At 40.2% G+C, this 106,233-nt stretch overlaps 1 protein-coding gene across 1 annotated transcript; it reads right to left on the bottom strand.

The window, feature by feature from the left end:
- Positions 1 to 21,886: 21,886 nt before the first annotated feature.
- Positions 21,887 to 88,520, bottom strand: LOC142371771 (xylosyltransferase 1-like). Its single transcript, XM_075454507.1, has 11 exons — positions 88,086 to 88,520; positions 69,599 to 70,136; positions 63,543 to 63,712; positions 61,078 to 61,280; positions 55,351 to 55,431; positions 53,448 to 53,664; positions 49,731 to 49,907; positions 37,134 to 37,402; positions 30,610 to 30,805; positions 28,989 to 29,325; positions 21,887 to 22,620 (listed from the first exon to the last, which is right to left on the bottom strand). Exons 1-11 carry the CDS (start codon positions 88,365 to 88,367, stop codon positions 22,298 to 22,300), a joined length of 2,793 nt encoding a protein of 930 aa, XP_075310622.1. The 5' UTR covers positions 88,368 to 88,520; the 3' UTR covers positions 21,887 to 22,297.
- Positions 88,521 to 106,233: the final 17,713 nt, after the last annotated feature.

Genomic DNA, 106,233 nt, shown 5'->3' with positions numbered 1-106,233 from the left:
ACCATCTTCTAGTAATAGCCTTTTTACTTGCAACTAAAAGCATCAGCAGTAGTCTTTTATCATTGTGGTCCCAGTCGTCAAATTCAGTGTTTCCTAGAAACATTGTGTCAAACCTGAATGGGATATTGAACTGAAAAACAGCTTCCAGGTGTGTGTGTATGTCTTGCCAATATGCTGCTAGGGCAGGGCATTCCCAGAAAATATGAAAATGGTTGAACTCAATGAGTCCACAAGCTCTCCAGCATCTTACATTGGGTATTTGGTCACGCTGTTGTAAGCGGGTGAGAAAGAATCTGGACAGATTTTTCCAACTAAATTCTCGCCAAGAATTAAAACATGTGGTCTCCCACTGCAGAATACAAAGAGTTTCCCAATTCTCAGCTGAGAGCTTATCCCACTTTCCTTTTCCCATTTTTCTTTAATATAAAATGTATCGTGGGAGTTAGCTCTACGGAGGCCGCTATACACTCTAGAAATGACTTTGAAACACATTTGTGAGCTAATTGCTTTCTCAAACACTTCTAATGCCCCCTTTTCCCCGGACTCTAGAGTCCCAGCTAGATTTTGGAGCTTTAAAAGGGGACTTCCAGCACAATATTCAGTTACACCATTAAACATCAGGCAGAAAATTAGTTAATGAGTTTATTTCCGAATAAAACCGAGTCAAAGTATAAATGTGAACAATATCAAGTAGAAACTAACCAGGCGGACTGATGAAGCGTGAACATGTGAAGCCAGTTCAGTTTTTAAAAGTGGTCAGAAATATCAAGGGTCTAAATAATTAAGTCATGACTGCAATTTGAATAAAAATTACAGCTAAAAGTACAGAATTGAGTTAACTTTCACCGCAGGAAGCAAACTAAAGTTAAACCCAAAAACAGCCAAAGCAATGAAATACCTCCCAGGATCCCAAAATCCATAAACATCATCTAAACAGCACTGCGACTCGTTCCAGTTCATTGTTCACAGCGACTTATCTGCAGATAGAGTGAATTTATCATTAAACATTTCACATAACTATTATTCTCAGAATTATCACTGAACCGTTAAGTTTTAGTGGATTTTAAACTACATTTGAGCGCCATTATAAGTGCACTTTTTACACATTAATGTGATACTGTCTCTGTATTAGTGGCACTTTTACATGAAACTAAGTAAGTAAACTTTATTTTACCAATAAAACATGTAAATTAGTTCCTCTTTCGCACACAAAAGGACAATAAAATGTGACGGCCGGTGGAGATCAGAGGACAGAGGTTGTAGGAGAAAACCGGAACACTTTAAAGCAGAAACTGATAATTAGCAGTGGAGCTAATGACCAGAACAGGAGGGAACTGAGGCAAGACGAGACTAATGTGACGCAGTCTGAAAGCAACAGACAACACACGAGAGCAACTATAAACAGCTAAAGACGAGACCGACACAAACCGAAGAAACCCAAACAATGCCAACCGAGAACAAGAGGAGAGAAACCAGGGAGGAAGAGCATCAAAACCAAACTGGTACAGACAGAATGAATCCACATAACCAGAAAACAACACCGAAAAACAAAAGCAACGTGCACAAATTGCGACATAAATACACTTTAAATTCTGCAAGTTAATCACAACCAGTAACAGTTCAGGTTAACCGATCATAACTTCAGGTTTACTGAGGATCAGTGGGACTAAAAACTACCGCTGCGCTTCTTTAAGTCTGCTTTTAATGTCTTAAAGCATCGCCGAGTCTGTGAATAAACATAAAACTTCCTTTCATTGCAGATTACAGATTTGAAGTTGTTTAGACGTCCAGATGTTTGGATGCAGTCGTGATTATTTCTGAGGCTTTTATAAGAGATTTCTATGGTATGAAAGTGTTGCTCAGAAGGGGAAAATCCCAGCTGAGAGGCTTCATTTGATGCTTTTTCAGCCTGTTTTTCTGTCTGTTCGTGACTGTTTTGTTGCTTTTCTTTATAGTCGTCTCTGTCTGGGAGTTGTGCTGTGCCTTAGTTGTTGCTCCTGTTCTAGGAAACCCTCTGAAATGCCCAAAAATGTAAAAAAAGAAATAATTGTTGTCCGATGCCTCTGAAAATAAAACAGATCTCCCTTTATTTTGTGTCTGTGCATTTATGAGACGTTTACCTATGAAAATAAGTTTTTGTTTTCATTTTAAGCCTTTTTATTCAGTCAGGAGCAGTGGCTCTACTCTGTTGACCCGTGATGTTTGGACTTAATCGAATGGTGGCAGCCTGAGATTGTCTCTGTAATAGAGCCACTACATCACAACATTTACATTTATCTGAGACTCAAACGTTTAGTGAATGTTTGGTCAATTTATCACGTTTTCACCTGAAAAGATTCATTCAAATGTATCGACATCGAAGGGAAATGGAAATAAATTCATAAGCTACTCAATGAAATTTGAAGTGGTTAATATTACATTTACCCACAGAAACATTAAAGTGAACGCATTAATCTGCCTCTAATGTATGATATCCAGAGACCACTACTCTTACTTTGATTACACTTGACTTTGATCATACTTTCTTGTTCAGTTTAATTACAGACTGCATTATCCAAACAAAACATCCCAAAGCAAAACGCAGATTAGCTGCACAGAAACAACTCGACCTCAACTTAAAACCAGCGTAGTAATAATGTTAACCACAAGGGGGCAGCAGTGCTTTGATAGCGGCTCAGATAACTGCAAAAAAAAAGCTCAAACTTTTCTTCATGAAATTGTAAAATAACTTTATTTTGATAAGGAGTTGCTCTTTCATTGGAATCCTAATACATGTAGTTTAGTTCCCAGTTCTAGTTGCCTTAATCACAACCAGTAACAGTTCAGGTTAACCGATCATAACTTCAGGTTTACTGAGGACTAAAAACTACCACTGCGCTTCATTAAGTCTGCTTTTAATGTCTTAAAGCATCACCGAGTCTGTGAATAAACATAAAACTTCCTTTCATGTCCCAACAACAGATTTCACATCATTTCAGCAGAAGCAGCTCATAATAGGTGCTTATTAGTTAATTGGCCTAATGAAGAAGTGTACCATCAACGCTGATTAAAGTATAAAGATCAGGTTTTGGCAGCCACATGAATGGAAACAATTATTAATCCCTTTGGTGAGATATAGTTTGTGTACTTCCAACTGTAACATTATAATAATAATTATTATTAATGAGAAAGTCTGAGTCCAAACTGCAGGTCAGAACATACACACACTGATCGTCCTTTGGACAATCCCTATTCATGTGCAATATTAAAAAAAATATGGCCAAACACTGCTGTGTGCAATATATCCACTACTAACACCTTATTTTATTTTATTTTATTTTATTTATTTTATTACTGTAAAAAACTGTGCATCTTACACCCTTCCCTTTTTTACATTACTTATATATACTTTTTAAAATATTTTTTTATATTCGCACTCTTTGCACTGTTTTTGGTGGCTTTAAATTTCGTTGTACCATGTATAATGACAATAAAGGCATTCTGCATTCTGCAAAAATACAATAATATGAATTATAACAGGGATTTGAGGGGATTCAACCCTCTGTAATTATCCACAGTTCAGCCTGTAATGTTCTCTGATTCCTGTTGGAAGAGCAGTCGCATCCATGTTATCCAAAGATTTAAGATAATCAGGAGGAATCATTTTTGGTCACAGCACAAAAAGGCTACACATGTCGTTTTCTCGCAAATTAAGAAAGAAATAACCGTGAGAGAATATCGCCCAGCTAGTTTTGTGACATTTAGAAACTCCATGGGAAGGATGAGAAGTTTACACTCGTTTAAAGACGTTCTCTCCTGTTTTAAAGAGGCAGATCAGAAGCTTGGCAGCTCCGTTCTCGGCTTCCTAAAGTGTCCTTTGGCCAGATTCAGGTCACAAAAAATAAGAGAAAAAGCGGCCGATGTCCAAAGAAAGAACAGCTGATGTTTAACGGTAAACCAAACTGTAAAGACAGGAACGACACCAAAGAGAAAAAGGAAAAGGTTTCATTTGGATTCGACGGTGCCTAGCAACGGTTGCTGCGCTACGCTCGCATTCTGTGGGCGGAGCTCAAGAACCTTCAGAGATTGAGATCAGAGCCTCAGATCTCAATCACGTGACTTCTCTGATCTCAATCACATGACGTCAGTGGGTTACACAGCGCGTGACACACCCGTTGGCTCTCATTCTCACGAGGAATACTCGAAGATTAGTTTGCATTTACTGTCATTATACATGGTACAACGAAATTTAGCCACCACAAACAGTGCAAAGAGTGCGAATATAAAAAAAATATATATATATATAAGTAATGTAAAAAACGGAAGGGTGTAAGATGCACAGTTTTTTACAGTAATAAAATAAATAAAATAAAATATTGTGTTAGTGGTAATAGAGGAATATTCACACGAGGAATACTCAAACATTAGTTTTCATTTAAACACAACACCCACAACTTTCGCCATGGCCGGAACAAACTGTTTCCAAGAAGAAGAAGAAATCCCTGTTATTAGCGTGGACACTATTGAAGCCATACTTGAAAGCTTTTTCAGTGACATTACATCAGAGCAGATGGCTGGTTTGGTGTCAGGTTCTCCAGATGATTACACCAAATGTATGATGGCAGAGGTTCAGTGTGATCTGAGAGAGCTCATTGAAAGATCAGTTCTGACCAACGATCTCAATGAAAATCTCTCATCTCAGGTGAAAGCCACTGTGGACGACATGGTGCGAAAAGCCTTTTCTAGAGTCCTGGCTATTACAAAGCAGGTCCAGTCTCAAAGCTCAAGGTCTTTTGCAAATTTGGTTGTTAAAAATGATGACGAGAGAGTCAGGTCTTCCTCTGACGGTGAAGAGGACCCTACAGCGTTTCCAGAACAGCAAAGGATGGACAAATGCAACGCTGTCACCATGGTGCACAGAGCCACCGACATTATAAAAGAAAACTACATAAGGCAGATGTGCCAAACCCACCCGGAGTGCCACGAGGACGTGGTCGCCTCCTCATTGGTGAGCACGGATAGAGGACATCCAGAGTCCACCAAAGCTGAAAGCCACCTTCAGTTTGTGGACACCCAGACCGCCGATGTTGGGGGGGTCAAGAATCCAGTAGAGGAGGTTGCTCCGGTTACAAAACCAAAGAGCAAAGGATCGGTGAGAAGGATCAAGACCTTCTTCGTCAAACACTTTGGGAAACGGAAGAATAAGGTGGCACCGATGCAGTCACCCGTCTCAACGGTCTCTATGCCTGAGGGGCAGGAACCAAACCTGACCATGGAGAAGGTATCGGAGGCTGAGGAGGACGTGTCGCTGGGCGAGCAATCTGAGCTGCTATTGGAGAAGAACCAGATGACTGCTTACTTGGACAACCTTAAACAGGATGCAGGGTCCTTTATGGGTGTAAGCTTACTTGTTAGAGCTGTAATTATGCGGGCTAATAAAGAATCAGTGACAAGCTGCCCTCCAAAGACATGTTACACCATCTATAAATGTCTCTTTGAGAAAATCTGGGCTGAAGTTAAAGGAAAACACTTTGAAATCACTCCAAAAAACATCAAGAAACTTGAAAAGACTATTTTCAATAGCCTTTGTGAAAACCTGTGTGCCCCAAAGACATCTTTGTGTGTAATTCTTAAAAGTCTCATGGAAACCGAAGCCACAAACCCACACATTGTTTCCTCTTTTACAAAACACATACTGAAAACCTCCCAACCCGGTGTCATCAAAAGGTTGCTCTTCAAACCAAGTAAGGAACCAAGTAAGGAACCAAGTAAGGAACCAAGGAAGGAACCAAGTAAGGAACCAAGGAAGGAACCAAGGAAGGAACCAAGGAAGGAACCAAGGAAGGAAGTTGAACCACGCCCAGACCTAAAGAAGCAACCCGTCTCCTGGTCAGCGTCTGACGACACTACACAGGGAACAACCTCAGACTCTACAACACAGGAGGAACTATACACAGGTGATGAGGAACCCTACTTGTCAGTGTTAGATCATGAAATCTGTGTGAAGATGCTTATCCGGAAGCTGATCAGGCGGCTCATTGAAGAGTCACAGATCAGCTGCCCTCAAGAGGACTTTAACGATGTCAAGAGTCGCCTCTTCGAGAAAGTCTGGTTTGAATTTGACGAGGATGAAGTGATGGATATCAACCTGCTGAAGATTCAAAACCTTGACGAGATCATTCTCAAGGACCTTTCTAAAAACTGGCGCTACCGGGAGAATGTGTTGGTTTACATTGATTTAGAGCAACCACTAGCTGACCACGCAGCCGTGTCCTGCATCAAAAAACACCTGCTGAATCCACCAGAGAAACCCAGTGCCATCAAAAATTTCTTCTCATCTGTTGCCAAAGCCAGTTACAACCTGTTCAGGAACAATCAGGATGAACCATCTCAATACTCTGAGCAGGAATCCTTTTACAGCTCAGGAAGTGCATCTCAGGACGAGTCGTTTCCAGATGGACAGGAACATGTATCCTGGTTACAAGTAGAAATAAAAATGGCTCTGAAGTTGTTTGTCATTAAACTGCTTACGCAGATCACTAGCAAAGCAGAGCTTTTATACCCTATGGACCACTTTGAAATCCTCTGTAAGCGCCTGTTTGTGCTAATCTGGCCTGAAGTTCAAGGAGAATATTCTAATATCGACCCAAAGAAGATTGAAAACTTAGACGTGCCCGTTTTCAAGGAGCTTTGTAAAAAGTGGGACCATCCAGCGAATGTGCTGTATCGCATCGACTCACAGCAACCACTCACCGACCGCATTGTTGTGGCCTGTTTCAAAAAACACCTGTTCAGTCCACAAGAGAAGCCCAGTGCCATCAAAAAGTTCCTCTCCTCTATTGGCAAAGCCGTTTGCAACCGCTGCAGGAGGAACCAGGATCATCAGCCCTCAGACTCCAAGCAGGAACCCTGGTGGAGGCCAGAAACCAAATGCGCCCTGATGACGCTCGTCAGGAAACTCATTTGGCGGCTCATTAAAGAATCAAAGATGAGCTACACTCAAAGGGATTTTGAAGACACAAGTGCGTGGCTGTTCCAGAAAATCTGGGACGCAGTTGAGGCTGAAGATTTTAACATTGCCCCAGAGAGGATTGAAAACATAGACGAGGCCATTTTCAGAGACCTCTGTAAGAAGTGGCGCGGCCCAGAGAACGTACTGATTTTCGTTAATTTACAGCGACCGCTGATTGACAACACAATCGTGTCCTGTGTCAGAAAGCACCTGAGGAGGTGAAGAAATCCAGGGCCAGCAGAACCCTCCAGAAGACCTTCACATATTCAGCCCTCATCCCAAGAGAATCAGTCATTAAAATCAGTGAATTTTGAGTTGCAAACACTGGAACGGCAAGTAATGAAAGATAGAATTATTCATCCAAGCAGTGTTGCAGCGTGCCAAACTCTTCTTCGAATGAATCGTAAAACAAAACCGGCAACAGTCGTTCGCTTTGTGAACCGAAAGCATAAAATTGACTTACTGAGACAGACCTGAAAGGAACCGGTGTGCACATAAATGAACATCTAACAAAAAAGAATGCTGAAATGGCCAGACAGATGGAGTACATGTTAATGAAGTCAATGCAGCGTATGATTCATTTATGAGGACATTCTCTGTGCTGTATTGAAAAAACTAATGACTTCTACCAAGAGGGATGAACCATGGATGACTAAAGGGTTAAGAAATGCCTGCAAAAAGAAAAACTACTTATAAAAATGTTACTTAAACCTAAAGGACAGGGGAGCTGAAGATAGGTATAAGAAAAATATAAATAAATTAGTAGACAGAATAAAAAAGCATAAAAAGGAATAGAGCAACATGGAGAGTAATTAATAGTGTAATAACTAAACATAAAGAGAAACCAATTATTCCAAATTATTTAGAGAAGAACGATGTAAGTGTTCATGATAATACTAAAATAGTGAACAGCTTTAATGACTTCTTTGTAAATGTGGGCCCTAGTTTAGCCGCTAACGTTCCAACGACAAAGGGTGACGATGCAGATAGAGGTTTAATTATGGACAATGGGAATACTGAATATTGTGAAAGGTTGTGCAAGCAACGGATCAACTGACTGTGATGATTTAGACATGATTCTAGTAAAGTACATAATTAAATCTATAGATATTCAATTTTATATATGTAATCTGTACTTTTCTACAGGAACTTTCCCTACTAATAAGAAAACAGCCAAAGTAATTCCTCTTTATAAAAATGAGAATAAACATGTATTTACCAATTACAGACCAGTTTCCTTGCTTCCTCAATCAATCATAGAACTAACAAAAGAAATATCAGCTGCAATAGACAAGACGGATTATTTTGTGAGCATTTTTGTGGATTTTAATAAAGCCTTTGACGCTATACTTCTTCTTCAAAAAAAAGAAAATACGGAATTAGAGGGGTTGCACACAAATGGGTCTCAAGCCATCTAGATAACAGAAAACAGTTTGTACAGATAAATGATGTCAAATCTGGATTATTAAATATAAGCTGTGGTGTGCCCCAGGGGTCGGTCCTCAGGCCACAACCGTTTATACTGTAGATTAATTATATTGTTAATGTACTATTTTCTACTTTGGCAAAAATATAGAACAGGTTTGAGTGTAGTTAAACAAGTTTTGGCTTGATAGAAATAAATTATCACTAAACTTTGATAAAACACACTTTATGATATTTAGTAATAAAGAAAAATGTATGAATGCCCCAGTTATTGTAGATGATGTAGAAATTAATAGAGTTAGGGAAACAAAATTTTTGGGTGTCACGATTGATGAGAACTTGAGTTGGAAAACACATTAACTATACAAAGAAGAAATTATCAAAAATGATTGCTCTACTACATTAAACAAAAGAGTTGATAGATGATAAAGGATTGTTCATTCTATATTGTTCTATGATTGTTCCACATCTGGCCTGCATGCAAATAATTTTCTCATTCAGCTATTATTTTACAAAAAAGAGCCATAATTGGTAGAAAGAATTATAGAGAGCATACAAATCCATTATTCCGTCAGTTAAAGTTGATGAAATTTCAGAAATTAGTTGACTACAGTATTCTCCAAATAATGTTTAAAGCTCATAAAAATGTATTGCCAATTAACATCCAGAAAAATTAATTATAACTTAAAAAGAACAGATAATATTTAATAAACCGAGATTCAGGACTGAACTGAAGGAACATTGCATCTCTGTGAGAGGAGTCAGTTTATTGAACAGTCTGAACAAGGAAGCCAAAGAAGCAAGCTCAAACATTATATTTAAAAAAAAAACTGTCAAAACTATTATGATACAGAAATATGAGCAGGTTAAACAAATGGGGCACTGAATGTATAGGTGTACGTATTCACATGCATGTGCACATCTGACTGTGTGTGTACATGTATGTGTAAAAGTGTATTTGTTTGTACGGGTTCCTATGTGTGTACAGATATGTGTGTGTATTTCTTTTATGTTTAGTAGATGGATGGTCAGCAGCCATCACTGAAACTTATTTTATGCTTTTTTTATGGTCGTTGTTGTCGTTCTTTTTTGCTTGGACACTTATTATGGGTGCCAATGTCAAAGGGATTAGACACACACATTACTCTTGTATCAGACTCTTATTGTGAGAATGCTGTTACTATTGTTTTCCTGTTTTTCTTTGTTGTGAGAATGCTGTTAAGCACTATTGTTGAACTATCACAGTTTAAAAACTTAGTAAAATCCTTGATGATTTCTGAGTTTACAACGCAGTCCAATGACACGGAATGTTCGTGTGCACAGAGGAGGCTCCAACTGACAGTGGAAGAATACAGAAAGATTCTTCAGAAAAAAAGTTTTTAACCTGTTAGTTTCCAAAATATTTAAGCCACAGAAATAATTTTAGCATTAAAACATAGGAAAATGTATCCTATTTCAGCCAATGTGACTTTCATAGCCTTCAGATCTTTACTTTTTGAATTAGAAGCCTCTGAATCATGGCAGTACCTTCCAACTGCCAATGCTTTTTTAATTTTTCTTCTCTTTTCTGTAGTTTTGTGCCTTCATTCAGCTCCAACTTCCAAAAATACATTTTAGGTATTTTGAAGCTTCAGCAAATGAGTTTCTACTAATTTTTCAAATTGTTCTACATTGTTTCTCTTTTTACTGAATTTTTTCACTTTTTGTTTTACATTTTTCTTCTCTTTTCTGTAGTTTTGTGCCTTCATTCAGATCCAGCTCCTTTAAAAAAAAATACCGTTCAGGCCTTTTGAAGCTTCAGCAAATGAGTTAGTGTAGTTTTCTGTCTCATCGAACCCTAGGGTTGCCAATCGTCCCTTGAAAAACGGAATCCTCCCGTATTTAGAAACAAAAGCACCTGTCCCGTATTGAGCTCAAAAGGGACGCACTTTGTCCCATATTACTGTGAGAATCTAAAAACAGGCAGTATCATGCCAATGGAAATTAATAACAGGGGGCTTTATATGAAAATGTACGGTAAACTTTTTCCCAGGCCCTGTCCTGCTCGGTGACTGACCGATGCCCTGACAGCATATTCACACATGAGAATATGCTCATCCCATTGGTCGAGGAGTTACTGAGAAGATAGCGGAAGACAACAAAGCAGCATACATGGCAGTTACGCCGACGCCGACGCCGACACTACTTTAAGCAGTGGGAGACAAAGTACTCAACTCCAATACTTGAGTCAAAGTATTGATACTCATGGTCAAATCTTATAGCCTAGAAATCTAGACGCCCCTAGCGACCGCAAATTGAATTTGCTCCCGGGCGCAGTCTAGTCAGTTGTGGTCGTTTTGCGAGGCTGAAAATCGAAACTTAATTGGGCCAATCAAATCGTGAGGAGCGGGGTCGGAGGCCGGGCTACCTAATGACGACAGAGGTGCAACGTTTCAGTGTGTAGTTCCAGAGAGAGGTAAACAGTGGCTGCGCCCAGCGAACAGTCTTTCGATTTGGCTTTGGCAGCGACTCTAGAAGATTTAAATATACATTTTTCTTTGCGAGACGAACAGATAACTGCAAGTTTTTCTTGAAAAAAAGGATGTTTTCGGAGTTTTGCCCACCGGGTACGGGCACTCCACCATGTACTTTCCGTCGCACTTACTACGTAATCCTTCTTCATCGCTCTGATTGGTTGTTGCGCCATCCTATTGCGTGGCGTTGAGTGCAGAGGCAACTTAACAGACAAACAGACTATCCAGCTTCACTAGACCCCTGTACAGCTTTTTGCTGTAGGGGTCTGGCTTGCTAGGCTACAAATCTTACTCAACTACAAGTAAAAGTCGCTCAAAATTTTACTCAAGTTAAAGTACTGAAGAACTTTTTTTTAAAAGTACAAACTACATTTTCTAATATCAGTACATTGCTGTATTATTTTCTGAATGCTTTTACAGAACCATTTAACTCTGAAAACACTTAATGATGAACAGAAATGTAGACTTTTTGTACTACTCTGCTACAAAATAACAACAACACGGCAACTATGAGCTAAGAGTGCAATAGTACTTTTACTCAAACAGGGGGAAAAACATTTTTACATTCATTCGTCTTAAAGTATTGGTGAAATAAAGACACAGGTCCAGGTTAAAAAGAAAAAACGAACTTCTCCTTTAAGAAAGATACTTATTTTATTCAGTTAATTTTGTTATTTTATATTAAAGTGAATTGCTGGATAATAATTAGTTTTCCAGGTGTTCATGTCACTCAAAAATATGCATCTAATTCAATTCAGGTTCGAGTCAAATAGTTAAAAAATTGTTTCACTCACAAAAAAGGGGCTAAAAAATTCACCAGAGTATGAAGGGTGAAGGCAATCGGTTTCGGCCGGCCCTTCTAATGACGTGTCCCTTATTTATTTTTCAGGGAGTTGGCAACCCTAAGTTGGAGCCTCCACTCTACACACGAACATTCCGTGTCATTGGAATGTATCGTAAACTCGGAAATCATCAAGGGTTTTACTAAATTTTTAAATTGTGATAGTTCAAAATTGGCTGAATATTTTTTTAAAAAGCTGCTTCATTCTAGCCTGGCTGACGCGTCCACATCTGGATGAGATGGTGGTCTGGGAACTAGGTGTGCATTTTCTCGTATTTGAGGCGTGGTTTACGAATGCCTAGAGCCGTTTATTGGGCGCTACGAATGTCTATCAAACACTCTACAAGCTTCGGTGTCGCGCATAGATGTCGTCATCGTCTTGCTTCCCCCCCCCCCCCCCCGTTCTGTGATTGGTTCCCTAACTCAGGCAAAAATAAGGGCGGTGGTTTCAAGGCTGCCTTTGCAGTGTGAATGAAATTGCGCACAAAGCAGCATGGGAATTCCCAGGCTAGCTTAATTCTGTAATAGCTGAATGTCTCGTGAACATTTTAAAGTTTGAGTGGTGTTTGTAGCTGAAAGTATGCTAAAGTAGTTAAATTTTAAAGAGGAGGAAGCTTTTTTAATGATTTGATAGGATTTACCATTACTTTTAAAGGGAGGAAAGTTGCACAAAAACCTTAATATTTTAAAAACTGTAAAAGTTAGAAACACCAAAAGTGATAGCCCCCATCTTAAGAAAGAGCTGAACGTTTTCTGGTCCTGCCTCGCCACCCAAGGACCCAGCAAAGGATTCAGCCACAGCAGCCACAGCAGCACCGCCAGCATCCCGAACACAGGATTCAGCAGCTCCCCACAGGCCTGGGACCCACCTGCTGCATCTACACCCTCCAGAGATGTTTCACCATCGTTCTCTTCTCCACTGTCACCCAGGAGATTTCCTGATCACCTTGAAAGCTTGGTGAAATCGGGGATTAAAATGGTTCCTCTCACGCCAAACATGGCAAGATCAAGAATTCTATCCTCAAAGAAGCATCGAGCCCCTCTCCCTCCCCAGCCTACTCCATCGATCAAAGCCCCCCCAGCTTGGTCCCCACCACCGGTGCCCACAGCTGTCATTTCCGACCGATGGTTGACCGAATCAACGTCGTCCGGTTAGAATTTTTCTGCCGTCGGTTTAAAAAATAAAAATAAAAAAAACCTCACTATATCTTTAGAAATGTTATGTGAGCATGAGCAGTCCCACGATGGAAGAACAACCGCAGCAGAGTTCACGTAGCGCCCTCCTCAGAGGTCCTCTCTTACAACTTGTACGCCGTATATGACGGGTCCTGTCTGCGCAGAAAAAAAAAAATCGCCACTATTAAAGCTGCCGTCGGCAGGTTTTCAAAATTGCGAGTCTAAAGTCGAAAAAATTCGAACTGATTCAACTTTCAGGTCCCTCCCCCAACCTCTAACAAGCTCCGAATCGCCCCCCAAACCCCTCCCCCTCTGTGGACGAGGTTGTGCACGTGAGTTCACACCAGTGTGAGCGCACACAAGCTGGGGCAGACTCACGCTCAGCAGCGTGTGCACAAGCTGTGATTGACAGGTAGGATTCCTCCACCCTAACTTGATTGGTTAAAAACAGCCGGGAGCGCTCGGTTTTTGCAAGCATGATTACAGGCTTCAGAGGGAGCTACAGATTTCGTTATTTTTCCTAAACAGCCTATTTAATATTCTACTTCCAGAATCCCATGACAGTTCAAGCTAATATGACTAAAAAAAAAGTTGCCGACCGCAGCTTTAACCTAAATAAAGCCAATGTGAAGCACGTTACCCATTATTTTTCCTAAACAGCATATTTAATATTCTACTTCCAGAATCCCATGGCAGTTCAAGCTAATATGACTAAAAAAAAGTTGCCGACCGCAGCTTTAACCTAAATAAAGCCAATGTGAAGCACGTTACCCATTATGTGGAAACAGTTAAAACATATAGGCCTAACAAACTTTCATTGTTATTAAAAATTAAACTAGACAAATGTTGCAAATATATAACAGACAAATTGATAAAAATGAATCTATGTGATAGGCTAGGGCCTATTTGGCGCGAGCTTAGAATGCTCAGAACAAAAAGTACAAAGCTGACGTATTAGCAGAGCAAGAGACAACCATGAAAACAATGAAAGGGAAAAGCGCAGTGTGGGAACACTTCACTAAAATCAACGAAAGCGATGTCAAATATTCGCTATGTGACACCACGTTGAAGTACAGCAGCAGCACATCAACGATGTTATACCATCTAAAAATGTGCCATCCTCAAGCCTCAACCAGCGGTGAGCAGAGAACGAGCCAACCAACGGTGTTAGCTATGCTAGGAGGTAGCTCTAGGAAGTGTGACCAGCAGCAGTCACAAATGATTACATCTAAAATCTGTCAGATGGTGGAAAAGGATTTGCTTCCTGTGGGCGTGGTGAGCGGAGAGGGCTTTTTAGAGCTCTTGAAATACCTGGAGCCAAACTATTCTGTCCCATCACGTCAGACGATCACATCCAGGATCGAGCATCGTTTTGCCAGCAAGAAGGGTGAGCTCCTCGCTGAGCTCTCTGCCGTCAACTACGTGGCCATCACCACAGACTCATGGACTGCGCTCACCACCGAGTCTTACGTGACGGTGACATGCCACTGGATTGGCAAGGAGTGGGAGTGGGAGGAGCCTAACCATTCTAAAATGGGGGCATAACTTGTTCCACGAGGCAGAGAAAGACGCGCGACAGGACATAGATATCATAAATGGCACTTATAGAATTTTCGGTGACCGACTTTAATCGACTAATGAGGCTCAGTGGTCGGTCAAGACTTTTTTAAAATTTCGACATCCCTAGTCATCATTTATTTGTTGCTGTGGAATAGTCTCTTTTATACTGTATATGAATATTTTGTCCAGGCAGAGCAGGAGTGGGAGCGAGTGTGTGTGTGTGTGTGTGTGTGTCAGGGATGGAAGTTAGCAGTTAGCAGCAGATTGGGTTCAGTTATTCCAGTCAGATGTGAACCAATTAATATTGGCTATATAACCGTGCACTTTCTACAAATCTATTTAGATCCAGTCAAAGTATTTTTCTGGTGCAAGAAGAAAGGTAGGCAGGAGCTAGTTTTGTGTTTACATGAACTAAAGTCAAGGCAAGATTAAGATCCCCCTAGCCTTATTGGTATGGCATAATAATGAACTTACGTTATGCACACATCAATGCTTGAGTATAAAAGTAGCTGGTAGTGGAAGGTAGTTTTTTAAATTTACAAAAAAGTTCATTTCCATCTCTGGTGTGTGTGTGTGTGTGTGTGTGACAAATATTTCATTGTATTTTATCCAGAAAATGCATAGTAGTAATTATTGCATTTGCCTTCAAAGATGTCAGGGAAGAGGCAAAAAAGCATCCTTTAATGCTTCTCCCAGCTCCCTAAAAAGGTGGCCAGATTAGGCCAAGAAAAGGAGACTGTGGAGAGGGCAGTAGTGGAGGACACAGTAGAAGAGGCTGTAGAGGAGGCAGTGAAGAAGACAGCTATGGTGTCAGTCACCCGCGGCTATTCAGAGACAACACGGGAAGCCGGGCAGCCTCTCCCATTCTCTGGCGAAATTGCTACATCTTCAATGTTAAATTGACGATAAATTCACAAAACACAAGATATGCCCAATACTGCATTTACTTTCATAACTACAACATGTTGTCCTGTAGCTTAATGAAGTGATTTGTTCTGAAATCGCCGCCGTTCACTGAGGAAATCACGTAATGAAGCCGCCGCTAACAGCCGGGCTTCCGAGCCGAGGGCTGCCCGGCTTCAGGAGGGGGCGGGAGAGTCAAGTTTTTTTCTACAAATCTAGGTCATCATTGGCTAAATCGACAAAAACTCATCACTTCCGAGGCTGTTCGGCGTCTCTGGGGGTAGATTAGACGTGGGCGTGTCAATATGAGGGGCTGTGTCGTGATGATTGGAGTCAGTGTTTGTCCATCATGAGAGATTCTGTGGCAGCCGAATTTTTAAGCAGGGAGAAGCACGCTGGAACTTCAGTCCCAAAGCGGATACGAAAGAGACTGGTTGTCTGTGAAAGTGCTGTCGGAGTTTCACTCATTTCCCATCGTTTCCATTTCCATCCTCACACACATTAACTTTTGTAAATATTACACTGCAAATAAGAAACACATCCTTGTTGTTTAGAAGTTTTGTCAATCATATTCCTGTTGTGCATTTGTTTGTCGTGTTAGCTAGTAGTTTTGTCACAATGGCGGCTATGCTCGCAGCTAAGCAGTTAGCAACACCAAATGTAGTTGACATGCTTTTAGCCAAGCGTTTTGATAGTCTGTCATACGCGTAATATGGGCTTCCCCTGTTTTAAAAGTCAGCAGCCGCCACTGGATTGCACATATTTAATACTTTAAGTATTAAGTTCAGTTTTGATCATGGTCACAAAACAAATCCTTAATTAGTTCTTCACACATTTCACACATGTTGGGTTTTTTTTTTGGTTTTTTTTTAGATAAACTGAGTGAGGAGTTCCTGGACTACCAACTCATGGACATCCCCATGCCCCAAGATCCCGCCACCTTCAATGTTGAGGAGTTTTGGGGGAGTATGTCCTCAACAAAGAGCAAGGTAAGAAATAGTTTGCACCACATGACATATATAATTAATATGAAATAATAAAAGCTAAGCATTAGAGTAATAGACACTCTCGGTTTCTTTTTTCAAAGATGACCGGTTTGAAGCAGTTTGGGAGGCTGTCAAAGATAGCTGCATTAGCGCTTGTGCTCCCACATTCAAACGCTGACGCTGAGAGGGTGTTCTCCATGGTTGGACTAAACAAGACCAAAACAAGGAACAGTTTGGCACTTGATGGCACTCTGTCATCAATCATGGCAGTAAAAATGGCTGGTTTGGAACCACAATGTTTCAAGGTGTCATTTGTCAGACATCCATCCCCACCTCAACCGAATCCCCGCTGCCGCTGGTAAAATCTCACTCTGAACTCACTTCAAAACTTGAGAGCCCTGAAAAAGCATAAAAAAAGTTTCAGTGATGGCTGCTGACCATCCATCTACTCAACATCAAAGAAATACACACACATATCTGTACACACATATGAACCCATACGAGCATATATATATATAAGTATATATGCTATATATATATACTAGCTGAATTAAGACACAAAACTACAGAAATGAGAAGAAAAATGTAAAACAAAAAGTGAAAAAATTCAGAAAGAAGAGAAACAATGTAGAACAATTTGAAAAATTAGTAGAAAGTCATTTGCTGAAGTTCCAAAATACCTAAAATGTATTTTTGGAAGAGCTGAATTAAGGCACAAAACTACAGAAATGAGAAGAAAAATGCAAAAAGCATTGGCAGTTGGAAGGTACTGCCATGATTCAGAGGCTTCTAATTCAAAAAGTAAAGATCTGAAGGCTATGAAAGTCACATTGGCTGAAATAGGATAAATTTTCCTACGTTTTAATGCTAAAATTATTTCTGTGGCTTAAATATTTTGGAAACAGTGACAGGTTAAAAACTTTCTTTCTGAAGAATCTTTCTGTATTCTTCCACTGTCAGTTGGAGCCTCCTCTGTGCACACGAACATTCCGTGTCATTGGAGTCTCAGATAAATGTAAATGTTGTGATGTAGTGGCTCTATTACAGAGACAATCTCAGGCTGCCACCATTAGATTCAATTAGATTAAGTCCAAACATCACGGGTCAACAGAGTAGAGCCACTGCTCCTGACTGAATAAAAAGGCTTAAAATGAAAACAAAAACTTATTTTCATTGGTAAACGTCTCATAAATGCACAAATAAGCAGCACAGACACAAAATAAAGGGAGATCTGTTTTATTTTCAGAGGCATCGGACAACAATTATTTCTTTTTTTACATTTTTGGGCATTTCAGAGGGTTTCCTAGAACAGGAGCAACAACTAAGGCACAGCACAACTCCCAGAGAGAGACGACTATAAAGAAAAGCAACAAAACAGTCACGAACAGACAGAAAAACAGGCTGAAAAAGCATCAAATGAAGCCTCTCAGCTGGGATTTTCCCCTTCTGAGCAACACTTTCATACCATAGAAATGTCTTATAAAAGCCTCAGAAATAATCACGGCTGCATCCAAACATCTGGACGTCTAATATTTATCTTTATTTTCTACTTTTTTTATTAACAAAACTTTGACAATTTCACTATTTGTATGAAAAATACACAAAATATGTAAAATGGCTTTGAATTATTAATATTTCACTAGAAATTTGACCATTTTCTCCAGGATTAAAAACAATAAAATATTTTCGTACCTCTTGCCGTTTGGGTTCACTGCGTCTAACATTTTAAAGGATATATCCAATTCTTTCAAACCTGTCCTGCATGAATTATTCTTACTTGAAGCGCTGACCGTCCCAGTTCACTCAGATTTACCCTGAAAGCCTCCAGTCGGGTTAATTCAATCAGTTCAGCTGAATGTCAGTAAGTATAATTTGTTTTATTTGTTCATTTTCTGAGTGATGGGGAATATAACTGAGTGTGGAGTTTATGGAAGACAGAAAAATTCAAACAAATACATGAAAAAAAGGATCTAATTTATTCAGTGTCTTGAATTAATGTCCATTGAGTCACTTTTATTTAGGCTAAATGTACATTAAATGCATTTATGTTGATATATTTCTCTATTTTAGCACCTGTTACAACACAAGGAGCTTCAGACCTTTAGATTTCTCTCTGGTTCACACAGCCGAGACGAGTAGAAATATGAGTTTATGCAGAAATAAATGCAAGACATCAATTCAGCGTTCTATTTTGGGATTTTTCATTTAATTTCTGCATTCACGCGTCATCTTTTTGTCCTGCAGAGGATCACACCACCAAGGATTAAGATTAATCATTTCGATTTCATTCAAATCATGGATCCATCAAGCCCGTGGCGTCTGTAAGATCTGGTTAAGTATCCTAAGCACACAGAAAATGTACTGGACTTTATTTATTTTCACGGTTTGGTTGGGAGAGGGTTCAGTTCACACGGCAACTTAGGTACGAGTTGATCTTAAATGTTGGCACGTTGCACATGTGGAATTTAGAAAGGAAAAAGAAAAAGTCATGTGTTTTGCAGAACTACCCTGAATGATCCTAAAAACCTCTCCACTGTCTCTGTGAGACATCCAGGGGCCTCAGGGCAGATTTTGGGGGCAGGCAGTGATACTTTACCTTTTTTTACCTTTTTAACAACTCAACATTTCTACATGCGACGGCTACAATTTAAAGATTCTATAGTTCTCCAGCTTTCTGAAGGTTTTTCAGAGTTTTTCTTTGGACATTTTCTGCTTTTTCACTCGTTTTCAGCTCCTAACTCAAGGGATGAACCAGTGTTGTGTCCACACAGAGCAGACAACTTAGCAAAGAAGCAGTTTTAAATTGGATCTTTAGGCGCTTTGTTGGCCCAAGCCTCATCAGAAATGGGCTCCATGGAAGGGTGGCTGTCAAGAAGCCGTTCTTAAGGAAGGGAAACAGGGAGGAAAGGCTGAGCTGTGCCAAAGAACCAACCCAGCGTCACAGAAAAACCTGTGATAGCTACGTTGGTCCACAAGGGAAAATGTGGTATTGTCACAATTTGGCCCCTAAAATTGTGACAATACCACGTTTTATTTGGCCTATTCATTTACATTGCAACCAGGTCACGTGACTATCAATTTTCCCTCAGCTAAAAAAAGGAAATGGCCGACTGTCGACCTTTTTTTTCTGTGAAAAACATAACATTTTAAGAAAGCATCAGCATTTGTGTGCATTTTGATGGCATTTCTAGCGAGAACTATGCATAATATTTTCAGAATATTCGTTCAGAGAATGTAGACCATCTTTCGTTTATTAGTTTCGCTGAAGATTTTAGTATCTCCTTGAAAAAAATGTGACAATAAAACGTTTTGTACCGTTGTTAAGGTGGTTGCTATGGAGCAGTGTTAATGAACAGGCCAAATAAAACGTGGTGTTGTCATAATTTTTGGGGGCCAAATTGTGGCCACATGCAAAGAAGAGCTTTGGGACGTCCTTCAAGAAGCCTGGAGAACTATTCCTGAAGAAAAAAGGGTTTTTCTTTGTGAAGCTTTGAGGAGAGAGCGCAAACGGATATTAAATTCTGCTATATTTAAGTATATTTAATCTCCAAACTCAGTTATTTATATCATTCCAACAGTCTCGTCTTTAAGTCTTCAGGTTTCGTTTCTGAAAAAAAGCACAAAAGCAATTCAAGGCAACAGAGAAGCAATTTAAATAAATGAATAAATATGGTTTGTGCATAAGTTCTGACTTTAAAGTTGATGCTAAAAGAGAATTTGGGAATGACTGCATGAGAACATGTGTGGTTGCTACTAACTTTAAGGATCATCATCTCCAACAACCAAACCAGGAATAATGAGACGATGCTGGAATGTCAGCACATTTTTAAATCTCTGGGAGCAAACCTGTCACACCACATTCAATTAGAAGTAAATCAAAGCAAATGGAATGACTTTCAGGGGTGATGCTGCCCCCTGCTGGAGGAAAACGGACCTGTTTTCTCTGCTTCTGCTTCTTTAATTTGCATTTCGTGACGTCATGGACGTTTTGTTCGTGTTTTTTGCAGCTTTGCTCACCAAACTTGTCCGATCTGAAGGACTTTAAATTGTCTTTTTCTCAAACTAAAGGAAGAATTTACTCCTAATTTGATCTTTCAGTAATTAATCTTCTGCTTTAAACGGGCAGAATTCAGATGGAATCACCAACAGAAGATGTCAGAAGACTTACTTTGATGAATCAGAGTCTGACGCAGAGCTTTTGTTCACAGCATGTCGTATAAGGCTTTGTTTTCAGTTTGAAATGACATCCTAACGATCAGCTGTATCAATACTCCTGTAACTATCAGTAAAATGACGTTACTGAGGACCACCGAATCCTCTCACAGACGGAAACGACTGCTCATCTGCAGAATAATCTGAATTTATTTGAATTTAGGACACCTGAATATGTATAATCTGGATGTGTAAGCCTCCAACGACTGAATTAAAACACCTTGAAAGGCTGAATTTAGACGGTAAGAAATGTGGAAACTCTTTGAGTGACGGCGTAGGTTCCAGATCGGCTCGGGGTCCGTCGTCTGTTGAACACGTCACATAATATGGCTGAACGCTGGAATGGGAGTACTTTGTGATTGGCTCGTTTTTTCTTTCATCTTATAACCTTATGTGTGCCTTGAACATGTACAACCCGATTTATCTTTGTGTATACATGCCACATGTTTCTGTACATTTAGTTAAAAATCTTTAATAAAGAAAAAGTTGAGATTGGCTCAGACAAACTTCGTTGCGTTCGACTTTCACGACAGATAGATAGATAGATAGATGACATTTCTTTAAGCTACTTTTTCAGTGTGTGTTTTTGTCTTATTTTCCTAGACTGCATATATATATATATATATATATATATATGTAGTGTATGTAGATACACACATATCCAACAGAACAACTTTTACAAGTTTATGTACATTTATGTGCAGGAGTCCACACGCATATAGTCAGAGGTTATTGCTGCTCAGCACACAAAACCTTAAATGAAGCTTCTCTTCAGACTGAACCAAAGTGGCCAAAATGATTAAACAAAACAAACTAGATCTTAAAGCTTTGGGGCTAGTGGTGGTCAAGGTGTGGTACACACTATTCTGTAGGAAATATTTAATTTCTTCGTAAAAGCTGCTGCCGATCACCGAAAGACCGCAAAAAAAAACTCTCCGACGCACAGCGCCTAGTTACGGTTACTATGGCTACTACAGCCAATCACAATGTACTCCCATTCAAGCGGACAGCCATATTGTGTGACGTAATCAGCACACGACGGACCCCCGAGCCGATCTGGTGCCTACACCGGGCCGAGAGAAGGAGCAGCCACAGCTGCCGTCTGTCAATGTGAGGCGCCCCTGAACCAGGGAGACTTCTCTCCCTTAAGGACGCTCCGGTGTTTCCTAAAGGAGATCGTTAAGGAAGCATGGAGCTCCTTTCTCTCTGTAAGGAAGCATGGCGCTCCTTTCTCTCTGTAAGGAAGCATGGAGCTCCTTTCTCTCTGTAAGAACCACCGAATCCTCTCACAGACGGAAACGACTGCTCATCTGCAGAATAATCTGAATTTATTTGAATTTAGGACACCTGAATATGTATAATCTGGATGTGTAAGCCTCCAACGACTGAATTAAAACACCTTGAAAGGCTGAATTTAGACGGTTTAAAAGGTAAGAAATGTGGAAACTCTTTGAGTGACCGGCCTAGAGAAGGAGTAAATGTCTGTAAATGTGAGGCGCCCCTGACCCAGGGAGACGCCCGGCTGGAGGTAAAGAGTTCTTCCTCTCACATTCATCGGTTCGCTCGGCGCCTGCAGCGTCCCACAGAAAGACCGAGCGAGGGTTTCCTCCAGAGTCTTCCGCTCCCGTAAACTTTAAATAAATAAATATCAGACAGTCTTCCTTCATTTGTCCCCGCGTCCGTCCGGCCGCTACCTGATGCGCCCGTGCTGCCCCGGCCGGGTCAGTTCAGATTTGGGGTCGGGGCTGGCGGAGCTCCAGGCCGTGAGGTGGCAGCGCTGCATGACGGGACAGGCGCTGGGGCCCAGCGAGCAGACGTCCGAGGCCGACCAGTGGCCCTCCAGGAGTCCGTCCAGCCAGCGGCGCAGCGGCGCCCCCGTCAGCCCGGCGTTGGCCTCGGCCTCCTCCACGGCGCCCAGGCTCACCGGCAGCCGCAGCACCGGGTTCAGGCCGTGAAAGCTCTGCTCCATGTAGGAGTTCCTGGGCGGGCCGCCGTGCAGCCGCAGCGCCTCATCTGTTCAACACCATGGGAGGAAGAGGCGGTTAGAGAGGACGAGGGCGGACATTTTATCCTGTTTACCTCCTGTTGACTGAGAAGGAAACAACTTAAAGGGACAGTTCGCCTCTTTTGACATGAAGCTGTGTGACATCCCATATCAGCAACATCATTTATGAACATCTTCTTACCCCCTGCTGCGTCCTGTGAGCAGAGTTCCAGCCTCGTTTTGGTGTTGATGAAGGTAGTCCGGCTAGTTGGCTGGTGTTTAAAAAATAAAGAGTTTTGCTTCTCAGAACAATATGCGTTCAAAAGAGTAATACATTTGCATCACGAAATCGTTCTCCAGGAAAAAGTCAGACCTCACAATCGCTTGGCCCTATTTTCTCTCCCTTTGTATCACTGCCTGCTGTGCAGACCGAAGCGCAGACCGAGCAGCAAACACCGTAACAGGCGCGGCTGTCGGCTGTCGGCAGCAGGCAGTGATACGAAGGGAGAGAAAATAGGGCCAAGCGATTGTGAGGTCTGACTTTTTCCTGGAGAACCATTTTGTGATGCAAATGTATTACTCTTTTGAACGCATATTGTTTTGAGAAGCAAAACGCTTTATTTTTTAAACCCCAGCCAACTAGCCGGACTACCTTCATCAACACCAAAACGAGGCTGGAACTCTGCTCACAGGACGCAGCAGGGGGTAAGAAGATGTTCATAAATGATGTTGCTGATATGGGATGTCATACAGCTTCATGTCAAAAGAGGCGAACTGTCCCTTTAAACATCACGAGCTGTTAGACGACATGTTGGACTGTAACAGATATCACAATTAACAAATGTACAAATAAAAATATTAGAAATCTTTTGGTAAATGTAACAATTCCTTGTGCTAATTTTCTTTGGAAATCTCTTTATAGAGATGTGGAATGGAAAAAAAAGTGGTTGATCAGGAATAAATTCTGTCTAAACAATAAGATCAAGGAAGTGTCTTTCAAAATTATACACAAAATATATCCAGCAAAAAAAACCTTTGAAAGATTTAAACTTGATATTGAGTACTCTTGTGATTTCTGTGGCTTGTATGATGAATCTATTGAACATTTATTTTATTTTATTTTTTATTTTATTTTAATTTAATTTTTTATTTTATTTTAATTTTTAAAATTTGTATTATTTATTTATTTTTTGTTTTTATTTGTTTATTTATTCATTATTATTATTATTAGATAGTAGTAGTATGTTTACTAGAATTGGTATTATTATTGTTGTTGTTAATATACAATCATTGTAAATATTCATAATTTTTTTGAGCTACTTGACTAATTTGAATTTGCCCCATTGGGGGATGACTAAAGTATTTTTCTATTCTATTTCTATTCTATTTATTTTTTCACTGTTTATATTGTCAAATGTTTTGGTTGAATGTACAAAATTTTATTGAAAAGAAAACTGGACATTCGGTACGGAAAAGGATTTAATTTTTTTTTTTTTGCACAACTTGTTTTATTTTCAGGTGAATTTTATATCCACAAAAGGAAATGGACTGACAGCAAACCAAATTTTACGCTTTTTTTAAAAGAACTATATCAATACAGTACCGACATCAATGGTCTAGAAATGCCCAAGGCTTTAAAAACAAACTTTATATTTGGAAAAAGTTTTATTTAAATAATGTTTTTCTCTACAGTGATGCAATTTATATGCATGATGTTTCTATACGTTTCTTTGTACATTTATACTTTTATATTTTTTTTCTTCCCCTGGCTAAACAGTTTTGTTATGTATATTATTGTTAATAAAGTTTAAAAATAAATAAATAAATGTTGGGCTGTAACAGGGATCAGCTCCAGATGTAAAACCAGATCACGGCTTCTCTATCAGAGTCCTGCACCGACCCCTGTGCACCCACACAGCTCCAACAATTCAAACAGTGGGGAGGTGGGGGGGGGCTAATTCAGACAGAGGTGACCCTGTGTGAGCGTGACAGAGCGGCGGGATACTGACACTATAAATATACGTCTGCGTGGCGTTGACAGCTGGGACAGGAGGCCCTGTGTAACCCAATATTTAGCGGTTTTAGGCTGCTGCAGTGGGAACTGCACTGCAGGGGGCGCCAAAGCGACGAGGGAAATAATCTAGAGTAGGCATCGTCTTTATTTAAAGTGATAGTTCGGAGTAGATTCACCCTGGGGTCATTTGAACCGTGATATCCAGCCAAGTAGCCCACCCGAAGTTTTTCCGATATTGGCTGAACATCAGCTGAGTTACTGAGTTATCCCGGATAGCTTCGTACAAGCGCTAATGGACCCTGGCAGTATCTCCAAAATTACCACACTAAAATCACATGCCATGACACTAAACTTCTACAGTAGTACAAATATGGTCTGTACTCACAAAACGATGCATTTGGAAGTTTGTACATAGTCCAGGAGTTTATTATCATCAACACAAGCCTGATAGCTTCTCTGCTGCTAAAGCTGCGTCGACGTCACTTCCTTGATCTGGGAGCTTCAATGTAAGATGAAGGCTGATCTACTACTGTAGACAACAAAGTATATGCTATATTCTACATGAATTTTTATGTTGTAGAGTTGTGAATTTATTTTATCAATGGAGAAATTGAGCAGCCTTGCTTTGTTGTCTATTGTTTTGAGAAGCAAAACGCTTTATTTTTTAAACCCCAGCCAACTAGCCGGACTACCTTCATCAACACCAAAACGAGGCTGGAACTCTGCTCACAGGACACAGCAGGTGGTAAGAAGATGTTCATAAATGATGTTGCTGATATGGGATGTCATACAGCTTCATGTCAGAAGAGGCGAACTGTCCCTTTAAGCTCCAAAAAGATGAGACTTTGAGTTCCGACACGTCAAAATGACGTTTGAGGCATGACGCTTGCCTTGAAAAGACGGCGCAGCGCGTTGTCGTGCACCAGTCGATTTTTGTAACTTGGCGGCGCCACCAACGAAAAACCGGATGGACCCATGTGAGGCCAGGCTCAGTCAGGAGGTGCGTTTGTACAGGCAGCTGTACGACACTGCAGTGAAACAGCACAGGGAGCACGTAAACTCCCAAAACTCGTTGGCAGAGATGGGCAGAACTTTGGGGAAAGAGGGAGAGTTCTGTAAGAATGTGTGGAAGAAGCTACGGGACAGATACCTGAAGGCAAAGAAGAGGGCAGAGACTCTGTTGATGCCGGGGGCTTCAGACCTTCACCTCTTTTAACTGAATTAAAAAATTAAAATGATCCGAATACTGCAGCAGCATCATTGATGACAGTGTTCGTGCTCTTCATTGTTTTCTTCTCCACTTTCTTCGTTGTAGAGTAGAGGTAACCGTCACGTAGCAGCGCCACCTCTGTGACGGAGAAAATTGCAACTACTGGCGCAACGACTTGCGCCAATATATATTGCGGGCACGAAATCATGACGTCATCAACACCGCTCGCGCTTACAGACGCGGCAACCATGCTAGAGGCTTTAAACTATGCACCTCTGACTCATTTTGAAGCTTTGTTATGCATGTTCCGGGGCCTGAACCTGCCCTGTGCTGTGTATACATGAAATATCTGAAATGTGTCTCCTTTAATGACGGCTTTAAACGGCCTTTAACCCATTTAGACCGGGAAAGCATTGCCGCATTTCTACCTTTAAAGCCGGGGGCGCTGTTGCGTTATTCTACCTTTAAGGCCGGGAAAGCGTACACGTCTTTTTCAGACGGTAGCGATTGTGAGGAGTTTCTCTGCTTTGATGATGCTGAAGAACGTGCTGACCCAACTGATGCAGATTTATGGCGAGCACATATGTTTGAAGATGATTTTGAAGGGTTTGAATGTGAGTGGAAGACTGACAATTACCACCGTAATCGACGGAGAGATTTCAACCGCACACCAGGGGGTGAAAGTCGATTTACCTGCAGATGCCACACCGTTGCAGGCATTTAATCATATTTTTACTGAGGAGCTTTGGGCGCATCTCGTTTCCGAGACGAATAGATACAGTGAGCAGGTACTTCAGACTCCAGCTCGAGCAAAGATGGCGAGGTGGTCACACGTAACTGTGCCGGGGATGAAAACGTTTATTGGAATGTGTATGGGCTCCTTGTGCTGCCAGTACGAAGAGATTACTGGTGATACAATAAATATATAAATAAATAATTTAAATATAAAATTAAATTTTATTTTATTACTGTTTTTTTATTGAAAATAGCGCTGTTCCTGCACTTTACTTTTTATTTTATTACTGTTTTTTTATTGAAAATAGTGCTGTTCCTCCACTTTACTTTTTATTTTATTACTGTTTTTTTTATTGAAAATAGCACTGTTCCTGCACTTTACTTTTTATTTTATTACTGTTTTTTTATTGAAAATAGCGCTGTTCCTGCACTTTACTTTTTATTTTATTACTGTTTTTTTATTGAAAATAGAGCTGTTCCTGCACTTTACTTTTTATTTTATTACTGTTTTTTTATTGAAAATAGTGCTGTTCCTCCACTTTACTTTTTATTTTATTACTGTTTTTTTTATTGAAAATAGCACTGTTCCTGCACTTTACTTTTTATTTTATTACTGTTTTTTTATTGAAAATAGCGCTGTTCCTGCACTTTACTTTTTATTTTATTACTGTTTTTTTTTTTATTGAAAATAGCGCTGTTCCTCCACTTTACTTTTTATTTTATTACTGTTTTTTTATTGAAAATAGTGCTGTTCCTCCACTTTACTTTTTATTTTATTTTATTACTGTTTTTTTTTTATTGAAAATAGCGCTGTTCCTCCACTTTACTTTTTATTTTATTAATGTTTTTTTATTGAAAATAGCGCTGTTCCTGCACTTTACTTTTTATTTTATTACTGTTTTTTTATTGAAAATAGCGCTGTTCCTGCACTTTACTTTTTATTTTATTACTGTTTTTTTTTTTATTGAAAATAGTGCTGTTCCTGCACTTTACTTTTTATTTTATTACTGTTTTTTTTTTTATTGAAAATAGCGCTGTTCCTCCACTTTACTTTTTATTTTATTACTGTTTTTTTATTGAAAATAGTGCTGTTCCTCCACTTTACTTTTTATTTTATTTTATTACTGTTTTTTTATTGAAAATAGCGCTGTTCCTGCACTTTACTTTTTATTTTATTACTGTTTTTTTATTGAAAATAGTGCTGTTCCTGCACTTTACTTTTTATTTTATTACTGTTTTTTTTTTATTGAAAATAGTGCTGTTCCTGCACTTTACTTTTTATTTTATTAATGTTTTTTTATTGAAAATAGCGCTGTTCCTGCACTTTACTTTTTATTTTATTAATGTTTTTTTATTGAAAATAGCGCTGTTCCTGCACTTTACTTTTTATTTTATTACTGTTTTTTTTTTTATTGAAAATAGTGCTGTTCCTGCACTTTACTTTTTATTTTATTACTGTTTTTTTTTTTATTGAAAATAGCGCTGTTCCTCCACTTTACTTTTTATTTTATTACTGTTTTTTTATTGAAAATAGTGCTGTTCCTGCACTTTACTTTTTATTTTATTTTATTACTGTTTTTTTATTGAAAATAATGCTGTTCCTGCACTTTACTTTTTATTTTATTACTGTTTTTTTATTGAAAATAGCGCTGTTCCTGCACTTTACTTTTTATTTTATTACTGTTTTTTTATTGAAAATAGCGCTGTTCCTGCACTTTACTTTTTATTTTATTACTGTTTTTTTTATTGAAAATAGTGCTGTTCCTGCACTTTACTTTTTATTTTATTTTATTAATGTTTTTTTATTGAAAATAATGCTGTTCCTGCACTTTACTTTTTATTTTATTACTGTTTTTTTATTGAAAATAGCGCTGTTCCTGCACTTTACTTTTTATTTTATTACTGTTTTTTTTATTGAAAATAGCGCTGTTCCTGCACTTTACTTTTTATTTTATTACTGTTTTTTTTATTGAAAATAGTGCTGTTCCTGCACTTTACTTTTTATTTTATTTTATTAATGTTTTTTTATTGAAAATAATGCTGTTCCTGCACTTTACTTTTTATTTTATTACTGTTTTTTTATTGAAAATAGCGCTGTTCCTGCACTTTACTTTTTATTTTATTACTGTTTTTTTTATTGAAAATAGTGCTGTTCCTGCACTTTACTTTTCACATTTTCTATTTTCGTGAAGGTGTATGTAAATAAATTCAATTTCCAAAGAAAGCCACAGGTGTAAGCTCTCAAATACTTTTTGAATTTTGTTTCTATCTGCTACAGAGGCTGAGAAATAAATCATTTAGTAGGCGTTGACACAATTGCTGAATTTCCAGAAAAACTTCAGGTTTTAGGGGGTCTTTCTGAAATCGCCCATAGGTTTTACAGGCATTCTTTTCCAGGCGTTTTAGGCCTAAATGGTTTAACAATCGGACCGACCCACCTTTCTGAAGGGGCTGCTGGTGATGGAACTCCAGAGGGGCTATGATGAAGCTGGTCTGGCCCAGCAGGTTCCAGTGGTGCAGGACCCTCAGCGTCCAGACGCCCGGCCTCAGCGGCGCCGTGAGCGGCGGCCGGTAGTGGGTGACCTCGGCGGAGGCGTCCACCAGGATGTCGTAGGTGGCGGCGATGACGTTGGTGGGGTCGATCCACACCACGGTGGCCGTCAGGTTGCTCTGGCTGCGGCTCCAGCGCTGCGCGGCGGCCGGCTCGTCCTCGGGCCCCAGGAGGCCCCCCCAGTTCCTGAAGAGACGCTCCTTCGGGTCCCAGTCGGATCCAACCTGAAACCATGTTGTTTTTTTACATTTCGAGCTCATTTCAGAGGTGAGCCGCACAGCAGCGTCCGATTCTGTCGCTCATCTTTCTCAGGACCTCCGACCCCGACGGGAACAGTTCTTAAAGGGACAGTTCGCCTCTTTTGACATGAAGCTGTATGACATCCCATATCAGCAACATCATTTATGAACATCTTCTTACCCCCTGCTGCGTCCTGTGAGCAGAGTTCCAGCCTCGTTTTGGTGTTGATGAAGGTAGTCCGGCTAGTTGGCTGGGGTTTAAAAAATAAAGCGTTTTGCTTCTCAGAACAATGTGCGTTCAACAGAGTAATACATTTGCATCACAAAATCGTTCTCCAGGAAAAAGTCAGACCTCACAATCTCTTGGCCCTATTTTCTCTCCCTTCGTATCACTGCCTGCTGCCGCCTGCCGCGCCTGTTACGGTGTTTGAACACATCACAGCAGCTTTAAAATCTTTACTCTGGCTTCCAGTCAGTCACAGAATAGATTTTAAAACCCTGCTGATGGTTTACAATCTGTGATCTGTTCAGAGAATATAAAGCCAGCAGAGCTCTTAGATCCAAGGACTCAGGTCAGCTGGTCCAGTCCAGAGTCCAGACTAAACATGGAGAAGCAGCATTTAGCTGTTATGCTGCAAACAAGTGGAACAAACTGCCAGTGGAGATTAAACTTTCACCAAATGGAGACATTTTTAAATCCAGGTTAAAAACATTTCTGTTCTCATGTGTCTATGCATGAAATCTGCACGATATCTTTGAACTTATCTGCTTGTTTTTAATCATTTAAATGATTTTATTTGTTTCTCTTTATATTCTTTTATGTATTTTTAATGCTTCTTCCACTCCCTGCTGCAATGCTTTTAGTTTATGTAAAGCACTTTGAACTGTTTTGTACATGTAATGTGCGATATAAATAAATTTGATTTGATTTGATGACAGCAGGCAGGGATACGAAGGGAGAGAAAATAGCGCCAAGCGATTGTGAGGTCTGACTTTTTCCTGGAGAATGATTTTGTGATGCAAATGTATTACTCTGTTGAACGCATATTGTTTTGAGAAGCAAAACGCTTTATTTTTTAAACCCCAGCCAACTAGCCGGACTACCTTCATCAACACCAAAACGAGGCTGGAACTCTGCTCACAGGACGCAGCAGGGGGTAAGAAGATGTTCAGAAATGATGTTGCTGATATGGGATGTCATACGGCTTCATGTCAAAAGAGGCGAACTATCCCTTTAACCACTGAAGTATGATCCCGCTCCAGCTGTACCTGTATGTGCAGCAGCCGGTTGGTGGCCGGGGGCGGGCTGGCCAGGGTGAAGTGGTCTTTGGGGGTCACCCAGGTCTCCAGGTTCTCCAGCTGGGCGGAGGCTCGGTTGGTGGTCACGTGACGCACCAGGTAGCCCTGGAACTGGTCGGACAGGAAGTAGAGGTGCACGGACACCGGGTGGCTGATGGCCGAGTACCTGAGAAACACACAGTGATGACATCATTGCCCCGAAAGAAGCTTTGTGTCAAAGAAAGGTGACGGGGTCCGAGGTTGGTGATAAAGGCCGGTTTATCTGTGCAGAACAATCCAACAACGAGGCGATTCAAAGTGCTTTAGAGACATTTAAACAGTAGAAATAAAAAGAATGATTTAACTTTTAAACAAAAAAGAAAGAAATAAGAACAATAGATAGAATCAGGAGTTAAAATGTGATTTAAAGTTTTGAAACTCAAGCTTCAGATTTGGAGCTCACTCGAAAAAATGCCCCTCTAAAAATAAGTAAAAAACAACAAATTAAAGATGTTTTTGCTTGAAATAAGCAAAAAAAATCTGCCAATGGAACTAGTGAAAATCGGCTTGTCAAGATTTCTTGAAATAAAATGTGATATTTGGGACTTTTGAGATAAAAGTGATCTTGAAATTAGCTTAAAAACCTCTTCAAATGAAAAAAAAAAAAGCTAGTTTCATATGATATGTGACTCAAAGAAATTTGTTTTCAAGACTTTCATTTAACAAGATATTCCAGATGTATTGTCTTCCAACAAGTCCCTATATCTGGCTGAAATGGTGCTTGTTAGGCAGTTGTGTCTTATATTAAGTGTAATGAGATATTTTGACGAGAAATGAGACAAATATACTTGGTAAGACTGATTTTTTCCAGTGCTTTATTCAAACGCAGCTGAAAATAGGTGTGTCTTAAACACACTGAGTGTTTCAGCTGATCTGAGGCTTTCTGGGAGTTTGTTCCAGACATGTGGAGCATAGAAGCTGAATGCAGCTCCTCCATGTCTGGTTCTGACTCTGGGAACTGATGGAAGACCGGATCCAGATGAGCTGAGGGGTCTGGAAGGTTCATACTGGGTCAGGAGGTCGCTGATGTGTTATGAAGGTAAAAACGTTGGGTCCAAACTGAGCTTTTACAGTAAAACGCCTCCTCTGGTGAGCTGATCCACATGATGCTCAAAGATCAACTAACTAAGCACCACCACAGGGGAGAAAATCCTCCTAAAGATCACTGATCATCTCCTCTGTTTTTATCACAAGTAGTAACAAGTTACATTTACTCGAGTAAGTTTTTGAAAACATTATACTTCTAGGAGTAGTTTTAAATCTCTATACTTTTTCCTTTTCCTTGAGTAGATGTGTGCAGCAGAAACTGTCCTCTTACTCCGCTACATTAGGCTACAATGAGCTGGTTACTTTTCTTCTTACCTCTTTGGTATTCTACGCCTCATTATTTTTATCCCCCCGCGTACGCCTCATTTTAATGTTTTATTCTGACAGAGAGAGAGACTTCCGCCAAAGGCTCTACCACCTGACTGTGTTCCACCAATCAGACGCAGCCGTGCAGTCTGGTCAACGTGACCGTACTCAATCTCAGCGGCGGGACGGGTTAGCTTTAGCATTAGCAGTCGTAGCAAACAAACAAAGAAACAGATGAAAAATGTCAGAACCAATGGTGGGAAATGAAGACGCAGACGAGGCCTCATACTGAAAGCATGTTTACCTTACAAAGAGTGAGAAACAGCAGCTACATTATGTGTCTTCTGTGTCAACCAAAACAAACGCACATTTCAGCAGAAACTCAACATCTAACCTGAGGAAACATGTAGCGCTAAGTTTCCTAAACTCGTTTTTCCCCCATGGATAGGTGAATGTTTGTTTTTTAGGTTACATATGGGTTACATATGTTTTAAACATTTCCTAAGTCTCTTATTTTTTTATTGAAGTACTTGAATTTACCTGGATTATTTTAATTTAAGCTATTTTGTAATTAATTTAAATTTATTTAAATTTATTTTATCAATTGGATGAACTCTAATTTGCCTAAAGATGATTATTTAGTATTTTTGTCTGTCTGATTGAATGCTTGTGTTAACAAATAAATCAGACGTTACTCAACAGTTACTCAGTACTTGAGTAGTTTTTTCACCTCTTACTCAAGTAATTATTTGGATGACTACTTTTTACTTTTACTTGAGTACAGTTTTTGGCTACTTTACCCAGCAGTTAAAAACAGAAGACAGGAGGCCGATGCAGCTAAGAGCAGAGGACGAAAAGCGATGAAAACAAGCCACACAAATGCCTTAAAGAGGAATAAAACCAAGTCTGAAAGAGAGTTTGAGTACAGGACATCCTGCAGAGAAGTTTGCATGAGTTTAATGTTCTCATTCATAATCATTTAAACATCATGCTGGAAACCGTCAGACCTTAAAGGCCATAAAAACTGTTAAATGAGAACAGAAGCAGAGATATTTTCCTGCTAATTCTTCCTCTTTTAAGTACAGTTTTGTGCTCCGATGCAGACGAGGTTAAAGGAGATCTCATTTTCTCCCATGACCCAGCTGTCAAAACATCCATCCACGGCAGCTAATTTCTGTTTTCTTTCCCCGTGACGCAGAGCAACAGCTCAGCTTCCCCGAGCCTCCACACCAGCAGGGAAAAGTTATCATTTACCGGCAAAGAAAGGAGGAAATAAAGCAGAATTTTCCTTAAAACGTGGATGAAAAAGCCCCGATGTGAGCGGAGCCATGTGTGACATCAGCTGCGTTTCCAGCTCAGACGTTGGGCAGGTTGAGAGGGAACAGACGGGCATTTTCTGAACGCTGCCTCCGCCCAGGGTGACCACCAATCCCCACCCGACTGCAGCAACAAGCACCTCCTTGTACCTTCTGGAAAAATCCAGCCTGAGCCCAAACTGAAGCCTGATTGTACCTCAGGACAAGCGGGCCTTATCTCCGTATTTAATTTGGACCAGCGGAGGTGAGTCTGCTGGAAAGACACATTTCATCTGAGCGTCCTGAGTCTGCACTCCACCAGCAAAGACTTTATCATTTTATTTTTCATGGAGAACGTGACCCACTTCTGCTTTAGTTCCGGCTCAGTGCAGGATAAGCAACAACAGCCTGGCTCCTTCCATCCAGTCTCTCTCAATGTAGATGTATATATTACTGCACTTTAATCCGTATATTTATTTGCATCTGTAATTACTCTTCTGTAAAAATGCACTATATTATTGCTTTCACTTGCACATTACTTAACTTATTTATTGCTGCTATTTGCACTTCTGGTGAATGTAAATGTATTTTATTTATACAGCCCTTTACAAACAATCGTTACGGTGTACCAAAGTGCTTTACAGCAGGTCATAAATAAAGAGAAAAATAAGTAAAAACAAATAAAAACAATAAAAGAACAGTGAAAGCAATAAAATACAACAAAATCGAATAAGATAAAAGTGTCATGATACTACTGGGTATTAAAGCCCAACAACTCAACTCAACTGAACTAAAGTAAACTAAACTAAACTAAACTGAACTGAACTAAACTAAACTAAACTAAACTAAACTAAACTAAACTAAACTAAACTAAACTGAACTGAACTGAACTGAACTAAACTAAACTAAACTAAACTAAACTAAACTGAACTAAACTAAACTCAACTCAACTCAACTCAACTAAACTAAACTAAACTAAACTAAACTACACTAAACTGAACTGAACAAAACTAAACTCAACTCAACTCAACTCAACTCAACTAAACTAAACTACACTAAACTGAACTGAACAAAACTAAACTCAACTCAACTCAACTCAACTAAACTGAACTACACTAAACTGAACTGAACTAAACTCAACTGAACTGAACTAAACTGAACTACACTAAACTAAACTAAACTAAACTAAACTGAACTAAACTAAACTAAACTCAACTCAACTCATCTGAACTAAAGTAAACTAAACTAAACTAAACTCAACTCAACTCAACTAAACTAAACTACACTAAACTGAACTGAACTAAACTGAACTGAACTGAACTGAACTAAACTGAACTAAACTAAACTAAACTCAACTCAACTAAACTAAACTGAACTACACTAAACTAAACTGAACTAAACTAAACTAAACTAAACTGACCTAAACTAAACTGAGCTGAACTGAACTCAAACTGAACTGAACTGAACTGAACTCAGCTGAACTAAACTAAACTAAACTAAACCTAAACTGAACTAAACTAAACTAAACTAAACCTAAACTGAACTAAACTAAACTAAACTCAAACTGAACTGAACTAAACTAAACTGAACTCAAACTGAACTGAACTGAACTCAGCTGAACTAAACTGAACTGAACTAAACTAAACTAAACTGAACTCAAACTGAACTGAACTCAGCTGAACTGAACTAAACTAAACTGAACTAAACTAAACTAAACTGAACTCAAACTGAACTCAGCTGAACTAAACTAAACTAAACTAAACTGAACTCAAACTGAACTCAGCTGAACTAAACTAAACTGAACTGAACTAAAACTGAACTAAACTAAACTAAACTAAACTGAACTCAAACTGAACTCAGCTGAACTAAACTAAACTGAACTGAACTGAACTCAGCTGAACTAAACTAAACTAAACTAAACTAAACTGAACTAAACTGAACTAAACTAAACTAAACTAAACTAAACTGAACTCAAACTGAACTCAGCTGAACTAAACTAAACTGAACTGAACTGAACTCAGCTGAACTAAACTAAACTAAACTGAACTCAAACTGAACTCAGCTGAACTAAACTAAACTAAACTAAACTGAACTCAAACTGAACTCAGCTGAACTAAACTAAACTGAACTGAACTAAAACTGAACTAAACTAAACTAAACTAAACTGAACTCAAACTGAACTCAGCTGAACTAAACTAAACTGAACTGAACTGAACTCAGCTGAACTAAACTAAACTAAACTGAACTCAAACTGAACTCAGCTGAACTAAACTAAACTAAACTAAACTGAACTCAAACTGAACTCAGCTGAACTAAACTAAACTGAACTGAACTAAAACTGAACTAAACTAAACTAAACTAAACTGAACTCAAACTGAACTCAGCTGAACTAAACTAAACTGAACTGAACTGAACTCAGCTGAACTAAACTAAACTAAACTAAACTAAACTGAACTAAACTGAACTAAACTAAACTAAACTAAACTAAACTAAACTGAACTCAAACTGAACTCAGCTGAACTAAACTAAACTGAACTGAACTGAACTCAGCTGAACTAAACTAAACTAAACTGAACTAAACTAAACTAAACTGAACTCAAACTGAACTGAACTCAGCTGAACTAAACTAAACTGAACTGAACTAAACTGAACTGAACTAAACTAAACTAAAATGAACTCAAACTGAACTAAACTGAACTAAACTAAACTGAACTCAAACTGATCTCAGCTGAACTAAACTAAACTAAACTAAACTAAACTAAACTGAACTAAACTGAACTGAACTGAACTGAACTCAAACTGATCTCAGCTGAACTAAACTAAACTGAACTCAAACTGAACTAAACTAAACTGAACTCAAACTGATCTCAGCTGAACTAAACTAAACTAAACTAAACTAAACTGAACTAAACTGAACTGAACTGAACTGAACTGAACTGAACTGAACTGAACTCAAACTGATCTCAGCTGAACTAAACTAAACTGAACTCAAACTGAACTAAACTAAACTGAACTCAAACTGATCTCAGCTGAACTAAACTAAACTAAACTGAACTCAAACTGAACTCAGCTGAACTAAACTAAACTGAACTAAACTAAACTAAACTAAACTAAACTGAACTCAAACTGAACTCAGCTGAACTAAACTAAACTGAACTGAACTGAACTCAGTTGAACTAAACTGAACTAAACTAAACTGAACTGAACTGAACTAAACTGAACTCAAACTGAACTCAGCTGAACTAAACTGAACTAAACTAAACTAAACTAAACTGAACAGAACTCAAACTGAACTGAACTGAACTAAACTAAACTAAACTGAACTCAAACTGAACTCAGCTGAACTAAACTGAACTAAACTAAACTGAACTAAACTAAACTGAACAGAACTCAAACTGAACTCAAACTGAACTAAACTAAACTGAACTCAAACTGAACTCAGCTGAACTGAACTAAACTAAACTAAACTAAACTAAACTAAACTAAACTAAACTAAACTGAACTGAACTCAAACTGAACTCAGCTGAGCTGAACTAAACTAAACTAAACTAAACTGAACTGAACTGAACTCAAACTGAACTGAACTGAACTGAACTGACTCGTCCATCTCAGGCTGCCAGGAAGCTTTTTCACTCCCTCAGCCACCGTTGTGACTTTAAAGTTAAAACGATTAAAGTAAATTCACTACTTTATAAAGCACATTGAGTTGCCTGTGGTATGAAATGCGCTATATAAATAAAGATTGATTGATTGATTGACTTTTAGGGTTGAAATTCCTCTGAGATGTCTGTTTTTGGCGCTCCGTACCTGCAGCTGTTGTCGTCGGGACGCCCCTGCAGCGAGCCGGCGGCGCGGCTCTGTCCCATACGGGCGAAGGCGTGGCAGTGGCTGAGCGTGGCGTCCGACAGGCTGGCGAGGCCGTCCGTCTCCTGCTCGAAGATGTTCTCCCAGTAGGCCTGCAGGCCCGGGGTGCCGGGGGGGTGCGCCCCGAACAGGTAGGCGTCCAGCTGGCTGATGATCTCCTGGCTGACGCTGGCCTCGAACTTCCGGGCAAAGAAGGTGGGTCTGGAGGCTTGCTGTCGGTCAGAGAAGACGGAAAACATCAGTTTAAATAAAGCGTCCTGAGCTCCCAAAGCATCAAAAAGCGTCCTTAAAGAAGGCTGACGATGAGTGTTGATCAGGGTGCATACAGGTATAAACAAGTTAAATTTAAGACTTTTTAAGACCTTTTAATACCACTTCTAAATGAAATTTAAGACCAAACGTACGATGGAAATACCAAGTAAACACACTGACAGTAAAACGGTAAAATGACAAATGACGGTTGAGTTTAAGAACATCGACTAAATGTGTGTCGTGCGAAAAGATCACAAAAATGTCATCACTGTCCTAAATTAAATTTATTACAATATTTTCAGAACATTTAAGTCCCATGAACAAATGTTTATAAAATCAAGTAAATATATTAAAAAAAAAAAATACTGTTCCTTTAGAGCAAAAAGAAAAATACACAAATATTTAAGACCCATGCAATCTGAATTTAAGACAATTTAATACTTTTTAAGGTCTTATTTTCAGGAAAATTTATTTACGACTTTTTAAGACTTTTTAAGGACCCGCGGCCACCCTGCTTGATGCTTCTGATTCCTGTTTTACATTTAATTTTAATCAGAGGAGACACTAAAAATAACTCATTTGGACTTTTATCTGTTAAATAAAGGTTCAAACCAATAAACAAATGAATTCAACTCCGACTTGTGAACACTCGGGTGAAAGATCCATGTGGGAAAAACACTGATTTGGTTCAACTCGATGGTTGAAAATGCCGACATTTGATTTGTTCCAGCTGAAAAAAAATCAGATGTTAATCCAACATAAAGCAGAATAAGCTTCTGATTTAATACTTCTGGCTCATGACACTAATGTCTCAGATGTCTCAGATGTTATCAGAGGCAGAATAGAGCTTTTTACCAGAGATGGGACCAAGTCACACATGTGCAAGTCTCAAGTAATTTTTTCTTGGGCAAGTCAAGTCACCTGATTATTTCAATTTTACCTGCAGAATCTGATCTTAATAAAGTGAAAACACAAAGATATAAGTAACTGTCAGTAAACATCATTGGCCAATGTGTCCAACCTGTCCACCCCGTATCATATCAAGCTAACGTTAGCTAACTACCGACTAGGCTAACAGGTTAATATTAGCTAATTTGACGAGCACTTACTGGTCAGAATGGATCTCTAAATGACGAACAAAGTTCGGAGTTATGCTAGATGCTTAACACTCAAGTCAAGTGCCGAGTCTTTAACTTCCAAGTCCGAGTCGAGTCTCAAGTCTTTTATTTTTTGTGAAGTCACAAGTCATCAAAACAGCGACTCGAGTCGACTTCAGTCCAAGTCACAGTGACTCGAGTCCCCATCTCTGCTTTTTACACCTTCAGACCTCAGCAGGTTAAAGGTTTAAACACACTTTAACCTCTTCGCATGTTGCTAGCCTTTTGTTGAAGGTGTCGAGCTGCCGCTTTGAGGATTATTTATTTCAAAATCAGAGCCCCGTGCCTCCTGGCAGCAGCGATGCTCTGAGCTGTTTCTGTCTGCACCGACGGTTAACTAAAAACAGTCTCAGCTGTAACAGACGTCTCAAATGTTCATTATGTCAGAAGAGAAATGATCCCTGGTCACATTTAGACCCCTGTTGGCATCGAGCCTTATCGACCCGAACCCGAGTCCGGAAACAAAAAGCAGCTCGTTGAAGGTCTTCCTTCTCCTAACTTTCAAATACTGTCCTCACTTCCAGGCTCTGAAACCTAAACTAACTCTCTCAGATACAGACATACAAACACACAGAATGTGTTCGAAACCGCATACTTCTCCTACTACTCCTACTAACTTTCTGAGTTAGTATGCGAGTTTGAGTAAGCGAGAAGTTCCCGGATTCTCTGAAATGTTGGGTATGCATCATGAGGTTACTACTACATTTCCTGTCAAAACGGCAGTTTCAATCTAGCTACAACGAGGGTAGGTTCACTTCCTGTTTTCAAAACAAAAGCACCAATTGTATGGTAATGGCTTTCCCTATGATAAAAGGAAACGGGTATTTTATTTTGTGAAAATAACCGGAAGTGCGTTGCTCACTGCGGCTAGCTTTAGTAGCGCCGAATTCTTGGGAACAAAATTGTAAACAGCCGGTATTTTGTCAGGTTTTCAACACGTTGGGGATCTAAACGACTACTTTCTCACCTGAAAATGTTTCAAATGTTGCTAAAGTTTACAGAGTTTAGAGCTTAAGAGAAATCAGCTTCAGGCCGGCTGATTTCGGCTCGGGCAGGAGCGAAATGCATTGTGGGTAAACGCTCTGCATACTGTCTGATCGATCAGTATACTGTATGTAGTATGTAGTATGCAGTATGTAGTATGCAGTATGTAATATGTAGTATGCAGTATGTAGTATGTAGTATGCAGTATGTAGTATGTAGTATGCAGTATGCAGTATGTAGTATGCAGTATGGAAGTATGCAGTATGTAATATGTAGTATGCAGTATGTAGTATGCAGTATGCAGTATGTAGTATGCAGTATGTAGTATGCAGTATGGAAGTATGCAGTATGGAAGTATGCAGTATGTAATATGTAGTATGTAGTATGTAGTATGCAGTATGCAGTATGCAGTATGTAGTATGCAGTATGTAGTATGCAGTATGGAATATGTAGTATGTAGTATGTGGTATGTGGTATGTAGTATGTAATATGTAATATGTAGTATGTGGTATGTAGTATGTAGTATGTAGTATGTAATATGTAGTATGTAGTATGTAGTATGGAAGTATGCAGTATGTAGTATGCAGTATGTAATATGTAGTATGTAGTATGTAGTATGCAGTATGTAATATGTAATATGTAGTATGTAATATGTAGTATGTGGTATGTAGTATGTAGTATGCAGTATGGAAGTATGCAGTATGTAATATGTAGTATGTGGTATGTAGTATGTAGTATGTAGTATGTAATATGTAGTATGTAGTATGTAGTATGGAAGTATGCAGTATGTAGTATGCAGTATGTAATATGTAGTATGTAGTATGTAGTATGCAGTATGTAATATGTAATATGTAGTATGTAATATGTAGTATGTGGTATGTAGTATTTAGTATGCAGTATGTAGTATGCAGTATGGAAGTATGCAGTATGTAATATGTAGTATGTAGTATGCAGTATGTAGTATGTAGTATGTAGTATGCAGTATGTAATATGTAATATGTAGTATGTAATATGTAGTATGTGGTATGTAGTATGTAGTATGCAGTATGGAAGTATGCAGTATGTAATATGTAGTATGCAGTATGTAGTATGTAGTATGCAGTATGCAGTATGCAGTATGGAAGTATGCAGTATGTAATATGTAGTATGTAGTATGTAGTATGCAGTATGTAATATGTAGTATGTAGTATGTAGTATGCAGTATGTAATATGTAATATGTAGTATGTAATATGTAGTATGTGGTATGTAGTATGTGGTATGTAGTATGTAGTATGTAGTATGCAGTATGGAAGTATGCAGTATGTAATATGTAGTATGCAGTATGTAGTATGCAGTATGGAATATGTAGTATGTGGTATGTAGTATGTGGTATGTAGTATGTAGTATGTAGTATGCAGTATGGAAGTATGCAGTATGTAATATGTAGTATGCAGTATGTAGTATGCAGTATGGAATATGTAGTATGTAGTATGTGGTATGTAGTATGTAGTATGTAGTATGTAATATGTAATATGTAGTATGTAGTATGTAGTATGGAAGTATGCAGTATGTAATATGTAGTATGCAGTATGTAGTATGCAGTATGGAAGTATGCAGTATGTAATATGTAGTATGCAGTATGTAGTATGCAGTATGGAAGTATGCAGTATGTAATATGTAGTATGTAGTATGCAGTATGGAAGTATGCAGTATGTAATATGTAGTATGCAGTATGTAGTATGCAGTATGGAAGTATGCAGTATGTAATATGTAGTATGCAGTATGCAGTATGTAGTATGCAGTATGGAAGTATGCAGTATGTAATATGTAGTATGTAATATGTAGTATGTAGTATGTAGTATGTAATATGTAATATGTAGTATGTGGTATGTGGTATGTAGTATGTAGTATGTAATATGTAATATGTAATATGTAGTATGTGGTATGTAGTATGTAGTATGTAGTATGCAGTATGGAAGTATGCAGTATGTAATATGTAATATGTAATATGTAATATGTAGTATGTGGTATGTAGTATGTAGTATGTAATATGTAATATGTAGTATGTGGTATGTGGTATGTAGTATGTAGTATGTAGTATGCAGTATGTAATATGTAATATGTAATACGTAATATGTGGTATGTAGTATGCAGTATGTAGTATGTAGTATGTAATATGTAATATGTAGTATGTGGTATGTGGTATGTACTATGTAGTATGTAATATGTAATATGTAATATGTAGTATGTGGTATGTAGTATGTAGTATGTAGTATGCAGTATGGAAGTATGCAGTATGTAATATGTAATATGTAATATGTAATATGTAGTATGTGGTATGTGGTATGTAGTATGTAGTATGCAGTATGGAAGTATGCAGTATGTAATATGTAGTATGCAGTATGTAGTATGCAGTATGGAATATGTAGTATGTAGTATGTGGTATGTAGTATGTAGTATGTAGTATGTAATATGTAATATGTAGTATGTAGTATGTAGTATGGAAGTATGCAGTATGTAATATGTAGTATGCAGTATGTAGTATGTAGTATGTAGTATGCAGTATGGAAGTATGCAGTATGTAATATGTAGTATGCAGTATGTAGTATGCAGTATGGAAGTATGCAGTATGTAATATGTAGTATGCAGTATGCAGTATGTAGTATGCAGTATGGAAGTATGCAGTATGTAATATGTAGTATGTAGTATGCAGTATGGAAGTATGCAGTATGTAATATGTAGTATGTAGTATGCAGTATGGAAGTATGCAGTATGTAATATGTAGTATGCAGTATGTAGTATGCAGTATGGAAGTATGCAGTATGTAATATGTAGTATGCAGTATGCAGTATGTAGTATGCAGTATGGAAGTATGCAGTATGTAATATGTAGTATGTAATATGTAGTATGTAGTATGTAGTATGTAGTATGTAATATGTAATATGTAGTATGTGGTATGTAGTATGTAGTATGTAGTATGCAGTATGGAAGTATGCAGTATGTAATATGTAGTATGCAGTATGTAGTATGCAGTATGGAATATGTAGTATGTAGTATGTGGTATGTAGTATGTAGTATGTAGTATGTAATATGTAGTATGTAGTATGTAGTATGGAAGTATGCAGTATGTAATATGTAGTATGCAGTATGTAGTATGCAGTATGGAAGTATGCAGTATGTAATATGTAGTATGCAGTATGTAGTATGCAGTATGGAAGTATGCAGTATGTAATATGTAGTATGTAGTATGCAGTATGGAAGTATGCAGTATGTAATATGTAGTATGCAGTATGTAGTATGCAGTATGGAAGTATGCAGTATGTAATATGTAGTATGCAGTATGCAGTATGTAGTATGCAGTATGGAAGTATGCAGTATGTAATATGTAGTATGTAATATGTAGTATGTAGTATGTAGTATGTAATATGTAATATGTAGTATGTGGTATGTGGTATGTAGTATGTAGTATGTAATATGTAATATGTAATATGTAGTATGTGGTATGTAGTATGTAGTATGTAGTATGCAGTATGGAAGTATGCAGTATGTAATATGTAATATGTAATATGTAATATGTAGTATGTGGTATGTGGTATGTAGTATGTAGTATGTAGTATGTAGTATGTAATATGTAATATGTAGTATGTGGTATGTGGTATGTAGTATGTAGTATGTAGTATGCAGTATGTAATATGTAATATGTAATACGTAATATGTGGTATGTAGTATGCAGTATGTAGTATGTAGTATGCAGTATGTAGTATGCAGTATGGAAGTATATAGTATGTAGTTTGTGGTTTCGAACACAGCCAGAGTGAACAGAGCTCAACAACACAAGAAGAAGAAGAAGAAGAAGAAGTGAAGGAGGACCAAACAAGAACTAACTCAACAGTCAAAAAACCGAAACGCTGACTGATTCAGCAGTTTTCTTCGCCTGGTTTCCAGCTAACAGATGAACCTTCTGTCAGATATTCCTCCTGTTTGCTCCTCTTTGGTCTTTGAGCTTGTTTAAAAAGCTAAATTTAGCCTCTTTGCAGTTATTTTTCAGCTCATTTCAGTCCCTTCAGGTACATTTTTGGTCACTTTCTGTCCCTGAGATCGAGATGTGCAGATAAGTGATGATCCGAGCTGTTCCTCTTCCCGTCAAACTGCTGTGTTCTCCATCAGCTGATTCATTAATTCACTTTCAGTTCATTTAAAAAGTAAAACATTCGGGTTGGTCGGTGGCCCTTTGCTGCACGTCTTCCCCCTCTCTCTGCTCCCTACTTCCTGTCTCTCTCCAACTGCCCTGTCCATTAAAAGGCATAAAAATCCCCCAAAAATAATTAAAAAAGTAAAAAATTCTTAAAATTGAGGAGCTGGAAAGACGTTTGAAGAATTTATTGGACATTTAGATCCTGTTAATCAGCCGTTTCCACCTGTTTTCTGAGTTTATTCATTGAAAAACTGGGATTCAGCAGGTTCTGACTGCATGTTTCATGATGTCACCACTGAGTAACAGATTCCTGGCTCTTTAAAGGATGAAGCGTGTGCGTGTAACCGAACATGCCGTCGATGTGAGTCTCTGACCCTGACTTTCAGCCGCCTCTCGCTGTCGAACCCCGACATTATAGTAATGACAACCCTGAAGCCTCAGCGGCTGCGAGCTGCAGCGCTCTAAAAATACTCCCTGCCTCGGGTGTACAGCTGTTTCCAGCACCAGCTCCTCTTATAGACGCCGTCGGCAGCGACCTCAGCTCTGTCGTTACGGGGAGCCGAAGACCGCCTGCTGGAGGTAAAACCAGCGCTGCTAATTTGTGAATGTGGAGCTATTCTGGGCCCCCGTTGGCCCCGCGAGGGAAAAAAAGGCCGAGCTTCACGAGACGGCTCACGGCTGCCGTAATATCACGTTTCATAGAAATGAAACCAAAAATGAAAAAGCTGTGCGACTGTGCTGGAGTTCAGCAGAGGCCTGTCGGGTTTCATGTGGTTTTTAGAGTCATCGGGCCTCAGATAGTTTCAGAAAATCATCATCTGTGCTCAGCTTTCTGGTAAAAAGGGAGTTAATCGAAAGCTCCTCTTTAAAAGGAAATGTTTTACCTGCCTAACCCTCCTGTTGTCTTAGAAAAAATACCTTAAACTATCTTTTTCCAACTTGAAATTGTATGACTTTTCCTTTAGAAATGCGTTAGAAATCATTAGAAAAAGTCAGACTTTATTTTTGTTTATGTTTCCATGTGGGCTGTACACCACTAGGGTACAAAGATGGTCTTATGGGTCATTTTTGACCCGTGAATTATAAAAACATTTAAACAACAGAAAAAAGTTCAGTTTTTTTCCCTTTCAACATAATTAATTCAGAAGTAATTACTTCACATTTATATAATAGCAATAATAAACCTTTATTATGTAAAAGAAAACTGAGAAAACAAGAAAACTGTTGGTCCAACAGGCAGCTGGTTTGTGGTAAAAAAGAAAAAAAGTGTAATCCTGAAAACTGGTGATTATCTTTTTGTATTGTGTAACAAAAAATACATGATAAAAAATGCATTGAAGTGAGTTGAATAGATAAATAACAGGTGGTTTCATCATTCAAAATAGATTTTGGATTTAAAATTCAATTAAGTTTTATTTTGGGGCTTTGGTAGGGCGGCTCATTTTTGACCCGTAGGAAAAGGGGAGTAAACAGAATGTTAAGACCGCACAAGGGTTAAATAAAGGAAATAAACTTGATTAATTATTCACAATAACGAGGAATTTCTTAAAAATCTAATATTTCTCATAGATAAGTTCCTGTTTCTGATCATTTTCTGCAAATTAACAGTGAAAACATCTGTTTTGATGATCAACTACTCGCTCAAGTCAAGTTTTTTTTGGGTGAAAACATCGTAAATATGACGATTAACCTTTTTTTTGTCATTATTATGATGGTTTATGTGTTCGAAGTGGTGACGGTGCACATTAATCTTCAATAACGCTGACATTTTAAAAAAGTTTATGAACTCAGTGGCAAATAAAACTCTTCTCTGACTCTAAAAAGACAAAAAAGTTAAAGTCAGGGAAGGTCGACGCTGCAGCAAATCATCAGTTTTATAGGAGATGAGTTGAAGCCACAAAGTCCGAATAAACTTAAAAAGGGTTTAAATGACGTGGGAAAAGTCCTAAGAAATGGGATGATGTGATTTAAAATGCATCATTCTTGTTGAGACAGAGATCAGGGGCAGAATCTATAAAAATTCTTAGTGCAAAGAGTGATGAAACTGAATGAAACTTCTTGAAATTGTGGGCGTTCCCCCTGAAAATTAAAGAGTAGATCCTAGTAAAGATAAAAGTTTCCCATGAAGCCTTTTCTAAAGTGAAAAACTGTTGCTGTGAGGAGGAGGCGGGAGGACTTTAAGAGGCTGAGAAGTTCCTCGAGTACAGAAGAAAAACGAGCAGAGAGCAGCTCTACAGCAGCTAACGCTAACAGCTTAGCTAATGAAGGTGACGTACACCAGCTTCTAAGGAGTTATTGCCGTTTCATTAGCAGCAGCTAATGCTAACAGCTTAGCTAATGAAGGTGGCGTACACCAGCTTCTAAGGAGTTATTGCTGTTATTTTCTCCTTTAGCAACAGCTAACGCTAACAGCTTAGCTAATGAAGGTGACGTACACCAGCTTCTAAGGAGTTATTGCTATTACTTTCTCCTTTAGCAACAGCTAACGCTAACAGCTTAGCTAATGAAGGTGACGTACACCAGCTTCTAAGGAGTTATTGCCGTTTCATTAGCAGCAGCTAATGCTAACAGCTTAGCTAATGAAGGTGACGTACACCAGCTTCTAAGGAGTTATTGCTGTTATTTTCTCCTTTAGCAGCAGCTAATGCTAACAGCTTAGCTAATGAAGGTGACGTACACCAGCTTCTAAGGAGTTATTGCTGTTATTTTCTCCTTTAGCAACAGCTAACGCTAACAGCTTAGCTAATGAAGGTGACGTACACCAGCTTCTAAGGAGTTATTGCTGTTATTTTCTCCTTTAGCAACAGCTAATGCTAACAGCTTAGCTAATGAAGGTGACGTACACCAGCTTCTAAGGAGTTATTGCTGCTCCTTTAGCAGCAGCTAATGCTAACAGCTTAGCTAATGAAGGTGACGTACACCAACTTCTAAGGAGTTATTGCTGTTATTTTCTGAAAGATGAACATTATTGTTCCCACATTACTTTGTTAGCTGAAGCTTTCTAGCTGAACGGTTCCGTTCTGTAACTCATCAACCTGCAGCTGTGTGGATAAGGTGTGTTTCCAACACAACACCGGTCCTCTCCTCACTCTCGGTGTGCTAACGTTACTGATAAAGATGGAGGTCTCCCAGTACAACTGTTTAATGAGATTAATATATCCAAAATGTTTAAACGCAGTACTTAACGGTACACATGCATCACTACGAGTTAAGCTGTGTACATCTCCGGCTTGGTCCATCACTGTTGGTGAGAAAGCATTGTTTGCTAGCATCTGCTGCTAGCTTACAGCTACACTGCTAAATTATCTCCCTCTGGGATCAACAGAGGAACTATCTGTATCTGTATGTAGAGCTGGAGGATTGATGGTCTGACTGGAGGAACAGCTTCATTATGTTTGTGTTACTGCACTAAATTACACAGCAGATGTTCAGGTGTTGATGACAGCTAACGTACATAAACGTAGCGGCTAACTTCACCAAAGGACGGGCTTGAGCGCTTGCTAAGACTCACTCAAAAAAGGCCACTGTGCTCAAACCAAAGGTATTTATTACCTGTCTCGTACATCTATATCTATCAATAAAATGTCATAAAATAGTGTCAAACTGTTAACAAACATTCTGATACAGAAATGACTCAGTGTTGCGAGCTACGTTCAACGCGCAATAATCAAACAGCCATTTTGTTTACAGCTTTCTGTTCGGCTGTAGTAAAGCGGGATATCCAGCCATAAAACACCAACTTTTGCACACATCTGTGAATAAATCGGTCCATAAAGTAACAATAATTCACAGCTCAGAGTCCCGAAGAGATCCCGTTAAGGCGCTTCATGCTAAGCAGTGTTATAATGGCTGTGTTCAAAACCGCACACTACATACTTGCAAACTGCTTACTTCCATTCTGCATCGATCAGACAGTATGCAGAGCGTTTACCCTAGGGATGCACCGATACACATATTTTCACTTCCGATCCGATTCCGATAACTAAATTTGGATATCTGCCGATACCGATACTATTCCGATATCTCTGATAACAGTCTTGTTCTTTCAAATTTATACAGCTGGGCATGCAGGCAGGCAAACACGCGCACACACGCACACACACTTCCCCATTATCCAATTACTTTTAGTTTACATTAAGTTAATGTCATTAGAAATATTCACGTTAAAGTTAGGAATATGTTAACACTTGATTCAGCAGCATTTTGATTAAATTGCAACAAAAAAATGCCTCACCTGTCCTTGTATCGAGCGTCCACTAAAGTGGCAACAACATAGTGTGGCTCACTGTTCCCACTTGCATTTCACGCTGCAGGTTTTCCAGGCGAGACTGTGCAAGCTGTGAATGCTTAAAGTGATAGTTCGGAGTAGATTCATCCTCATTTGAACCGTGACATCCAGCCAAGTAGCCCACCCGAAGTTTTTCCGATATTGGCTGAACATCAGCTGAGTTACTGAGTTATCCTGAATAGCTTAGTACAAGCACTAATGGACCCTGGCAGTATCTCCAAAATTACCACACTAAAATCACATGCCATGACACCAAACTTCTACAGTAGTACAAATATGGTCTGTACTCACAAAACGATGCATTTGGAAGTTTGTACATAGTCCAGGAGTTTATTATTATCAACACAAGCCTGATAGCTTTTCTGCAGCTAAAGCTGCGTCGACGTCACTGGGAGCTGGGAGCTTCAAAGTAAGATGAGGGTTGATCTACTACTGTAGACAACAAAGCAAGGCTGCTCAATTTCTCCATTGATAAAATAAATTCACAACTCTACAACATAAAAATTCATAAAAAAATCATGTAGAATATAGCATATACTTTGTTGTCTACAGTAGTAGATCAACCCTCATCTTACTTTGAAGCTCCCAGCTCAACGTTCGCCTGCTGGCTTGTTGCAAACTATGGCATGGAATTCTTGAACGGAGGCGTGCTTGTGCAATACTGTGATCACTGAGATGGCCCCGTTTAGGAAATCCATTCCACATCTTGCAGTAGCAAAGCAGCATACCAGAACTGTGCGCGGAGAATCTTTTCAGCATAATGTGTGGATCGGAAATCTCGGGGTGTGGATCGGAAATTTCCGATAGGTGAATTACGTTGATATCGGAACCCGATACCGATACTGGATCGGATCGGCCCCATCCCTAGTTTACCCACAATGCATTTCGCTCCTGCCCGAGCCGAAATCAGCCGGCCTGAAGCTGATTTCTCTTAAGCTCTAAACTCTGTAAACTTTAGCAACATTTGAAACATTTTCAGGTGAGAAAGTAGTCGTTTAGATCCCCAACGTGTTGAAAACCTGACAAAATACCGGCTATTTACAGTTTTGTTCCCACGAATTCGGCGCTACTAAAGCTAGCCGCAGTGAGCAACGCACTTCCGGTTATTTTCACAAAATAAAATACCCGTTGCCTTTTATCATAAGGAAAGCCATTACCATACAATTGGTGCTTTTGTTTTGAAAACAGGAAGTGAACCTACCCTCGTTGTAGCTAGCTTGAAACTGCCGTTTTGACAGGAAATGACGATCGGCGACATCACGTTACGTTGCATCTTGGGTAGTTTGAGTATGAGTAGTAATCTCATAATGCATACCCAACATTTAGGAGAATCTAGTATGCATCCGGGAACTTCTCGCTTACTCAAACTCGCTTACTAACTCAGAAAGTTAGTAGGAGTAGTAGGAGAAGTATGCGGTTTCGATCACAGCCGATGTGTCATAGATTCAGGAAACATTTGCTTAATCTAACACCTCGGATCTATTACTCTAAAATTAACATTTTGGTTTTAAATATGATTTCTTTATGCAGAATTAATCAGCTTTGAATCTATGAATAAATCGTCTCCCACTTCACAAAGGTTATAAATCTCATCCTGGACCCTGATTGGCTCCAAACAAGCTGTGATGTCAGACTCCTTCTGGTTCCTTCGGGTGTTTGGGCGGGATTGAACAAATGGCCTCACCTGGAAGCGCGGCAGGTCTGAGGGCTTGAAGTCGTTTGGCGAGCAGCCGCACCAGTCCACGATGTGCTTGTACTGGCACTTGCATCCCAGCTTGCGGTTCCAGTTGGTGAGCCTCAGGTTGTTGTCCACCATCGTCTCGCAGTGGGCGCTGTTCTCCAGCACGGTGTGGAAAAACGACTGCAACAGGGGGACAAACGGTTTTATGCACTTAATGAGCCTGTTTTACACAACAAAGAGAGCAGACACTGTTCCCATGACGACGTCACCGTGAAACATAACATTTATAACATCCCAAACAAATCAGTGCACCAACACCCTATTTCCAGGCCATCAGTACTGGATAACGTGTTTGAAGAATTTGCTCTGTTTGGTCTAAAGCTCTTTAAGCTCCTTTTTAAATCAAATCAGTCGTATAAACACATTCAAAACAACCACAGTTAGCAAAGTGCTGCGAACACAAATAAAAAACTTAACTAAAACACATCAGCAGAGACAGATTTAAAGCACAAGAGACAAAAAGAAACACTGAACAGCTGTGTTTTAAAGCTGCTAATAGAGAAAAGAGAGCTGTGGAGATCTCCTTTATTAGGTAACCTCTAAAAGGATCTAAAAGGTCTGAAGTCAGAGTTATGTTTACCATCATAAAGAGTTTCAAATTCAATCGGGAGCCAGAATGGGGGTGATACGGCGTCTCTTTCTGGCACCAGTTAGGAGTCTGGAAGCTGAATTAGAGACTGACTGGTTTACTGGGAACAAACAGGCAGAATAATTCATCCTTCAGGTGATCGAGGCTGCAATAAAAGTCATTATTGGAAAGAATTTTCACCACTGAATGGATCTGTTTGTCAAAACTGAGATCAGATTAAAAAAAATGACTCCCAAATTACTGCCTGGGTCTGAAGACTGACTGACGGAGGCTCTCAGGGGCCGACTACACCTTCAGAGGAGTCGGAGGGACCAAAAATAACCGTCTCAGACTTTCTATCATTGAACTGAAGACGGTTATTATCCACCCGTCCTCAGGACTAAAGGGCAGGTAGGTTTGTGCATCATCTGCGTAAAAATGCAACCAGATGTAATATCAGCGGGAAGCAAAGCCGAAGGGAAGCGACAGGATCAGTTTTTAACTCAAAGTTAACTCAAAGTTAAGTGTTAACTCGAAGTTAAGTTAACTCAAAGTTAAGTGTTAACTGGAAGTTAAGTTAACTCAAAGTTAAGTGTTAACTCAAAGTTAAGTGTTAACTCTAAGTTAAGTGTTAACTGGAAGTTAAGTTAACTCAAAGTTAAGTGTTAACTGGAAGTTAAGTTAACTCAAAGTTAAGTGTTAACTCAAAGTTAAGTTAACTCAAAGTTAAGTGTTAACTCGAAGTTAAGTTAACTCAAAGTTAAGTGTTAACTCGAAGTTAAGTGTTAACTGGAAGTTAAGTTAACTCAAAGTTAAGTGTTAACTCAAAGTTAAGTTAACTCAAAGTTAAGTGTTAACTGGAAGTTAAGTGTTAACTCGAAGTTAAGTGTTAACTCGAAGTTAAGTGTTAACTCGAAGTTAAGTTAACTCAAAGTTAAGTGTTAACTGGAAGTTAAGTGTTAACTCAAAGTTAAGTGTTAACTGGAAGTTAAGTGTTAACTCAAAGTTAAGTGTTAACTGGAAGTTAAGTCAACTCAAAGTTAAGTGTTAACTAGAAGTTAAGTGTTAACTCAAAGTTAAGTGTTAACTGGAAGTTAAGTTAACTCAAAGTTAAGTGTTAACTAGAAGTTAAGTTAACTCAAAGTTAAGTGTTAACTGGAAGTTAAGTGTTAACTCAAAGTTAAGTGTTAACTGGAAGTTAAGTTAACTCAAAGTTAAGTGTTAACTAGAAGTTAAGTTAACTCAAAGTTAAGTGTTAACTGGAAGTTAAGTGTTAACTCAAAGTTAAGTGTTAACTGGAAGTTAAGTTAACTCAAAGTTAAGTGTTAACTAGAACTTAAGTGTGAACTAGAAGTTAAGTTAACTCAAAGTTAAGTTAACTCAAAGTTAAGTGTTAACTAGAAGTTAAGTTAACTCAAAGTTAAGTTAACTCAAAGTTAAGTGTTAACTAGAAGTTAAGTTAACTCAAAGTTAAGTTAACTCAAAGTTAAGTGTTAACTCAAAGTTAAGTTAACTCAAAGTTAAGTGTTAACTAGAAGTTAAGTTAACTCAAAGTTAAGTTAACTCAAAGTTAAGTGTTAACTAGAAGTTAAGTGTTAACTAGAAGTTAAGTTAACTCAAAGTTAAGTTAACTCAAAGTTAAGTGTTAACTCAAAGTTAAGTGTTAACTAGAAGTTAAGTTAACTCAAAGTTAAGTGTTAACTGGAAGTTAAGTGTTAACTCAAAGTTAAGTGTTAACTGGAAGTTAAGTTAACTCAAAGTTAAGTGTTAACTAGAACTTAAGTGTGAACTAGAAGTTAAGTTAACTCAAAGTTAAGTTAACTCAAAGTTAAGTGTTAACTAGAAGTTAAGTTAACTCAAAGTTAAGTTAACTCAAAGTTAAGTGTTAACTCAAAGTTAAGTGTTAACTGGAAGTTAAGTTAACTCAAAGTTAAGTTAACTCAAAGTTAAGTGTTAACTCAAAGTTAAGTGTTAACTCAAAGTTAAGTGTTAACTAGAAGTTAAGTTAACTCAAAGTTAAGTGTTAACTGGAAGTTAAGTGTTAACTCAAAGTTAAGTGTTAACTGGAAGTTAAGTTAACTCAAAGTTAAGTGTTAACTAGAAGTTAAGTTAACTCAAAGTTAAGTGTTAACTGGAAGTTAAGTGTTAACTCAAAGTTAAGTGTTAACTGGAAGTTAAGTTAACTCAAAGTTAAGTGTTAACTAGAACTTAAGTGTGAACTAGAAGTTAAGTTAACTCAAAGTTAAGTGTTAACTAGAAGTTAAGTTAACTCAAAGTTAAGTTAACTCAAAGTTAAGTGTTAACTAGAAGTTAAGTTAACTCAAAGTTAAGTTAACTCAAAGTTAAGTGTTAACTCAAAGTTAAGTTAACTCAAAGTTAAGTGTTAACTAGAAGTTAAGTTAACTCAAAGTTAAGTTAACTCAAAGTTAAGTGTTAACTAGAAGTTAAGTTAACTCAAAGTTAAGTGTTAACTAGAAGTTAAGTTAACTCAAAGTTAAGTTAACTCAAAGTTAAGTGTTAACTAGAAGTTAAGTTAACTCAAAGTTAAGTTAACTCAAAGTTAAGTTAACTCAAAGTTAAGTGTTAACTCAAAGTTAAGTGTTAACTAGAAGTTAAGTTAACTCAAAGTTAAGTTAACTCAAAGTTAAGTGTTAACTAGAACTTAAGTGTGAACTAGAAGTTAAGTTAACTCAGAGTTAACTTAACTTCGAGTTAACACTTAACTTTAAGTTGAGTTAACTCAAAATTCAATTAACTCAAAGTTAAGTTAACTTAAAGTTCGGGCACAAACGCAGGAAACCCGGAGGATGGAGCTCCACCAGAAGCTGAAGCTCAGAGAGAACAAAGGACAAAAGGAGCAACTTTCTGGGAAAATGATGCAGAAAAAAAAAAACAAATAAAAAAAAAAAAACACATTAATTTGCATATACTTTAAAACTGACTTCACCTTCTATTCAATGATCTTTTGATTTATTTTACTATCATATGAACCTGTTTGTTCAGCTCTTCACACATCTTTGTATTTACTTCAGATTGGGACAGTTTCATGGCTCCTACAAAGTGTTTCTGGGGGTTAAATCGGGGTGAGATACCTCGGCGGGCAGCAGCGTGTAGGCGTAGAAGCGCTTCATCCCGCCGACCAGCTCGTCCCGGGAGTTGACCACGTAATCCACAAACGGCCGGTTGAGCAGGAACCAATCGGAGCCTCCGTCCACAGCGATGCCCTCGGGGATCTTGCGGTCTCCCAGACGCCACATGTGGGTGTCGCATTCGTAGAAGAGCCGGTCCAGACCCTGTTTACGGATGAAACTGAGAGGACAGCAGCAGTTAAACTTCTGACGTTTATGTGAGCAGGAAGTCGTTAAAGTCACAACTGAAGCCTAAAACATGCCACAGAAACACATTCTCCTGCTTTTTTATGGAAAATAACCGTGTTTAATAGTTTTACTTTGCTTTTATCTTAATAATAATAAAATAAAATCCTTTTTTTTGTATATTTCATTTGCATAAAAGCTTCCAGCTCAGTGATTTTCTTTGTTTTTTTTTAGCTGATTTCTTTTAATCCCCCTGAAATCTTCAGCGGGATTAAAAAGTCTGTCGAGGACGAGCTCCGGTTGACTTCAGTTCAGGCATTCGTTCATTCTTTAAACTCTTCTTTAAACACAATCCAAGTTGCCAGTTTTCCAGCTCAAGCCACCACAGGATTGTGGAGGACTGAAGCTCCTTTCATCCAACGTAAATAAGAGAAGAGATAAACGGTAAAATGAAGTTTACACCACGATAAATGCAAGTCAGAAGTGAATTTATGCTGCATGGAACGTGGGATAAAATCATTTTCTGCTTTGGATTCATTTAAGATTGTTTTAATGTTGCTTTTTATTCAGTTTTCAACCTTATTTGTTCTTTTTATTGGAATTTCTTTCTTTGTTAATCACTTATTTATCTCTATTATTTTCCTTTCCATCATTTTAATCCATTATTCTCTCATTTTTATCCTTGTATCTCTTTATTTACATGTTTTCTTTTAATATTTCCCTGTTTTTAAGTCCTCGTAAGCGTTTCTGCTTCATAATGAAACTGAGGTTCTGGTTTAGTCTCATCACTACATGTGACGGACAGAACTTTCTTCTTCTTTTACTTTTTGTGTGATTGTGCTTTTCTTTCTGTTTATTCTGCACTGACCGCAGGACTCTGGCTACTTCCAGAAATGCTTTTAAACCCAAATATGCAGCTTAAAAATGTTTATTTTAACTTTCTTTTCTTTCCTTTAATTCATCCACTGCAGGTTTATTTAAAACATCATGTCATGATGTCGCTTATGATGCTTTTGATGATGTTTCTGTGAGCAAAATAACAGAAAATCTTCATCTCCTGCTTTGTTGGAACTATTTCAGTTTTGTTTTATTATTTCAGATCAGATTTATTTTGCAACCAGACAAATAACATCGACACAACAACAGAAAATCTGCTGAAAAGCAATGAAATTAATCTGAAATAGTAAAACGATTAAAGTGCTCCGGTTCTACAAATGATTGCAGAAAGAAAGAAACTCTAATAAATAATCTTTTAATTTAAAAAGACTTTAAAATGTTCTTAAACATGTAGAATTATGTAAAAAATGAAAAACTTTTCAAAATCCACAAAAATTTATTAAAAATTTCTACTCAAAAGGAGCCAGTTCACTTACTTATTAATACTTATTTTGGTAGAATTTGTAGAAAAACAGGATTTTGACGACTTTAGGGAGACAATATTTTAATATGTAGGACAAAAACTATTTGAATGTTTCCATCGTATGAAATAGCTGAGATAAGCTGTGTGACAATGAATCTAAAAGAAAGTGAATCGTAACATATTTAATAAATTTAGGGCACGTCTAAACTTTAACAAGTCTTTGTCTGTAAAATCTGTGGTGAATTATTGCCTTGGATACCACAAATAAATCCTATTTCCATCATTTTAAGCACCTGAAACCAGAAGAAGCGTTTTTCTTACCGCGCGTTGTCTCTGCCGTGAGATTTGATGAAGTTCATGTTTCGGTATTTGGACAGAAAAGCCACCAGCTGCTCGTTGGTCCTGAGGAGGAAAAAAAGGAAGATGAGCTGAAGAATTCAGTTTACAATGATCCGTAAAACCAGGTTTTAAACCAGTCTGAAGCCAAACAAGAGTCCTCATCTCATCACCAATGTCCTCCATCTCCAAAAAGGAAGACAGAAGACATTCAGGTTTAGTCTGAACAGGACTGGGACGGCTGGACTGGGACGGCTGGACTGGGACGGCTGGACTGGGACGGCTGGGACGGCTGGACTGGGACGGCTGGACTGGGACGGCTGGACTGGGACAGCTGGACTGGGACAGCAGGACTGGGACGGCTGGACTGGGACGGCTGGGACGGCTGGACTGGGACAGCAGGACTGGGACGGCTGGACTGGGACGGCTGGACTGGGACGGCAGGACTGGGACGGCTGGACTGGGACGGCTGGACTGGGACGGCTGGACTGGGACAGCAGGACCGGGACGGCTGGACTGGGACGGCTGGACCGGGACAGCAGGACTGGGACGGCTGGACCGGGACAGCAGGACTGGGACGGCTGGACTGGGACGGCTGGACTGGGACGGCTGGACTGGGACGGCTGGGACGGCTGGGACGGCTGGACTGGGACAGCTGGACTGGGACGGCTGGGCTGGGACAGCAGGACTGGGACAGCTGGACTGGGACGGCTGGACTGGGACGGCTGGACTGGGACGGCTGGGACGGCTGGACTGGGACGGCTGGACTGGGACAGCAGGACTGGGACGGCTGGACTGGGACGGCTGGACTGGGACGGCTGGGCTGGGACGGCTGGACTGGGACAGCAGTCCGTCCAGCCTCCTGTCCCAGCCGTGTGGCCCGAAGCGGAGGCGGCAAAACGTCCGGCGGCGTCCGGAGCAGACAGGCTGATCGCTCCGATTACATTCGATTACAGTCGTTAAGACAAACCACAGGCGTGCACGTGTGTGCACGTGAGCGCTCGTGGGCATGTTGGTGCTGCTGTGACTGCGGCTGATGAATCTACAGCTGGTCGTGCTTCACTCAGGGCGCTTTGTGGGTGAAAACAACACGTTAAAGTGTTAAAGTGCATTAATGTCTGCAGTTTATCTTTCTCTCTGTTCCTCTTTCAGACTGTTGAACACAGTATAAAATATGCAAATATTGACAAGAAAAAGTAGTATTTGGACACAGGAACTAGAAGAAAATCTTTTGTGAAGTTTCCTCCACGGTATAAAATCCCTCCGGTTAATTAGCAGTGATGCTTTGTGATGCTCATAGCTCCCTCCTCAGGTCCCTCTCATCTCTGAATACTCAAATACCCGACATGTTTGGGCTCAATCCAACAACTGCAGCTATCTTCAATCAAGTTAACGACAGTTTCTGGTAGAGAGGATGCACATGATGTCATCAGACACGTAGCTGTAGCTGTAAGAAAACAGCTGGCGGACTGTTCGACCGGCTGGAAAACACGTTTAAAGTGGTGGAGATCTGTTCTGAGATCAGCTGTACCAGCAGACTCCTTTAAAGACTTCTATAAACGAGTGGCAAAACCCCCAACTGTGGGTCTTTGCTTGGTGCAACAAAACAATAAATCCTAAATCATTCGATCGCTCTCGTACTGGGAGGAAAATTCCCATTTTTCAATCTAAATTGTACATTTACCCGTTTGATCTATAGGTTTTCCCGTCCCCGTGGGTTAGCACATACTGGACAAACCGAACAACTCTTAAAAGAACAAATATCAGAGCTAGGGCTGGGCGAGTTAACGATAAATATTAACGCATGTTTTATTATCTATTTTATTCTGTAAAAGTCTGTTGCTCACAGGCTTTTATTCTGTAAAAGTCTGTTGCTCACAGGCTTTTATTTTGTAAAAGTCTGTTGCTGTCTGCTGTGGAACAGGAAAAGAAAGTAATCGGCGGATCCACCAAACATGGAGAAGGGTACGGAACTTTTACTCGGCCATTTTCATTTTAAAGTTCTTCCAGACGGCGGAGTCGACAGAACCAAAGACATCTGTAAACACTGCCAAGTTGAATTGTCTTCTCAGCGTAGTAGTTCCAGTCTAAAATATCACTTAAAGGCAAAACACACAACTGATAGCAGCAAGTCATTCAAGGAAACAGACAGTGGAGCGAGGCTTCTACATAAAAACTACAGAAAGATGCTGATGTTAAAAGTGTGTTTGCACAACAAATGTTATGGCACTTTCATTCATATGGCAGCACATTTAAAATAAAGCTAAATGCTAAAAGCTATACGCTACTTTTGGATTCATTTTTGGATTCTGCTACAAATGCGATTAATTGTGAATAATCAGGGAAATCATGTGATTAATTAGATTAAACATTTTTAATCGTTGCCCAGCCCTAATCAGAGCACAAAACAGCAATGCAGTGCACGCTGGAGCGCACGGCTTTAAAGAGGCCAACAGAAGCACATCATCTGCAAAGAGCAGAGACGAGTGTCAAGAAGATGACGTTATGAGTGATGAGAGGAGGAGAAGCTTTCAGGTTGCTGCTCCATCTTTGCTCCGACCCTCAGCTGTGGGCACAGATCTGAGTAGAGACCCAAAGAAGGAGGTCGTGGATACGAGCGGCTGAAAGTTTCCTTCAGAGGGGGGAGGAGCTCCACCATCCGGGGGGAACTCGGATGTGTTGTAGAACATCGGGTTGATCTTTTTGCCTGTTTTCTAATATTTTCTAGAGATTTCACTGTTACTCTCGTTATCTTTTTTGGGTTTACACGCTATTCTTTAAATGATCTCTGCAGGACGTCCACACAGCAGACGTTGTTTTGGACTGTTATTGTGGTCTTTACAGATGTTTTGTAGCGTCTTTAAGGGTCTTTGCTCTCTTAAAGCATCCCCAGAGTATTTTACTCCGGCTCCCCCTACAGTTGTGGGATGTAATGCCACTGTCACAATAACAAACTTCTGTGTGAACCCTGCTCATGCACACCTATACACATGAATTTGTTATCGTGCTTTATAGGCTGAAAAAAGACAGGTACTCAAGATAACAGAAAGCATTTTGAAAGGCTGTAAACTTCAACGATTTTGTTCTGAAATTAGCAAAAACTGACCAGATATTTTTACATGAGAAGAATTTCCATGTTGGTCTGAAACAGAACTGAGGAGCTAACTGTGGAGCTAACTGAGGAGCTAACTGTGGAGCTAACTGTGGAGCTAACTGAGGAGCTAACTGTGGAGCTAACTGTGGAGCTAACTGAGGAGCTAACTGTGGAGCTAACTGTGGAGCTAACTGAGGAGCTAACTGAGGAGCTAACTGTGGAGCTAACTGAGGAGCTAACTGTGGAGCTAACTGAGGAGCTAACTGAGGAGCTAACTGTGGAGCTAACTGAGGAGCTAACTGAGGAGCTAACTGAGGAGCTAACTGTGGAGCTAACTGAGGAGCTAACTGTGGAGCTAACTGTGGAGCTAACTGAAGAGCTAACTGAGGAGCTAACTGTGGAGCTAACTGAGGATCTAACTGTGGAGCTAACTGAGGAGCTAACTGAGGAGCTAACTGAGGATCTAACTGAGGAGCTAACTGTGGAGCTAACTGAGGAGCTAACTGTGGAGCTAACTGAGGAGCTAACTGTGGAGCTAACTGAGGAGCTAACTGTTTAGCTAACTGTGGAGCTAACTGAGGAGCTAACTGAGGATCCAACTGTGGAGCTAACTGAGGAGCTAACTGTGGAGCTAACTGTGGAGCTAACTGAGGAGCTAACTGAGGCTTCATCTGTGAGACGGACGATAGCATAAAGGACATAACTTCTGTTTCAGTCTCTGATAAATAACCTAACAGGGATGAACACACTGCTGATGTTATGTTGTGTGTTCGTCGAGTAAAACAAAGCGAACGGGTCAGAACCAGAGATCTGATCAGTTTTTACTCACTGATAGCAACAATGAAGCTAACTCTGCATCTGTCTGTCATCCTGGTTTTTCTCTGAGGTCTCTCCAGCAGTAAAATCCAATCCGATGTTTATTCATCTCTTCTTCGTACACTTTGTCCTTATTTCCTCACTTCCTCCAATAACATTCTTAATTTTCTTTGCTACATCTGCCACCGAGTTTTTAATCTTATTTGTTGTGGTGAGAATGTCCTTTTTCATTTCTCTCTGGGAGCTCTAGAGCAATTTCAGGCCGGGGAATGTGCACAGCAAAGGTTGGTGTACTCGTTGGCTGAAGAACAGCCTTTCTAAGTCTTTATTTATATTAAGGGGCACCTCTACAGACCATATTTACAAGTCTTTACCACAGATGCAATCTGAATGATTACTCTCTGTGTTCAGTAGAGACTTCAGAAGAGTTTGTCTGTTACTGGTTTGGTCAGATGTGGTTCGGATAGAAAAGTAACCAGAGCAGAAATCCAGCTAAATCCAACTTCTTCTTGCAGCTGAAACTGTGTGAAGGTCGTGCAGTCACACAATGTTCCATTGACTCACACTCCATGTGCGTCAGTGACCTCACAGCTATTGACGGATGATGTGGTGCTAACGCTTTGGCTGTTGTATGGATTTTAGCTGCGGGGGGGGGGGTGTTTAACTTGTCACTGACAGGAGGACAGATCACAACAAACACAGAGGAACAATGAAGAAAAACCACATTAAAAATATGTAAGAGGGTCTTTATCAAAGACATCAACCAATCAGAAGAACAGAAAACTGAACTTTTCTGTGACTTTTAGCTGTTTATATTCAGCCTTAAAGTTACACTATGTAATATATTAAGTAATTTATTAGCTCAAATCAACATATTCATTCATAAATTAGTCCTCATCGGTGTAAAACTATCTCTGTCAACAATCTCACTTATCCTCCTGAGTGAAGAATAACTTGTCTGTATCTACACAGAGCGGGCGAGCTCTATGGAGGCTGCCATGTCCTTCTGGTCTATGAAAAACGACGAAGTGCCGAGAGGGACACAAAGCACTTCGAATCGCGTTTTCCCCAACGCCAGGCCTGCCGAATGGCTTATTACTGGCGCTAATGGTAAATAGATTTTATCTGGTAAATTATCCCACTAATAATGCATTGATTGTTACCAAACTTCTGCCGTAGTACACATAGGCTCTTAACTCACAAAACGAGGCATTAGAAAGTTTGTAAGTTTACCGGGAGTTTATTTAAAAGAACACTTTCCAGATAGCACCTACACACTGCTGCTAACGCTACCGCTGCGTCAACGTCACTTCCGGTAACTCCCGGAATATGACTAATTGCATTGCTTGCACACCAAAGGCTATGTCAACTTATGTTATCTGACATGTTATCTGTCATCTGTATCTATAGTGTTGTTGTATGTGTGTTATGTAATTCTTTGTACTGTGTGTCTTGATGTCTTTTTGTTTGTGTGGACATTGAGTCTGAAGCTATAGCTTCTTGAATCTTGACACATACCGCCTGCTGTGGTTCAAGAAGTTGAAACGCACATTTGAAAACGCGAGGCGCTAGAGAGCAAACTCATTCGACTTTGCAAAATAAAATTGCACCACTAGATGGGGGAAGAAATTACATAATGTCCCTTTAAAGGAAGTTGGACTCGAGCTGATCCTGAAGAAATAAAACAAACTCTTAAAGCCAACTGGAACAAACCAATGAAAGCTACAGGTGCTGTCATAAAATTAAAAAAAAAAACATGATAATATAATAATAGAAAATAAAATCAAAATAACGTTTCTTACCTGATGGGGTAGTCGGCAGCGCTAAGATTGATGAAGAAGTCCCAGGACCAGTCGGCCATTTTGAGGAGGTCCTCCATGCTGCGCAGGTACATGGTCAGGAGGCTGGCTCCGCCCCAGATGGTGGACATCCTCCAAGAAGTGACCCGGACATTTGGATACTGATGGGCCAGAGACAGCACCTCTCTGTAGAGGTAGTCGGACCTCTGGGAAGGAAGAGGAACAAGATTATACTGCGATTTTCATCTTTTAAAGGTGACATGTTGTGTTCCCGGGAGCATATATCAGGGCGTTCTTTAGTGTAAAACTCCTTCTTCCTGTTCCTGGGAGCATATATCAGGGCGTTCTTTAGTGTAAAACTCCTTCTTCCTGTTCCTGGGAGCATATATCAGGGCGTCTGAGGTGTAAAACTCCTTCTTCCTGTTCCTGGGAGCATATATCAGGGCGTCTGAGGTGTAAAACTCCTCCTTCCTGTTCCTGGGAGCATATATCAGGGAATCTGAGGTGTAAAACTCCTTCTTCCTGTTCCTGGGAGCATATATCAGGGCGTCTGAGGTGTAAAACTCCTTCTTCCTGTTCCTGGGAGCATATATCAGGGCGTCTGAGGTGTAAAACTCCTTCTTCCTGTTCCTGGGAGGCTAATGTTGCAGCAGAGTTAGCTAAAGACTGTGGATGAACTCTATCTGAGGCTAATGTTCCAGCAGAGTTAGCTAAAGACTGTGGATAAACTCTATCTGAGGCTATGGTTCCAGCAGAGTTAGCTAAAGACTGTGGATGAACTCTATCTGAGGCTATGGTTCCAGCAGAGTTAGCTAAAGACTGTGGATAAACTCTATCTGAGGCTAATGTTCCAGCAGAGTTAGCTAAAGACTGTGGATAAACTCTGAGGCTAATGTTCCAGCAGAGTTAGCTAAAGACTGTGGATAAACTCTGAGGCTAATGTTCCAGCAGAGTTAGCTAAAGACTGTGGATGTACTCTATCTGAGGCTAATGTTCCAGCAGAGTTAGCTAAAGACTGTGGATAAACTCTGAGGCTAATGTTCCAGCAGAGTTAGCTAAAGACTGTGGATAAACTCTATCTGAGGCTAATGTTCCAGCAGAGTTAGCTAAAGACTGTGGATAAACTCTATCTGAGGCTAATGTTCCAGCAGAGTTAGCTAAAGACTGTGGATAAACTCTGAGGCTAATGTTCCAGCAGAATTAGCTAAAGACTGTGGATAAACTCTGAGGCTAATGTTCCAGCAGAGTTAGCTAAAGACTGTGGATAAACTCTATCTGAGGCTAATGTTCCAGCAGAGTTAGCTAAAGACTGTGGATAAACTCTATCTGAGGCTAATGTTCCAGCAGAGTTAGCTAAAGACTGTGGATAAACTCTATCTGAGGCTAATGTTCCAGCAGAGTTAGCTAAAGACTGTGGATAAACTCTATCTGAGGCTATGGTTCCAGCAGAGTTAGCTAAAGACTGTGGATGAACTCTGAGGCTAATGTTCCAGCAGAGTTAGCTAAAGACTGTGGATAAACTCTATCTGAGGCTAATGTTCCAGCAGAGTTAGCTAAAGACTGTGGATAAACTCTATCTGAGGCTATGGTTCCAGCAGAGTTAGCTAAAGACTGTGGATGAACTCTGAGGCTAATGTTCCAGCAGAGTTAGCTAAAGACTGTGGATAAACTCTATCTGAGGCTAATGTTCCAGCAGAGTTAGCTAAAGACTGTGGATAAACTCTATCTGAGGCTAATGTTCCTGCAGAGTTAGCTAAAGACTGTGGATGAACTCTATCTGAGGCTAATGTTCCAGCAGAGTTAGCTAAAGACTGTGGATAAACTCTATCTGAGGCTATGGTTCCAGCAGAGTTAGCTAAAGACTGTGGATGAACTCTGAGGCTAATGTTCCAGCAGAGTTAGCTAAAGACTGTGGATAAACTCTATCTGAGGCTAATGTTCCAGCAGAGTTAGCTAAAGACTGTGGATAAACTCTATCTGAGGCTAATGTTCCTGCAGAGTTAGCTAAAGACTGTGGATGAACTCTATCTGAAGCTAATGTTCCTGCAGAGTTAGCTAAAGACTGTGGATGAACTCTATCTGAAGCTAATGTTCCAGCAGAGTTAGCTAAAGACTGTGGATGTGCAGCAGCCACTTTTCATCCCACTGTTTTAACAACTTGGTCCAGTTCAACGCTGGACTGAAGAAGCTGAGCCACAAAGAGGGATCAGTTCCAACTCTCAGAGCCTGAACTTCAGAGCAGGGAAATGGAAGCATCTGAGAAATAATGGTTTATTTATTGATTTATTTTCTCCTTTAGCAGCAGCTAACGCTAACAGCTGAGCTAATGAAGATGACGTATATCCAAAATGTTTAAAGGCAGTAATTAACCTTTAATCACCAGTAATCACCTTTTCAGATGCTCTTCGTGTTCTCTGTGGAGTGAAATAACAAAAGAAAACGTTCAGAAGGACAGCCGACAGTCTCACCTGGTCCACATGGATGTAGTAGTAGTGCCAGGTGTGGTAGACGGCTTTAAAGAGCCGCTGGAACTGGCGTGAGGCTCGGCCGTGGACGACCAGGACGAAGGCTATGCGTACAGGTGGAGCCGCGTCGGAGGCCGCGCCCTCGTCCCACTGCGCGTTCACGTTAGCTTTACCTGGACAGAGAAGAGACGGTTAAAGTTTCAAGTTCAGGTGGAAATGTCAACTCTCTGGGAAGGTGACACCTGAGACCACCTTCAAAGATGGCTTCTTCCAGTTTAACCGAGATGGTCTCTGTCCAGAGGTGGGTAGTAACGAGTTACATTTACTTGAGTAAGTTTTTAAAATAATTACACTTCTAGGAGTAGTTTTAAATCTCTATACTTTTTACTTTTACTTGAGTAGATGTGTGCAGCAGAAGCTGTCCTCTTACTCCGCTACATTAGGCTACAATGAGCTGGTTACTTTTCTTCTTACCTCTTTGGTATTCTACGCCTCATTATTTTTATCCCCCCGCGTACGCCTCATTTTAATGTTTTATTCTGACAGAGAGAGAGACTTCCACCAAAGGCTCTACCACCTGACTGTGTTCCACCAATCAGACGCAGCCGTGCAGTCTGGTCACGTGACCGTACTCGATCTCAGCGGCGGGACGGGTTAGCTTTAGCATTAGCAGTCGTAGCAAACAAACAAAGAAACAGATGAAAAATGTCAGAACCAACGGTGGGAAATGAAGACGCAGACGAGGCCTCATACTGAAAGCATGTTTACCTTACAAAGAGTGAGAAACAGCAGCTACATTATGTGTCTTCTGTGTCAACCAAAACAAACGCACATTTCAGCAGAAACTCAACATCTAACTTGAGGAAACATGTAGCGCTAAGTTTCCTAAACTCGCTTTTTCCCCCCATGGATAGGTGAATGTTTGTTTTTTAGGTTACATATGGGTAGGGTTGCCAACTCCTTGAAAAAAAATAAGGGACACCTCATTGGCACCCTTCCTGGCGTGGTGATTTTTTATTTTTTTTGGTTCTTTTTTTCTTAAGTGAAATGATTTTTTAACTATTTGACTCGAACCTGAATTGAATTAAATGCATATTTTTGAGTGATATAAACACATGTAAAACAAATGTTTAACCAGAAATGTACTTTATTACAAAATAACAAAATAAACTGAATAAAATAAATATCTTTCTTAAACAGAAATCTGTCTTAAACTTAAAACTGTATAAATAAATATAAAACAATAGATAGACAATAACAAAAGTGCAAACACACTTGTAAACTTGTAAACATATTTAAAAATAGAACTTATGAACTTAATGCACTCAACTCAACGCAATTTTGCATGCGCAGCTCAACACGACTTCTTCCATCTGTACTTCCTCTGAGCTCTTGCTGCAGCAAGGAGCTGTTTGTCTTTGAGTGCTACAGAGTAAAACTCTGAGCAAGATATTTCAAAATTGAGGCTCACAATGAGCTCCCCTTTAATTAATTCAGTGGAACATTTGTTCCGCACATCCGTCCACTTGTTCTTCATAAAAGAGAAAATCCTCTCCACAAACCCAGTGGAAGATGGGATGCTGAGGACAAAGGATACAGCTATGGAAAAAGTGCGCCGGCACACAGTGCAGTGCGCTTTATAAATATTATCGCGCACCTTTGCCACCCAGGTGTTTACCTTCTCCCATTCCTCTCTGTATTTTTGCAGTCGTTTTAATTTTTTTCTCGGAGGAGTACCGTCCGAGAACTTTAACGCAGCAGTGCCGGCGTCTGTGTCACTGTCACGGTCACCCATGCTGCTTTGTTGTCTTCCGCTATCTTCTTCGCAGCTAGGCAACCTCGACCAATGAGAAGAGCGGGATTCCGTATTGTCGTACTCCTTTATGAATGTGCTGTCAGCTCATTGGTCACAGAGCAGGAGAGGGCCAGGGAGCAAGTTTACCGTACATTTTCATATAAAGCGCCGTGTTATTCATTTATTCCACTGACATTTTATGGACTATTTTTGATTCTCACGATAATACGGGACAAAGTGCGTCCCTTTTCAGCTCAATACGGGACGCGTACATTTGTTTCTAAATACGGGATGACTCCGTTTTTCAAGGGACGGTTGGCAACCCTACATAAGGGTTACATATGTTTTAAACATTTCCTAAGTCTCTTTTATTTTTTATTGAAGTTCTTGAATTTACCTGGATTATTTTAATTTAAGCTATTCTGTAATTAACTAATTTATTTTAATTTATTTTATCAATTGGATGAACTCTAATTTGCGTAAAGATGATTATTTAGTATGTTTGTCTGTCTGATTGAATGCTTGTGTTAACAAATAAATCAGACGTTACTCAACAGTTACTCAGTACTTGAGTAGTTTTTTCACAGAGCACTTTTTTACTCTTATTTAAGTAATTATTTGGATGACTACTTTTTACTTTTACTTGAGTCATATTATTCTGAAGTAACAGTACTTTTACTTGAGTAGTTTTTGGCTGCTCTACCCACCTCTGTCTCTGTCTGAGGGTGTTCTTGGGTTTGAAGTGGACAGGTACGTCATGTTTGGAGAATGTTTTGTCAACTTTCAAGCACTACAACCTTCCCAGCACCTGTAGTGCTGCTTATAGTCCGACTCCCCAGCGTCTAGTTCAGAACTGAAGAAGAAGAAGAAGTCTGGTTACCCTTATTAAAGCTCTGAGGACTAGAATTAGACGACGAATCTTCATCAACACACTCTGTCTTGAAGGCTGTTTATGAGATGTAATCATCACGTTTGACCCTTATCTTCACTCCAGTTTTCCTTTTTTACTTCTTGGAAACATTCTGTGAGCCGTTCAGTGTCAGTTCATCCAGTTCTACTCTGATTTTTTTTAAAGATTTCTACCACTTTTACGCTAATCTTACCGTATACGACAAATAAATGCAAATAAAAGGAGTGTTTCCACCATCTTTCCACCTGTTTTAAGCTGTTCTAGATCACAGGATTCCAGCAGTTAAAGGGTGGGAGTCGGGGTACACACCCCTGACAACGTGCATATTTACACAAACATCTACAGTAAATTTAGAATTGCTCGTTAAATCAAAGTCTTTGGACTGTGGAAGGAAGCTGGAATATCCGGAAAATCAAGCACAGGAAGAGGATGCAAACTGTTCACAGAAAGCCCAGAGCAGCTCCAACAGGCACATCCCACAGCGGGAGGAATGACCCCATTTTCACCTAAAAAACGGGTATTATAAGAGTAGAATGATATTTTTATGGCTAAAATAAGGCTGAGTTCCATTGAAGTATATTTTAAATGCCAGTTTTTTACTCCAGTTACATTTTATTTACTGAAAGTCTTCAACCTGCACAGAAACACAGAAGAGCACAGATTCGGTTTTTTAATAGATTATTTTGAACTCATTTTTAAAAGAGACACAGTCTGAGGAAGCTGACATTTGATTTATTTTATTTCTCTTGGAACCATAAGTCAAATATGATTCGATTGAGGACTGAAAATATCAGGATTTTCTCAGATAAACGTTATAATTTAGTGTAATTTGAACCAAAACACACATTTTTAAACCCTTTTGTTATTCAAATTCTTCAAATCTAAGCTAAAAACCTACTTATTTAGGATTGCTTTTAATACCCAGTAGTATAATGACACTTTTATCTTATTTGATTTTGTTGTATTTTATTGCTTTCACTGTTCTTTTATTGTTTTTGTTTGTTTTTACTTCTTCTTCTCTTATTTATTACCTGCTGTAAAGCACATCGTAAGGATTGTCTGTAAAGGGCTGTATAAATAAAATACATTTACATTTTGTTGGTTTTTAGGATTCAGCGTTACATAGAGTGATGAATCTATATAAATAAATGTTGTTGTGTTGGAAAATATAGAATAAAAACCCTACATTTAGAAGAAGGTGAGACCCATCTTACTTTATAATGACTTATATCAGAGTTTTGTGTAAATTATCTCGTTAAACAGGCTCTGATTTGCTGAAGTTATTCAGCACAACAGACAGAAGTCGTCGTGTGGAATTAACGTTCATCAGAATAAACTCAAAGATCTGAGGGGGAACTCCATGCCTCAAACCGCCTGACGCTTCGCCATCATCGCGCCAAAGATGGCGCTGGCGGTTAATGAGGGACCTCTCCGGGCTGCGGGGCATGCTGGGAGGGAAGTTGGAGGGGGAAATAACTGTAATCAGGCGGCTCAGCTGAGCAGAGAGGGAGTGATGTGTGCCGTGCACGCCCAGGGACGTGCGCTGAAACATCAAACCGGTGCTCCTCAGAAGTCTGAAGACAAACTCAAACTTTAATGACTACTGTCTCATCAAAGCAGCCTGTAATCATATAAATTGAACCTCAAGCAGGCCTGGGTGGTTCTGAAGCACGAGTAAGTCATTAGTCAGCCTTTCCAGAATAAGACGACAAACTGCTTGTTTAATGAGGGGGCAATTACTCTGGATAAGCAGCATCCTCACTTCGTCCATTCATGCTGCAAGTCGCTGAAAACAGAGCTGGCGACCACAGGGGTGCCACTTTCCCTCTATAGCACATGCTCGGATAAAAATGGCCCTCAGAGGGTAAATTTAGAGGCAAAAATCTCCAATCAGGGCTGCCGCTTCACATAACTTCCAGGCTTTCAATCTGTCATCGCTTAATTTGCTGACATGGCCGGATTCAGGCCAAAAATCCTGACATGTTGAAACTGTGTGAGCAGGGCCGGTTTTACCTATGAGACTGATCCCAGGCCCCACAACACGGACGGCGTTAATGGGAAGAGCAAAGGTAAAAATGTGGAGTCATCATGGCTCATCATCATGGTGAAAGACCAAAGAAGCCATCAGGCGCCCAGTTTAGAAAGAGAAGAAGAGAAGAAGAGGAGAAACGGGCAGAAGATAAAGGGACGCAGATTTCTATGAGTGACGTAGGCTATAGGCTATCTGTTAGCCTCTTGCTAACATGTTGCTATTAGCCACGACTGTGTTTGATTTTTAGTTTTGCTGAACTAGAATTAGAACTGAGGCATCATGTCATGCAGCTAATTTCACCCAAAGACAACCTGGTCTGGTTTGTGTTTGCAACACAACAATATTAATGTTAAAGCCAGCTGTAAACAGGTTGAAAACAGCTGCTACAGTCTGAGCTCTGTTGTTAGCATAACTGCAGGAATATTTTTTTTATGCTCCACAGAGTAGCCTTTAATTTTTTTATTTAGCTTGCTTTCTTCGGTTATTTTTTTAGGATTTTTAGGTTATTTAAGGATTTGTGATTGATATTTATATTCTGTATTTCATTTATTTATCATGTTTTCTCTCAGTTCTTTTTGTACCTCTTTTTTTGCCGGGGTAGCCTAAGGCTGTGTTCGAAACCGCATACTACATACTTCTATACTACATACTTGCAAACGGCATACTCATCGATCAGACAGTATGCAGAGCGTTTACCCACAATGCATTTCGCTCCTGCCCGAGCCGAAATCAGCTGGCCTGAAGCTGATTTCTCTTAAGCTCTAAACTCTGTAAACTTTAGCAACATTTGAAACATTTTCAGGTGAGAAAGTAGTCGTTTAGATCCCCAACGTGTTGAAAACCTGACAAAATACCGGCTATTTACAATTTTGTTCCCACGAATTCGGCGCTACTAAAGCTAGCCGCAGTGAGCAACGCACTTCCTGTTATTTTCACAAAATAAAATACCCGTTGCCTTTTATCATAGGGAAAGCCATTACCATACAATTGGTGCTTTTGTTTTGAAAACAGGAAGTGAACCTACCCTCGTTGTAGCTAGCTTGAAACTGCCGTTTTGACAGGAAATGCCGATCGGCGACATCACGTTACGTTGCATCTTGGGTAGTTTGAGTATGAGTAGTAACCTCATGATGCATACCCAACATTTAGGAGAATCTAGTATGCATCCGGAAACTTAAAAAAAGTTAAAGTTAGTATGAGTAGTAGGAGTAGTAGGCGGTTTCGAACACAGCCTAAGTCTTTTTTTTGGGGGGGGGGGCAAGTGATGGTTCGCCCAGGGCGTAAATCTAGCCAGGACCGCCTGTGTGTGAGCAGCTCCTCACCTTCTATGGGGCAGAAGCGAGGAACCTTCTCGGGCATCAGCGCCTTCTCTTTGTGCTTGCAGTACACCTCCACGATCTGCTGCCGGCACTCCCGGCTTTTGGCCCTGGACAGGGCTGAGATGGCCTCTTTCCCGCTGATCTCGCACTGCGGATGCTCCTTCTTCTTCTTCGGCTCCGGACCGGGCGGCAGGGCAGGCGAGTCCGGCCTGCTCGTCTGGTAGAAAGGCGGATCCTGATTGGACCCCTGAGCGGGTGCCGGTAAGGTCGGCAGCTGGAGCAGTGCCTTTCGGACGTGGGTGTGGTTATGGCTGTGGCCTTTAGCTTGGACTGGAGGGTACTTGAGGACCTCATTTCCCAGCATGCTCTGGGCTTTGTCCGGCTTTCGCTTGGCATTGGCGCCGGGCATTCGCTGGCGCTGCGATCGCGCGCCCAGGTTGCTGTTGCTGTCGATGGTGTCGAAGTCTTTGGGGACGGAGTTCTCGTTGTTGTTGCTGTCCGGGCGGAGCTTCTCTTTAGGCCGGTGGGAGCGGTACGCGTCCTGCGAGAGGAAAGAAAAACACATCAGGAACTGTGCAGGACGCCAGCGCTGCGACTGCCCGTGTACATACAGATCTGAGAACCCGGAAACTTTCTTTAAGATAACAGAAGTGTTTTACCTGATCAACTCATCTGAATATCTGGTAACTGGATAACTTAAGGATAACTAAAGGATAACTAATAATAACTAAAGTATAACGAAAGGATAACTAATAATAACTAAAGGATAACTAAATAATTACTAAAGGATAACTACATAATAACTAAAGGATAACTAATAATAACTAAAGGATAACTAAAGGATAACTAAATAATTACTAAAGGATAACTACATAATAACTAAAGGATAACTAAATGATAACTAAAGGATAACTACATAATAACTAAAGGATAACTAATAATAACTAAAGGATAACTAATAATAACTAAAAGATAACTAAATAATTACTAAATGATAACTACATAATAACTAAAGGATAACTAAAGGATAACTAATAATAACTAAAGGATAACTAATAATAACTAAAGGATAACTAAATAATTACTAAATGATAACTACATAATAACTAAAGGATAACTAATAATAACTAAAGGATAACTAATAATAACTAAAGGATAACTAAATAATTACTAAATGATAACTACATAATAACTAAAGGATAACTACATAATAACTAAAGGATAACTAATAATAACTAAAGGATAACTAAATGATAACTAAAGGATAACTAATAATAACTAAAGGATAACTAATAATAACTAAAGGATAACTAATAATAACTAAAGGATAACTAATAATAACTAAAGGATAACTAAATAATTACTAAATGATAACTACATAATAACTAAAGGATAACTAATAATAACTAAAGGATAACTAATAATAACTAAAGGATAACTAAATAATTACTAAATGATAACTACATAATAACTAAAGGATAACTACATAATAACTAAAGGATAACTAATAATAACTAAAGGATAACTAAATGATAACTAAAGGATAACTAATAATAACTAAAGGATAACTAATAATAACTAAAGGATAACTAAATAATTACTAAAGGATAACTACATAATAACTAAAGGATAACTAAATGATAACTAAAGGATAACTAATAATAACTAAAGGATAACTACATAATAACTAAAGGATAACTAAAGGATAACTAATAATAACTAAAGGATAACTAAAGGATAACTAATAATAACTAAAGGATAACTAAAGGATAACTAACAATAACTAAAGGATAACTAATAATAACTAAAGGATAACTAATAATAACTAAAGGATAACTAAAGGATAACTAAAGGATTCTGGTAATTACCACTAAGTGTTCGAGGCTGCAACTTAAAATAAAGAGAGAAAGGGAAGCTGTTCATGGGAAAAATATTCAGTGTGACCCAAAGTTTATGAAGACAGTGAACTTAATCACCTAATTTGCATGTGGTGACATCACCGATTAGAGTTCTCAACGGGTCGGCCCGAAGAACCCGACGGGACCCGCGGGTTCGGGTCGAAAATATAAGCAGATGACGGGTCGGGTCGGTCCTCGGGCTTAATCTTTTCCGCCCAGTGGAAAAAAAAAAAGTAATAATAATCGCTGCTGTTTACCGTGAATCATGGTGAATTTCCCCTTGGGGATCAATAAAGTATCTATCTATCTATCTATCTATCTATCTATCTATCTATCTATCTATCTACCGTAACGAAAGTCTGCAGGGAGCGGGGACAGACATGACACCGCTGCGTGCACGCCTTTAGCGGAGAAGAAGATGAATTCACCGCCGCTACAGGAGTGGGAAAATCAGAAGTCTGGAAAGTGTTTGGAGTGGTGCTGGATTCTGATGGAAATTCCACAGGTTATGTGCAATGCTCAAAATGCAAGGTGCTGTTAAAATATGACAGCAAAAAAACAGGGCCGTCCAGCCTGAGCCGCCAGCTGTGGGCATTCGCCAAGCACATAAGTGCCGTAACGACCCACAGCCCGTCAGTCTCCACAGGATCACATGGGAAAACTCGACCCCCGGCGTCGGGCCGCGGGCCGGGTTCGGGTCGATAATTCATATTGATGTGTCGGGTTACATCGGGCTCGGGCTTTGAAAGCCACGGGCCGGGCCGGGTTGTAATTTTCAGGCCCGTTGAGAACTCTATCACTGATGACATCACTGCACCTTGGATTCCACAGCTTGAGGTGAACATTTGACATTTCCACGTGTTTTTCTGAGTTCATGAACACAACTATGAACAAAGCGGTTCCAACTTATGATCTTTTGTCATTTCATCCACCTAAAAATAACAGAAAATCAGTAAAACGTCTTTCCACCAGATCCTGATTCTTCAGTGTTTGAGCGGCCAATCGCTGGTGTTCATCTCTGTTGGTTTCATCTGTTCTCAGAGTCCAGAGATCATCAGTTAGGAAGCGGGACGGCAGCTCAGTGGGCTCAGCATCTGTCACATCTGTCTCCTCGATGGCCAACAGGCTCATCAAAGTATCTGACCCCCCCGGTACACTTCAGACCCCCATGTGCTCCATCTACCTCCACCTTTTCCTCCGTTACGACTATAAATCTCCATCTGACAGCGAACCGTCACTCTCTGAGCGAAATTCTCACCTTCTAAATTTTAAATGGGAGGACACCTTAATTTAGGGGGTAAATGCAAATAACACGTCTGTCGTCTAGTGGCAGTGAGTAGAAACAGGTTAGGTGAGACTTTGAACCCAAAGAATCTCTCCCTGAATGCTTCTGTTTGATTCAATTCAATTCAATTCATTTTTATTTATATAGCGCCAAATACAACAAATGTCATCTCAAGGCACTTAAATAATAAAGTCCAATTCAAGCCAATTGGAATTCAACTTATCAGTTTGATAAGTTCTGACCACAGGCGACACAATGTCTGAGAGTACACACAGCCTATGTGGGCGGCCATGATGGAATATTCCACTGAGAAAGACAGAAAATGCACAGTCACTGGTCGCTATGGTGATTCCCGCCTTTTTCGGCACCACTTTGTAAACCGAGCAGAGCATATTGGAAACAGAGCCTCATTCAAACACTCACTGTGTGAAAACTACAGGTCGTATTGAAAAAATTCTCAAACTGTTAGCAGCAGAGTCTTGTTCTGAACACACAGATGTGTTTTTTTTGTAATCTTCTGTGTTTTATGTAGTTTTCATGGCAGGTTAAAGAGACCCCTAACTTCCAAATCTGAAGAGAAAATTCAGAGCTCAAATGCGATAGGAGTGAAGTGAATCTTGGGTGGATGCACTCTGTACTCTGCTGTGGTTTGAGGAAAAAAACTAAGGCCTATCACAATGACAGTCTCACTGTTTAAAATAAGACAAAAATGCTTATATTTTCATGTATAAATTGTACATATAGGATATAAACTGTGAGCATGAGAGTAGTTTAAAAAGAAGTCAATATTTTTTCGTGTCAAACTTTAGAGTGCGTGACATCACTGCACTCTAACCTGAACCTTCCGTGTAAATTCTGTTAAAAATCATTAAATGTAAACTGGGATTGTGCAGAAACCATAAACGGTACGAAAATACAGACTCAGTCAGCAACAGTCCAACTTCCTGTGACCACTTTAAACTTTGAATGGTGTTTCTACTGTTAAGTAAACCTGACTTATGTAGCTCCAAAGACGGCTGAGTTTTTCCGTTGTTTTGTTAAATTCCCATTGTTTTCTATGGGGATCATACGGTGAATCACCTCCAAGAGTCACAGCAATTACTGAAAAAGCCACAAATTTGATGTATGATGTGTGATTTCTCAAAGCTGTGGAATGAATCATGTACCAACATTTATTAACAAAATAACGAGCGCTAAGCCCGTTTCTGTGAGACCTTGAGAGAGGTTTTAAACTCTTCCCAAATATGGCGACTTTAATTGTTAAACTTGTAAGTAAATGTAAAAATACTGAGGATTCTCCCCTCCTTCATTCGTTCTGGGGGTCTTCCTCCTCTGAAGAAGAGGAGGGGGCCCATGGGGCCCACTGTATCACATGTTTGTGTTTCGGTGACAAAGCAACGTGACCTCAATAGGTATTCTAATCCCACATATCGCCCCATTTCTGTCTTTTCCAGAGACAAACAATGTGTTTTCGGTGTGTGATTGTGTGCGTGTGTGATCCACAAACACACACTCACAATCAGAAAGCCTGTGGGAAAGCAGTAACATCAGCTCATGCCACCTGCTCTGCAGACAACCTTTCATTATCTCATCTGAAATATCAGCTTAGAGGAATGTGAGTGTGTGTGAATCCTATGAATGTGAGAGTAAAAAGAATAAAACAGGAAGAGATAAACGGCTCTCACACACCAAGGTTGAATTAACATGCTGAGGATTTATTCCTCTGTTCTCTGAGCTTTTCTAGCATCAGCCTCGGGGAGCTTTGTTTTACCATCACACGACATCATCTGCAGACGCACAGGTTTACATTAAAAATGCTGCAGTCAAGAAAGCAAAGAGCCATCAGAATGCTCGTCTGTTCAAAAAGAGTCTAAAGAAGCATGAAGATACGCGAAATTACAACAGATACCAAAAAACTAAACACAATTACAACAAATAGGGGAAAAAATTAGCAAAAAGACACAAGAAATTATTAGAAAAAGAAAGAACAGCCATGAAGAGACACAAACTATTCAGTAAGAGACAGAAAATAGAAACTTAGCAAACAAAAACAACCACAAAAAGCTTCATATGGGACAGAAAAAGAGACAACAGACAGAAAGTGATCAAAAAAGAAACGTAGAACCCTCATATGAGACAAGAAGCACTCAAAACACCAAAAAGTAAAACAAAAATGACCACAGAAAGACACACGATTACCACGAATAGACTTAAAAAAGCCACAGGGAAACAAAAAAAGGTGATTTAAAACTACCACAAAGTAAAACTAAAGGAACTCAAATGACACAAAAAGAACCTCAGACACAGAAAAGGCTAAAAAAGGGACTTAAAACTACCACAAAGTCAGATAATATGAACACAAAATATCACTAAATTACCACAAATACACAAACTAATACAAAAAGCTACAAAACAACCTCAGACACACAGAAAAGACTAAAAAAAGGATGTAAAACTACCACAAAGTGAGACAAAATGACCACAAAATATCACTAAGTTACCACAAACTAATACAAAAAGCTACAAAACAACCTCAGAGACACAGAAAAGACTAAAAAAAGGATGTAAAACTACCACAAAGTGAGACAATATGACCACAAAATGTCACTAAGTTACCACAAACTGATACAAAAAAGCTATAAAACAACCTCAGAGACACAGAAAAGACTAAAGAGACGTAAAACTACCACAAAGTGAGACAATATAACCACAAAATGTCACTAAGTTACCACAAGTACACACACTGTTACAAAAAAGCTATAAAACAACCTCAGACACACAGAAAAAGCCAAAAAAGAGACTTAAAATTACCACAACGTGAGACAATATGACCACAAAATATCACTAAATTACCACAAGTACACACACTGATACAAAAAAGCAACAAAACAACCTCAGAGACACAGAAAAGACTAAAAAAGAGATGTAAAACTACCACAAAGTGAAACTAAAGGATCTTAAAAAGACAAAATTACCAAGAAGACACACAAAGGGACAAACTGACCGCAGCTAAAACTAAAAGTTTATTTTGTAAATGACCACATAAAGACGCATAAATGTGTTTCTCCCTCCGAGTCTTCTGAAGGAAAAGGTGATTTTTAAATCTCGTAAAACTGTGGGATGGGTGAACAAAATGAACTAAATCTGGACTCCTGGCAGCTGAAGTCAGTCCCTCACAGGAGAATGTAAAGAAGCTGAATATTAGAGATGTCCGAACACAGGTTTTTCTCCTTGGCTGGACTCACACAAAGAAAAGCTGTGCGTTTTTTCCCAGAAGGCCGAGCATTCCATGGAGACGGGCCGCCGCTGAAATACCAGCGCTCACCTACAAAGGCATCATTCTTCACACCGAGTCACCGCCGCCCTGCTGGCTGCGCTCTGGTGTGAGTCCGTCCTCCTCGGCCGGCTTCAGACCGCCTGCTGAGCCAGCGAAAAGGCGACAGAGCGCAGACAACAGAGGCAGAAACGCACAAGGACGGAGGTGAAGAGGCTTTGCTGATTCCAGGACAAATGAACACTTATGATGACGGATCTGAAAAGACTCGCTGGTCATGTGTGGAGATGAGAAAGATTTTACACGAGTGGCTGAGAGGTTTCATTTTGAGCTGTGCACCACACAATTAAATGCTGATAATTATGTTTGAAGCCATAAAACAATGTTTAAAAAATTGTGACTGAATGTGTTCATGTGATGTAGATCGACTCATTTTGTGACTCTAAATGTGTTCATGTGATGTAGATCGACTCATTTTGTGACTCTAAATGTGTTCATGTGATGTAGATTGACTCACTTTGTGACTCTAAATGTGTTCATGTGATGTAGATCCACTCATTTTCTGACTGAATGTGTTCATGTGATGTAGATTGACTCATTTTGTGACTCTAAATGTGTTCATGTGATGTAGATCGACTCATTTTGTGACTCTGAATGTGTTCATGTGATGTAGATTGACTCATTTTGTGACTCTAAATGTGTTCATGTGATGTAGATCGACTCATTTTGTGACTCTGAATGTGTTCATGTGATGTAGATTGACTCATTTTGTGACTGAATGTGTTCATGTGATGTAGATTGACTCATTTTCTGACTGAATGTGTTCATGTGATGTAGATCGACTCATTTTGTGACTGAATGTGTTCATGTGATGTAGATTGACTCATTTTCTGACTCTAAATGTGTTCATGTGATGTAGATTGACTCATTTTGTGACTCTGAATGTGTTCATGTGATGTAGATCGACTCATTTTGTGACTCTGAATGTGTTCATGTGATGTAAATCGACTCATTTTCTGACTGAATGTGTTCATGTGATGTAGATTGACTCATTTTGTGACTGAATGTGTTCATGTGATGTAGATCCACTCATTTTCTGACTGAATGTGTTCATGTGATGTAGATTGACTCATTTTGTGACTGAATGTGTTCATGTGATGTAGATTGACTCATTTTGTGACTGAATGTGTTCATGTGATGTAGATCCACTCATTTTGTGACTGAATGTGTTCATGTGATGTAGATTGACTCATTTTCTGACTCTAAATGTGTTCATGTGATGTAGATTGACTCATTTTCTGACTCTAAATGTGTTCATGTGATGTAGATCCACTCATTTTGTGACTGAATGTGGTCATGTGATGTAGATTGACTCATTTTGTGACTGAATGTGTTCATGTGATGTAGATTGACTCATTTTGTGACTGAATGTGTTCATGTGATGTAGATTGACTCATTTTCTGACTCTAAATGTGTTCATGTGATGTAGATTGACTCATTTTGTGACTGAATGTGTTCATGTGATGTAGATTGACTCATTTTCTGACTCTAAATGTGTTCATGTGATGTAGATTGACTCATTTTGTGACTGAATGTGTTCATGTGATGTAGATTGACTCATTTTCTGACTCTAAATGTGTTCATGTGATGTAGATCCACTCATTTTGTGACTGAATGTGGTCATGTGATGTAGATTGACTCATTTTGTGACTGAATGTGTTCATGTGATGTAAATCGACTCATTTTCTGACTGAATGTGTTCATGTGATGTAGATTGACTCATTTTGTGACTGAATGTGTTCATGTGATGTAGATTGACTCATTTTGTGACTGAATGTGTTCATGTGATGTAGATTGACTCATTTTCTGACTGAATGTGTTCATGTGATGTAGATTGACTCATTTTGTGACTCTAAATGTGTTCATGTGATGTAGATTGACTCATTTTGTGACTCTGAATGTGTTCATGTGATGTAGATTGACTCATTTTGTGAGACTGAATGTGTTCATGTGATGTAGATCCACTCATTTTGTGACTGAATGTGTTCATGTGATGTAGATTGACTCATTTTCTGACTAAATGTGTTCATGTGATGTAGATCGACTCATTTTCTGACTCTAAATGTGTTCATGTGATGTAGATTGACTCATTTTGTGACTCTGAATGTGTTCATGTGATGTAGATTGACTCATTTTCTGACTCTAAATGTGTTCATGTGATGTAGATCCACTCATTTTGTGACTGAATGTGGTCATGTGATGTAGATTGACTCATTTTGTGACTGAATGTGTTCATGTGATGTAGATTGACTCATTTTGTGACTGAATGTGTTCATGTGATGTAGATTGACTCATTTTCTGACTCTAAATGTGTTCATGTGATGTAGATTGACTCATTTTGTGACTGAATGTGTTCATGTGATGTAGATTGACTCATTTTCTGACTCTAAATGTGTTCATGTGATGTAGATTGACTCATTTTGTGACTGAATGTGTTCATGTGATGTAGATTGACTCATTTTCTGACTAAATGTGTTCATGTGATGTAGATCGACTCATTTTCTGACTCTAAATGTGTTCATGTGATGTAGATTGACTCATTTTGTGACTGAATGTGTTCATGTGATGTAGATTGACTCATTTTCTGACTAAATGTGTTCATGTGATGTAGATCGACTCATTTTCTGACTCTAAATGTGTTCATGTGATGTAGATTGACTCATTTTGTGACTCTGAATGTGTTCATGTGATGTAGATTGACTCATTTTGTGACTCTGAATGTGTTCATGTGATGTAGATCCACTCATTTTGTGACTGAATGTGTTCATGTGATGTAGATTGACTCATTTTCTGACTCTAAATGTGTTCATGTGATGTAGATTGACTCATTTTCTGACTCTAAATGTGTTCATGTGATGTAGATCCACTCATTTTGTGACTGAATGTGGTCATGTGATGTAGATTGACTCATTTTGTGACTGAATGTGTTCATGTGATGTAGATTGACTCATTTTGTGACTGAATGTGTTCATGTGATGTAGATTGACTCATTTTCTGACTCTAAATGTGTTCATGTGATGTAGATTGACTCATTTTGTGACTGAATGTGTTCATGTGATGTAGATTGACTCATTTTCTGACTCTAAATGTGTTCATGTGATGTAGATCCACTCATTTTGTGACTGAATGTGGTCATGTGATGTAGATTGACTCATTTTGTGACTGAATGTGTTCATGTGATGTAGATTGACTCATTTTCTGACTCTAAATGTGTTCATGTGATGTAGATTGACTCATTTTGTGACTCTGAATGTGTTCATGTGATGTAGATTGACTCATTTTGTGACTGAATGTGTTCATGTGATGTAGATTGACTCATTTTGTGACTGAATGTGTTCATGTGATGTAGATTGACTCATTTTGTGACTGAATGTGTTCATGTGATGTAGATTGACTCATTTTCTGACTCTAAATGTGTTCATGTGATGTAGATTGACTCATTTTGTGACTGAATGTGTTCATGTGATGTAGATTGACTCATTTTCTGACTCTAAATGTGTTCATGTGATGTAGATCCACTCATTTTGTGACTGAATGTGGTCATGTGATGTAGATTGACTCATTTTGTGACTGAATGTGTTCATGTGATGTAGATTGACTCATTTTGTGACTGAATGTGTTCATGTGATGTAGATTGACTCATTTTCTGACTCTAAATGTGGTCATGTGATGTAGATTGACTCATTTTGTGACTGAATGTGGTCATGTGATGTAGATTGACTCATTTTGTGACTGAATGTGTTCATGTGATGTAGATTGACTCATTTTGTGACTCTGAATGTGTTCATGTGATGTAGATTGACTCATTTTGTGACTAAATGTGTTCATGTGATGTAGATCGACTCATTTTCTGACTCTGAATGTGTTCATGTGATGTAGATTGACTCATTTTCTGACTCTAAATGTGTTCATGTGATGTAGATCCACTCATTTTGTGACTGAATGTGGTCATGTGATGTAGATTGACTCATTTTGTGACTGAATGTGTTCATGTGATGTAGATTGACTCATTTTGTGACTCTAAATGTATTCATGTGATGTAGATTGACTCATTTTGTGACTGAATGTGTTCATGTGATGTAGATTGACTCATTTTGTGACTCTAAATGTGTTCATGTGATGTAGATCCACTCATTTTGTGACTGAATGTGTTCATGTGATGTAGATTGACTCATTTTGTGACTGAATGTGTTCATGTGATGTAGATTGACTCATTTTGTGACTGAATGTGTTCATGTGATGTAGATTGACTCATTTCGTGACTCTAAATGTGTTCATGTGATGTAGATTGACTCATTTCGTGACTCTAAATGTGTTCATGTGATGTAGATTGACTCATTTTCTGACTAAATGTGTTCATGTGATGTAGATCGACTCATTTTCTGACTAAATGTGTTCATGTGATGTAGATCGACTCATTTTCTGACTCTAAATGTGTTCATGTGATGTAGATTGACTCATTTTCTGACTAAATGTGTTCATGTGATGTAGATCCACTCATTTTGTGACTGAATGTGGTCATGTGATGTAGATTGACTCATTTTGTGACTGAATGTGTTCATGTGATGTAGATTGACTCATTTTGTGACTGAATGTGTTCATGTGATGTAGATTGACTCATTTTCTGACTCTAAATGTGTTCATGTGATGTAGATTGACTCATTTTGTGACTGAATGTGGTCATGTGATGTAGATTGACTCATTTTGTGACTGAATGTGTTCATGTGATGTAGATTGACTCATTTTGTGACTCTGAATGTGTTCATGTGATGTAGATTGACTCATTTTGTGACTCTGAATGTGTTCATGTGATGTAGATTGATTCATTTTGTGAGACTGAATGTGTTCATGTGATGTAGATTGACTCATTTTCTGACTGAATGTGTTCATGTGATGTAGATTGACTCATTTTGTGACTCTGAATGTGTTCATGTGATGTAGATTGACTCATTTTGTGACTGAATGTGTTCATGTGATGTAGATTGACTCATTTTGTGACTCTGAATGTGTTCATGTGATGTAGATTGACTCATTTTGTGACTCCGAATGTGTTCATGTGATGTAGATTGACTCATTTTGTGACTCTGAATGTGTTCATGTGATGTAGATTGACTCATTTTGTGACTCTGAATGTGTTCATGTGATGTAGATTGACTCATTTTGTGACTCTGAATGTGTTCATGTGATGTAGATTGATTCATTTTGTGAGACTGAATGTGTTCATGTGATGTAGATTGACTCATTTTCTGACTGAATGTGTTCATGTGATGTAGATTGACTCATTTTGTGACTCTGAATGTGTTCATGTGATGTAGATTGACTCATTTTGTGACTGAATGTGTTCATGTGATGTAGATTGACTCATTTTGTGACTCTGAATGTGTTCATGTGATGTAGATTGACTCATTTTGTGACTCCGAATGTGTTCATGTGATGTAGATTGACTCATTTTGTGACTCTGAATGTGTTCATGTGATGTAGATTGACTCATTTTGTGACTCTGAATGTGTTCATGTGATGTAGATTGACTCATTTTGTGACTCCGAATGTGTTCATGTGATGTAGATGACCGGATTGGGCAACAGTGAGAGAGGGGAGAGGCTGTTTCTCTTTGGGCAGCAGTTATAAAAAGTGTTAAAAGTGACAGAAAGAGAAAGAAAACACATTTTCAGTAATAAAGAGTTCTTTCATTGCATCTGTTTACGCCTGCAGGGAACTCTTGTGTGGGTCTGTTTGCACATCTGTGGGCAGTGAAAACAGCCTTCGTTAACCACCATGAAACCTCTATGTTCAGGAGACGGTGAGGCAATAACAGATGGGGCATTTAGCAACCCTGTAAACTCCAGTGTGAACATGAATTTGATTTTAAAAGAGGAATTACAGGGCCGAACTTAATAGTGATTAACTGCCATCTTTATCCATTAATTAAAAGTTTAATCATGCCTGCTGGAGCCTTATTGGTAGTGTTACAGTTGGCAGTTTTCTGGTGTAATGGCGCTCCTAATAGAGGATGATGTTAGAAGGTTGTTGAAACATCAGAAAGCTGCTCATTAACTGAAAATCAGTACTAAACAGAGAGTCCTAACAAACAAAGCAGACATGGAGGAGGTGGAAAATGTGGATGTGGAGCATTTTTTCCAACACTGGTGGCGATTAAAACGTCTCAGGATACTCAGGGAAAACCAGGATTTACTCGTGGTTCCTGCAGCCGCTTCAGGTGAACATCACTGTGCTCATAAAGAGTTAAACAGGAAGGGGATGATCGTCCCTGATTTCATCTTTAAACCAGAGAAAATGCTCAGAAACAGCAGCAGAATTAGAGCAGAAGTTAAAGAGCTGAAGACAAAGGAAAAACAGAGGCAGATGGACACAGTGAAAGCTAAATGGAGTATCATAAAGGTCAGGATGCTGCTGTGAATCCTGGCGGAAACAACCAGGCGCCCGCAGAACAATCAGGGATTACAGCAGGGATTTCAGTCCATTTATGCCAGATTTAGTAAGAATTATCTCAAAGAAAATAGAAAAAACATAAAGCAGCTTTCAGGTTTTTATAGCAGCGCGTGGAGACAAATCGCTAATAATACAGTTACATTATTCCAGAGATAAATCCCTGTTCCTACTGTTCTGAAGTCACGCATTTCATATTTATCTGTTGGTACTCTGGTGAGTTCCTCTGTTTAACACGTAAAACTTTCATTTATAGGCTTTCTACTGTTATCTGTTTACAGGTGTGTGTGTGTTTTAGTGTGTTTACAGCTGTGTGTGTGTGTGTGTGTGTGTTTTAGTGTGTTTACAGGTGTGTGTGTTTACAGGTGTGTGTGTGTGTGTGTTTACAGGTGTGTGTGTTTACAGGTGTGTGTGTGTGTGTGTTTACAGGTGTGTGTGTTTCAGTGTGTTTACAGGTGTGTTTACAGGTGTGTGTGTGAGTGAGTTTACAGCTGTGTGTGTGTGTGAGTTTACAGCTGTGTGTGTGTGTTTCAGTGTGTTTACAGGTGTGTTTACAGGTGTGTGTGTGTGTTTCAGTGTGTTTACAGGTGTGTGTGTGTGTTTTAGTGTGTTTACAGGTGTGTGTGTGTGTGTGTGTGTGTGTGTTTACAGGTGTGTGTGTGTGTGTTTCAGTGTGTTTACAGGTGTGTGTGTGTGTGTTTCAGTGTGTTTACAGGTGTGTGTGTGTGTGTGTGTGTGTGTGTGTGTGTGTGTTTACAGGTGTGTGTGTGTGTGTTTCAGTGTGTTTACAGAAACAGAAACAGAAACCCAAGGGCTACATCTCAGACTCTGCGGGCCTCAGTCAGCATGTTAAAGGTTAAAGGCCTCTTCTCTCTAAAAAGAACATGGCAGCACAGCTTAGCTTTGCAAAGCTGCATCTGAACAAACCACAAGACTTCTGGAACAATGGGCCTCATGCAAGAACATTTTCGTATTTTTATTCTAAATTTCTCTCACTTTTTTCGTAAGAAGGTCTCGTACGAACACGCCACGTCAGATTCAAATATGTCATTTTTAGCAGTGTCAGCAGTGGGATTACGGGACCTGCTAAACCGAAGAAATGGGAAGCAATTACGAGTGCTGTTAATACCATGTCACCGAAATAAAAAAGAAACGGTTTGATATGAAAATGGCTTAAAAAAAAACATCTCGCCATGGGCAGGCGCTCGATGACTGCAACTAAAGCCGTGCAATCAGTTGTTGCCTCATCATGATGGCACTTTGATGGGGTGGTCCATGAGGGGGGTCTTCTGGCACCACAGCTTATGGTCTGCCTGGGCTGGTTCAGGTAGTAGGAGACCCTCGTTCATGGCAATATTGCGCCATGAACGAGGTATTGAGACACACCCACCTGGCCTTCAGCTCAGTGCGCTCCACAGCAGCACGGGTGCTTTGATGCGTATATGTGTCTCGTGCTCCGATTATGATTGGCAGTCCAGCCACAGGATGAAAGTCCCTCTTAATTTGTACTTGTTGGACAGCGGTGTATGGGAATCTGATGTACCATGGGTGATAAACTGATGAGAGTTTTGATGACCAAGGGGAGCGCACGACTCACAGAGGACTGGGACACCCCCGATCTGTCTCCAGTCTCCCTCTGAAAGGTTCCCGTGGCCAAAAATCCAAGGGTGGTGAGGACCTGTGCGTGTGGTGGAACTGGGTTTGATCGGCGTGTTTTTCTCTGGAGTTGTGGCTCTAGCAAGCTGCATATTTGTAGCAGCACAGTCCTTGGGAATCTTAATCGCGATGTCAGCCATTCGTCTGTCTCCACACGGTCTCTGATGCACTAAGGAATCCAAAAGTAGCAAGACAGCCGCTGCGCTTCCCGTTACAGACTCAAATGAACCTTCAATTAGTGCACAATTTAAGTCAAACAAAATAATGTCAGCATAATTATGGGGTATAATGTATATTTATTTATGTTTTCTTCAAAGTAATTAAATATACAATCCATTAGTCAAGCAAACTTGATTGGAATAACAGCGGACTATTTTACGAAACTCCTACGACAGCTCTGGATCACTCGTAAATTCTGTTCTGACCTGAAAGAAAACGTAAAATACGAAAAGATTGGTGAATGCGCAAATTCTCTTCAATCACTCGTACGGACGATTTAAGAACAAATCTGTGCGTACGAACGCTTCTTGCATGAGGCCCAATGTCCTTTGGACAGACCAAAGTGGAGATGTTTGCTCATAATGCACAGCAGCACGTTTGGAGGAAACCAAACACAGCACATCAGCACAAACACCTCACACCAGCTGCCAAGCACGGTGGTGGAGGGCTGACTCACTTTCAGTCCAATAAAACTTCATTTTAACACCTGATAAGAACCAGATGCTGTTTTAAATTACGTCCTGATGCATAAAACTACAGAAATTAACTAAAACCGGGCCGTCACCCTCACATGAAGAACCAAGTCGCCCGGTCCTCACAGAGCTACAAGTCCACACATGATGTGTTTATGTGGGGGGTGTTCCACTTTTTTATTGAGCTCCTTCAAATGACCGTTTATTGGAAATGGGACGCTTCTTCCTGCCCATAAACACACCCGCACACATGCAGTTTATGACAGCAGACCGTCAGGTGGCCCTGAACGCCCCGGGGTATCTGTCTGACAAAAAGTAATCTGATTACTTCACTATCTGTTCGGTCAAAGAAACACAATTTATTTATTTTAATTACTCTCTTTCCAGTGGTTCACCCTGCCGCTCGCCCACCGACTCCAAACCTCAGTTTGAGACACTTACAAGCAATAAAGAACCTTCAGATAAGTTCAGTAAAAATATTAAAAGTAAAGTTCTGCTTTCATGAATTTCACTTCACTTTAAACCTTGAGAAGATGGATAATTCACTCCAATAAAATACCACTCCAAAGCATTCAGCTGAATAAGCCAGAACACGAAGAAAACCATCAAATATTTCCGATTTAATGTATTTATTTGATATAAAGCACTAAATATTTCCTCTGCATGTCTGACTCTAACGGCTCTTAAGGACAATCTAAACTTCATCAACTTTATCCATTTTTTTGTTAAACTCCTCCTCACCCTGATTGTTTCCAACAACTGTTTGTCCCAGCAGGTTCAAGACCTGAAGATATTTAATTTCTCATCATATAAGACAAAGAAAATGGCAGCAGGAACCTCAGTTGGGTCACCGCTGACTTTCAATGACCACGAACAGTCTTTTAAGACATAAGATTTTAAAGCGACATTAGAGAAGTTTTAAACCTTGAAACTATGCTTCTGACTCGTTTTGAAGTACATAAACCTCAGTTATTTACATTCCTGGACCACCCAGAGGGTGAAATACCGCACTTTAACGCTGATGTCCAGCCCAACACAACACGCTTTCGCTTCAGGGAACGACCTCACGCACCGGCAGCCAAATAATAACACACTTTCCCCAAAATAAATGAAGGTCGAGCACGTTTTCATCGACTATACTCTGTGAACCTGACAAAACCATCTCTGAAACCAAGTTTAGGTATTTAATGCTCAAAGAATTTTTAAATTGTCGTATTTTTACTAGGGCTGGGCAACGATTAAAATGTTTAATCTAATTAATCACATGATTTCCCTGATTAATCACGATTAATCGCATTTGTACGCAAAATGCAAAAATGAATCCAAAAGTAGCGTATAGCTTTTAGCATTTAGCTTTATTTTAAATGTGCTGCCATATGAATGAAAGTGCCATAACATTTGTTGTGCAAACACACTTTTAACATCAGCATCTTTCTGTAGTTTTTATGTAGAAGCCTCGCTCCACTGTCTGTTTCCTTGAATGACTTGCTGCTATCAGTTGTGTGTTTTGCCTTTAAGTGATATTTTAGACTGGAACTACTACGCTGAGAAGACAATTCAACTTGGCAGTGTTTACAGATGACTTTGGTTCTGTCGACTCCGCCGTCTGGAAGAACTTTAAAATGAAAATGGCCGAGTAAAAGTTCCGTACCCTTCTCCAGGTTTGGTGGATCCGCCGATTACTTTCTTTTCCTGTTCCACAGCAGACAGCAACAGACTTTTACAGAATAAAGGCCTGTGAGAAACAGACTTTTACAATAATAAAATAAATAATAAAACCTGTGTTAATGTGCGATAAAATATTTTATATTTTAAATAATTAACGAGTCAACGAGATAATAACGAGTTAACTCGCCCAGCCCTAATTTTTCCCATAAAGTGTCACAGAAAGCATCGATTCTGATTATTATCAGTCGTGTGGACGTTAAAGGGTGAGATTAGTTTTCTTTTAAAATACGAAAAAGGTGTTTTTCTAACAAAAAATTTAACCAGAATTTCCCTGAACCGAAGCTGAAGTCTTCTGTCCAATGACCACGATAAAACAAACCCTCCCATATAGAACAGTCTGAACCCCACATTCTCATTCAAACAGTTTCAACACATCAAAATAAAAAGTTATTCCAAAAAACTTCCTCACGGGCTGATAAAGAGGGATTTCCCTGCTCATTCCACGTCTTCCCATAACTCTTCTTCACTGCCGACTTTGTTTCATTTCATCCCGTCTTTCCTCCGCCTCCCAAACCCCGGTCCTATAATAAGAGCTGGCATGAATCTCCCCGGTTGTAACTGTCAGGGCCAACAGAGGGAAGATCACAGGGCGTCCACTAAAATCTAATGAAAGAGGATCCCTGCAGTGCTGCACACCTTTCCCCCTCATGTTCACACAGAAGCTCGTACAGTCAGTTCATGTCTAAACAACAGCAGAACACCTGGATCCCGACCTGCTTTTCTTTTCATAAAAACACAGGAATCTACAGCGTATCACACGTGATGAGTGATGGAGACGATCAAATCCAGCCAGAATGTGGAAAAACACAAAAAAAGAAGAGTTTTCCTCATAAATGTAAATGTCATCTGTCACAGGAGACCAGTTTGCATCCACACAAACAGATTTTGGACCTTATAATTTCCTCAAGTGTCACAAAGGTGTCGTGATTTTACCAAGAAAACCCCTAAAATCACAAACTAAAAGCCTTTTACCCCTGAAAGTAACTCATTCTGGGAACAATGAGGCTGCTTATGTGCTCCCTCTCACACTCAAAGCGTCATTCCTGATTGAATTGTGCACATTATCCCTAAAAAACAGGCAGAAATCAGCGTTTTTCTGTCAGTCCTCCCTAAATGAAAAATCCAGCAGCTGTTTTCACCCTGAATAAAAACCACAGTTCGTGACAAAATGAGGCTGAGATGTGTTTTTTTTTTTTTTCCCGGCTGAGTGGCCGCTCATCCACACCATAAATAAGCTGATTTGTGATTCTGAAACGCAGCCCGGCCTACCGACACGTCTCCCGGTGTCTGCTGATGCAAATGCCGGAACAACAGGCGGCAGCTGCAGCCGCTGCAGCCGCGCAGCAGCATCCTCCCCGCGGCTGCCATGCGGCTCCCCTCCGGAACACATTTCCACCCGAAACACGCGTGTAAACATCAGATTAAAGCCACACACATCATGCAAACCCACCGCCTGCAGCCTGTGCCGGACGGCCACCTTCCCGTGCAGCGGCGGCGGGTCGCCCTTCCTCAGCAGCCCCCTCCGCGGGTGCTCCGTGTCGGCTTTGTTGAGCCCCGCGGTCCGTTCCTCTCGCTTCTCCCGGCTTCTGGCTCCTCCGTCCCGGCCGGCAGAGTCCAGGCTGCTGAAGTTCCACACGATCAGAGTCTGGACCACCAGGACGGCCAGAGCGGCGACCAGCAGGGCGGACCGGGAGCGCCGCGCCAGCCTGCGGGCGCACGGGTTCCCGTTCATCCTCCCTCCCTCCGGTTCACTCCGACACTGCGAGCCCCGTCCGCTAAGCGCAGACAGCGGGGTGTGAATGCTCCCCTCCGCGGCCTGAGAGGGTCTACAGGCAGGCAGACAGGAGGAGGGAGGGAGGAAGAGGAGGAGGGAATCTGGCACCAGCTCGGAATGAGGATGGAGGTTTGGAGGCGGCAGGGAGGACGCAGAGGCCCTCATGTGGCTATTAACGAGTCAACAGTTGAGGAAAACATTTATTTTCTCATTTAAATGAGGCACTGCAGGGCCGGAGGTGTTTCTGGAGCCCGGATTAACCTCCTGTGTGTGTGTGTGTGTGTGTGTGTGTGTGATGTCCTGCTGGACCTCACTAAAGCTGGTGGTTTGATTATGTCCTGATAAATCCATAAAACTGCTGAAATAATCAGAAAATAGACATTTCTGTTTTTTTCCAAAATGTTTTGTCATACCAGAACTAAACTGAAAAAGTATTCAACCAGTTTGAAAACACGTCATCACAAATAAATTTAATTGGTGGATGATCTTCATTGACACAATAAAACAACCTCATTGAACGTTTTTCTGTTAGTTATGTGACTTTCAAAATGAATTCAAATTGGTAAAACAGAACTTTAGAGTGTGAGTGTGTGATAATTACTGCCATCTAGTGGTCAAGTTGGAGATTGCAAACATCTCAAACGCTTTCCACCAACTATTTAGCATCTATTTGCATCTTTATAAGGAGAATAAATTATTTGTCAAGGAGAAAACAAGCAACTTTCTGCATTTGCTCCTCATCTCCTCGTGTTTCCACTTCTTTGATGAGGTCGATTTATAAACCATTTCTTCTGACTGCATAACGAGGACAATCCTTCATCACCGTGCAGCCCAACCAGAAACATCAAGAACAAGAATAAATCAACAAACACACAACTCAACCTTAAAAATGTACAAAAATGACCAGAAAAAAACCCACAAAATTATCACATAAAACAAAATGTCAGCAGTACACACATCAATGTGCAAAAAGACTAATAATAATAATAATAATAATAATAATAAAAGTCACAAAATGATTACAAAGATGCACCATCTTATGTAACCTTAAGTTGTCATTGTACAATATGTACAATGACAACAAAATGTCATGATCATCTCTGGCTGTGTTTATGAGTTCTAGGCGGGGCTGGGCAGGTCTTCTGAAAGTCTGGGGCGGAGACTTGATTGTTCCTGCTACCACACCTGTTCCTTATCTACCATCAGAGTAGAGCCTGGAACCGGTCCTGTGTGCTCGGTACCCCAAGCAGAAGGGTTACAGACATGGTACCGGGTTCCATGGTAACGGGTTCCATGGTACCGGGTTCCATGGTACCGGGTTACAGACATGGTACCGGGTTCCATGGTAACGGGTTCCATGGTAACGGTACGCTTTGGTGGGAGTGGAAACACTGAAATAAGCGAACTGTTCTGAACCGACCCGTACCGGACTGCATAGTGGAAACAGGGCATATGAGTCGCTTATAGGAGCTGCAGGAACAAACAGTCTTCGCCAGATCGTTCTCACTTTAAAGGGATAGTTCGCCTCTTTTGACATGAAGCTGTGTGACATCCCATATCAGCAACATCATTTATGAACATCTTCTTACCCCCTGCTGCGTCCTGTGAGCAGAGTTCCAGCCTCGTTTTGGTGTTGATGAAGGTAGTCCGGCTAGTTGGCTGGGGTTTAAAAAAATAAAGCTCCAGGAAAAAGTCAGACCTCACAATCTCGTGGCCCTATTTTCTCTCCCTTCGTATCACTGCCTGCTGCCGACAGCCGCGCCTGTTACGGTGTTTACTGCTCGGTCTGCACTTCGGTCTGCAGCTGTGTGGATAAGGTGTGTTTCCAACACAACACCGGTCCTCTCCTCACTCTCGATGTGCTAACGTTACAGTATCGGCATGTTTCTTATAAAGATGTAGGTCTCAGAGTACAACTGTTTAATCAGGTTGATATATCCAAAATGTTTAAACGCAGTAATTAACGGTACACATGCATCACTACGAGTTACGCTGCGTGCATCTCCGGCTTGGTCCATCACTGTTGGTGAGAAAGCATTGTTTGCTAGCACCTGCTGCTAACTTACAGCTAAATAAGTAGCTTCTGACCTCACCAAAAGGGGTGGAGTTGGGCCCTTTTTTTTTTTTGTAAGTTTGCACCCATCAAAACAGACTGTTAAACAGCTGTGAAAACAGGACTGAGACAGAGAGCCACTGTGCTTAAACCAACAGGTATTTTGACCAAAGTCTGTCTCAAACATCTCAATAACACCTCAGAAAATTGTGTCAAACTGTAGAAAAAGAGCATAAAAAAGGTCAGCTTTAAACAAATTAGATCGCCATCATTAGGCGATGCCTCCTGGACGCCTCCCTGGTGAGGTGTTCCGGGCCCATCCCAATGGGAGGAGGGCAGAACCAGAACACGCTGGAGAGACTATGGCTGTGTAGGAAACCGCATACTTCACCTACTACTCATACTGACTTTTTTCCCCGGATGCATACTAGATTCTCTGAAATGTTGGGTATGCATCATGAGGTTACTACTCATACTCAAACTACCCAAGATGCAAAGTAACGTGACGTCGCCAATCGGCATTTCCTGTCAAAACGGCAGTTTCAAGCTAGCTACAACGAGGGTAGGTTCACTTCCTGTTTTCAAAACAAAAGCACCAATTGTATGGTAATGGCTTTCCCTATGATAAAAGGCAACGGGTATTTTATTTTGTGAAAATAACCGGAAGTGCGTTGCTCACTGCGGCTAGCTTTAGTAGCGCCGAATTCGTGGGAACAAAATTATAAACAGCCGGTATTTTGTCAGGTTTTCAACACGTTGGGGATCTAAACGACTACTTTCTCACCTGAAAATGTTTCAAATGTTGCTAAAGTTTACAGAGTTTATAGCTTAAGGGAAATCAGCTTCAGGCCGGCTGATTTCGGCTCGGGCAGGAGCGAAATGCATTGTGGGTAAACGCTCTGCATACTGTCTGATCGATGAGTATGCAGTATGCAGTATGTAGTATGCAGTATGCAGTATGTAGTATGCAGTATGTAGTATGTAGTATGTATGTAGTATGTAGTATGTATGTAGTATGTAGTATGCAGTATGCAGTATGCAGTAGGTAGTATGCAGTATGTAGTATGTAGTATGTATGTAGTATGTAGTATGTATGTAGTATGTAGTATGCAGTATGCAGTATGCAGTAGGTAGTATGCAGTATGTAGTATGTAGTATGTATGTAGTATGTAGTATGTATGTAGTATGTAGTATGCGGTTTCGAACACAGCCCATATCTCTCAGCTGGCCTGGGAACGCCTCGGGGTCCCCCAGAAGAGCTGGAGGAAGCTCTGCTCAAGCTGCTGCCCCCCCGACCCGATCCCCGGAGAAGCGGAAGATGATGGATGGATCGCCATCATGTTCTGATGTTAAAGAGCAGATGCATCAGATGGAGGATCGAGACGTTTATCATTGATAACAACCTTGTGTAAAACAGCTCAGTTGGCATGAACCTCAGAGACCTGATGGTTAACTTTAAGAGCTTTTCCTCGAAGCTTCTTCGTGTTGTGGAAATGAAACTTAAACCCGAAGTCTTTCAGGAATGTGATTGAACAGGACGGCTGTTAGTGGTGACGCATCTGATTCATTGTTTTACTTCAGCGGTTGAACACGAGCATCTGTAAAACCTGTGAAACTGGTCCAACAGAGGAAACATTAAATGTACCTGGCACAATGCATGATGAGGAATCTAGTCATGACAGGAGGAGGGCATGGAGTTTAGATATTAAGGAAGATATTGAAGAAGCTGAGTGGGCGACAGCTTGTTTAAATCAATACTATGTAACATTTCTACCTTAAAATAACAGCTTGAAAAAAATTGTGCGGCTAGAATGAGTTTTAATATTACGATTGGCCTGTCTCCTATGCCCTTCGGGGGTCTGAGTTGGAAAAACTGCGCTATGTAACTTTGCTGGAGCGGCCCGGGAGCTGAGCGGAAGTACGTCGACTTGCTTTCTGGCACACCTACCGCAAAAACAAATAGACCCCTCTCACGCTCCCAGGTACATTTGATTACTCTTACCTTCTCGGTCGACATAGCTTGCACCTTCTGACTCCTCGTCGGTTCGTCAACAAAAGTGAAAGTGAAAGGGTGTTGTATTTACGACAGTGTAACCGTACATTACCTCCAAGCCTGTAGGGGGAGCTCCAGAGTGGGCTTTTTGAGAAGTTACATTGTATCGCTTTAAAAGCTCAATCACAAACCATTAATACTCGAATGAAGCCGCTACAACACAAGTGGTTAATGAGGACATACATAACCCCTGAGAAACTCAATAAATGGTCCCCTGACGTTCCAGATACGTGTGTGAAATGTTTGACGGAGAAAGGTACTTTGATTCATTGTGTATGGGAAGGTCCTAAGCTGGGATCTTTTTGGAAAATGGTTGTCCACACTCTAAGTAAAGTCACAGGTATCCAGGTACCCTGCGTAGCAAAACTTTGTATTCTAGGTATATATCCATCATGCTTTTCTGTTAACTCTAAGTATAAGACTCTGATCAACTTTGGCCTCCTGCAGGCCAGGAGGATGGTTGCTCTATCTTGGAGAGAGATTGAAGTATCCTCTACACTACGGGCGTAAAATTGCGTATGGACGCTATGGACGTGTCCATACCAATTTTGAATGGGAAATTGCACAGCGTTCGGGAAACAAAGGGTTAATTTTCCCCTTCTGCAGTTCCTTTCCTCAAAGACGGCGTGTCATTGGTGGGGACAGCCTTGCTATCTGTGATTGGCTCACCTTCTGTAGCTCTATGCCTGGCTTGTTGTTGCTAGGTTGGTTCAGAGCTATAGAGTAATACAGAGTTGCGACACGCTTTGAAGTCGCCGCTAGGGCTGTCACGTGGTTCATGTGAGCCTCCGGAGTTCCAAACATCACAGCGCTGTCAGTCAGTTTGAACGGGTTTTAGCGGGACGGAGCACAAAAACGATAACTTTAACATTTACGACGCAATTTTCAGTAAATATTGACCCACAATGTGCATTGATCACTAAACGGACGATGTATTTTATCAACGTTTTTCTTTTTGGGAGCGGCAGAGACACATATCACCATTTTAAATCGTAGAGGGTACACCTGCACGCTAGCAGTGGGCAGCTACCTCGTCTTCCTTTATACTGAATCATGCCAGCGGTCCAGCTTACCTTCAGATCTACATCCTTCAACAGAGCATGATGTTACTGTCTGTTCCCAGGATCTACTCCTGTTGTCCCAAACACTCCATCTGTAGAAGATGTCATTCAGTCTGTCTGTTCTCTGGTGTCAGATGGACAATGATAAAAAGTTAACGGACTTTAGTGAAATTATCAGTTAATTACCTCACGTTAGCCTCCGTTACCAAGCTTTAAGTTAGGTCCCTAAATCCATTCCATTTTTAACATCGACATTTCATGCTAACCAAATGTAAAAATAACGATGTCTAAGAGTATACTTCTGATAGATAATGCTTTAAAATGTAAAAAACGTTTAAAATGCTGTTATTTTATTAACTTACCAGTAATTGTTCTTGACGAGCAATTGAGGTTAACGGAGCTGCGTCCCTTGTTTGGAACTGTGGCGTCTCTGTGACCCATGTGACTTCCGCATTCCTTTCTTTCTATAGAAGTCTATGGGAGTGTCGCCACTCTCTTTTTACACCACTCTGGGTTGGTTGCTAAGCGGTGATAGCGGGAAAACAGCTGATGAGGTGACCGGTCTTTTGTTCGCTGGCTCGGAGTCATCATGTCTGACTCGGGCAGGAAAAGAAAACCACCAGGACAGGTTGGATAGCATTAACATAAAACAAATATGCCAGCAGTTTGTCTGCGTCAATGACCGGCGGCGCCATGCATTTGGCTCATTCATACAAGATTTGGCTAGTTAATAGGCTCAAAGCTACAAACTTAATAGTTTTTCAGGAAAAAGTGAGCCGTGGAAAAGTGTTTTTCATGTGACAGTTTATGTCTTTATTTTTAATAAATGTTTGCTGAACCTTAATAATCTTTTGACTACTGGTGTTTTATTTTTGTGGGAACTGTGCAGACTAGCTAATAAATGATTGTTGCTAATGCTAAGCAGTCATCTGACTACATTTTTCAAAAATTGTACATTTCAACTTTTATTGTTCACACTTTTCACACTTATCTTTGCAGTGTGCACTTTCAAAACTTCATCAGTTAATATTTTAAACAAAATGCACCCAAACTCATCAACTTACAGATCCTGAAATTTAAGAAACACATGTAATAACAAAACATCTTACTGTGGCAATGTCTGCCTGGGCCTGTGATGATGTTGAAGTCACCAGAAACTTGAGTGACTTGCATAAAAAAATCAATTCTCAATCTTGCCATTATGGTTTACATTAAAAAAAAAAGCAGTGGGTTGTGAATCAGATGGGATTTGCCATTATTCACCCCAGGATTGGTTAAAATGCAGTAAATTGCCCGACCCCCCACACAAATGAGGTGTCCCTCAACCTTAGGTGGTGGTGGAGTGGCAAATTATGTCCCCACCAATGTCAACACCATTATTACGCCCTTGCTCTACACAATCTTGAATTAGAGAGATGGTGTCACGTTTTAGGTGTTCAGTTCATGTCCAGGTTTTGAGTTTCAGTCTTGTCACTGTTTTTCCCCCTCACTCTGGTCATTGGTTCATTCACTGCACCCGTTAGTCATTGTCACCAGATGCACTCACTCTCCAATCACTCCCAGCCCTTTATTCAGGGTAGCCGCGGGGTCTTAAAAGTCTTAAAAAAGTCTTAAAAAAAATTCTCCCGATTTTAGGCCTTAAAAAGGTCTTAAATGTGTGTCACGGGTCTAAAATGTCATACATAGGTCTTAAATTTCTCTGGTCTATTTTTCCCCCTCAACCGATCTGTAGCGAATTACGAGCAACGCAGAAAACGTGAACGAACCACAGCCCCATGAACGTCAAACATGAATAACAGAGCGCGTGAACGTGAATATGGAGCATGAGCACACAGGTCTCGGCTAGCCTGACAGTTCGTGAGTACAGTGACAGTGACAGTGACAGCGCGCGTGAGCCAACCCGCCCGGCAGTTGGTGGTCAGTTGTTTCGAAGATGGGAAAGTGCAAATTCAACCCGCAATGGCTAAGTGATCCAAAATACAGCAGCTGGTTGCTCGCGGCCCCGGAGACTGACGTGGAGGCGAGATGTAAGTGCTGTCGTAAACAATTCAAACTTACAACATTAGGTCACCTTGCCCTGGACATGAGGAGCGCAAAACATGCTAAGCTAGCTCAAGAACGTCAACCCTTCTTTGCTGAGCTTGGCCATAGCAGATATATTTGCGAGCACTAGCAATGAACATGGAATGCCATTTTGTTATCGATCACAACAGTAGCTTTAACGTAGCTGTTCTGAAGCAGTTCCGACTAATGCTAAGATGACAACAGTGCTTTATGTTACAAAGAAAATGGCGATGTATTTTGGTGTGCTACAGCGTGCTTAGTGGCTTATTTCTGTGACATGAGAGGTCAGTGGTGAATGTTGACGGCAGCTTTGTAAAACTCGTATGAATCGGTGAATCACAGGAGGACAACTTCTCTCGTTAGCGGTATTTATTCGGGACAAAACGCATGACAATGCAATGAAGCGCATTTTAAATCGCCGAAAATATTGTACTTTGTACTAAGTACAGTAGTCAAAAGTACACTTTAAGCATATGTGTTTTTTTACCTGTGTTTTCAATTACTTGACCTATCCACAATATGTACAGTGACTGCTCTGCATGACCTGTGAAATAACATATTTTAAACTGATTTGTGTACGTGGTGTTTTGTGTCCTAAAGGGGATCGAACCCCCCAGGGTCGCGACCCCAGTCTTAATTTTCATTGTTTGTGGTCTTAAAAAGTCTTAAAAAGGTCTTAAATTCCATGTGGTCAAACCTGGGGATACCCTGTTATTTAGTTTCCTGTCTCCCCTGTCTTGTCGTCAGATCTTTGCTTGTCTTCCCTACATGTCTACTTACCCATGCTACCTACGTTTCCCAAGTTAAGTACCTATTTATTCTATGCCATGCCAAGTGTTTTTGTTTGTTTTCCACAGTCACGTTTTCTGAATCCGGCTTAGCCGGGCCTTTTGTTTGTACAGTACTTCGTTTTTTTGTTAAATAAACCAAGGTTTCCTTTTTGAAGTCCGCATCCGTGTCCTACCTTCCTCACCACCTCAACCTGACAGATGGTAAGGTGTGTTACATTAGAAAAGCTAACCTATGTAATTAGGGGTAAAGTGCAAGAATTTGAAGAGGTGTGGGCACCCTTTATGGACTTTCTTAAGCAACAATAGATTATACTTATCTGTAAGACTACTGAGTGTAACAATTTTATTTCATTTTATTTATTTACTTTGGATTTATTTATTATTATTGTTATTATTATTTTATATATATATATGTTTTGTATGTGTATGTATGCAGTGAGGTCTGCTTGTATTTAATTGTGCAACTAGTGTGGTATGAGTCGATGTTTTGTTTGTTCTTATTGAAAATAAATTTAAAAAAAAAAATGTACCTGGCCCAGAAATGAAAACTCCACCTGGATCGGCCACATTTTTACTGTAAACGAAACTTATTCAAATGTCAAAGTGAAACCAGGGTGTCCTTATAAGGAGTTTCCTCCTGAAGCCTGGAGGTTTTTATAAGCAGCAGAACGAAGTGCAGCTGCACTCTGAGACGGACACGGACAGGTACGTAAAGATCTGAATATTCACATCTGTGCATGAGGACATATTCTGACAGAGCTGTGGACTTTATGACCGATAAAAGCAGATTTATGTCTGCGTTTACAGGATAAAAGCATCACTTTTAAAGTTTTTCTGTGTTTTAGCTGCAGGAAATTTGGGACTTTATCGGAGTAAAATGACTTTGTGACTTTTATATGAGAGGCGTTTTGCCTCTCATATAAAAGTAAAACTATAAAATAAAGGCAAGGCAAGGCATCTTTATTTATTTAGCGCATTTCATACCACAGGCAACTCAATGTGCTTTACATAAAGACAAGGCATTTAAAAGAACAGCATAAAGCAGCAATTTAAAGAGAAAAAAATAGAATAAAAATCAAACACAGTTAAAAGCAATCAAAGAAGAGGAGAAAAAGAAAGATATAAACTCAACCATAAGCACACCGAAAGAGAAATGTTTTTAACCTGGATGTAAAAGTGCTCACAGTTGGGGCTGATTTCAGTTCTGCTGGTAGTTTGTTCCAGTTGTGTGCAGCATAACAGCTAAAAGCTGCTTCACCGGGTCCAGTTTGAACTCTGGGCTCCACTATCTGACCTGAGTCAGCAGATCTCAGAGCTCTGCTGGGTTTATACTCTACCAGCATGTCATTCATGTATTCTGGACCTAAACCGTTCCGTGATTTGTAGACGAGCAGCAGAACTTTAAAATCTATTCTGTATTTGACCGGGAGCCGATGTAAAGACTTGAGAACTGGGGTGATGTGATGTGATCTCTTTGTTCTGGTTAAAACTCGGGCTGCAGCGTTCTGAATGAGCTGCAGCTGTTTGAGACTCTTTTGGGGGAGTCCAGTCAGAAGACCGTTACAGTAGTCACGTCTGCTGGAGATGAAAGCATGAATCAGCTTCTCCTGATCTGTTCGGGACATGAAACCCTTAATTCTGGATATGTTCTTAAAGGGATAGTTCGCCTCTTTTGACATGAAGCTGTGTAACATCCCATATCAGCAACATCATTTATGAACATCTTCTTACCCCCTGCTGCGTCCTGTGAGCCGAGTTCCAGCCTCGTTTTGGCGTTGATGAAGGTAGTCCGGCTAGTTGGCTGGGGTTTAAACAATAAAGCGTTTTGCTTCTCAAAAAATATGCGTTCAAAAGAGTAATACATTTGCATCACAAAATCGTTTTGCATGAAAAAGTCAGACCTCACTTCGCTTGGCACAATTTTTGCCTCCCTTGATATCAATGCATCCAATGTAAACTGTGCAGACCGATGTGCAGACCGAGCAGTCCCCTGCTTCCGAGCAGCAAACACCGTAACAGGTGCAGCTATCGCTAGGTGGCTAGGCTACATAGAAATCTGTTCAAAGGACACATCCTGGTCAAAAATAATCCATTTGGAGGAATAATGGATCAATCATAATTTTACATTTCAAATTTCAAATTTCATCTTTGTTCTGATGAACTTCTTTCCTGCAGGAACACTGACACCAACATGAGCTACGAGTGGGCTGAAGATGACTTCCTGCCACCTGGGGTATCGCGACTTATTGCCCCAAAACCAGATGATAATCGAACCTACGTGATGTATCATGGCACCACCAAGGCGAATGCTCAAACCATCGTGAACTCAGGCTTTCAGCGGTCTTCAGACGGGATGCTCGGCCCGGGTGTCTACCTCAGCAGGGACCTGCAGAAAGCCAGCCGCTATCCCATCGACCACCCGGAGTACGACAAGGTTGTCATTAAAGTGAAGGTCAACGTGGGAAGGGTGATTGCCATCAATCGCAAGCACCACCCGCTCCAGAAGACCTGGCATGACCACGGTTACGACACCGCCTGGGTGCCGCCCAACTGTGGGATGGTGAAGAGCGGCCTGGAGGAGAACTGCGTCTGGGATCCCACAAGAATCACCATCATTGAGCGCATCCAACCAAAACCAGTCCAGTGCTCCGCTTACGCCAGTGGTTACATGTAAGCATGTGACAGGCTGTTAATGATTTATTTTTATAAGTTCAAGTGTATTTTTATAAATTTGGATAAAAATAAATGCATTTTGTCACCTGGAAAATAAATACTTTCATAAACCTGAGACTTTGATTTTACATTCTTTATCTGCTAACATTTAAATGAAAAAACTGCGGTTGTTTGTGCTTAAAAATCTGTGAAATACATTCGATTTTACACAGAAAAAGATGAGATTTATATCCACTTTTATCTGCTTATTGTAGCCAGTTTCACAGACCCGTTATATATATCGATATTGTCAGGTTTTGGGTTGGCAGGACACGGATGTGGGCTTCAAAAGGTAAGAGCAAAAGTTTATTTATCAAAAACAACCAAAGTCAAAACAAGGCGCGGCTGAGCCGGATGTCGAAACTAAACTGTGGAAACAAAACAAAGAACAAGGCTTGGTAAAACATGAAATTACTTAGCTTGGTTGTCTTGACATGGCATGAAAGGTGCATGGAGAAATCGGGGTAGGAATTCACAAACTGAAAGGGGAAACCTGGAAACTAAATACTGAACAGAGTGATTGGTGAATGAAACTAATGACCTGAACATGGGGACTGAGGAAAAAACAATAGCAAAACTAAAACTTAACTAAACATTAACTTAAAACTAAGACGTGACATAAAACACATGAAATAAGGGCTGGGCAACGATTAAAATGTTTAATCTAAGTAATCACATGATTTCCCTGATTAATCACGATTAATCGCATTTGTACGCAAAATCCAAAAATGAATCCAAAAGTAGCGTATAGCTTTTAGCATTTAGCTTTATTTTAAATGTGCTGCCATATGAATGAAAGTGCCATAACATTTGTTGTGCAAACACACTTTTAACATCAGCATCTTTCTGTAGTTTTTATGTAGAAGCCTCGCTCCACTGTCTGTTTCCTTGAATGACTTGCTGCTATCAGTTGTGTGTTTTGCCTTTAAGTGATATTTTAGACTGGAACTACTACGCTGAGAAGACAATTCAACTTGGCAGAGTTTACAGATGACTTTGGTTCTGTCGACTCCGCCGTCTGGAAGAACTTTAACATGAAAATGGCCGAGTAAAAGTTCCGTACCCTTCTCCATGTTTGGTGGATCCGCTGATTACTTTCTTTTCCTGTTCCACAGCAGACAGCAACAGACTTTTACAAAATAAAAGCCTGTGAGCAACAGACTTTTACAAAATAAAAGCCTGTGAGCAACAGACTTTTACAATAATAAAACCTGCGTTAAAGCTGCAGTCTGCAACTCTTTTTCAAGCATAATGCCTGGAACTGTCCGGGGATTCTGAAAGTAGTACATTAAATACCCCAATACAAAAAAAAATGAGTTCTCTAGGTCCCCTATATGTCCCGTTAGGTCCCTCCAAAGCCAGCAGGTTTGTTTACAAAATTGCAGACCGGACCGGTAAAAGGTAACCAATCAGGTTTACGAGCTGGGCTCTGCTGCCTGTCAATCACCGATTGTGCACGCGCGATACAAGGTAGGCTCGTCCCCACGCTTATTTATCTAGACTATTGAACTTCATTACGGGCTAGTCTACTTACTGTGTCTTCCATGATCGCAAATGACAGGTGAGTTGATGAATGAGGAGTCGTGTACGCGCATCTGGCGTGCACGTAGACGTGCACGAGTTCTCATGTGTTTTGATAGGGCGGGACAGGAAGTTGAATAACTTTTTATTTTTCGGTTAAAAAATAAGCATTTCTTGCATTTTGCGACTACGGAGGTCACCGTTTTCAACTTCAAGCGTTCTGATAGATCATGTAAACTCTTAGAATGCCAAAAAGTAGGACTTTACGTATGACAACAACAAATCCTGCAGACTGCAGCTTTAATAAAATCTTTATTGGTGTTAAATAATTAACGAGTTAATGCGATAATAACGAGTTAACTCGCCCAGCCCTACCTAAAACATGATAAAACACAGAACTAAAAACGTGGGGAAAACCCAATGAACCTGACAGATATTCATGTGGACTCAAACCGCCTCCTCTGTAGTTCATGCATCCTCTGACTCATTCGCTCTCTGCACACTTCCTGCATACAACAACCAAATAAAACCAACGTATGGTTTTACGCAGCGATGCCCTGAGGTTCCATCTCTTTATGACCCAAAGCAAAGATGATGTGAGTTTGGGGCTGAAGTCCTGACACGTAAAAGGAATTAAAATGTATTTCTTGGTCATCAGAGGGCAGATTGTTGACCATGTTCGCTCCTTTCTGGAGACGATCACATTTCCTGCAGTTGTTTCCTTCATTTGAGTAAACAGCACACGACAGGATCTGAGTGACTTATCTGAGTCTTATTCAAGTGAAGGTCAAAAACATGGCTGTGCCAGCTGTTCAAACTGAACGTTATTTCAAACAAAAACAATAACTGGATATAAAAGAATATCCTGTCATTACATACAGTATGCTAAATTAGATTGTTGGAGTTTCAGGTTTTAAGATAATTTGGTTCAGAGCTGCAAACTCCACTCTGGAAGTCCATTTTTTGTTGGGTTAAACACAATTTCCCCACTGAAAAGTTTCCCCAAAGGACTTCTGACTTAACGCTTCCATATTGTGTAAAACTCCTTCTTCCTGTTCCTGGGAGCATATATCAGGGCGTCTGAGATGTAAAACTCCTTCTTCCTGTTCCTGGGAGCATATATCAGGGCGTCTGAAGTGTAAAACTCCTTCTTCCTGTTCCTGGGAGCATATATCAGGGCGTCTGAGGTGTAAAACTCCTTCTTCCTGTTCCTGGGAGCATATATCAGGGCGTCTGAAGTGTAAAACTCCTTCTTCCTGTTCCTGGGAGCATATATCAGGGCGTCTGAGGTGTAAAACTCCTTCTTCCTGTTCCTGGGAGCATATATCAGGGCGTCTGAAGTGTAAAACTCCTTCTTCCTGTTCCTGGGAGCATATATCAGGGCGTCTGAGGTTTGAAACTCCTTCTTCCTGTTCCTGGGAGCATATATCAGAGCGTCTGAGGTGTAAAACTCCTTCTTCCTGTTCCTGGGAGCATATATCAGGGCGTCTGAGGTGTAAAACTCCTTCTTCCTGTTCCTGGGAGCATATATCAGAGCGTCTGAGGTGTAAAACTCCTTCTTCCTGTTCCTGGGAGCATATATCAGGGCGTCTGAAGTGTAAAACTCCTTCTTCCTGTTCCTGGGAGCATATATCAGGGCGTCTGAGGTGTAAAACTCCTTCTTCCTGTTCCTGGGAGCATATATCAGGGCGTCTGAGGTGTAAAACTCCTTCTTCCTGTTCCTGGGAGCATATATCAGGGCGTCTGAAGTGTAAAACTCCTTCTTCCTGTTCCTGGGAGCATATATCAGGGCGTCTGAGGTGTAAAACTCCTTCTTCCTGTTCCTGGGAGCATATATCAGGGCGTCTGAAGTGTAAAACTCCTTCTTCCTGTTCCTGGGAGCATATATCAGGGCGTCTGAGGTGTAAAACTCCTTCTTCCTGTTCCTGGGAGCATATATCAGGGAGTCTGAAGTGTAAAACTCCTTCTTCCTGTTCCTGGGAGCATATATCAGGGCGTCTGAGGTTTGAAACTCCTTCTTCCTGTTCCTGGGAGCATATATCAGAGCGTCTGAGGTGTAAAACTCCTTCTTCCTGTTCCTGGGAGCATATATCAGGGCGTCTGAGGTTTGAAACTCCTTCTTCCTGTTCCTGGGAGCATATATCAGAGCGTCTGAGGTGTAAAACTCCTTCTTCCTGTTCCTGGGAGCATATATCAGGGCGTCTGAGGTGTAAAACTCCTTCTTCCTGTTCCTGGGAGCATATATCAGGGCGTCTGAAGTGTAAAACTCCTTCTTCCTGTTCCTGGGAGCATATATCAGAGCGTCTGAGGTGTAAAACTCCTTCTTCCTGTTCCTGGGAGCATATATCAGGGCGTCTGAAGTGTAAAACTCCTTCTTCCTGTTCCTGGGAGCATATATCAGGGCGTCTGAGGTGTAAAACTCCTTCTTCCTGTTCCTGGGAGCATATATCAGGGCGTCTGAAGTGTAAAACTCCTTCTTCCTGTTCCTGGGAGCATATATCAGGGCGTCTGAGGTGTAAAACTCCTTCTTCCTGTTCCTGGGAGCATATATCAGGGAGTCTGAAGTGTAAAACTCCTTCTTCCTGTTCCTGGGAGCATATATCAGGGCGTCTGAGGTTTGAAACTCCTTCTTCCTGTTCCTGGGAGCATATATCAGAGCGTCTGAGGTGTAAAACTCCTTCTTCCTGTTCCTGGGAGCATATATCAGGGCGTCTGAGGTTTGAAACTCCTTCTTCCTGTTCCTGGGAGCATATATCAGGGCGTCTGAGGTGTAAAACTCCTTCTTCCTGTTCCTGGGAGCATATATCAGGGCGTCTGAGGTGTAAAACTCCTTCTTCCTGTTCCTGGGAGCATATATCAGAGCGTCTGAGGTGTAAAACTCCTTCTTCCTGTTCCTGGGAGCATATATCAGGGCGTCTGAGGTGTAAAACTCCTTCTTCCTGTTCCTGGGAGCATATATCAGGGCGTCTGAAGTGTAAAACTCCTTCTTCCTGTTCCTGGGAGCATATATCAGAGCGTCTGAGGTGTAAAACTCCTTCTTCCTGTTCCTGGGAGCATATATCAGGGCGTCTGAAGTGTAAAACTCCTTCTTCCTGTTCCTGGGAGCATATATCAGGGCGTCTGAGGTGTAAAACTCCTTCTTCCTGTTCCTGGGAGCATATATCAGGGCGTCTGAAGTGTAAAAGTCCTTCTTCCTGTTCCTGGGAGCATATATCAGGGCGTCTGAGGTGTAAAACTCCTTCCTGTTCCTGGGAGCATATATCAGGGCGTCTGAGGTGTAAAACTCCTTCTTCCTGTTCCTGGGAGCATATATCAGGGCGTCTGAGGTGTAAAACTCCTTCTTCCTGTTCCTGGGAGCATATATCAGGGCGTCTGAGGTGTAAAACTCCTTCTTCCTGTTCCTGGGAGCATATATCAGGGCGTCTGAGGTTTGAAACTCCTTCTTCCTGTTCCTGGGAGCATATATCAGGGCGTCTGAGGTGTAAAACTCCTTCTTCCTGTTCCTGGGAGCATATATCAGGGCGTCTGAAGTCACCAGCAGGTGTAAAACTCCCCTAAAACACAACCCTGGTATTTATTTGAGTTCCCCTTTGTTTGAAAGTTCCTCATCTAACGAGCCGTTCTGATTTTCATTTCTAAAGTATGTCACTCCTTAAGTTGGCTCCGCCTCCTCTGCTAAGCCCCGCCCACTCACATCCACCCTGCTGGACGGATGAAGCCAGCTTCTGGTGGAAATGTTCTTGTCCAGCTACAACTTGGTCCAGTTCAACGCTGGACTGAAGAAGCTGAGCCACAAAGAGGGATCAGTTCCAACTCTCAGAGGCTGAACTTCAGAGCAGGGAAATGGAAGCACCTGAGAAATAATTCCTTCTGGTTTATTTACTGAGTTATTTTCTCCTTCAGCAGCAGCTAACGCTAACAGCTGAGCTAATGAAGATGACGTACACCAGCTTCTAAGGAGTTATTGCTGCTCCTTCCTGAAGCTCTGAGCTAACAGTGCAATGGAACGCGTTCATTCATTCATTGGTCTTAACGTATTGGTAAAATAAAGACAGATAATGCCTTATTTAGAGGCTGTACTGTCTCTGCCCTGTTCTCTCCCGTTATATGGATATACGCTAATCTCCAGTGATCTAAATATCTTCCGAAGGACGCCGACTTTCACCAAACTGTTATCGGTGAGTAGACGAACGTATTTTATGCCAGAAATAAGGTCCAGGTTTAAAAGAACCGAACTTCCCCTTTAAGCTTCTCGATTCCATAACAAAACACAGGAACACTAGAAAAACCATCTCAAAAATCATAAGACTGGAGGCCTAGGTTTGCCCTGTTTTTTGCACTATGACTGAGCTGCCACAGTCAGAGTTACGGTGTGCTGGCAACATGGTTTTGAGAAAGGGGATGGGTTCGTCCTGCCTCCCTGGCAGGCCATTGAAAAAAGCCAAACCCTTCACTCGACTTCACTCCCTGCTCTCCTCTTCGGCCCCCTTTGGTCCACAGGAAGGATCTTTTTGTTCTGTTAAGGACCCAGAGGACCTGGAATCAAATTAGAAAGCGTTACGAGCGCCCAAACACCTCGGTACACGCTCCAGTCTGGCAGAACCTTTCCTCTTCAGTGTCATAGGTGTCATCCAGAGGAAGGGACTCTTGGTCCCTCAATGGTTTGCACACAAACGTATCGCTTTCCCACCCATAGTGTCTATTTATTGCAAATGTACATAATGTATTTATTATTCTCGTACACATCCCTATTTTACCACCCATACTCAATTCCACTCTTACTGTTCAGCATTTCAAATATATATTCTTTTATGTTATTGTTCAGTGTTGTACTTTGCGAGTGAAGTTGTACCGGAGTCAAATTCCTTGTTTGTTTAGTCAAACCTGGCCAATAAAGCTGATTCTGATTCGGTTGTATGATGATTGCTCAGAGATGTTTTCTAAAACTGAGGAAGTTCGATTTAGTCCCTAAGTTTGAGACGTGGCTTAGGGAACTCAGGCATTCTACCTGTGGAAAGACTGAGATACGAACTGTCCGGTAACACCGAAGTTCTTCAGGATTTGGAGTCCGGTTTTAGAGCCTATGACCGACCAACTTGGGTATCTTCCTGGTGGGATGGATGCTTCATGGAGCTTTTTTCCCCGCCTTCATTTGTTTATGACCTTTATTATCATCATTATTTTTATTATTTTACTTTATTTATTTTATTATTCATGTTTATTTTGTGTTTAAATAAAACGCAAACAAATCAAACATAAAAATTCCTCTAAAATCTACATAATTGAGTATTTTGTCATAAATCCTTTTTTTTTTTTTTTTAAATCTCCGGAGACGGAGAGGGCGACCATAAATCAGCCTTAAGGTTACACATGCCAATTTACAATTTTACTTACCAGTCCGTTCAGCAATCAGCAGTAGAGGTCTAACCATCAGGAGGGTCCAACGTCTTGTGTGTGTGTGTGTTTCTGTAACGGGTGTGTATTTGGGCATGGAGGAAGACTCAAGACGTTGCTTTTCTGTATTTATTTTCTGCAGAAGACATCAACAGAGATTATTAATCTTCTGTCT

The sequence above is a fragment of the Odontesthes bonariensis genome, chromosome 21, assembly GCF_027942865.1.
Source record: "Odontesthes bonariensis isolate fOdoBon6 chromosome 21, fOdoBon6.hap1, whole genome shotgun sequence".
Taxonomy (NCBI): domain Eukaryota; kingdom Metazoa; phylum Chordata; class Actinopteri; order Atheriniformes; family Atherinopsidae; genus Odontesthes; species Odontesthes bonariensis.
Note: the sequence above shows the minus strand (reverse complement) of the source record. Positions and strands in the feature narration are given on the sequence as shown.

Excerpts from the sequence above, each read along its gene's own strand:
- LOC142371771 (XM_075454507.1), bottom strand. The coding sequence starts at position 88,367 with ATGAACGGGAACCCGTGCGCCCGCAGGCTGGCGCGGCGCTCCCGGTCC. Across the intron at positions 29,326-30,609 it reads ACCGGCTGCTGCACATACAG|GTTGGATCCGACTGGGACCC; the intron begins GTACAGCTGGAG and ends ACATGGTTTCAG. Across the intron at positions 22,621-28,988 it reads CCAGCAGCCCCTTCAGAAAG|ATGAGGCGCTGCGGCTGCAC; the intron begins GTGGGTCGGTCC and ends GGTGTTGAACAG.